The sequence below is a fragment of the Pipra filicauda genome, unplaced genomic scaffold (assembly GCF_003945595.2).
Source record: "Pipra filicauda isolate LSUMZ 115617 unplaced genomic scaffold, ASM394559v2 scaffold69_size3009148_pilon, whole genome shotgun sequence".
NCBI lineage: Eukaryota > Metazoa > Chordata > Aves > Passeriformes > Pipridae > Pipra > Pipra filicauda.
The window spans coordinates 1,739,988-1,884,166 of record NW_024104864.1 but is presented as its reverse complement, the minus strand read 5'-3'; the positions used below and the strand labels follow the sequence as shown (position 1 = coordinate 1,884,166).

At 38.9% G+C, this 144,179-nt stretch overlaps 1 protein-coding gene across 5 annotated transcripts; it reads left to right on the top strand.

Moving 5' to 3' along the window:
• The first annotated feature begins 44,913 nt into the window (after positions 1-44,913).
• SPAG17 (sperm associated antigen 17) lies at positions 44,914-142,127 on the top strand. Of its 5 annotated transcripts, XM_039388932.1 has the most exons (49): positions 44,914-45,015; positions 53,427-53,567; positions 54,378-54,437; positions 67,029-67,160; positions 70,133-70,292; positions 72,478-72,672; positions 78,638-78,813; positions 81,097-81,252; positions 81,880-81,961; positions 83,219-83,337; positions 84,233-84,370; positions 84,454-84,567; positions 85,979-86,129; positions 87,780-88,010; positions 89,970-90,058; positions 90,726-90,827; positions 92,331-92,485; positions 97,028-97,107; positions 98,767-98,849; positions 100,153-100,356; positions 101,480-101,591; positions 102,125-102,253; positions 104,213-104,326; positions 106,789-107,009; positions 110,908-111,028; positions 112,809-113,224; positions 116,913-117,042; positions 118,680-118,888; positions 119,177-119,321; positions 120,483-120,637; positions 121,049-121,225; positions 122,784-122,911; positions 123,069-123,199; positions 124,795-124,917; positions 124,954-125,138; positions 125,524-125,706; positions 127,429-127,542; positions 128,922-128,967; positions 130,617-130,704; positions 131,170-131,223; positions 132,857-132,959; positions 133,579-133,675; positions 134,548-134,646; positions 134,784-134,935; positions 135,349-135,518; positions 136,395-136,455; positions 137,781-137,925; positions 139,131-139,268; positions 141,961-142,127. In XM_039388932.1, exons 1-48 carry the CDS (start codon positions 44,914-44,916, stop codon positions 139,265-139,267), a joined length of 6,615 nt encoding a protein of 2,204 aa, XP_039244866.1. In that variant the 3' UTR covers position 139,268; positions 141,961-142,127. The 5 variants fall into 5 exon arrangements, with proteins under 5 accessions (XP_039244866.1, XP_039244867.1, XP_039244865.1 ...); XM_039388933.1 differs by having other exon boundaries at positions 102,188-102,253; positions 124,795-125,138; XM_039388931.1 differs by having other exon boundaries at positions 124,795-125,138; positions 134,551-134,646.
• Positions 142,128-144,179: the final 2,052 nt, after the last annotated feature.

The following is a 144,179-nucleotide window of genomic DNA, read 5'->3' as shown; positions in this document are numbered from 1 at the left end:
CATGTTAGTCTACAAATGAACTTTTGGTGAATCATTAGATGGTACTAATTTGTTGAAGTCAGGAGTCAATGAAGAGGGTGAAGTCATGAGAGAATTGTGCTCCGGTGGTTACATCACTGATTATTTCATTTTGACGTCTGTGAGTCAAAGCTATCAGGTTGTCCCAGCATTCATGAAAGACTCTTTATGGAATATTCAATATTCCAGAGCCAAGGATGCCACTGGCTTTGAGATCTCTTCTTTGCTAACTTTTACCTGTCACTCATAATTTCCTACCTATTTTTTCCAACAGTGACAGGAACATAAGGATGAGAGGAATTTAAATCCCCTAAAAGTAGGGTGTTGAACAAGCCATGAAAAAAGGGATTCAGCTTCTAATAGATAACAGTTACCCTAGATACGCTTCCATCTCAAAATACCATTTGTACAGAAAAAAAAACGTGCTGATGATGTGGTAAGCCATTTGGCCCGAAAGAGGAAATTACATTCAAGTCCAAAATATTGAATCATTTGGATATGGTTTTCATACTGAAAAGAAAAAAAGTTATTTTTGCTGCAATTGGCACTAAAGAAAACAGTTTTTAAAAAGCCTATCCTTGCCAGTAAACAGCTGTGCCAGGTCACCCTCTGAGGGTCAGGAGGGCACTTTGGGGTGGGAAGGAGGAGAAGGCACACACCAGTATGAGGTTACCAATTGCAAAGATGGCCTTCATCCAACTTCATTATGTCAGCCCAAGAGTCCTGATGTTAAGGATTAGTTCTGCTTTGTAACCTCCTGAGTTTCTAATATCACATCTGACAAAAATCATAGGATGTTACTAGGTCTCTCAACTCTAACTGGTATTGATCTACATGAAAGTTTCTGATACATGTCAGTTAAGACAGTGTCCCACACAGAAAGCAGTTGTAAATGTGAGATGTTACCACTTACAGCGAAACACCTACACTTTTCAAGGGCTACATGGGTTGGGATTTCCTACAGTTGAGAGAAAAACAATTACTACAGTGTATTTCAACCTACAGCTATTCTATGGGAAGAGGTATTACAAGTCACCATTTATGACAATATGCTATCCATTGTAATACCTCTAAGGTGAGGGAGAGTGCAGGGGTTTTTTTCTTTTCTGTGACCCACTATATTGCCTTTAGCAAGTTCACTTCTCTCTCTTGAAACAGTATTGACAGATTTTGTGTGAACTATGCTGTATGAAGCATGATATTTTATTATGGGGAAAAATTCTTTCAACCTTGTCACATTGTCATATGATAGCACAGATGTCCTACAGCCGTTACTTCATGCAAACCATCAGGACAATGCTAAGCCCCTTTCTTTACAGAAGCTTTTCTGTATGTGCATCCTACCTATACGCAAAAAAATCCCACTAAGGCTTCGAGGGGCTGATAAGTCATTTGTTTGATTTATAGACTAAAAGAGGAATGTCCAGAATTGCATATCGGCCACTGTTATGTTATTAAATATTTTTTCTTGGTCATTCTGAGCTAATCTGCTGTCACACTGCCAGGAAAACAACATGCTATGCTGCCGGATTGCTCGGGGTTAGGATAACTGATGACATCAGATGGATTTGTAGCAGACTTGATTTTGAAACTTTGTGATGCATGATTGTGATTCTTAGAGAAATTTTCAGTTCTCTCAGATCAATGCAAAAGGGACAAACTAAATAAACCTTTAGGTCAGCAGGGTGACAAGAAGGTGGCCTAAAAAATGGCAGAGAGGGTTGACACAGTAGCAGGAGGATGTCCTGCTGGCACCCAGTGCTGCCACTCACATACTTGACTGCATGGTACTTCTTGTGTGGTGAATTCCAGTGGATGTGATTATCTTCACCACCACAGGAGAATGACATTGTTAACTGGCTGTTACCAAAGACTGTGTGTGTCCATGAACTCTTGCCTTCCCAAGAAGCCACTTTTTCCACAATGTGCCAGAACCGCCAGCAGTCAGTCTTCTGTCATGTAGAAAGTGTTGGCAGAGAGTGTTCTGATGAATTTTAAACTTTTAATTGCACATGATTTGAAACAGTTAATTACTTAAAATTGTGAGGGGTTGCTCAGATTTAGGGAGAATACTGGCTATTGATTGAAAGAATAACTTTTTGTGCTGGTTATGCTGCACAGAATAAATGAGATAGAAACTTCTATGAGCACAAGGGAGGAAGCAGAAACCACTTATCAGAAAGTCAGATAAAAAAGTTGTCAATCCTCGCCCAAACCTTGAGCTAATCTGGTTTTACTATTGCCATGCTTCACTGATCTCGCCCACCCACACCTGCTTTCTCCTTTTCAACAGCATTCAACTGCCTGACCTGAAGACAATGAAATCTCTTGTCTACCTTCAACCATCTACAAGAAATGAGGCCAAAGTTGCAATAACATAACTCTGATCCAGTCCCTAAGCACCCTTTATTTTGTACGCCAAATAAAGCAGGTAACCTACAAAAAAGCAGAGTGACAATTAAGTTAACAAAGTTAACATCATAACACACTTCTAAAAAGGTTAAGCTAAGCTTGGGAAGGCAACTTTAATCCCGTTATTTCTTAACTTTTAAACACATTACTTCTGAGACTTTTTTTTTCTTTTAATAGTTATACTCTTGGGCATACAGAGGCATATCAAGTATGAACTTCTGCAAAAGAAGTAGTCATATGGCCACTTCTGCCGGCATTAACTAACAGCAGAAGGGAAGAGATGTGCTCCCTGTCTGCTGCTCCAACCACGGCCAGTATACTCAGTGAATAATCCACTCAAGTGACACATTTCCTGAACCTTTGCCCTTCTCACCCTGAATGAAGTCTGCTGAATGAAGTCTGCATTTACCTGCATACTTGAAAACCCACTTGCTCTCCCAGTAATAGAATTGTGCATATTGCATCTCCTGCATACATTTGCAGGATTACTTTTCAGATTGTCCCATTCAGGTCTCAGTATTTCACTGTACTTATAAGAGAGGCAAACATAGACTCAGCCTGCCTACCATACGTGTGTAAATACTGGCTTGTGCTTGCACTTAGAGCATGAAGGTGCAGCCTCTGTGTATCCATCACATTCTGACTCACACACAGGGCTATAAAATCCTACTGGAAAAAGTGGTAGTTCTATGCTTTTTGAAGGACGGGCTTCAGTTTAGAGAGACAGACAGAGCCCTAGGGGTGCGTTCTGGGCATTTCCTGCTGGACTATGCGACTGCAAAGATCAGTCACATTGTAAGCCTAACCAGCTTGACAGAATCCCTTTAAATAAATCTGCAGCTGAAGGCAGCCCCTGGTGGGAAGGAAGGGTCATTCTGGCTTAATTAACTGTTAATGAAAAGCCTGGACCTTTCCAATATCAGCACAGAACAACTTAAAGTAACACAACCAATTGGGGATCACTCTTGAAAAAAAAGAAGGCTTGCTTCCCCCTTTGCAGAAATGAACTTCTCTGCCTTTCAGTGATTCTGGTGTGCCCAGCAAGCCTCCAAAATATGAGATGTAAGGTACAATTTTAGACAACCATTGCAAATTACCCTCTTATCTTACCCTGCTGTTCCATTATCTCCACATCAACGTACTACCCATGCTTATGGGTTTTCAGACCAAGAAACTAGAGTCTCCTGTAAAATACATTGTTAAGTGCAAAAGTCACTTAAAGTCTGTCATCTGAATCCCTTTTAATACTGCCTTGAGTGATGTCCTCAATCAATTCAGCCCGATAATTTCTAGATATGAAACAGTGGTTAGATGTTGTTCAGGTCCTCAGCTGCAAACTTTATTGCTACCAGTCTCGGGTACTGACCTACTGAGAGACTGAGTGATCAGTTTCTCTGTCTTTCCTCAATAGTTGATTAATTTGTGATCACCAGCATTCACTGATGTACTGTGGCAAATGAAACGAGGAAGGAAAATAAACCAGGGGTGATATTAACTTCCATGCTGTTGACAAATGTTCACTACAGGCATCTGAGAGATGAACATATCCATGGATGTTCAGTCACCAACAGTCATTTTCCCATGAACTAGCTCTTCATTATTATTCTCCAAATTTTACACACTGCCACAACAATCACGGGAGTGGAAGTGGAAAAGTCCATTGTTTTCATAGTCTGCCAAAGAAGGCATACTCCTTTTGCTATACTCAGGAATTCTGTACTACTTTTAAATGCATCACTGTTTCAAATGACTCAAGAACTGGCTTTCACTATGTCTTGTAGAAAGAGTTCCACAGCTAATAAATGTCACTGAAAAGATTTTTTTTTTCCCCTTAGTAGCCCACCTATGTTTAGGTTTCTTCATTTTTATCTCATTACTCAAACTGTAATACTTTACCCTCTTTGGTGTTTCATGCTGGAATTACATGTGGATGGCTCACAAAGATTTATAGAGTCTAGAAGAGAATTCTGTGATGATTTAGTTTGACTTCTATATAACATAGAAAAAAAATTGTCGAGCAATTTCTTCATCTCAGCCACTAATTTTTGGCAGAATCAAAGCATAACTTCTAAAAAGACAATGAGTCTCCATTAAGAGACTTGAACTGGCAAAGAATTTATGATGTCCCTGGGAAAAATGCTACAACAGATTATTATTCTTATGGTTACAATTTTAATTCTGAGTTTTAGTGACCTGGACTCTGAGTCATCAACACTTGTTAAAGCTTTTGCCATTAAAGAATTCTCTATTTTCAACTCTGTTTGACTAATACATTAGTTTTTATTTAGCTTATACAAGTTGTGAGTCTAATGCTGTCTGACTATGGTATTGCAGTCTTCAGAGGAACAGAAAGCTCAAGATTATTCAGAACTACCAAGAAAATGTCATTCATTATGATTGACAGAGATCCCCCTCTCCTCATATCTTAAGTGACCTCAGTTTTTGTGCCTCCTGTCTTTCCAGCCTCCTGTCTTTCCTGCAAAATGGCCAAAAGAAAGAAAATTAATTTTGAATGAGTAATTATTATCAATTTTTCTTCATACTATTTTCATGATACTTTTCATCCAGAAGATCCAAAGAAGAACAACTATATGCAGAGTTCATTTTCATGGAGAGAGGAAGCTGGACTGGAAGGCTCTAAGGAATACGTGCGCCAGTTCAGAAAGGAGGAGAGGGCAGCAGCTTTCTCCACAACACTATTGTGGAGAATAAACTTCTTTTTGTAGAAATTGACATCTGTCTTTTTCAGACTAATGCCAACTCTGAGTAAGTAGGATCTTGGCTCTCTAGGATTCCTCCCAAAAGCATTTTCACATGCAGAACAGAAGGGAATTTATCATAAGCACCTAAAAGATATTGACGATGATGATAATAATAATAATAATAATAATAATAATAATAATAATAATAATAATCTGTCACTGTGGTTTATACATTTGGCCTTGTTGGGCATACATTTCTATGCGAGCCTAAACTGATGTTTGACTTTATTTTTACCTTTGAATTATTTCCTCAGCTATAGATACAGTCACACCTTATGTTTATCTTGGTCTAGACTATCTTCCTTTAGTAAAGAACCAGTAGAAACAGATCTGGATTCACTCACCATAGGTGACTGTGTTGCTCCCAGAAGCATCACCTGCAGTCTGCACTGGCCTGGATCACACTGTGCTTTAACGGCCATGCAGCAGCACAGCTGCCTCCCCCAACCATTAGCACCCTATCTTGAGCACAATAGCATGGACACAAGTGAGGGACTGGCTAAAGCTTTTAACTAAAGCAACAGAACAATCATGTCTAAGTAAGGGGCTTTGCACAGTAAGTCCACTGTTCACAAAGGGAACTGGTCAAAGTATAGAGATTGCCTGTAGTTCCCTTCGTAGGCTGATTCAACCTCCATTTTAAGATAAAGTCATGAGAACATAAATGTCAAATCATTGAATTCAGATCAGAAAGCAATCAGGCCATTTTGATGTCCTCCATCTCCAATAGAGAACTTTGTTAGGTTTCACTGTATGACCTTGCTACATTTCCGCAGAGTCCAATGACTTTGGTTTGACTAAGGCATATCAGCCAGTAACATGACTAGTACAAAAGATTACTTGCAAAGGGAGCAAAAGGCATGGCAGTATGATATCTGAGTAAAACTGAGATGAAACAATGAGCACAAGCCACTTCTCCATTTGTAACAGAGTAAGAAAGGGAAAATGCTCCAGGATGGGTAAACAGGGCCATTTTCTGCAATGCAGCATTTTCAGCATCATGCAGTATTGGGAGCTGTGCACAGCCCACTACCAGCTACTGACTGCCACACCTACCATCTTTCTTGGACATGAGACAAAATCCAAACACAGAACCACTGCAGTTCTACAGAGATAAGAACTAATGAGTTAGGACTCCATGATGGCACACATCAGATAACAGAAATTACATATAAGACCTACAGAAAGTCTCATCTGGTAACTGGGCTGAATAAGACATAAAGCTCAGATTCTTTGCTGCAAGATGATCTCTACTCTGCGCTGTTTCAGGATTTCTGCAAGTCTTAAAGAGCTATTTAAGTGAAATAAAAATAACCTTTCATAAATAAATAGTTTATTGACTACACTTGCCAAGGCTGCATGTCCCCAAACCTCGGGGGAAGAATTGGCTGTACTGAATCAGCTACACTGAGAAAGGTCCCTCTCTTCATGCCTTCAACACCTACAAATATTCCAGGGCCTGCTGGGCTGCCCACAAACTGACAGTATTTTTGCAGTTAAAATATACTGACCTACAGCTGATTTTACAAAAGGAAAGTGGAGGATTTTTTTACAGCTTATAGGGAAGAAGACTGGCTGAGAGGTTTGGGGAAAGATAGAGTAGTAGGTACAGAGTAGAAGCAGTGTAGCAGAAGAGAGATTATGTGGAGTTGCAAAAAGGTCTTCTGTGTTGCACTCCATGCCTAGAATTAGCTGAGCTTTGGCCAAGTGAGAGAAATACAAGTCTTTCTACCTAACAAGAAAAAGATTTTTTTAACCTTTTTTTTTTTTGGTGTTAAACACCTTGCTAATTTTTCAGCGATTAACAGCTGTTTAGCACTTGGATAGTGTGGTGGACAACTTATGTAGATGAATGAATTAAGGCTAAGAATGCACTGCTAAGATGAAAATCAAAGCTGTCTGTTTTATTGGAAAGGCATCTGCAAATGAGAAGGGAGGAAATTGGTATCTCATTAAAAATGGGAAAGAGAGTGACAGCAAGAAAGAGAGAGAGAGGAAACTGAAATCTCGTTAAAATAACTGGAGAGTCTGTCCTAATTATGTTTCCAATTGCTAACAAGAGGATGTTTGTTAGAGGTTCACAGTGTTTTCCTCCAATCAAAACAAACAATATTAATGGCATTATTCTGTCTCCTTGGTGCAGTAGCAGTGTTATAATCTCTTGCAAAATAAACACTTAAGAGCTGAAGATCAGCAAAGTTAATGCAAGTAAAAAAGGTCAATTGCTTTTTCTCTTAATGACTGGCTGGAGTATTGTGGCCTGACCTCTACCCCACTGCACGTAAAGTGGCAGGTGGGACTTAAAAAGAGGCAGCTCAGCTTAGTAATGAACTAGTCCACAGGGCAGCAGAGGCACCCTTGCCCTGAACTACAAAGCTAACAGCTCCTTTCAGCCTCATCAAGTGCCTGTGTCCGTGCTGGAAAACAGGGAGACTCACCACTCACCTCTGAACTCAAAGATAAGCCATCATGTCTAGCAAACAGAGAAATGGACGGGCCAGAAACCTGTGACATTTACTCCCAGTTAGTTCTTCCACTGGCTGATTCAATGACTTTGCAAATGCAGCCTTGCCTCAACTTGCTTCTGTGTAGATTGAGGGTAAAAACACCCTATAGTTTCAAGAACACAGCAGAAACTAAATGGAAATACAGAGTTCTACTGCACTTCAGAAGGAAGCCTAGAGCCTACTGTGACTTCTGAACAAACTTCAACTGAGCTTGGCTACAATACTTGAGAATTTGTCCCTCAAATAGCCACAGTCTGGTTTGCCAAACCCGTTACGAATTGTAACAGGGCTGTGTTACAACACTATGTTCAGAGAAACTCTATGCATCTGTTGTGGAAACCACGAGGAGGTGAAGGAATGCACTGGTCAAAGTGGACAAGACTGCCCTTGCAAATGCAGTGTGGACCTGAATCAGACAACCTTCTTTCCAATTTCCTTTCTCCCCTTCACCACTTTTTTTCTTTTTCACAAGCGATTTCTCTGATAATCCTGCCTGCTGGTATTACCAGCAACACACAAGTGTGTCTAAAACCTTGACGACAGTAATTAATGTATTCCATCAGCACCCATGTCTCACAGCCAGCTGTTTTGTTGTGAAATCTGCCAAGCCCTAGAGGCTGAAAACTGTGCCCCCTACTTTCACTCCATACAAAATCTGGTGTAACTTTCACTTAACGATTAGTGGCTTTATTTAATCCATCAGCATAGGGCAAGGGTTACCCTACTCTCAGGGACATCCAGCAAAACCTGATCTGATGGAAAGCACTCTGTTGAAGGAGAAGTGCCTATCAGAAGAGTAGCTGCAGGTGGAGAAATGAAAGGAAAGAGGGGGGGCCTTTTAGGGAGAGAAATACTACTTCTGTTCTGCTTAGTTATCAGAGCATACAATAGGATGCCTGAGGAAGAAAGATCTTGGCTGTCAGAGTAGGCAGATGAGATAGGAGTTATGCTTGCAGGAGCCATCAGACTGTGCATCTGGGCTTTTTGTCTTATTCTGTTCCAAGCATTGTCTAAGAAACCTGTTTTGTACTTTCAAGCCCCTATAACTTCCCTGTATGGAAAGTTCCATTGTTAATGACATACAAAATACAAATTGAGTGTTTTTTATATACCATACATATTGCCAAACTGCAAGTAGAAAAGGAACTTCTGATCACCTATAAAGAAAGTCACTTGTTTATCCAAGACTTAGAGGAACAATAAATGGAGAACCACTTCAGGAAATCCTCCTTTCCACTGATTAATGAGTTTATGAATCATTAAGATTACTCCTGTCACAGAAAGAATGTGCATGCAAATGAATTTTCCATTACTAATGTCTCAGTAAAGGCAAAGGAAACTCAGGTAAAATGATGGGGCTTGAACCCTTAAAACACATAGATTTATCATCTTTCTCAAATCAGTAGTATTGAGACAGCAGTATCAAAGCATTCTCCACCAGGAACATTAAACTTCAAATGTGGCAGGCATGAACGTTTCATAAGATCCCTGTTCTCTTTGGACCTGTTACCCAGTAAAACCTCCCTGGAGGCTCTCAGTCTATGCTGGGTGCCTTAGAAGTCCTTCAAAGCCACCACTTGCTCCCTTTCTGAGCTGCACTGCAGGCTATAGTTGTCATTCCTGGTTCCTGCACTCCACATCCATTGTTTACAGTAGCCTTGTCTAGCTTAACTCTTGCACCTTTTATTTTCTCTTTGTACGGTAAATCCATGTGCTTTATTTCCACCTTCAAACTCTGCTCCAAATTCTCTCTCAGTCATGAAAAAGGAAGGCTTCTGTGTCACCAACCCTGACTTACTGGGTGGATGAAGAAGCTGTGCAACTTTCCACTAGAGTTACCTGTCACTGTACATAGACCTGCAACACCTGAAGTGGTTGTCACTACTCAGCCTCTACCCTCATGAGGCTACTTCTTTTCCTTTCCTGTTGCCTTCCCAGAAATATCCTGGACTGTCCAGATTTAGGAGCTTTGCTTCTTATCTCTCAGGTGGTTTTTTGGTGGGTTTCTTGTTCGGTTGGTTGGTTGGTTTTGGTTTTTTTTCATTTCCAGGACTTTTCTCTTTTAGCCACACCTTGGGTCTTTTTATTCTCTTTTACATAACACATAGCAAAGTTAAATTACTTTCATAAAGTCATGGGGGAAAAACAAGAAAGCAATAACTTTCTAATTTCTAGAAGAAAACTGAGCTTGGCACTTCACTGTAAAACAATCAGTGATGCTACAATGTGCATGTGAAATTGTTTTCAAGGACTTTCCAAAGTTTGCCAGACTCAGTCCCAAGACCTGAACCATGCTGACCCCATGCAACCCCATTTGATCCACCACTCTTTTGCAGAAAAAGCAGAAATCAGCCCTTGCCAATCATCACTGTAGGTGACAAATACCTTCAGTAACTAGGTGCAGTATTTAAATATAGGTAAAGACTCCCTCCTGTGGAGCTTATGAACTCTGCAAAACCCTACCAGATTTTGAGACTGCTCTGCACAGGAAGTGGAAAGAATTAAACAACATTAGGGACAGCCATTAGCTTTGGAGATAAATCCTTAAAAAGATGTGGGTAGGCAGTTTGCGTCAGTTGTGTCTAAGTCTAAATCTGTTAGCCTGAAAATCAGATTCAGCCCTGCCTATGTCATTGGGTAGGTAAAGCAAGGTGGCTGTGCATCACTAAACCATTTTCAGAGCAAATAATGACGACTGCGATGTTGTCTGTCACCACATGCCTGATCTCACACTCTTTGCACTTTTGATATCATGAGAGGTGTGGGCCTGGGGGCAGCTGGGGGCATTGGCGGTTTGTAGGGGAACTCCTGCCTCACATTCATGCTTATGACAGCTGCTTGGATATTCACAAAGACGTTCTTGCACTCAATGGGCATGAAGAGCAAAGAGGGCACCATAAAAGACTATGTGGATGAAAACTGGGGGTCTGGATGAAGTCTGAACTTCAGAGACAGCTCAGGTTTTAACACTTGGAGATTCTCAGATGCTGCTCCAGCACAGACAGTGCTGGAGCAGCTCACGGCCCACAGGCAGCTCCACAGATCAGTGCCCACCACACACCAAAGCCCTGCTTTGGCTCCAGAAACCAGGTGCTCCTTTACACCTTTCCTTGGCTCCAGAGTTGACAGGCATCCCCTCAGGTGGGCTCCACTCCAGCCCCATGGCAGAGCCACTGAGAGGAGACCAGCGTGTCCAGCCAGCATGTGAAGTCTGCTGTGTCTGCTCTCCCTTTGGCTCACCCCAGGATGCAGAGAAAGAGAACCCTGGGGCCAGGGAGCCACTCCCACCTGACCATCCCCACCCAGCAGGCCATGGCAGCCCATGATGTGGAAACTGTTGGTGTCCCCATGGTGTGAAGCCCTGAGGGCCTTGGACAATATTTGAGGAAAAACATGGCATGGCCACAAAGGACTGGATGGTGGCTGAAGCCTCGGAAATAATCATGGCTGGAAGCAAGGCAGTACATGATGGTGGGGAAGCTCCAAGTGGTGCTGGATTGAGGAGAGCTCAAGACTTGTAGCACATGCATTTCAGCAGCCCAGAGGAACCAGCTTCTTTGACTCCTTCTGATCCACACTGGCCACAGAGGCTTCACAGAGGCAAAGGAGCCTTTGTGCATTTCATTTCTCCCAGAAATCTTGAAGGCAGCTCTACCATACTCCTCCCACTATGCAAAAAATAATGTAAACAAGGTCCTTCTGTTTAGTCTGTAGCCAAAAAAATCTCTATTTTGAATAACTCTGGCCCTGGTGATAGCATTGTTTGAACACTTTTATTTTTCCTTTCACTTGTGTTGCACTTAATGGCTGGTAAATTTATGTTCTTCTGCATTTATGCATAGCCTCACTTCTACGGGTCAAACTCCAAAGAATGGCTCAAAGGACTGCAATACTACGTTTAGGGGTATCCAAGTTTGAAAGTAAAATATGTTGAATACATTAACAGCCCTGCAGCAGTGTTGGTGGCTCTTACAGAAGATCTGTGTAGTTCTGTTAAAAGAGAAAGATGCTTTCACTGCTGCCTTCAGCTACCTTCTTTATATAGACAATTATGAGCAGCTGAGGGAGAGCAGAGCACCCAGTCAGTAGAAAGCTGTTTTAAAACAGGATTTGCTTTTGCTGCAGAGAATTGTTTCAGTATGATTTAAAATTAACTTCATATTTCCAAATTCCTCCATTTTATTGTTGTTTTGTTCTTTTAGTATTCCTTGATTAAAAAGCATCTGAACACATCATACAACGGGAAACCTTTTTCGCTTGCATAACTAAGAAACATACAATGAAATTGTGGTCAAACTTTCAAAAAAATTTTACCTCCAGAGCTGAGACCATGCACTGAAATGGGAGATTATAATAAAAGTCCAAACATAACCTTGATGATAGCTTCTGCTGTTTTGAAAGCTATAATATAGGGTAAGTACTTGTACCAGCCCAGCAAACTGAGAACTTCTTTTGTCCCTGACATATACAAAAGCTTCCTTTGAGCTTTGAAAATGTGTTTGGGTTCCTTAACTGAATCACCAAAAGAAAAGAAAAATAAAAAAGGAATAAAATTACAAGAGAAAAAGACTTATCGACTCCATCTAGTTCAACAAGCTCTCAAAATAGCAAGAAAACTCTGCCAAACCTCTAATGCCACAAGATTCATTCATTCCCTGATCTCGTCTGGTGTTTTTCATTCCACACTGGGACAGAAAATTTCACTAGCCCTTCTGAAGCTGCATATATTGTCATGCATTGTCTGCTCTTTCTGTGCTGGTCATAGAAAAATAGGAGCAACAAAGAAGACCCAGAGAAGGGAAAGAAAGAGAAAAGAATGGTTAGGTGGGAAAGAGAGAAGATAGGAGAAACTGAAGGAATATACAAATTGAAAAGCAAAATACAGGGAAAGGAGAAGAGGGGAAGGTGATGAGAGGAATAGAGGTGGCCCTTACAATGAAAAGGAGATTATGGAGAGGTATTTTATTTTCCCATCCATCTGTCAGAAGCAGAGAAAGCCATACAATGGCACTCCTCATTTCATTGTGTATTCGGTGGAATTCTCCCATCTGGTTTAACACACCAGCTGAATCTACAATCCACCCTGAAGCCTCTACAAATATGTCAATCAAAATGACCTGCTGTGAAAGCTGTGAGAAGGCACTCTTTTGTGTTATCCTCACATGCATGTTAGACCTACATAGAAACCCTGCTGTATCTTAGTTTCAATCACAGGACTCTGGAAAGCTCCTGCAGATGTTATTTTTGCCATGCAAGTAAAGGAATATTGTGATGTGACTAAACCATGAAAGATGAGGAAAAGCCATGAAATGGAGTCTGGTGTGTGAGCTAGCAGAAGGGGATCAGTCACACATGGGAGGCTCTGACACAGGACAAGCTCAGCACCCTTTTACATGACTCATCCTGGAAGCATGGAGACAACCAGCTTTGCAAATATTGCTAGAGAGACGGTGATGAAATTGCTACAGTCAACCCAGATGTTCCTATAAAGAAGCCCTTCAAGAAACTCCTGAAGCATCAGTGATGGCCAAAGAAAACTTCCGCATAATACCACAGAGCAATTTAAACAAGTTCCACCATCCAGCTGCAGGAACTATCTCAGGGTTCTGGTCTTTCTTTTCAGATGGTCTTGTACCCACAAAGTCAGTTCGGTGATTCAATAACAGGTCTAAATACCTCACCTCATAGAAAGTTTGAGGAATGGCTTCACTGTATTGCAATGTTAAGTTTAGATTTAGTCAAATTCTGATGAAACTGCCAGACATATGCAGCCTCCTTGGTCTGTCATTGTCAAGTTGGGCTTTATTCAATTGCTCACAGTTATATATATGTGTCCTAGGGCTGTCTCTTACCAGGGTACGCAGTATGTGCAATACGTAAATGGTAATTGTTTGGGGTTTTACATCATTATTCAAATGACATACACCTAGTCTTCCTGTTGGTACTGCAGATACTGTGAAACTTTAAGCTATACTAAAGTAATTTGAGGAATTTGCCCAGTAAAATGTCATTTTTTTTCTCCAAACTTTCGAAGGATAGACAGAGCCTGAATAAAAGTATTATGTTTTCTTATTTCATGCTGCTACCTTTTCATCTTCTATCATATGCTTCCTTCATATTTCTATTCCCATCAGACATAGTGGGAGAGAGTACTACCTTTTTTTATTTTATTTTATTTTATTTTATTTAAGCAAATAATGTGATTAATTCTAACCCCATTATGTAAATTGACCTCAAGTGAGAAATTCTGACATTTCTGTGAAAAGGACGGATTCAGTATTTCTACATTTTTGGTACATAGTTGCACAAGTGAAATCAGAATTATTTTGTGAGCATGCTGAGAGGGAGGGCTGCAGTGGGACACCCATCATCTTGTGGAGCAGTGGCGTTTGGTAAATAGGGTGGCAGTGTGGAGGCTAACAAATACATAACAAATACATAATAAAGACACATTGTTTGTTCCTTTCATTTGTACCTTTCAGGTAAAGTCAGGAGCATAGTTTTCTTTAAGTCCTTCATTTGGTCTTAGAGAAAAGCATAAATGTCCAGTGGTCTTGCTCCCACCTCCTAATTCTGAACATCAGATGTTGCTGCCTTTTCATTGGTATCGTACTTCCAGTACACGCCTTCTGCAAAAACAAACTGGCATATAGTTCCATTTAGGGCTCTTCTGTGGAGAAAGGCACATTATTTCAGAATAACCAAAACCTTAGCAGAGTATGCCTTAGAAAACATTGCTACCATTTCCTTCTGACAAGTAGTCACAACTGAAATAAATGTGTCTGAGTGGAAAACTGATACAGCAGTGATCACTTGTGTATGACCCCTGATAAAGTCCTTGGATGCTTCACTGATTAATTCATTTCAGCTTTAACTGAGTTGCTTTGCTGGCACTGCTTAAGTTAGTTAAGTTTTCAATTGGCCTGCAATTGGATCTTAATCATCCATCTCAAAGGTATGGGGAGACAATTTGAGCCAATCTGATGACTCACTGTCATGCTAAGCAGGTCACACTTGTCCAAAAGGGTTGTGTAAGGTTGTGGGAAGGGGAAGGAGTTCACCAGAATGATGCTAAACTGATCCGTGCTGCTCTCAATCAAGCCTCTGTCCAGCAGTAAATCAGATCCTGTGACACAAGAAATCAAAATAGAAATCTGATGTGCAAGTGTCTTTGTGAGCTGAAGACAGTTCCTTTCTTTAGATGGCAGACTGGTAAAATGATGCCTCACATAAACTGAGGTGAAAATATTCTCAGTAAGGCTTGCTGTATCAAGCAGACTTTCTGTTCATAGTGCGAACATTGAAAGTACCGGTGGAGTTGGTTTTGTTGTCGAGGTCTGATAAAAGGAATGCCATCTCTCTCATGTATGTTCTAAGAAAACTAGGAGCATTTGTTTTAAAAGAAATAAAGAAGAAATGAAAAAAAGTTCACTGGGGTTCAGTTTGCGCTTTCTGCATTTATATTGGGGGTTTAATAGGTTTTTAAAACCTGAATAAATTAACAGCCTCTTGACTTCTCCTCCTAGGGGATGTTTCCCCACGGTATCTTCTTCAGGAGCCTTCCTCGCAGCCCTGCTTCACAAAATTCCGCTCTCTATTCCCTATCAGATAACCAAGGTGAAGCTTTAAACAGGGGAAGCGTGGGGCCGGATACATAGCCTTATATGGGAGAAGTGCTCTCCCTTTTCTCCTTTCCTGTCATATGATCAGATGCACAGACACCCCAAGCAAAAATGCCAGCATCCTACATCATGTGAGGGGCACACATGTGGTCACATAGTGGGGAATAACATTCAGTCAAGTGATCATCTCCCTCCTTGTCACTTGATGGAAGGAAGGGCTGTGGGGACTTCAGAAAAGAGGATAGCAAAGAAAAAACTAACAGAAAAATTAATTCAGCTTGCAACACACTCCCTCTCCAGCCATCTACTAACACAGTTTCAAGTGACACTTCTTCCCACTGATGGGCAGCTGAAAGGCTGTCCTAGCAGAGGACAGATACCTTGGCCATGTCTTTGTCACCATATGGCTGAACTATACCAATGTCATGGACTTCATGAAGAAGCCTTTAGCCCATAAGAAATTCCAGTTACGTACAGAGGGGAATAGGCTACCATTTCATCCATACAGGTTAGTGAGCCATCCCCTTATGTTCTGCATATGTACTCCAAAGATGTGCAAAATCCGAATCAGGATATAGTAAATTAGGATAAATATCTTCTTTGCATTCTGCTGCTCCACATACTCACCATGCTTTTTGATATAGTCTTCTCTAATATAAACATGTAGCAGAATTCTTCTTACATTTTGAAATAATAAAAAAATTATAATAGACATGTTTCTCCCCTTGAAGTAACCTTCTGCCTTCCAGCAGCTGCTTCTTCAACTCTCCACTGTTCTGGATCACTTCCTTCACCCATGCATCCTCTGAGCCATCTCTGGTTCTGTCTATGGCATGTCTCCTTGGATTCCCATCCCTTCTGTGTGAGAAAAGACAGTATCTTCATTTACTTTTTTTTGGGGTAGTTACAGGCCCTATGCAAACAAGGAGCAAAGAGTTGCATAAGCAGTAAGTAGTATGGCTGACGCTAATAAAGAGTGCACGTGAGGAAATACGCTCCTGCAATGCCTCATTCAGGATCAGATCATGTGATGGTCTCAAGCTTAACATAACTAGAGTATAGATAGGAAAGTTTATGTATTTGAGAATTTATTCAGAATTAGTCTTACATAGCGGAGTATGAGGACAAAGAGAAAAGGCTAAGCACATACAACTTGCATCAGTTAAGACCCTTCTTTTCTCTCCAGCCTTTGTCTCCATCATAATTTTATTTGGAAGGGTACTATTTCATGTTCTTTGTACAACACTTTGCATAGAGAGATCTTCATCCCATCACAGAGGCCCCTGAGCTTATAAGCTCAATGATGACAGTGATATATATTGAATGAAATCTACGGTGCTGGTCCCATTACTTCACATGTTCCTAGACAAGCAATGGGAGATGTTTGGGAGCTGCTGTTTTAGTAAAAGATGATGCAAGGATGGTTGTTCCTTCAAGCCTTGTTATCTGCATGTGCTATGTCAGTTCAGTACATTTTTGAATTGCATCTCCCTGTCAGACCATTGCCTCTTTGAACTCACAAATACCTGTTCTGTTAGCCAAGTTCCCTGTGAGTTACCTTCCTCTTCATGTCACAGTGCCTCCCTTCTAACCAAAAACTGATCATAGGTGCAGGCTAACAGCTGCAATCCAGCCACCAAGCTACACTCAGAGCTGTGACAGAAGGGCATCAGCCAAGTAACTCCTCAGACAGCATTTCCTTTAGTGGGGAGAATTCAGTGAAACACGGGTTGATGTTTCACAGAACAAACCATGTCAGTTCAACAAAACAACTTTATCAATCTTGAGGCATGCATCAAAGTTTTAACTTGGGCGAAACATTAAATTAATTAATTAATTAATTAATTAATACTCAATATTTCTGAATCACTTTTTTTTTTAGGAGAAATTTTGGTTGTTAATTTTTTATAAGAGAGCATCCAAAGCAGTATCACTAAGATGGTGAAGGGCCTTGAGGGAAAGCTGTATTAGGAGTGGCTGAGGTCACTTGGTCTGTTCAGCCTGGAGGAGACTCACCGTGGTCTACAACTTCCACATGATGTGAAGCAGAGGGGCAGGTACTCTTCTCTGTGGTGACCAGTAGTAGGACACAATGGCATGAAGCTGTGTCAGGGGAAGTTTAGCCTGGATATTGGGAAAGGGTTCTTCACCCAGAGAGTGGTTGGGCACTGGAACAGGCTCCTCAGGGAAGTGGTTACAGCACCATGCCTGCTGGAGTTCAAGAGGCATTTGGACAACACTCTCAGGCACATGGTGTAATTCTTGGGGCTGGCCTGTGCAGAGTCAGGAGCTGGACTTGAATGGTCCTTGTGCATCCCTTCTATCATCCTATGATTTGTATTTTGATTTGGAAACAAAAATTAATATTGAAATACTAGAATCTCTCAGAACATCGTGCAATGTAGATAAACAGTGTCCAATTACAGTTCCTTCTGATGGGAACTGGTTCCTAGTATCCAGTTGAGGAGCTCTGCTGAACTTTTCTGAAGTGGAAGAACTTGATGTCTTTTACTACTACCTGTCACAAAGTGGCTTTGAATCTTTTGGGGGAACCTGATATGCCAGTAAAGGAACTGCAGCATCTGGGCACAGAGGTACTTCCTATCCTTGCATTTCTGCTAAAACATGTGATGTCTCCAGAAAAGGACTGAGGCAGAAATGCCAGAAAAAAAGCAGTATCTTTGGCAATCTCAGCAGACATTCATTGTACTCCATCACATGAAACCCTTGTGCATGCTCTACTGCATTTCAGGAGAGACATATGATCCCCTCATGTGAAGGCTATTGCCAAAATATTTCTGTGGTTGGCCTTTGGTTTTGCAACACAGGTTTCTTAGCCCTCTCCTCACCTGGCAGTTTGTGCCTTTTTGTTCCCTGACATCTGGCAGAACTCTATGATAGGACTTTGTGTAATATAACTGTGATCGAACACTAATAAAAGAGGAATTTAGGTTTTTGTGGGCATTCCAGTACTTAGCTTTTAATTTCTGCAGACATGTTTCAGGTGAGCTGAAGTAGGGTGCTTCCAACATAAAAATAAAATATAGCTGAAAAATTCTAATTAATTCAGTGACAGTAAGAATGTCCTCTTTATATTTATAAGCTATCATAACATGCTGAAGTGTTACTGTTAATGACAATGATAATTCTCTGCATATAAAATTAACTGAATAGTCAGAGTTTATATCAATGCTGAATTGCTTTTTTATGTGCCACCTCGTGAACCACATTTCCTTAGCTGATCATTCTTCTCAAAAAATGTTACTGTGATTTTTTACAAAGAAAGTAGGAAAACCTTGATTTGAAAAATACTGATGTATCAGCTGATCAATCAAAACTACCAAAACCAAAAATAAGAGTATATGTTCCAAAAATCTGTATATTTTATCATTTGATTGCATTATATTTTTAAAGATTTGCATTTTTTAAAAGTATTCACAAAAATAACTTTTGGGGAAAAAAAATAAAATGGGCTACTTCAGACTCATATGCCATTTGTTATTAGTATTTACAAACTTCAGATCAGACTTATGAGAGCTAATACAGAGTGTATTGAGAGATCTTAAAGGACAGTATGAAAAAACGGCAAAGTAATGTTTCTTTCATACTGAGATCTTTAACCATAAGCTGGTTGAGTCCAAAGTAGACTCCATGAACAGATCTTAGAGCCAGGATTGAAACTTCAGGTTTCTGGCTTTAAATCCACCATTTGATAATTATTGCAATAACAAATACATATAATGAAACAAAAATTAGTGCTGCTACTGTGCCAGGCATCCCAGATGATACTCGCACTTAGCGAAAAAAGGAGAATTTTAATTATGTGAAGATTTTCTGCATTATGAATTTCAGCCCCTGATAGCATCAGTGTTTGAAGAGAGCACCAGAAAAATTCACTTTCTATCTCAATGTCTGACCTGACTGAGTTCTTGAAACACTGTCTTTTATGAATTGCATGAGAGGCTGAGATTCCCGAAGAAACAGTTATGTGTCCAGTATTCAACGGCCTGTGTTCCAGAGAACGTGTCTTTGAACAAAGCAAGGTACATGCAGGTACTGAGATATGGAGATCTCTCTTGTGAGTGCTGCCCACCACAATGGGAAGATAACTGGCACAGGCCAGGTGATGCTGTTTCACCTGGAAATGTCACCAGCACTTAAACAATGCAAGTTCCTGAAAAAGGGGCATCAATATTCTGAAGAACCCCAGGAATGAAAGAGAGCAGCATGTGACTATAAACTTTACTTAATAGCATGAGTATTTAAACCTCTGTTTTTTCTGCAGTAAAACTGTTGTTATCTGAACTCTCCATCTTGGTTCCAAATATCTGGACTTTATCAAACTCACTTATTTTTGAGAAATTACAAAATAACAAATTCCATTTAGAAGGAGACAAGAAATAAAATCCTTCAGGAAAGTAACAGTTCCCTTTAAAAACCTGGAATGAGGCACCGATATGCAGTGCCAGATTGCAACAATGGCAAAGGAGAAAGTAATCAAGGAAAATACTGACTTCATATCACACCTGATGGTAACAAACCCAGCTGCAATTTCAAGCAGGGGAACAGTACTTCTCCCTCATCACTTTCAAGTCTGCTCTGTTTTAAAGTTCCTGCTAAATTTGACAGTTTAAAGGGACATTTAATGGAACTGCTCCTTGTACCTTGTGTTATGCTTTAGCTTTAGAAGGAAAACTTGCCAGTTTTGCTGAAGTCATGCCAGGAGTGCGGCAATGTGTGCTATGTGTGATCATCCATTTGGGACAGAAGCGAGATAGTCACTTGCACAGACCTTTTATAGCCATCTGAAGATCGAATGACCTGCTGTGGTTCTAATCAGGGCTCAGCTCTGCATGAACTGCCAAAAGGAAAAGGCCAAAGGAGAGAGAGAATTCAAAGCTCACATCATAACAGCAATCAAGCGGGGCCATAGTTACAGGCAAACCACAGAAATGAGCAGGGTAAAAGAATTATCCAACTATCACAGGCACATTAACGCTGGTCACATTCCAAAGCACTCATTATAGCACTCCAGTGTGGCTCTCTGTACAGCTGGTCAAATAATGCTCATCAAATAAACGATTTGACAAATTTTGCAGAGTTTAAAAAATAAATTATCCAAAAAAGTGTGCTTTTTAAATTATTCCCACAGCTGTAGTCATGCGAGTTTAGAAATATGTTCAAACTCGCCTCTTTCCCTCAGCTTGCTCACTCTCTACATTTTCTTAATTCATGCTCCCCAGTTGCACTTTCTGAGCAACCCTGTTAAAGTAAAGTAAATCTCTGGGTGCACATTGCAGGCTTCCTAAGCAAGTCAAAAGAGCTACACAGCAAACTCGGTCCAGTTCTCCTGTGCACCCCTAAGTTTTAACAATAAATCAGCATGTCAGTAAACATGACAAAGCCCAGAACCTTGCCGGTTTCTCCCAGACACCTTAGGCATCCAGTTGTACTTCATCAATGCTCCACTGAGGTTAATGGCACCATGTTGATTTACACCGTGTGAGGATCTGCTCCATCATCACAATGACTCAGGTCCATGCACATTTGAGAAAGGATTCTGCTTAGCTGCCTGCCTGAGTATGGTTCCCTATTGTCTAGTACACTGAGATTTGTAAATAAGTATAATTCTGCAAATTTATATTTTCCCATGATAAACTTATTTGGAAAAAAAAAATACGGAGCATATATTTATTCACTGTAATGGATTTTTTTTTTCTTTTCATTACTGGAGGCACAAAAATGGCTATTTATACATAATGATGCATACTGAGTGCTTATTCCAAATAATTATAAAAGAACAGGTCAGCAAATTTCTCCTAGTTCTTCAGAGTGACTTTAAATGACAACGATGTTCATACAGCCAAGATGGGGTGGTCACCCTTGAATGCTAGACCCGATTGGTTCAGTTCTCCTCAGCTCTTTTTTGAAGGCCCTTCAGATAAGAAACATGTAGGTCAAAGTCATTCCTTTTTTCACTACCGTTGGAAACAGAGACACAAGAGCAAAAAGATAGCTTATTCTGTATAAATAAAAAGAATTTAATTTCCTAGCCCCGCTGGACCAACACTTTCAATATTATAAGCACACATTTATTAATAAAAAGAAATCAATGTAGAAACGCTACAAAACCATGCAGATAGAATTGTTGTTTTTTTTTTTTTCATTTTGATGGCAGATTCAAAGACAATTTGCAAGAAGTCCCAGATATCTGGCAGATCAGGTCCTGCTCTTGCTTCTAACCAAAGTTCCCTCCTCCTGAACAGTGAGATAGTTGGTCGATAGAGGGAGGCTTCTGACCACGGGAAGCAGGAACCTGGCCAGGACCAGGGCCAGGCTGCAGAAATTTGCTGTCTGGTGAAAGAAAAGTGAATGATCAGTCTCACTACTTTAAGAATCAAATGCAAACCCCACCTGCTTGGAAAGGGTTGTTCTTTGATGGTTTTTTTTTGTGTTTGACTCTCAGGAGTCTTGTTGGGGTTTTGGGAGGGAGGGGTGTTGGGGTTTTTTTTAAAGTAATAATACTTTCAATGACACATTCATTTAGAAAATCAAGCCAAGCTTAGCATTTCCTCATATGAATGCTTTTATTATAATTATTATTATATTAATTTTTATATTATTATAATACAAAAATTTTATTATTATAATTTTTTAATTACTTACTCACTACAGTCATGATAACGAGGGCAAGCATCAGGGTTCTCAGCATTTAGATTCAGAAAGAAGTTACCACTTCACTGCTGTCCACTAAAAAATGTGTACCCTATATATGCAAAACACATGAATACAAGCCTTTCAAAATTTCTCATTTCTTTTTGCCTGCTTTTTTAAAACTTGACAAAATGACTGTGGCTAAGACATGACAATGGAGAGACGTGGACTATTTCCTTAAATCCAGAGCAGGGGAAGGTCATATGCAACAGTAAGCCTCCAGAGTAACTTTGGAGACAGATTGATTTTTCTTAATCTAATAAAGTTGAGGGGCAGCAGGAGGGTGCTTGAACTGATCCATATCATTCTTGTAGTGCAAACCCTTCACAAATACTCTATCAGAATGGGTGCTAAGCAATGTTGCAGTCTCATTGGGAAATTAAGTTGAGGATTGTTCTTTCGATTAGGCCAGGAAGAGTAGTGTGTGCTAAAGGAGGCTGTGTTGGTGATTTTAGGCACTTGATCATTGTATATTTCTTAGGATCCGGACAAAGATGTGACAGTTTGCTCCATAAAAACTCCCACGCAGTCAAAGTAGTTCAGTAAAGTCAATGGAAAATTAAGCAGAAAGAAAAAAATTTGCAGAAACAGAAATAAGTAAAAATGAAAATGTGTATCTAAAATGGTACCAAAATGTTAAAAGAAAATAAAAAAGAGCCTTTTGACCTGTCTGATTCTGTATGTATTGCAAGAGTGCTTAAAAATCTTACACATTTTACCTTCCTTTCTCTTTCCTCGGTTGTGTATATCTTCACCTTTTTATATCATGCTACACAGGAGTGGATTCCAAAAGCACTTTTATTATCCAAGAAGGAGCTTTCAATTGTGTCAGTATATTCAGCCTTTAAAATATAGGAGAGGGAGGGGAAGGGAAAAAGGTCTAGGGCTGAGACATGCCAGAAGAAAACAGACTATTGTTTTCCAGATGCAGAATTATTTTGATTTTTATAGGCTAGTCCTAAAACACAAAGGACATGTTTGCATTCTACAGGATTGCAGATTGGAACTGTTAGACTTTCAGATCCAAAGGGCTGCAGCTCTTTGCTCAGCTCTCTCATCTTGCTGTTCATGAATCAGTTGTGTGTGGGGTAGTCAAGAGTAGCTGTCATGCAGTCTCAGGAGTCTGAGGGATGAGGAAGCTGATCCTGATCTTTGGCCTCAATGCAGCATGTTGCAATGTTTCTGGTCATTCTCAGCTAAGTGGTAAGTCACTGCAGGTACAACAGCTGCTGCTACAGCTGCAGCATCATGGGTGAGAAGAGATGTGGAAAGTTTTCCTTTCCTAAATCACCTACACAAGTCCTAAGGGAAACTCAGAGAACAGGGCTGCAGAGACACTTATTTGGGGCAACGAAAGAGTCAATTCAACAGGAAAAGAAGGCAATAAAACATGTCAAAAATAAATGAAGCAGAGTAGGTGTGAGCACAGATGCTAGAGAGGCTGTCAGGGAAGAAGACCCCATCAAGATCCTAAAAGGGCTAAGAGAGAAGTGAGGAAGAAATGAAGTAAAGAAAAAGAAACTTAGAACTATAAGAAGGCAGTGTCACAGAAAATGTGCCGTAAGAGCATCTGAGTGGGTGATTAGTGGTCCAGCATTGAAGAAGATGAAAGCAAAAAGAAATTTACAGTCAGTTCAAAACATCAGTGATGAAAGCAGTGATGTCATTCAACATAAGGACTGGGAGAAACATAATGAGGGAGAAAAAGGTGGACAGATAAAAAGTTGACAGAAAGAAATTAGAGAGTCTGGAGAAGGAGCAAGGACTAGACTAATCAACAACAACCACCCAGGATCCTCAGTGCAGCAGTTGAGTCAGTCTTGTCATCAGGAGAGTACTTTGATGTCAGTGGCAGAGAGCAGGACCAAAGAAAGATCGCAAGGTCTAAACGGGCATTTTAACAATCAAGCAGGGATTTTAGAGGAATCAAGCAGAGAGAAGAGGGAAGAGGCATAAAGCTGGACAGACTAAGTCAAGAAGAAGGAGAGGCTGTAGGGAGAGCTTGGTATTTAGAATCTGCATATTTCTTCCTTGAAGTGATGAGGTAATTTATTTTGGAGAGGTTTATACTTCGTGGAGGGCAAAGGGGCTGTAGATGATCCGTCTCATGCAAGTTACAATTGAGCCATTGGTGTCAGGTGGCAGAGGAAGAGTTAACTTCAAGTCCCACCAAGTGGCTGTACAGCTGCTGAAATGCATCTGTCAACAGAACTATTACTGTCATCCCCAGATCAGCATATTGTCCTTGACCCTGGAGGTCAACTGCGAGGCATTAGCTGTTACACAGACAGAGCTGTCATGCTCCTGTGGGAACCAGAAGGTTGCAAGACCAATTGGATCAGCCTCAGAAGCAAAACCATCCCTCCTTATCCAATAGTGACTTAGAGGCGCAGGTGGAGCACAGTGTGACAGAGTTCCTCCAATGACTCTTCCCTTTGGAAACCTAGATTTAAACACTCCCTTTCGAACAGGCAAGGAGTGGGACTCTGGTTATTGTCATTCATAGTTGCCATATATGCACATCACTAAACCACTGTGTAGTTTGCTGAACTCAAAGCCTGCACTAGATATTGAACAGTGGCAAGTAGACGTGGAGGGGGGAACTGCAGAGGTGGCACAGCTGGGAGGAAATAAGTAGCATGAGACAGAAGTTGAAAGACAGCAAGAGTGAAGAGATGCAGGGAAGTACTAAGATGTCTGTGCTTTCAACCATAAGAATATTAACACAGGGATTAAAATCTCCTTTCTAGAGTAACTTGTGTCATTCACGTTGATTTCAGCAATGTTTTTTTACCACTTTGTTTACAGCACAATCTCAGTAAAAGTTCTCGGCCATAATATTGGCAGAAGCCTCTTAATGCCACATTTCTCTGAAGGGATGCGAAGTCTTAAAGCTAAGATTTCATTAGCAAACAATTTCATTAAATCTCCTCTGATGATATATATAGACATATAATCCAGTGCTGTTCAGTTTTCAAGCCTGGCAATTACAACCCAGCTTAACTGAAATATTATCTAAATTGCATTTTTAAACAGGTGATTGACAGTGAAATGGGAGCATTTCCCTCAGTACCAGAATATGGCAGTGTGGAAGGGAGATAAGAGAGCAATGGGAAGACAGAGGAAGCAGAGAACAAAGGCAGAAAAGGTCAAAGGAAAGGGGAAAATAATCAGTTTGTCATTTTAATTTTTTATATACTGATTGTAAACTGTCTCTCACTGATTGTAAATTCACAGCACATTTTTCAGCTTGTGGAGGTGCCTCCTCTTTTTCTCCTCTAGCTTACCTCCTCTCAAGTATTTTTTTTTTTTTGAGGCAACCCATGTTAGCAAGGCATGTTTGCATTACTTAAACTGGGGACAATCTCCCACTGTGTGCTGAGCAAGGAGAGGACTCTACCCATTTGTTCGTCTCCGCGTTCTGCAAATCCGGCAGCATTCATGAAGTTAGCTCAGTACTCGCAGCAGGTGGAAGGTCCCAGCCCTGCAGCAGCTGTGCACAGACTTGATCTTCAGGTTTTCACACACAGTCCTCAATCTCCCCTGCCCAAGCCTCCTTTCCCTGTTTTGTTTTGTTTTTTTTTTAATGGGGAAAGCAGTAACTCTCTGGCCCAGCTAGGCCCCTGCTATCAGATTCCACCAGAGGAATTCTGGGCACGAAGCTTCACAGAGCAAACAGGTCTCCCGCCTTCTCTAAATGTCTCCCCCTCCCTCCCTCCTTTCCTCCCTTCCTCTCTGTTGCTGGGAATCCACCCTTATCCAGTGCAGAGGGGATGATATTTTTGAATTGTGTTTATTTGTTGGCACCCTGGTGTGAAAGCGCTTCCCATCAACTGCATATTAATCTTGTCAGCAGTTTGTGAACATTTTCCTCTCTGCCCTAAGTAGTCCATGATTTTTGGGTCTCTTGCTCTCTTCCATCCCCACTTCTCATTGTAATTAAAGAGAAATTAATCTCCCTGGTTTTTTGTGAAAATGACTTCAACTACGTCAAAATGGTAAGACAGGGATTGCTTTAGCCCAATGAAGAAGAAAGTTTGGAAAGTTGTAAACTGACTTTTAGAAAATATAGGTGGAGAAACAGGTATTTAGCCATTACATGTTCAGATGACCTTTAAAAGTCCTCAGACAGTACATGTCCCTGTACTCATTGGAACCTCTGCTAGGTTTTCCTTATCATGAAAAGCCCAGGGACACTACAAAGACCCAAAACTGTATCACCTGAAATTTTTGAGACCATTATCTATATTCATTAATATAGCCTTTTATTCACTATATCCATCAATACATTAATACTTCTGTTACTTGATTATCCAAACATGCCTAGGCATTTTTTGCAATCCCACGCTCATGATCCCTATTTCTTGGGTACATAGCCCCCGATGATTTTTATTTAAGAGTGTTTTTGGAGACCCGAATTGAATTTAGTTGCACCGAACAATATTCCTCAGGAAAAGGCACTATTAAAATTTCTCTGGGTGATGGTGTGATGCTGAGAATGCATGGGGACATTAACTAGCTGGAATTATAAAGGAGGTAACTGAGAGTGCCTATCACACAATGACTGCACACATCCACCCCCCAACTCCAGCAGAAAGGAAGGAGGCCTTCCCACCCCATTGGAAGGGTGGAATTAGCAGAAACCCTGTTCCTATTTTACTAGTGATATTCAGATGTCCACATCAGTGTGGACCCAGATAGGTTCTGGATGCCCTACCAGAACACTCAGCTATATCTAGAATGGATACTGCCAGCTTGAAATAAGCTCTAGCTGATTGAAAGTGGAGCTGCTTGCTTACATAGCATCCCAGGCTATATTTGTCATCTTATTTTCCCAGGAACCTGGCTAAATAGCCCAACCAAATGCAGAGCTTCGGGCAATGTCTCCTAGTTCCTCTATGGTAAGAGACCCAGGTATCTGGAAAACTCAGCACATGCAGTCTCATCCTTCCAGATCTAAAACATAGACGGGCATAATTCAGAGAAGCCTCTGAACTACACCCATCTGTGAGGTAACTAAATGTCTTCTGTAGCTGTTTGGCATTCGTATGATGGTAGTAACTTACATTAGGGTTTGACTTTTGCAGGGGCCTAGTCACTGTACCATTACAATTCATACTTTACTTCGCAGGCAGATTGCTGTTAGGTACTAGGGATGGGGCTATACTTGAAGAAAATTCTGCAAAGATGGGAGTGCAAAGTGACTGTTTGCCTTCTAAAGGAGCATCTTCCTGAGACCACATGTCCCCAGGGCCCTGGGATTTGTACCTGAAGCCTATTAGACTTCAACTTGTTCCTTTTGACCCAAAATAGCCAGAACCAATATGCATAAAACGTCCCCTTGTCCCTGTATCCTGAACACACTGAAGCTATAGAAGGCTGAGAAATCCAGACCCAGAATCTCTAATCTTATCTTTCCTCCATTGTGGTGTCCAAAATTCCTTCAATCTGTCAGCCTGTTTGGTACACCATATAGATTGTTTATATGATTAGTGTTTCAGGAAAATGATCAGATATAGAATAAAGAGAAAGAAGGAACTTTTATCTCTGTGAAGGAAAGTGGACAATGGCTTGGATTTATAGTGTTCGGCTACCCGAGTAAGAATACTTTGCGATGCTGGCTGACAAATGTTTTCTAAGAATTTGACATTGCTAAGTATTTTATCACTGCTCTATTGGCATTATTTCTACAATGCATTTCATGGCAGAGAAATAGACATCATCTCCAACAGAGAAGCTAATGATTTGGTTGAAAACTTAGCAACTTGCTTCTTGTGGACTGAAAGTAAATTCTGATTTTTCTCTTTGTCAGACAGGTTTTTCTACCACACCGATGAGCTCTCTGCTTCAAGGCAAATTCTGCCTCCTTTAGAATATCAAGAGAAAGATCATGCTAAGCACTGAAAAGTGCAGCAAGGTGAGTAATCTTGTACTGGTTGAAGACTAGGAATGCAACAGGCAGAGGGCATGTGACCCTCTAGATGCTTTAAATTCAACTAATTCCATAACTCAGCCTCTTCCTGCACAGATTTCATTTGCTTCCTGTCTGCATACTCATCTCCTTGCTCCAGTAACAGAGCTACATCTTTCTATTCTGAGCTCTGATAGTGCTTCTGCTACCAAATTTACATCAACTGCAAGTGTGCCACTTTATTATTTACGTCGGTATCACCCTGGCTGGGACTAATAAGGCCTTCTGTACTCCAGGGCTCCAGCTTTTTCTTTTATTTATGTTAATGAGTCTTGCATAAAAGGTTTTGCCAAAATCTAAAAAAAAGTGTAAAATTGATGACATAATCATGGGATAGTCTACAGGAATATGAAGCAGGATTAGTATACTATCAACAAATCAGGTTTTAAGTATTGTTCCGCTGGGCAAGGAGTGTTTTCAATTAATTTGTAATTAAATAAGGGAAGCAATTCAGTGAACTCAGAGAGATATTCCAGCAAGCGGTTTATCTCATCAGTCTGAACCACACATTCCTCCAGAACAGGATCATTGTTTAGATCTTGGGCATGTTATATGATCTGACCTATAGGAGTAATTCAATAAAACATCAATATTTTCCTTCTATTAACCCTCAGTGTCATGCTGAATGGAGAGAGCTGCCTCTGCCTCCCTTCACAGTCCCAATTAGATCTGTACCCTCTCTAACTAGCTGGACAGGTGTTATCACTAAGCAGCCTGGGGCTTTCAAACGCAGACAAACCAGACATATTCTCCAGCCAATTTGCAGCACAGCACTGATGTATGGACAAATGGAGATGAAACAACAAAGGGACACATAGAGAGGACAGAGAACAATGAAGGGGAAACACAGTCTGCTTTCACAGTGGAAAACATAGTGTCAGTTGAAGAGATTTCCAACTGACAGGATTTGCTAATTTTTTTTATTTCAAAATATTCTTTATAAAATCCTTTACTTAATCAGACCTAGAAGTATAAGGTAGTTCAAGAGCACCAGAGAAAAGATGAGCAGTTCCAGATGGAGTTCTATGCATGAATACATTCAGGGCAGGCAGAGCAGGGATTTGTTGATTGCTTAAAGGGCTTAGTGCAACAGCTGGGCACATTTTGCATATGACCAAAAATAAGAGCACAAATGAATGCTGATGTCCAGACATCTGGCCTTATAGCTATTGTTCTTGGCTTCTTCTTTTTTTTCGTCATCAGAATTATTCCATGAAGCAGACTGAGGGGAGAAGAAAATTATTACATGAGAGAAAAGGAGCCAAGAGAAGAGATTTAGGAGATAATTAAGAGACAGAGTAAGAAAGAAAACCAAAATCAAGTGCAAAGTGAATATAAGGAGATAGAGCAGGAGATGAAACGGGTACAGAACTGAAGAATAAAAATGTTGAGGACAGGTAATTAGAGAATGGATTGAATGAAGTAGGAGGAGACAAGACAAGCAGAGGGGTAGAGTACCATAATATAACAACCATATGCTGTTGAAGACTTGCTGCAGCTAAAGAAAGGAAGACATAGACACCTTTGGCATAGATATCTTCCTTTTCAAGTCCACTCACTTTCACCTCATTTTATTTCTCTTTCACTCTCTTTTACTCCTGTCCCTCTCTGTCTATAGCCTTCCTCAGTCATGATCATATTCATGATAAGACACTTTTTGAAAAAATCAACTTAAAAACCTGAAATATTAATTTATTGATCATATTCTAAGACATTTTTTTTTTATTTTAGAAACTGTAGTAGTACCAATGTTCAAAAGGAAAATATGGGCCTGTCAGAAAGAATGGCTTTTGAGTCAGGAGTGTTCCTCATTTTCTCCTTGTGAAAACTATCAAAGCTTGGCCAAGTTTGAAAGGTCACATTTTGATATGCACAGGTCCGAGCTGTGCATGTGAAGTTCACTGAGGACTTTGTGCATGCTCTGCATGCATAAGAAGTCGAGTAGGTTGCCTCTTATAGATACTGCTCCTATAGCTAACATTGGTAGGGCAGATTCTCTTCAGGATTGTGATGATCTGCAACTGGCAATCAGAGAACATGGTGTAGAAGACCTACTGAATGGAACTGGATGTGGATGGGAGAGATAAGGAATAAAATCCAATTGATACAGAGCAGAAAATTGGCTGGAATATAGAAATGTTCAGGACACAGATCTGAGTAAAAGGGAAGGCTACATTCAGAAGCAAAGAGGAGGAAGCATATGAAAAGGACTCAGCTTGAGGAGGATGGAGTCACAAGCTCTATTGGAAACCTGTCAGATGAAGCAGTGTGGCAGGAGAGAGATGAGTTCTAGTAAGACTTGTGTGCAAGGTAAAGGAGTTGGTCAAGATAAATCCAGAGGCTGGAGAGGGAGTAGAGTGTACGGAAGGCAGAAAAGAGGGTGAACACCAAGGGCGATTGAAAAGTCTGAGAAGCTGGAGTAGTACAGAGTAACAGAGATTGTGAGAAACACAGGTAGGGAGAAATTATTTTAAATTCAGAGTAGCAGAGAAACACTGATCAGGGAATTAGTCAGTTCTAGTGACACAAATCAGAGAAGGGGGTCAGGGAAAAGTTGAGCCAAGAAACCAGGGCAGGGATGGGGAGAAGGGATTGAACTACACCATGTATCTAAGGATGGGGAAAAGGCAGAATTGCAGTAAGTACCAGGGAACAGACATGAGACACAAGGATCACAGCTTGTTTGGAGCTGGCAGAGGGGATCCACCATGACCATAGTCCCCACCGGAACAGAGTCCACATCTCACCACTCCTCCCCTGCCACCCAGTCTCTCTATGTGGTAGTATGAATTGCATGACCTCATCTCTTTTTCGTGCTCCTTCACCTACCAAATAACAAACCTCTGCTGTTACCAGTTATTCCAGTTAGTTCAAGTGATAGGGGCTGCTGAAAGTGACCTTAAGTTATCAGTTGTTGAGTTAAGGATGTCAGTGTGATCACCTACAGAACTGGTTTATTTTTCCTCAATCTCACCTTTCCTCTTTGAGGCCTAGGAACATAAAATCAGAAAAACATTTTAAGAGAACACTGTTGAGCTGTTAAGGTCAAAGACTTTTAAGTTTTTTAAAATAAAGACAGCATTGTGAGGTATGCACTAGGTTAAAATTACAAGGTTATGCTACTGTAAGAATTTAACACTGGTTCTCATATAATTTCTCCTGTGATGCTGTATTAATTTCTATTTTTTATCTAACAGTGAAGTCAATGTCCAGCTTGATTTTTAGTACCTTGAGACACAGTGTTCAACATATCTGGAAATGGTTCCAACAAAAAAATAATTGTCTGCGTCCTTCTTCAGTTACACACCCTGCAAAGAAAATTACTATGACAAGAAACATCTCATATATCTTCTAGAGGTTCTCTTCTTCTCTAGAAAGTCCTCCTTTCCCACTCCAACAGCTGTGGTTCATCCTGTCCCTCTCAAGCTCCCATATATAGTAGCCTGAATAATTTAAAGTTAAATACTGCTTGAAAAATCAGATCATATTTTCCAGTTTCCATTTAGCAATGGGTTCTTGTCTGAGTGTGGCTCAAGCAGGCGCAGTTTCTCTTCCCAGACCTGAAACAACCATGTGCTGCTATGTCACATTCACCTCAGAAACCTGGAAAGAGATTGTTCTCCTTCTGGAGAGACCAGGCAGGACTGGCTTACAGAGCAACACAAAACTTTGGGCACATAAGAATTGCCTTGGTTGTGGCGCTGTGGTTTTGTATTTATAGTCTGTCCAACTCCAGGCATGAAATGCAGCCACAGACTTGGCTCATTCTTCTTTGTTTTGGTTGCACCAACACCTATAAATGAAACAAACAAAAGAGAAGAGGGTTTCTGATCTTAACCACTGCTGAGCTTTTGCCTCTGGCTTTCCCTCACATAGTTATGGAAGGACCAGAAGCTTGATCCTCAGTCATATATGATTTTTCTCCTTTGCAGAAGGGGAAAAAGTAGTTCTTATGAAGAGCCAAACAATACAGATGATAAAGCCAGCAGAAGCCATTGTGGTCATCTGCTCCAACCTCCTCCATAACGCAAGGCATAGGACTTTCCTAAATTATCTTATCTTTGAGTTAAAGTGTCTATCACAGGAGAAAAAAACATCCAATCTTGTCTGTTTCACATTAAATACATGCTGCCTTGTTTCCAGTCTGAACCAGTCTGTCTTCAGCTTCCCCCACTGCATAGTATCATCAGGAGTTTGTTAGCTGCAGTGAAGAGGTCTGGTCCTCAGCCTGCCTTACCTACCATGCTTGAATGATGGGATAACTCCACTGAATGGTGTCATATCAGCAGTGCAGCTCCATGAACACCACAGACTTGAATACGAGTCATGAATGACCCCCCCGTTTCCTTACCGAGTGTTACAGAGCTCTGCTGAGAGAGACCATTTCTTTTAAAGCCCATGGGGATTCCTAGCAGGAAAGACACGATGATTTTCAAAACACTGAAATTTTTTTATAATCAAAGTGGTCACTTATAAATAGCTCTCACTCAACATCATGTGGCCACCTTAATTAAGTAGTGTGGAGCGTGTGCGGTCATTCACCTCAGATAGAAAAATCTGTATTGGGCCTTCGCCCTAATGTGAATTTCCTGACCTGACAGATGGGGATTGAGTGTCTGTTTATGTCAAGAGGAGTTTGCTAACATTTTTCCTCTAATTAATAATTATACCAGCGAAAGAGGCTTTACAGCCAGAGTCCTGGAAATGTGAAACTCGATCATCAGAGATTTGCAGGAAAGATGGAAGATTGATGGGTGACATCAAACAGCTGACAAGGAGGCCAAGGCAGCCAGACGGACAGCAGCTGCTCCAAAGGGCTTCAGGGGTGGGGGTGGGGGGCAGCTGCTCAGGGGGGACAGGGGTCCACTAGGGAGCAGCACTAAGGGGGCTGAGCCATTTTAAAATTTCACACCCCCCTGTCATTTCAGATATGAATGGGTCTAATCTCCCTGGGTTTGAGGCTGCCTGTGAGAGCCCATCTACCAACAGGTGGTAAGGCAAAGCAACAGGGCTGAAGGCAGTGTTGCCACAGAGGGGCACCAGCTACAGCTGGAGCAGAGGGCTCCACAAGACACTGTGAATGCTGGACCAAGGATGAGGAGGTGAAGGATGTAAACCAGCTCCTCTGGGCCTCAAGTTTTCCACATCCAAGCCTAAACATCAGTGTGTCTGTTCCCCAAGGCCCCAGGAAACCTATCAACCTAGTCAGCTACAGAGTGAGGCCCAGGTCACTGCAAAGAGATCCCTGCAGGGCACTTTCTTTCTCTGAAAGAGAAATAATCTTATCAGGCTGCACAGATTCCTGTTTAGGGGATCAGACCTAAATCATCCCAGTGGTGGTCTCTGACTCGATGATGGGATCAGCATGTTGTCTGATTCTACAGAAGATATTTGGCCCAGGATGGTCTGTGTTACCCCTGCAGCCTCCAGTGGGCTGGTGACTGGTACTGCACTGCAGGGCTCGTACAAGTTCAGTGTCCCATGGTCCTGTCACGGTGTACTTCATATGGTCTCCAAATCACTGGTTTCCTTGGCATTCTTGGGAATCACAGAGATCAGCAGCCAGAGCTTCCCCTACACACTCCCTTGCCTAAACTTCAGATCTCCTCACAATTACAGCCATTCTGCCAGTGTGACTGTCCACATGGAGATTCCTATGCCAACAGGAGGTCTTCTTCTGCTGGAGAAGTTAAACAACCACCTTGAATGACATTCCCTGAGTGAACACAAAAGTCCCAGTGCTGGCACAGCTGCTCTTGTCCCCACCATTATTGCCTGCTCACTGGTGCCACTCTGAAGAGGACTGATTATCATCCCATGAGCCCACATCACTACACTAGTAAACTGAAGCCCATATCCTGGCCAGACACTTAATTGTACAAAGCAAGCAGAGTGATCACTGGAAATATATAAACTGGGACTCTGCCGGGGAGTTGAGAGAGAACAGACTTTCACTGCCCTGGAGCAGTAGGTATCTGTTTGATTTGTATAATGTTAATTAGAAGTTTACTCTTGAAAAGGGACAAATAAAGGGTGTTTGGTTTTGTATTCCATGAATATGAAAGAAGCCTGTAGATGAATAGTGAGCTATCCTTATGAAAACTACTTTTTTGCTGGATGTAACAGAGCACAGAGCAGCAGTAGCATGGGGATAAGCAGAAACTTTTTCATCAGTAGAGTGAGTTGAATTTCAAAGCGGTATAATACTTAATGCACATGTGCTTCAATACATAAATGACTTCTACTGCCATCTAGCCAGTAACTGAGGTCCCTACCACAAGTTCCATCTTGGATAACAAGTCTGCTTTTCACCAGATTAGGCAGAATATTATCATAATTTGGAGTGTTGTCCAGAGCTCTAGGTCATGAGTGTAAGTTTGAAACAACCAAATTATAACTAACTATAGTTTCATGTTTCAGCATGTAAACTCAACCCACTGTTTGTGGTCCAGGTGAAGTACAGCTGGAGAGATTACACAGGGGTTAACTGTAACACATACATCTCTTTCTGAAGGATAGAATCCCACACTGATGTTTGCTTTCCTTTTCTTGTACTTTTCTTCTCATAGACACAAAGTTACTGAGCATTTGTCAGCTGAGAGGAAAATAGTTTTGCACTTTCACTGCTATCAAGAATCTAGCCTGACTTTTGCAGCTCCAGCTTTAAAAATGCATACCAAACCACACTGAAAATATGGATATTCAACATTACAATTAGTTTTGCATTGTCTTGTTCTTTCTTTCTTAAAATTATGTTTTAGACCTACTACTGTACAGATGTGTCTTACACACTTTGAAAAAAATACTCAAGAAACACCACATCAAATCCTCATACATATCCTAGAAAGCAGCTTGGTAAAACACCCCCAGCTTGATCTTTATCAGACTGATAAGCTATTCTTTTAAAAAGTCTAATTCAAATGAGTTCCAGGGCTTCCCGTCTAGGTCAGGAGCCTTCCAAAACTCGATTAAAACATTCTATTTCCCCACTGACCTGAGGAAAACAAATGGATGAAAGTTTCCTCCCTTCAACCATTTTTTAAATTCCAAATATATAAGTGGAGGTCTAGATCCCAGCATGGGCAAACAAACGGGTTAAGGCAGGTCAAGGTATCTAGTTTAAAAAGACATTGAACACATAATGTAGATCCAAATGGTAATATTGCCATGCCCCACTAGTAGTGTGTTTGTAAAAAAAGAACTGGAATTATTTTCTTCCAGATTAAAATATCTGTATTTAGTGCATTCTCACCCTTCATCACACTGTGAGCTCCAGAGACTATTTGTTTGTGTGTTGGAGCAGTGATGCAGTGTGTCTCAGAGTTCTGAGCTCTGTCATTCCTTTGTTTTCTCCATGCCTTCACATTCCCTCCATAGATGAAATCAGAATCAGGAATGTACTATTTCTTTCGGATGATTGCTTTGTTCCTGATTAACTGATGAAATATCAATGATGGAATAAATGCAGCCTTGACTAATTCCCCCCAAAGGCCAAGTTGCATCCTCAATAGTCCTTTATCAGGAACACTTGGGCAAAAACACTGTTTTATGGCACTGCAAAGCTTTCCATCGTTTTTTCATGTTCTGAAAAGAAAAAAGGATAGCATTTTCTACAGAGAACTCTATTGTGCTTGGCAGAAAAGATTTCCAAGTCTCCGATTTGAACAGAATCCTAGTACATGGAGCGAATCAACTGACTGATGTTTCCTTAAAATCTATTAGAACCACTGGATTATAAATGCTGCCAATCATATCTACTACATGTTGCTAATTCTGGGCAGAAAAGGATAATCCAGCTCAGTCTGCCCTGTTTTGTCCTATTAGACAGCCCTCTGATCAGACATGAGTATACTTCCAGTGATCCAGAGTGTGGTTGAAGGTGTGCAAGCCAGCGACATAAGCTCAGATCATTCAAGGTATCTGGGGAGCTAAGTGCCTACAGATCAGAGCCTCGGCCTCTTATTCAAAGCATCTAGAATTACTTCAATTCTGATGGTGAGGTCCGAATGAGGTAAGTGTTGAGCTTTAGTAATCAGTAACTTCCTTGGTTCAGAACTGATCAGCTTTTCCCACAGCGAGCTTACTGCCCCAAAACAGCAGAGATGTATTTGCTCCAGCTTGGAATCCCAAGTAGTAAGCTCTAAAAAGGAACATAAAGCGCTGATTGAACCTTTTGTGCAAAATCTATGTTACCTCTGAAATAGAATTCCATTGCCTCTGAAATGAAAACTACTCTAGGAGTGATTCATTTTCAGAGTAGTCTTTTATTCCATCCAAACTCTGACACTTCTTGGTGGCATAACTCTGCATTTCCAGTGTTGTCTAAACATCATTAGAACAAAAGACAGCCTTTCAACTTCAGTTCATTCATTTTCTGTTCTGGAAAGCAATATTTGGTGTTGCGAAATCAAAAAAAAAGTTCAATTAAATCTTGGAAATGTCAGGGTTTTGTATAAGTGGAAGCCAGACAAGTTGTACTTCATTGATCCACACCGGTAGTAATGGTACTCAAGGTTTACTGACAGGGATTTGCAGTAAAAATTACTAATTCATCAATGTTTTCTTTATATAATTATTATTTAGTCATCAGAGGATTTTGTGGGATGATCAAGAAAAGCAAAGCAAGTGAAAGAAGCTGTTTTCCACGAAAAAAAGCTTTCTGTTGGCATTTAACATATATTTTAAGGAAAACTAAGACATTCTGCTTTGTTTCATTTTAGTCACAGTCCTACTGTGACATACCTGATGACAGACAGTCACAATGACTTTACAATGTTTGGATACTCCATATATATCTGTGTGTTTGAGAATTAGGGTTTAGACACCATAGCCTGTACATTGGGCCAAACTGCCGAGCTCAGTTGTTTATCTCAAATCTCTCCAAGTTGTTTCTAAATGCTGACTAGTACTTCTCTTAGAAATCATGGGATACAAAATAAGCATTAAGTACGGCATGACCTGAAAGCACTGGTGCAGGTAAGTCAATACATTGGGAGCATGGCCAGATTTTAGCTAACTAGTGTACCTTTCTCATTAACGGCCCTCCACATTTTGCAGCTCTGCCACAGAAAATGTTTTGTTTTGTCTGAAGTAATGAGATGAAGAGAGATGGCAAAAGGCCCGCTTTTTCATTTTGACTGCTCTTACTGTGAACTAAGGAATGTGACTGATGGGAATTAGTGCTAACACAGTTTGTTAACTAAGAAAAGTGCTAATTAGAAACCCTTTTCAACTCGATCTCTGTAATGACATAATGTAAACACTTGCTGCATTTTATTTACTTAAAACTTACTGAATTCATATGAATGGCTGGCTCTGGCAGAAGCTGTACAATGTCAATGATAAAGTGTTAGAAAATTTTCTTTGCAACTTTTATTTATTATACAACATCTGTCAGTAATAATACGTGGAGTTTTTACATTAAAGCAGATGTTAGCATCTGATAGGAATTAAAATACTGTTTACCTTTTCTAAAATTATTTAATTTGATCTATAAATAATTACTTTTCTGAGAATTTGAAATTAAACCTGCTCTCCCTCAGACAGGTAATTTAAGAAATGCAGACAATCTGACAGAGCCGTGGTTTTGCCATCATTTGCAAAAACAAAGACAGCGTAAATTCTTTCAACTTCCCATATTGTTAAGACTCACTAAAATCTTGCACAAATGATACATATGTGGATTTGGGGGGGGGGGGGGCAGGAAACTGTCTTATCTTGTGGTTACTTCACATAACTGCACAGCGTCTATCCAAAGAAGCTGAAGAATAATGCTATAGTACAGAAGTTTCCACAAAGGTAAGCCACATTTCATAATACTTTCCATCTCTCACTATCTTGGTATGAGGGTGCAAGATGAGGCCCTGGCAGGCAGAGACTGCTAATTACCTGCTCATCCCCATCACCTGGTTCTAAACTTGCTTTTCCTAGTAACAGCTGGGGCTACAAGAGTTGCAGGGGGTGCTGTATAGGTTCAGGGCTAGATCCTGATGCTTTCAGGAATAAGTAAATTCTGAAATTATTTATAGGAGTTTCTATAGGATGACTCACCAAATTTTAGATTGTGAACTCATCTAATTAACTATTGCAGTACCTAGCCTTCCCATATTCTTTTACTTGGGAAATGGTGGTAGTGGCGTGCTCAGTGAAGTGCAAGAGAGGAGTCACTCCAGCACAGCTGATGAGGGAGAGGACTACACCTCCATAAATACTTTCACTGGAGCACTGTGCTAGGATTTCACAGGATGGGGCGCTTGGCAGGTGTATCTCAGCTGCATTTAAAAGCAAGGACCTGCAGGAGAGAGATGCTAATGGAAGATATGTTCCTGCTGGGTAATGCTGGTTTTGACTCTTTATGGTGCCACAGTCTGCTGACACAGGTATGGGACCGGAGTCCAGTTTGAATTTTAGAGATGCAGAATGAGAAAAGCTTGTGAAGTAGGAATGATGCAGGTAGGAAAGAGAGAAGCACAGGATGCTTTTCTAGTCTGAGGTAAGGAGATAGTAGTTACACTTCAGGCTTATGGAAAAGTAAAGGACTGATGTGAGGGAACACGATTCAGGATGGGAACAGTTCTGGGTGTGGAGAGAAGCATACAGCAATTGGCGGGACTTTGTCATGTGGACTTTGCTGTTATTATGTGGTTTTATTGTATTCACACTACACAGCCTGGACAAACCCAGGCTTGCCATAAGTCTGCCCCCACTCCTCCCCCTTTTGCTGGTGTCCCTATCCTGGTTTGCCCCTCTGCTTGTCTGTCTCATGCTCCGCCCTATGTTCTGGGCCGTTCCGCGCCCGGGCAGACAAAAAGAGTGTGTGCACACCTGAATAAAAGATTCTGCTTGCACCCTTCCTTGTGTCCCGTCCCCCCTTCGGACCGCGGCAGATTAATAGCTGACATAGAAAGGCATGATGGTCTTTTAGGATATAATCCTAGCTGGACAGTTTAACGATGACTCTGCAATAAGGCACAAGTACGACTGAGAGAGACGTGTGAAAATAGAATGGGAAATAGACATTACTCCATGTACTTTTTTCCAAAACCTGCTTACTCAACCAGGTCTACTGGGGAGTATATGTTCTCAGGAAAATAGTTTAGAATTAAAGGAGGGGTAATTAAAATTGTATAAACAGTTTCAGAATAATACATAATGTGGCAATTTAGTTATTCTGCAATTAGACATTACCATTAGAAAATTCAGTTAACAACTATCCAACTATGAGTTCACAGAACTAGGCTAGCAAGGTCAAGAATTATGGCCCTAGCCATTTAGTTATTTCAATTCCAGTACAGCTTGCATGTATTTTTATAAATAATCTCTTGGGTTTTAAAAAATAAACAAATGCACCATGCCTTTTCACCTCTTATCATCAATATTTTCATTACAAACTATGGTATACAGCTCAAGTTTGTTTACCCTCCATGGTGTTAATGTTTGTTTTTAATAGATGAGAAGCACTTTTATTTTTGCCCCAATAATGGCATAATGTTTCACATCCCACTTATTTAGAATTTGCTTTGTTTGGCTGTTGAGAAAAGTTAGCGGTTAGTGCTCAGCACTACTGTGTAACTCTCCCTTTCTTGATGGTGGTAGGTGTGAGAGTGCTCCAGAAGAAGATCTCCATGTAGGACCTTATAACCTTAGGGAAACTACTCCTTTTGTGCCAGAAGAAAGCACGCAATGATACAGGACTTGAAAGTGCAAGAGAACGGAGCGGAGGTGAGAAGCTTGGCTTTCTGTAAGGGTGCGAGAATGTTTTCTTTGGATTTAGTACTTTGGGGAGAAGAATAAAAACTTGCGATCTGTTTTGGAAAGGGGCAGAATAAAGCCTGAGATATCTGAATTTGGAATTTTTTGTTGACTGGCAGCACCGAACTGCTTCCAAAATTCAGTTACCTAGAGACAGTAGAACTACAACAGCAAATGCAAAGGGAGTCTTTCTTTAAAGAGACTATTGCACAGCATCCAGCTGGAATTTGGAAGTCATTTTACTGACAGATGATAATGGATTTCATTTTGAACTTTGCCAGGAATCTTTATGCCATTGGTTATAGAGAGGAAAAAGCATTCTTCTTGCACATGTATGCGTGTGGGAGAGCAGACTATGAAAGCATCTTTTCTGCAATTAAATACTGGGCCTTGTAAGTTTTGTTGTTGTTGTTTTTTTTTCCAGTAAAACAAAGTTGGTGGAGACTTTTAAATGTAAACTGATCTGTGTATATAAAGAAAGTTTGATCTGTTCTGTATATTATGCTTGTGATAAACAACAGAGACTACATACATTTATAATGCAGCTTGACTGGAAATATCTGAGTGAAGAAAAAAACAATGACTGGCCAGGTACTTACTAAATGCTGGAGAAAGAAGGGAATATCTATCATTTGCTTTGATTTTTGGCCATGTTATTAGACAGACATGTTTAAATAGGTTAGGTCTATTGATTTGTGCATAGAGTGGCCCAGCACTGGAGGGCAAGCCTTGCCATGTGGTGGATGGACTTGTCTGAATTGCACTGTCTTTATTATTTAGCTGTTCCCTTTCTCTCTAAACATCCCCACATGTTCTCACAATTCAGCAACCCTCTAGCAACCCTTATCTTATTAGGAAGGCCCATTACAGTCTGAGAAGAAGGGTTAATTTTATTGTTTCATTATGATTAGAATTCAGTCTAATTAAGAAATTATTGATCTTTGGCACTAGAAAAATTATAAGTGCACCACGCCATATTCAGAAGGGGAGTGTATTAATGTATTTACACTCGCTGTAACCTTTGTCCCTTTCACGGTACATGCACTTATAATTTACTGATGTAGAAATAAGCTTTCTAGATTGTAAAGCCAAAACAGATATTTGGTCCGCATCCACAAGGCCAATGCAGTCCATGTGGGAAGCTTTATGCAAATTGTTATATAAATGAATCTAGAGACTGAGAAATAAATTATAAATAATCATTTGGTGGCCAGAGTAGCAACAGTAGGCAAAGAGCTCCTACATCCAACTTAGTATGTGAGAGTTCAGGCAGGCTGTGGAAACACATGCTGTAGTTGTCAAATCTGTGTAACTTGTGAGATGGTTGTGTCCTGGGGGGTTGCAAACTTCAAGCAAAAGCTGTTCCCAGTCCAGATGCTGCAGTGTTATGAAACTGGAAAAGAAAGCAAAATGAGTTTTATGTTCTTCCTCTTCATACTTTCTGACGGGAAAAAGGACTGAGCAATGTTCTCTAGTGCAGGGTGGGGAGGAGGGGAGAGTGGGAGAAGTGTACCTTTTTTTTTTTTTCTTTAATACCTCTCATCTTCTTTTAGGAATATAACAAAAATGAAGGGCTTTTTCCATATATGCTGAAGGCTATGTTAGCTGTTCTAGACAACCTTTCTTGAAAGTTTGTAAAACAGAAACTACTTTCTGAAGCCATAATTCAGGAAGCCTCCCCATTTCAGAAACATTTAGATCTTATGAAAGCAACATAAAGCAATTAAGTGTGTTCTTAAGAACTCAAGCAAAGAGGACTCTTTCTGCTCACTTCTCAACTGAGGGTGAAAATTTGATGGTTCTTACTGAAAAGATCATTTTTTTTTCCAAATATTTCTTAAGCATTTAAAATAAGCACTTAATTTTAATCATGCTTGCTTTTTTTTTTTTTAATTCCTTTCTCACTCTATCAGGCCTTAATTATTAAGATCCAAAACCTTTACTAGTTCCTTAGTCAACTGTAGTCTTTCAGGAAATATCATGTAGAGAAGAAATGACATGTACAATTAGTAATGCCTTTCCACTCCCCACACTTTACTGAATAACAAGTAAGTGCAAATGTTCTTTAAGTCACTCTAAAATAAAAGGCAACTAATGTTCCTTCTTCCTGGTAGAGGTAAAAAAGTATACCTTATTTTTAAACATTCCTTCTATATTATTACTAAAAATGTGGGCACAGGAGCATGTTATTGTGTCTAGCTACTCCACAGTATGAATCATGTATGCATGTATGCTTTCTTACTCTGCTGTACAAATTCAGAATACACAGGCTTGTTAACCCCTCTCCAAGGAAAAGGTAAGCTATGTTTTATTTACGCCGAGTATTATTCAGAATTTCATTTTATTGTAAATTCATGCCTTAGGATACTCCACATGTGTATTTTACAAATGGTGTTTTTTAATAAGCCAGATAATAAAAGGCTGATCATGATTTTTAGGTTGCCACTCTCCCTGAAAATCTCGCCATAAATATTCTTGTCATGCACCAAGTCATCAAGCTTTAATAGTAGACCTAATTTCATTACTTGGAAATATTGAGCTTATATCTGCGCATTCCTTTTTTTTTTTTTTTTTTTTTTTTTTGCAGAAGGTACCTCAAATTGTGTGTTGTCTCTCTGGATCCTTAATTTGCCTATTCTTCTCATCAGTGGCTTACCAGCATAGTTGAATTACATTCAGTTTTGCTAATACAAGTTTTAAGAATACAGCAACTTCATCTTTTAGTTACCAGAAGGAAGTTGAAGATTTTCAAATGGCTCAGCTGCAAAACACGCAGCTGGGTGTTTTGCAGTCCAGACCATTTGGAGGAAACAAAGGCTGTAGTTTCCCAGTATTCTTGGTTTGTCTGTCTGTTGTAGGATGTAATCAAGGGGGTTTCAGTGATCTGGTTTACAGCCTGGCCTACAAGCATCTTTGGCAGCACAATGGAATGGACAGGGACAAGCAGCCAAACAGACATCTTCAGCTGGCTTCACTGCTGGATAACCCATTTTAGGTTATATATATTTAGCCCTTCTATGCTAGGCCCCTTTGTAATAGTTAATAATTTCTTCCTCTCCTTTGTTTGCGAGAGTGGTGGAAGTAATTTTAAATGAACTGGTATCAGCTGTTCTACTAGAGCTTGACTTGCTATCTGCTACAGTAACCAACAATAAACAAGTTATCTAGATGCATTTACTACAGCAGTACACAGCAGAACAAAACAATTTCCTTCACATAATCTTTACGTATCAAGCAAACACACGTTAGACATAAACAGGTCAGTTCATGGTTCTCACTGCAGTTGTTTCTGTTCTCAGAGCTATTTGTAGGCTGACATCAGTCTTGTTGGTTTTTAACTTTCCTAACAATCCTGAGCATACACATCCAGGTATGGGTATAATTAAGCATTTGTCCTCTCCCACTGACATCACGTTAGTGTGTATTTCTTGCCATACCATCCAGATCTGTGTGCATAGCCTCCTCCTGTCAATCCTCCTGAAGCTTATATTCAGTCCTGAAAACTTAGTGACGAAAAATCTGAAGTGTGATTCATAATTAGGATATTTGGCACCATTATCTGTGCATTCTGCCCCAAACCTCTGTACTGTTCTGCTACATCAGCTGGTGATCCTGCCCTGTTCCTCCTTTCCATACTCTTTCAGTGCACCTCAGCAGGCACAGGTTGTGTATCCAAGATTTTAGTGAAGAATAAGGATATGGAGGGAATGTCACACTGCCTTTTTCTGTGAACAATTGAAGTCTGATTTTTTTTATTTTTTTTCTGGGCAAAAAAAGAAAAACTCAGGGAAAAAAAATGGATGTTAGCCAAGAAGTGGGGTGGGGGAAAATGTTTATGGATGTTAGCAAATCTACTGTGATGCTTTTCCATGTTATCAACTGCATCACTATCTGCAAACCTGGGGAAGATACCCTTCTGCAAACGAAGATGATGACTTGCCTGTTACATCCCCTATGAAATTGAATTCCTATTTCTTCACTAAACCCAGGTAATAAAAGGTGTTTTATACAGCACACACACTAGGTCAGTATCATCCCAGAACGAAATCCTGACTAAAGTAGTAATGTGCTGCACAGCAGGGTTTTAAGCTCTGACGAAAATAAAATAAAGATTTGGAGGCTCTGAGCAACCCTGGTCGGTATAAGGGGGTGGGGGAAGGGCAGCATGTGGTTTGGGGTATTTTCACCAAATGTTAAATCACACAGAATATTTCACTCGTCTCCAGTGTGAGATCACGACATGACTCCTCTGTAATGAATTCTTTATCTTGGCAGCTCTCCTGCTTTCTCCCAACTGTGCCTCCCTCTCCCCTTCTGGTCCCAGTGCTGTAACATATGGTAGTATTTGGAGAGCCACTTGGGTCTGGGAGCAGGCCTGGCTGCCCACACCTGGCTGACCCCCCGCCTCACTGCTCAGGTCACGCTCCAGCGCCATGGCTGGAGATCACTCCTTTGCCCTCCTCCCCAGGCACACGGAGAGCTGCAGTGGGTGCTGCTGTGGGGCCCTGGGGATGTGACATGTCACTTGGTGGCTGTGTGAATATATGCAGGCCCAACACTTCCCACACAGCCTCAGTAATGCCTCTCCTCCAGGCAGCCCATCTCAAAAATGATGAGGGAAAGCACCTGAAAACCCTGCAAAAATCCCACAGAATCAGTCACGTTGGAAGGGACCACTGTGGGTCATCTGGGCCAACCTCCCTGCGTAATCGAGGTTGTCTTAGAGCACATGGCACAGGGTTGCGTGCAGACGGTTCTGGAATATCTCCAGCGAGGGAGATTCCACAACCCCTCTGGGCAATCTGTTCCAGCACACCCATCCAGTAAAAAAGTTCTTATGCCCACGTGGAACTTCCTGTGGATCAGTTTCTGTTCATTGCCTGTTTTCTTATTACCTGGCACCACCGAGAAGAGCCTGGCTCCATTCTGCCGACACCCCCACCCCTTTACATATTTATATACATTGATGAGGTCCGCTCTCAGCCCGCTCTTCTCGAGGCTGGACAGGCCCAGCTCTCTCAGCCTTTCCTCGCAGGAGCGCTGCCCCCGCCGCGCACCGGAGCTCTCCCGCCCGGCAGGCGCCGCCCCGCGGGACCGGTCGCCAGGGCGACGCGTGGGGCCAGCGGGGCCTCCTCCTGCCGCCCGCCCGCACCGCCATGGGCCCCAAGCGGCCCAAGTCCGCCCGCGACTCTCCGGGGCGCCGACCCTCCGCACTCCCGAGCTGGGAGGCCGAGCTGGTGTCCGCCCCCTTCGAGGAGGTGAAGGCAGCGGAGGGGCAGAGCCGGCGGCGCGGTGGGAAGGAGGGGGGATCAGGCTGGAGGCGGCCCTTCGCCGCTGCCCTGCCCTGGTGGTCGCAGCGCGGCTGGCGGGGGCTGCCAGCGGGACCTGGGGTCGCCCCGTGGAGGGCCATGAGTGGCCCCGATGTGCGGCCGAGCTGCGCCCCTGCCCCTTTGCCCCCCGCCACCGAGCGGCGGCACGGCGGGTTTATTTGCTTCTCCTCGGCACTTTCCTTTCTGGGCCGTGGGTGCCAAGTTTCGGCTCGGAGTGAACTTTTTATAAACTGCTGAACAACGAGGTTTGATGGAGGTGCTGACACAGCATTAACTGTAGCGTTGAAAATGTGAGGCTGTAATTTTCCTGCCTGACTGTGTGCAGCTAAAAGGCACTTTTTTTTTCTTTCTATTTTTCTTTCTTTTACAGAGTGTGAGGATCTAAAGGCATATTTAGGTTTCCAGGTTCTGTGTAAGCAATGTAATTCTCATAAATCTTGACTTGCAAGAGAGAATTTGGTTTCAAAATAGGGCGGTAGTTTAGCAAACAATAATATTTATCTCGCATGTGTTTATCTAGCACTGCTTCTACAAGTGAGACAAATTGCTTCCGTGGCTTTCTTGTTTTGTGGATTCCTGTTGTGCCCTATTAAAAACGTGAAGCAGTTTTTTGTTTCAGTTGCTGTGGGTTTGTGTTTTCGGGTTTTTTTTTCTTTTATTATGCTAGCAGCTCCGGTTAAATATGAGGAACTCTGAACTCAGAAGGAGGCTTTTAAACAGGCTGATTGGTTTCCCAAAAATGCTACAGATGTCCAAAAATCTCTTCAGTATTTACTTGCTTTTGCTTTTACTTGGTAGTAACCATACTACCAAGTACGAGTTTAGCTAAACAAGATCACTTTTTGAAGTAAGCTACTCAGCTTAGATTCTTGTTTCCCATTTTTCCTTAGAACATAGATTTTTCAGTAAAGTTCAAAGGCGCTTGAGCCCTTTCTTGCTTGTGAATCTTGTCCCAACCCTAGGAGAACCTCCCTGAAGCATAATGGGTTGGAGGTTCAATCTCCATCAGCTACTCAGTTCCTGACCTTCCTCCCAGGCTTAATAGCAAGGTGCCAATTAGTGATTTTTTTTTTTATGGTGGTGTTTATTGTGGTTGTGGATATTGTGCAGTGAATTCAGTGAACAAAGTGCTTTGTATACTATGCTGCCTCTACATGTAATTTACTGCATTTCTTGAATGCAAACCATTATATTGAAGTATTTTTAAAGGTAGGAAATAAAATGCTCGAAATTTAGGAAATGTCAAAATTGTTATTATTCAGGACCACACACTGAGGCAGATGCAAAAAAAATGTTAAACGTTCACTGAGTGGGGCAAGAATTTTGTAGGAAAAAGTATGTGATCACCTAATTAAAGATTATCGTAATGCCTATACCCATGGGGGCTGAATAAAGATTCCTTTTTTCCGTAGTTCTGGTATTGCCCAACTACTTTCTGTTCCAGTTCAGGTAATTTCACTTTCTCTGTGTTGCTTTTCACAGGCAAAGCCTTGGGAACATGGGAAAAACTGTCTCTTTTCTGCAGCCAGCTTAAACACAGGCTTCTGAGGTGCTGGGCAGCCACTGAAATTTTCTTACTGCAGGAATAATCTTGCTCAGCTCTTATAGTCACAGGCAAGGCCATATTTGATGCAAAAGTGTCAAATGCCAGTGAATCTCTTCTGGGCATGTGTGAATCAAGATTCATCAAGCATGGCAGAATGTGGGTGTACTTAATGTAAATAAATATGCTCTGTGAAAGCACATCTTTGACACAAGTACGGCTCTGCTGCCAAATTTAATTTCTTCCTCTTGAACACGGGGCCATTGAATGTCTTAACTACTTAATCACATAGGTTTTTTTTATTAGAGGATAAACATGATTTTTAAAAGTCCAATCTCATTCTGCAAATAGTCTAAGCACACTATCCCTCCCTCTGCCCACCCTACCCCACTAATCGTATAGCATACAAGGTTTAAACATACAAGGTTTAAACTTGAATATATAAAAGCATCCTGTAAAAGAGTGCTGAGCAACTTGAATTGTAGATTTCACCAGACAAAGTGCACAAAACTTATTTCTTACTCATCCTCAATGTTGTATGTGATATACAATATGAATCTGAAACTATCTGGGAGATGACAGGAACTCCTAGCAAGTAAACAAATATCTCTCCTCATAGTTCATATGTAAAAAATTTTTAAATCTTTTACTCGTATCACTTTAGAAAATATTCTTTCCCTTTAGTGGAGTCAAAGGGAATTTACTAGAACTGGTTTTAAATTGTACCAGATAGACTGAGTGATGAAATTTCACATTTTAATGTGTGTTTATGACTTACACTATTTTATTAGTTCCATCTATGAAAAAGAGTCATTTTACCAGTGCTATTAAGACTTTTATGGACGGTTATGCTAAGTAAAAATATGATTTAAATGGTATTTACTAACCAAATAATTACTTCTACTAAATGCGCTGTGAAAACTGGCAAACACACAACATAAAAACATGTACAGAGGAAATATGGATTTTCCAGAGCCTCACACTATAGTTTATATACATCTTTCTTGTTTCTAATGTGCTATGCAGAAGAACATGGAGCTGCAAATTTTATTTGCCTTGAGATATTTATCATCTGTTTTAATTGGGTTCACTACAGAATTAAATTACAAAATATAAATTAAGATTCTTGGATAGTTTTAAACTTTACATGTGTTAAGTAGCTGAAGAACAATATTTGCTAAGTGAAAAGTGAATTCTGGGCAAATAAGCCCCTAATTGAAATAACTGTCATCTATTATTTGTTCTTATTAATAATATAGCAACTGGAAACCATATTCTATGCTAACTTTCCACCTATGTGATTTCTCTCTTTTTATTGGCATTCCAGGGCCTGAAAATTGAACTGAACTTAAATCTTGTAAAACCATTTAAAATGTTCTGAATAGGATGGCACCACTTTTAATTGCTATTCATACTGCTTCCTCTTCAGACAAAAATTAACATTCCGTTGAGCTTTGATATTCTCTAACCTGCCCAGGTTATACAGCAAAAGCTCAGGCCCTTAAAAACAGAAGCCATTAGTAAAATGGATGTGTAACTTAGCAGACAATGAAAGTGGACTTGCAGATTTCTTAGCAGTGATGTCCTACACAGTCACTATGTTAGGACTACAAAACTGCCAATAAGCAACCTTTGCCAGAAATGCCAGCAGTATTTACTGATTTACAAGCTCCCTCATTGTTGAAAGTAAAGAATGCTAGAGTTGTTATTGCTCTAATTGTTCATAAATCACTAATAAATCTCTTTGTTTCTGAAGTATTATATTAAATTCAGGAGCTTAAAGAACTTGCTCTTTGGTTCTCAGATGTTTGGAGTTTGAGTTTTCAGATGTTTCTTTTCAGCCATTACAGGCAAATTTGAAATTCTGCTGTAGTGAGATGAACCTATAGTTGTTGGTCTAAGGAAAAAAACAAACAACTAAACAAAACCAACACTCCTCCTCCTCCCCCTAAAAAAAACAAAACAAAAAAACCAGCAAACCCCACAGCATTAGGTACCACAAGAATAAGTGGCAATGCAAAATGACAGATACTCAGATTGCCTGGAAATGGGGGAGGTGGGTGCTTGATGCTTTTCCTGGCCAAAGAGCTCTAGAAACTGGTACTGCAAAAATAAATAGTATGCCTGACTTGTTCAGATGTCTTCACTAGAACAGCTGCCCTTTTGTGTCTAGGCAATGAAGCAGAAAAAACAAGATATGTTTAAAAAGAAAGAAAAAAAAAGGTGTGCTACATCTGCTTTTTTCTTCAGTATGAATTGAAGTTAGAGATTTTTGTAACATACCTATGCTATTCAAATACTGCTGTGATGAATAAGATATGTAGGCTATGTGTACTTTTAAGAGTTCAAAAAAATCACATTACAGAGGAACACATTAGAGGCTTGAGAACAAAATCAGGAGAAGATAAGACACCTTCTGTGTTTTGTGAAAACAAGGATTTTGCAAAACTGCTAGATACTTACATGGAGCTTTCAGAGGTAGGTGGATCTTGCTAGGCTTGGAGCCTCTTTGACTGAGGGACATAGAAGTTTTCCACATAGATGGTTATTTCTAACACCGAGAGAGACATTGATGCATTTCAAGAGTTTTAAAACCAGGAGGACAATGTCATTTGTGACAATGATTGTCACTGGATGTTTTCCATTGAAAGCCTCCCCTTAATTGGAGCTTGTTTCAGATTGTTTAAGGAGTATTCAGTTACCAATGCCACATTTCCAGCTTCAATTTTTTTTTATTCAAATTTGAATCAATGTTGTTGATTCTGTGGAATCCCTGCATTTTGGTCTTCTTTGTTCACACTTTGTAGTGCTTGTTATATTCTCAATGGCAGCCTCTCTAGACTGTTTCCATGCTTTTCCAGTAATTATTTTTTATGGTTTTCTCTATCCAGTTCTTTAGGCTAGGAACCTCATTTGAGGTAGCCTTAGGGTCACTAATCTATCCTCTTTCAGATCCTTTCTCATGTCTCGCTTCTACAATAACATTTGAAAGAATTAAACTAAGTAGAGGAGGAGTTGTATATTGAGGGAGAAAATATTTTTAAAGTAACCATATACATTTTACTACTTTTCCTTCCCATTTTTATGTTGTGATTTTAGGTGGTGAGCTGTAGAAGCAGGGTCTGTTTCTTCTCTATCCTTTCAATGCCTTGAACATTATGGGTACTGTTACAGGATTGATCATATAAAGGCAGTATTGCAAAAATATTAATTTTTCAGGTCAGAAAAGAGTATAATCAGTTAAACACCTTAAACTATATACTAACACTGCACATTCACTATTCTTACTGACTTCAGTTGCTGTTCTCAGTGTGCAGCTTTTCTAAAAAATGACCTTTAAGGGCTTCAGTATTGGTCAGTCTAGAAATAGATGGCATGCTAATAATGACTCTGGGAAGTCTGGATCATTATTCCCTGTTAAGTGTGTGTAGCTATTTCTGATATTTATCTAACTCCAATTCCCAGGTGTTGCACTTTTTTTAGAAGAGCAATTTTTTTTCTTCATTTTACACTAGGGAGGTATAGGCTGTCTCTAATAATGTTTAAATTTTTGTGCAAAAGACCTTGTATCCAGCTGCATATACTTCTGTAGAATTAAGTAAATTGGGGGTTATAATTTTCACTACCAGATCAGATATCTTGTAGAGGCTCATTCCATGTATTTTATTTTTAATCTATTAGCCAGTGTTTTGCATATGCTATAAATATTCTCATAGCTCTTCTGTGAAGAAGCTTTATCAGCTTGTTTCTTTGAAGCAGAGGGTTTCCGGGGGGGATGGGGGAAATGAGGCATAGTGAAGGATTATTTCTGTTTGGTTGAAAAAAATTTTGGATTGGATAATTTTGTTTAGGTAATTCCTATTTTTTTTCTAGAAAATTTATTTTGAACAAACAGGACTTACCCTTATGTTTTGCTTTGGTGCTTTGTCACAGGTTGCTGTGAAGGTGGGCACCACAGTGGAAATCAGGAAAATTTTCTTTCCTCTTGCTTTATAGTGCCTTTGTGAAGAAGAGTCTCATCGCTCAACCATAATTATGAGAGTGCCTGGGAATTACTATAGGGGCTAGAGAATAAGGGTTTGGGAGGAGGATCTGAGGATGAAAAAAGCTGGAAGTGGTATCAGATAATGAAGCTGGAGACGAGCTGGACAAGAAGACACAGGGCGAGAGCTAGGGGAGTAGCTTCTTCACTTGATCCTTTTCTTAGCTGAAAAAAAACCTACCTAAATATTTGCAATCTGAGTAACTGATGGCTTGGGATGGAAGCAAGCCACAGCTGACAAGTTTCAAACTAGTATATACTTGGGAAACAGTTTGTCAAACTCTTACGGTAGCAAAGAAACATCACATGAGTATGGTACAATGTGATTATATGTACATCTCGGTTTTTTAACCACAGAATATTCAGAAAAACAAAAAAAGATGGAAAGATCGCCTGGTCACCACGTGAAACTGCAAGTCGCTACAATCAGTTAACTCATCTAAAAGGGCCCCTACAGCTCCAAACATCGTGAACTTCTTGACGTTTTATTGTAGCACAAAATGAACCTCAAGTTTTTAGAATTACAAAGTGCTGGAGAGTGCAAGAACATCACTGATGCTCTAGGAGCATGCAAACACCATGGAATTTATGAGAGGAGAGTGCCCAGCTGACCTGGGGCAGCAGGCACTGCTCAGTGGAGAAGTGGAAGCAGCAATGGCCCATGAGGGGACTGTAACTCCTCCTGCCTAAAGTTGAAAGAGAGCTACCAGTGCACAGCTCTACAAAAGAGCTCTGGATAGTCCAATAGTATCATCAAAGTTATCACTGTATAGTTGCCAAGAGTTGGACAGAAAAACTTTACCTTTCTTTGAACAGAGAGGATTTAGGTGCTCATGTTTGTGTGCAAATGTATAATTTAGAAAATTATACATTATACATTTCAATCTCTCAGAACTGAGATTGAAATGTCCTCATGTGGCAGTATCCTGGTGCTCCCAGGGCTCACCAGCAGAGAAGGAGTCTCTAGAACAACCACTCACCTGTGACATGAGCTAATGGAGGAACTAATATCACTACACTGTCCACTTCACTAAGGATCGCTAAGAGAGGGGAACAAAGTCTAGTCAGTCTCACAGACAGATGGTGACAGCACAAGAGCAGCAGGAGTCAGGAATGTCAGGTTCTACTTAGGATGCTAGGGTGAGCATGGTCCAGCAGGAATACAGAGTTCACTCCCACAACTTCCTGCCGTTCTTCAGATATGCAAAGAAATTTCTATCAGAAAGTCCTTAAACCTCTGTCTTAGGCCTTCTTCAGTTCCCCCTTAAAATGTGCTGGTATCTTGGTGCCTACAATTTAAACCTGCTTAGCACTGATTAATATTACGCTGCAACAAAGTCTCTGAAACCTGTCTTCCCTGTAGTCCTGTCTCTTGATTTTTCCACCCCTTGGCCACAGTTTTCCCTAATTTCTCCTTCCATTTCCACTCTCTTGCTCCTTGTCTGAGTTCCACCACTTCTCTTAAAGCTTACCACACTTGTGACTGGAAACTGGAAAAAGAAATTTCTTTTACCATTTATACCTTTTTTTCTTAGAACGATTCTTTTCCTCGCTTCACTATAAACTCAGGTTTTGTTCCTCTTCTCCACAACTTCATACATAATATAAACATACAAAAATATTTTCATCAATATCCTAAAGTTACCACCCTCTCTTAAATTTGTCCTTAAAATCTTTCTTTGCTATGATGCACAGTGGACTGGTATGTGACTCTGCTTAACCTGGTCCTGGGGGCTTCCTTGCTCTGACTGAAGCCCTCTCCATGTTTATACCTTTATGCAGCTGTATTGATAACCTTGCAGTTTAGATATGCAGATGTGCATTGAAAAAAAATAAATTTCATTATTCATGAAGAGTGTACAGCACAACCATTAGAAGTGCTTATGGTTCAGCCACCACTGATGTCAATAAAGAATACTCTGGAGCAAGATGTGTTACTCACTTTGTGAAAGGGATTCCAGTAGGTTAGAGCAGAAATGTGAAAGAAGATTAACCAGTAAAAGTTGCTTAAATGACATGATTTTTAAGCTTTTGTGTATATATATCGCTAAATAACATGTTCCAATCTTCTCTTGTTCCACATTTCTTTAACGCTGAAAACATATTTCTTTCCATTAAAATATGTGTATGTTACTGCAAATATTTGGAAACTGCTAGTGTTTTTCATTTGTCAGTATTGTAGTGAAATACAGCTTGCCATTGAGAAGTAATTTTTCTTGGTTCAGTATGCTTAGTGGAACCAAGTTCTATGCATAAATATACCCTCATAAAATATCATACAAATAATGCTGTGATTTTCAGAAAGTGGTAACTGGGCATTATCTAATTCCCAGGGTGAAGGAGCTGAAATTTTTTTATTTTTGTCTACAGCAAATAATCACAATACTACATATATTCAAAATTCACTTCTTGTTTGCTAAGCTGTCAAATCTGCAAATGCCATTTAAAAGCTAGTGCATCTTTGTGTGATGCTAAAGCAGCTTTCTCCTGGGGGGAGGTTTGTAGAGGCTGTTTGTAGGCATTTGTGTTTTCCATAGCATAATGCTGCCACCTGATGGCAGAAAGCATTGGGACAAAGTAGTATGTGCTTTTTCAGGTTGTATACAATTTATTTCAGTGTGATTAATACAGTGATGTTTAGTATGTCTTCAAGGGACATAAAGCCATCTCTACAGAATTACTCTTTGAAACTGCAGAGAAGTACTTTTGTTTGCTTGAATTTTAATACCTTAACATTTTTATTTTGGAACGTAGGATGACTGGAAGCCTAGCATCGCTTTCGTTGTTGGGACCAAGATGGAGGATGAAATCCACATTCAGGCCCTGTCTATGGCTGTGCGGGTGCCACAGCGAAAACTCTTCAGCATAATAACCCATGAAGACATTTTCAGACAGGTACACCAAGAAAGTAACTTTTAATAACAAACCAAACTGTAGATCTCACTTCTAGGTAGTGCCTTCTTTGGCCTGTGGTAACGATAAATTACTCTGTGGAAGTTTCAAAAATTACACTAATTCACAGAATCACTAGGGTTGTAAAAGACCTCCAAGGTTATTGAGTCCAGCCTTTGACCAAACACCACCTCGCCAGCTAGGCAATGGCACTGAGTGCCACGTCCAGTCGTTTCTTGAACGCTTCCAGGGATGGTGACCCCACTATCTCCCTGGGCAGCCCATTCCGATGCTTGACACCCCTTTCAGTGAAGAAATTCTTCCTGATGTCCAACCCAAACCTCCCCTAGCACAACTTGAGGCCATTTCCTCTTGTTCTGTCGCTGGTTACCTGGGAGAAGAGTCAAACCTCCACCTTGCTAAAACCTCCTTTCAGATAGTTACAGAGAGCAATAAGGTCTCCACTGAGAAAAGGATTTCTCCAGCTCCCTCAACTGCTCCTCATATGATTTACTCTCTACACCTTTCGCCGGCTTCATTGCCCTAATTCACAGGAGTAAAAAATGGAAAAAGGAAAGCTTACTGTATAAGCTGTTCTGCTCCCTGTAATGAAGGGATGCGATGAAGTTTTGTTACAGACTTTTCTTCAAGGTGCCGATCACAAAAACTCCCTCCCTAAGGTGCAGGGGTACCATAAGATGATTCCTCACTGTTTTGGAGTTTAAATGTAGTGTTTGCAAAAGGGAACAATGAGCAAAATAAACTATGTATACATAAAATCTTCTCACAGTAGAATGCTTTATTTACTTGCAGATCACAGAATGTGGGAGTCAAAAGGGAAAAAAGGTTAAGGATGGGCCCATGTACTATGAGGTAGGTTAAAACATGTATTGCAGAGTCAGTGCTCTTTTACACTGAAGTAAATACAGCTGTGTGGTTGTGTTATGCATTCCTGAGTAAATGCAAAGCTATTGCATTCGGTTGGTAAAAATATTCAGCCATCTACATACTTTAACTGGGTTTTTTTGTGATACCAACAGTGTTCTTTTCAGGGATAAGAGTTTTATGTTTAAGGATATATTACATGGTCATATTTTGATGGTGATGTCTCAAATTACAGAAAACCAGTCAGACTCTGGTCTCTCAGAGACTCCCAGTAGTTTAGAGACTTTTACCTTCATTTATGGGAATGCAGTCCTCTCAATGAAACACAATTCTGTGTGCTATTATCCGTTATTATCTGTTTGATGTTACATTCTAATCTGGCCTGTCTAATGGAATATGTCAGTGGGCTTTGGAATCATGCCTAGTACAAAGAGGACTTCCTCCTACCTTGTTAATGTTTTACTTACAGCTTGTGAGAGGCTATAAAATCCTATGATTAATTAGAAGATTATTTAAAATTTTCTCAGGTAGAGTTTTATGGTCCTGCAGACCTGGAGCATAAAGAATTTTGGATCCCTCTAAAAAGATCTTGTTTGCATTTTATTTCTGCAATGACCAATAAACTTTTTATGTGTCTCAGGTTTTGGTGGACTTTATAACAGGTCTTTTTAGTTGAGGTCTGTTTTTCAGTAATACCAGGCTACTGTCTGAACAAGTCCCTTTGGAATTATTTACCACTGACATGACTGTGAATTTTATGCAATTAACCCTCTTCATTTAGGACTAGCCTCCCAGGCAAACTCACCCTTATATTACCTGGTATGTAAAACCTCTTCAGTCCTACTGACAGAAGGATTTTGAAGTCTAGCTCTAAGCAGAAGCTTTGTATGATACCTGTATTTAATTACTAAGAGCAATTTTCCTTGTGAAGTGGATACTTATTAAATTCCAGCTGTCGGTGCTGTGTCTCATTAGCTACTTACTTTACTCCTCAAAGACATTTTTTCCCTCCCCTCCTTTAACAGAGAATATAAAATGCCTGTTCTGACCTTTTGCTTGGACTCAGTTTCCGTTCAGGCTGTAGCGAATTAAAAGATTGATCATGTTGCCACACCATTAAGATCCTGCCCCACTGGGCAGAATTTGCTCCTGAACATTCATGTAGATTCTATATGCAGTTTGTGCATTCAAAGCTTTCACTGCAGCAAAGATAAAAAAATACCAGAACACAGGGTTGTGAAATGTTCTGAGAGGAGCGTTTCTATCATCACCACTTGCAGTTCTCTCTGTGGCAGGATTCAACAAACTGTCATTACCACAAGCACACGTTCCTTTCTTAGAGAGCCTGTAAATGAGATTCCTGACGTTCAGTGGTCTTTGAACATATGACATGTACATGTGTGTGAATTTGGAACTAATAATGTGCATAGTAATGTGGTTATTAAAGGTTTTAATAGTGACATTGTTACACGTGTAACAATGCACTTTGCATCTACTGAAATGCAGGGGTTTTTAATAAATCTCAGTGCAGCAGTCTGCAGTGCCTACAAGTCAGGAAACTTTAACAAACTGCTCATGATATATTGCAAGCTAATTATATATCATATTAAAATAATTCCTATTGTTTGTTCTAAGTTATTTCCCTTCAGGGTTTCTATCATCTTACTGTATTGTATTTCATATCACTCTTAATGTACAAAATGAAGAGGATCATAGCAGGCTTTATGAATATGTAGATAAAAAATTTCCAAATCCAGGAGAATTAAGTGTCTAACACCTTTTCTGACCATTACATGACTTGCTGGGGGTAGGAGTCCTGATTGGTAATTTCAGCATTTAATTGAATGATGATGGGCTGATTCTGTCTTAAAGATGCTGTGGAAATAATTTTTTTCCTTACACATGGGAGGGAGACTGTTATGCTTTCTGTAAAATATCAACAGATTTCATAATTTGTCATGTACAGTTTTTCCAACAGACAAGACCTGAAACTAAAAATATATGCATTTTATAAGCAAGGTATGTATCTTTTATTGTTATTTACCTGTTTGTTTTGTCAGTTTTCTATTAAGGTTAATAATATCATGTTTTGTCAGTTTTCTGCTAATGTCACGTATCATGAAGGTACTTTACCACTACTAAATAAGATAGTGTTTTAGTTTCCAAAGTTTGAATTTTGAAAGTCTATTCAAGGCTTAATTTTCCACACTAGATTGTTCATGACGCTGATTTTTTTTATTTTTTTTTTCCCCCCTTAAAAATTCTGGTGAGATTGAGTTTGGGGGCTGTGTGGATTGGAAGGATTTTTTTTTTTCTTTTTCTTGTAAGAGTTATTTCCCAGTTTGGTTGGATTCACTGTGACGAGGTCAAGAAAGTTACCTTTATGTTACCCAGGAAATTCTGAGAAGGAATCGTGTCCCATACTAGTAAGGGAACAAGCTGAAGCTGGGAAGTAGTACCAAGGTGATTATGAAAGAAGATGGATCCTCATGTAGCCCCTTCATTTGAGAAGACTGGAAGTAGATGGTGTTGCTGGAAGTGGACAGTGGAGTAAGGATCATGGCCGTGAGAGAGAGAGGGATGGAAGGGAAAGAGATGTAGAAGAGTTTTGTGGTTCTGTCATATAAGCCAAGATGCTTCGGATAAAGGGTCATGGAAAGATGAAAAAGGAATAAGTGCCAGAGACAAGAGCACTTTTTATTTGGCTGTGGATCCCAGAGTGTTGCTTTCAAAACATGTCCTTGAAGCCAGGAAAACTAAAATCTTATAACCATCAGCATCCTTCCATGCTGTTCTGACTCATCTCTGGGACAAGTCATCCCGTGTACCCAAAAAGGCTTAATTGGAATTAAAAATATTAATCTCTATTCCCCTCCCTCTCAAGAATTGATATATTGTCTGGTTTCTCACAAGAAGGCTCCTACCTATAGTTGTCAAACTGAAAAATATAATCAGGTCAGGTGCCAAATCCAAATCATATCCCATTCCCATCCTAGAATTTTGTGAGACTGAAGCAGAATAAATCAGTTGTAAATAAGTATTTTCCAGCTCTTAATCTATGGCATCTCCTGCATTTTGAGGATAGGAGGCAGCATGAGGAGTGTGTGCCACACTCCAGTAATCCTTGCTAGGCTTATGATTCCATGAGGACAAGTGTAGGTGAATACATGTTAGAAAAACTCCTGGGCATAGCAAATTTGTGTGTGTGTGTGTGTGTGTGTGTGTGTGTGTGTGTGTATATGCATATACTATCTATTATTAATATATATAAATAAAAACAAGTCTAAGGAGTAAATTCACCTTGTCCTAGGCTCTGTATAGTATGCTGAGGGAGAGTGAAAGCATGCTTTAAATAGAAAAGATAGGTACAACCCAGGGGAAGAGGCCATTACGCAAGTGGAGTGAAGTCTGTGACAGCAGCAAATCCCCTAACTTGCAGGAGGTGGGAGGAGGAGGTGATTGAGAAAGCATTTGTATTAGAAAGGAAAAGGTAAATGGACTATCCAGGCTTTGGACCTCAAATGTAGTGGAAGTGTAGTTGAAAGTGTCCGGCAAATTATTTTGTTTTTCTTGTTTTTTAAGCCTACACCCTGTCTTTAGTGATGCCTTTTTTTCTCCTCTTTATCTTTCATTCCCCTGCAAGATCACAGAGCTGTGAAAAAGCTGACTCAATGCACTCTGTGTTTTTCTCAGTCTAGGCTAGGAAGGGTTTGATAAATGCCTGGTGTTGTAGGCTTACATTCTTACAGTTTACACTGTTCTGCCTTACAAGAATTATGTCATTTCTCTGAGAGGTAACTTTTATGGTTAGGTGTAAAACTTCAGACTTGTTTTTCAAGTATAAATCTAATCTGATTTTTCAAGAGACCATAGTGAATACTACAAAATTAAATATATGTATGTATGTATATATATATATATGCACAAAATAAGATCACTAAACTGTTTTGATTTTTCTTTTTGAGTGAGAAAGGCTACTGACAAAATTTCTAAACACTGTAACCCAAGAGTTGGATTTCTTACCAGCGTTACTGTCACCAATTTCTTTTATGTTCTGTGAAATTAGTAGATAGATAGATTTGATTGGCAGAAGAGACTACCTTGACCCATAGCACGGGTCACAGTATTTTTTGTCAAAAATTATCTGTGTATTGAAATTTTTTAAATCAAGATTGGATGTTTTTTTCTAAATGGTTGAAAACAGCTGAGAATATGGTATGATTTAATTTGTTTATCAGGAAGATCTTTCTTGATAAAATATACTTTTAATATCACTGAAAATTTATTTTTTAATGGATGACTTCTAGCCATGTTTTCTAAATTAAATAAAATCTTGCAATTAATCTTCCATTCTCTGTGTTGAAGCTTTGAGATTGTGTTCAAATTTTCCCTTAACTTTTTCTCCTTATTTAACAATGTGTAATAAATTTCTTTGGTTTTTTTTTTTCAATTCTTAAATATGTGAATCTTCTCTAACAGACATTTACAAGTCACTATTTTTATTTAATTGTGGACACCCAATGGACTTCATGTTTTTGTTGAATACATGTCAAATACAATCAAATACAAGCATAACATAATGGATTGCTTCCTGTTTAATATATCACTGTATACAAATCTGAAGATTGCATAAGTTATCTTGGCTGCTGCCTTGCAGAGCTAGTTTTGGATCAATAGGCTCATCCTTGACCAATGAGTCCTTCACAAAGTTACTGGTTTACAGGTGCTCCAACCTGCAAATTTAGCCTGTTTTCTTTCTTCTGAGATTCAAGCCTTGTAATTTAACAAAACCTAATCATACTACGTTTTGCACTATACTAACTACACTAACCAGATTTCTTTGTATGAATGAGTTTTCTGCTACATTCTGTATATCTCCCATGGTTATTATATCTTTTGGAGATTTTATACTTGAAGAGGTTATAACATTTCCCAGATCACTGACAAACTTTTAAATATTCTCAGTATGTTGTATGCTTCTAACCCCGCAAGAAGCTCACCTGCCGGATGATGACTCTTTGTAATTGCATTTTTAGATCTGTCAGTTAATAAGTTTTAATCTTTGTCACCATTTTCTACATCAATATTCAAAGAATATTTAGGAAGTTCTGCTTTATCATATTTCCTGTTTAAAATAGAATTGCAGTCTTGCCATGGAAAGCTATTCTCTTTGTGAAAAGGCCACCTTATTTTTTTCCCCAAAAGAAAATAATTGAATTGATAATTATTTTACTCTCCTTTTATTTATTGTTTATTGAATCGTCCATTAGGACATTAAGGAAACATCTCCTCTGTTGTTCTGCAATGGTCAGCATTACGTTGCCAGTACATATGTTATTCTAACTTCCCTTTTTTAAGTGTCGGTGTGATGTTTGCTTTTACTTACTTTAAAACTGCCCTTGTTCTCCAGGATTTGGTTAAAGTCAGTATTCAAAATCCAAAGAGCTCCCCAGCTACCTGTTTTAATACTTTGATTATGTTGTCCAGGTCTACTAGTCCAGCCAGGGTCAACCCACTGCATGTGGCAAGGAATGTTTTCACCCAAGTACAAGCTCTTGTGAGTTGTTTGGCATCTGAAGAAGAGCAAACTCAGTAGTAACCAGGATATGTGTCACTGAAGAAAAAGGTTTGAAAAATAATGCTAGACAGGAGTGTTTCTAAGGAAGCCTTTTGGTTTCTTGTGGAAACATATAATTAAAAATGGCTTATATTTGTGGAAGTGTATAGGTTTTGACACACCACCATCAGAAAGATTAGGCTTTCTCAAAAGTACAGATAGTAATTTTAAAACCAAACCTTGTCAGTTCGTGTGTCAATAGAATTCTATTTTGTAATACAAGTTAGAAAGATTTTGCTTTCATTCCATTAGAATGAAATTAATTTTAAAAGCTATAAAATGGAAAAACTCGGGAGCCAAAACTTATCTGGTGCCGTTGTTTTCATGAAAGGGTTTGACAGTAAAAACAGCTTGGACAGCCATGCTGAATGGTCAGAAGGATAGAAAGATTTATTTTTCTTTCCCATACAAAGCAAAATAAATACTGCACTCTTAAATGCCATAATAAAATGGAGCAGTTCTCCAGTCAGCCTTTGTCAAGTGACATTGTGTGGATGCAAGTTAAGAGAATTTTATTGCAGAAGGACTTGGCAGGATATGCAGAGGTTTAAAGCTCAAGAAACACTTGGGAATTGTTGTTAAATGAATATGCCTTTTAGGGAGGTACTGGCTTCAGGGAAGGGTAAGGGACTCTCAATCCTGCTGTGGGCATTATCTACTTATCTGTTTTCAGCTCTTTTCTATCTCTTACCAAGCTTCTGCCAGTTTGGAGTACAGAATATAGTACGATCCCGCTGCATGAGGTGGTACATTTACCTGAGATACTCAGTGTCTTGTCTCCTGAGGAGGGTTTAGTACTCTGCCTCCTGGGTCCAAGTATTACTTAAAAGGATGTTAAGGAAAAAATTTGTTAGCTTAGGTTTAGCATGTCTTTACATCAGCCTTTGCCATTGTCAGAGCATCTGATGCCTCTGCGTGATCAAGAGACCTGTGTAGTCCTTTGAGTTATCAAATTATATGCCTTCCATTTGGATTTATTTGTTCCGTGAGACTGAGCTGTTGTTGCTCGAACCAGTCAGTCCTATAGACTGTAGTTGTTTGGAATCATTTTCTAACGTATCTCCAGTTCAGTATTCCTTTCCGGGATCAATGTGCCATGTTAAGAAGTACAGGATTTCTAAATGCTAAAACTGGGGGAGGGAAAGGCTTGAGCTCTGGCAGGAAAACAGTCTGTGTCTTCTAATTTTCCATTTCCTAAAATCTGAGAGGTCAGGTTCTATTATTTACATGAGACAACTGACATGTTAATAATTTCATTTCAAAATAGTGACTCTTAATTCTAGGATTCTAGAAACATACATTATTATTTTACTACTGTTAGATGTAATTATTTGGCTTGAGGACATTCATAAAGCTCAAATTGTTGGTGATTTATTTTCTAGGAGAGAAAATTGATACCTTTTGCAATTCATCTACCTATTTAAAACTTACTTTAGAATATTGGTGAGATCTTGGTTTTGCTTCCTAGTTTGCAAGATTTCCTGCATACATGCAACTTGGTATAAGATTTTCTGCTTTTTCTATGCAGGTTTTTTTGAAATGTCTCTGTAACTAGAGCAAACAGCATTTATGTCTGTAAGAATGTCGTCCTTGAAGTGGTAGAGGAATCCTCTGAAGGAGCCAAAGGAAATGCTGTCCGCTGTTTTGTTGCCTTCAGAGTTTTCAGATGACTGTAATTGGTTCATTAAGGACAATAGAGAGTATGAAATATTTTTCAAGAATCCTTTGTCACCAAATAAAAAACAAGCAAACAAACAAACAAAAAAGAAATAAAAAAAAAGCCCAAAGCCCTCTTGCAAAGCTAAACCAAGGTGTAAAGATCCTGCCTAGTTTGTGGTGCCAAGCCCACAAGGCCATTGGGTCTTGCTGACCCGAGAATTCTGAGGTTCCAAGGGGCTTAGAAAGCTCTGGCAAGATGTAGCTGGATGAGTCCTGCCAGCACAAGGGTTAATGAGGTAACTTTGCTTCCTAAATCTTTTTGTTCCGCCTCTGATTGGGTTCTCTTCCTAGCCAGATGCAATGTTAGAGAAGCATGACTAAATCCTTTAGCTTTGTAGTGTTCATTGTGTGGATTCAGTTGGCTGAAATTACTGGAGACAATTTACTTCCCAGAAGCATAAAATATTCTACTCCATAATGGAAAGATTTGCTGGGCAGATTCATACCACTGAAATGTAAACATTTCAGTATTTGATCATAGCAATGTATCTTTCCATCTGAGCAGATCACATCTGTCTGATCACAGCAGACAGGCCTGTTTTCTCTTTTTAAAAATGTCTAGGTTCTGTAGGAGTTCTTCAGAAATCACTTAAATGCCATTTCAACTATTGCCACCCAATCAGAGTGTTAAAAGAACCGAGATATCTGAAGGTTGCATGAGAAAACCTTCCCTATGCATAAAACTCCTCCTTCCTGAAATAGCAATGCTAATGCCTGATCTTTCAAATCACTGGATATTTGTATTGTATCTTTACTTCCCTTAAAGTAGTTTGGTTTTTTGGTAGCAGTTAGTGGTCAGGAAGGCGACACCATGGTAGGTAGGTGTCATATCATAGATGATGAAAGCTCCTGTAATAAAGACAAGGTGAAAAGTCATCTGAATTTTTATGTAATGTATTTTCTCATTTTTACTTAAATTAGGTTATTTCACCATTTATATCTCCCTTAAAACATTGTTTAGGTACTAACACAGAAACATAAGCAGCACTGAGTAACACTAAGAAACAGAACACTGTACACATATGAGAAGTTCTCATTCTGCACTGCTGAGCTTAAAACAGTTAAGATACCCCCTCAGGTTGCACATTTTCTGTAGAGAGAGGTTTAAAGAACAGACCTTCTTACAAGGGATATTTCTAATAGGTTTCTGCTAACCAGATCAAGCTGTGTTGTGTTTTGGCAAAAAACAGACTCACTCATACGAATCACAAGTTATTTTTCGAGAGTACAAGCAGCCATTGCTGCTGCTCTGAGAATTATTCTCACAATAGAAAGGCAGATATTTAGTACATGAACAGCATTCATATTTGCTCAGTATTGCTTAATTTTAGTGGGTTTATTGGAAAAGGACTCTGAGGGGTAGAAGGAGTCATCAAATCCACTTTAATTTTTTTCATTCTCTAGAGTACATATTGATATAATCTGCATTGAGTAACAAAGATTATTCAACTGGCTTAGCTAAAGTTTTACAGTCTGTTCAGATATGCAATTGATTTACTGATTTATGTGAGTCCTTAAGCTCTGTGTGAATTGAGAGTCATTAATTCACCAGTGAAGGATGACGACTAAGCAAGTGACCTTTTGACATCATAGGTGGGAAGAGCTTCTGAGGGATAAAATGAAATTAGGTGAGTGGTTTGATAGTAGAAACTGATTTGGCTTTCAACACGGTGTAGGTGTGATCTGAAAAAAAGTTGTTTCAGTTAGCTCAGATCCTTCCTTGTATTCTTTCAGAATGATTGATTGTAGTATGCTGTAGTCAATGAAACGACATCGGCAGATTCAGAAATATTTAGTAGTATGTGTAAAGAAATCTTCTTTGGACAAAAAAAATTATTGTTTTTTTTTTTCCCTAGTTCATCTTGAAAGTTGCTTATGAAGGATTCATGTTACTTATGGCAGATTGTAATAAGTGAAGATAGCTTTTTTCCCCCCGTTTTTATTACTTTGTTCAGGAAAGTACATCTGAACAGTAACTAACAACTTGGTTGTGTAATCCATATAGCCTCTTGACAGATGACGATCTTGCTTCAAATTTACTTAAACTGTGTCAGCTGCTAAGGATTTTACCTACTGAGGAGTTCTTCTAGGAACTATTATATTTCTTTGGGAATAGATATATGTGATAGTCTGAATATCACACAGATTCGAGAACCAGAGGGAAGACAGGGCTTTAGAAAACTCACCCTGGGTGTGAGTAAGCTACACTATGAAGTTGGCTGACCACTGTCCATAGCAAGCAGTGCTACTGCTTCCAGGTAGTAGTAAAGCTGTGAAAGTTAATAATGTAATTTATCCTTTTGAAAGATTTTCCGATTATGATTTAGCAGCCACAATGGTTCTGTATATTGAAAAAGAGGTATTTCAAAGAAAGATAACATAAGGACTCTGGCTTTAAATGTTTCCCTAACTTGTAAGACCTATCTCCTCTCTCAATGGCGCTGACATCTGCCAGTAGTATAGTGTTACTTACAAGCACTCATGTGGTGTTTGAGTGGCTTGAAATACATGCCCTTTGCACCAGGCAGCTAAATCTCTGCGTGGTTCATTCTGCCACCATACGAGATCAAATACTGCATCACTGAAGCCTTTCTGCACTTCACCAATGTGACCCCTGCTGTGTGAGGAATGCTAAGTTTCCTCTTCCTTTAAAGGAAAAGAGGCCCTACCTAACTAAGTTTGTCCATCCAAGTTTCCATGGTTAATCACGTAAGAAAAACGTCATCACTGGTGGGATGAAGTATAGCCAATCTGTAATGAATCCACTTCATAGTATCCAAAAAACTTCTTTCTGTATTCCTACCAAATCCTTGTCCTCAGCTTTTTTTTTTTTTTTAATTAAGGCTCTATAGATTCTTAACGTTTATGCCAGGTGCCTGCATAACTCAGAGGACCATAGATGAAGTAAATATGGATGTGTAATAAATTTAATTTCTTTTATCTGCCATGCATGGATTGATCTATGTTCTGTCTTTTGCAGTAATGAAGGACTGTTTTTAATTTCCATATCTAAAAGCAGATTTTACATTTCTGTATGAAAAACTATTTGCTTTCTTTGTATTGCCAAATGTATTGTGCTGATTTTTTCTTTGTCTTCTTTGTCTGACCTCTGTCCACAATCGTGGGATGTACTTCTGTTAAATAGTTTGGTTTATACTTCTCTACCAGCTCACATAAGAAAATTCGTCCTTCTTACCCCCTCAGGAGTTGTCCAGCTCACTGCAGGGCTTGGTCAAGTCTCTTCTGCATTCTCTAACTACAAAATAGGAATAATCATGATGCATTGCTTTTGACTGGTAAAATGCTTTGAGCTTCTCATGAAGAATGTATTTTAAGAATCTAAGCGCTTTTTTCTTCCATGAACAATAAATCAGCAACTGCCATCGAGATGGGTTACTATATATACACTTTCAAGAATCCTTCCAGAATCCCTCCATTTCCCCTCTATTGTGTTTCAAGAAATGTGCAACTCAACTACATTAGCCATTGAGAAGCATCACTTTCCATAGGCTGTTAACATCAATTCTGCAGAAAAAAACCCCTATATGAGAATTTTTCTCTCTGAAGGAAATTGCTATGATATTTCCTCAAAGTGTCTTTCTTTCAGAGCACAGATTTGTGTGGCTAGCTCTGAGTGACTATTTTTTTGTTGGAATGACTAGTAGTTTCTAGTGTGCCTACAGTCTGTGAGATTTTTAAAGTCTTGTTCTTAAGAAATCCTTGATTTTCTGCTGTGACTCTGAAGTCGGTGGGTATCTTTTCAGAAGCCTTCTATGGTTGACTTGTTGAGATAGTAGCCAGTAAGTAGTCTTACTTTGAATATGAAACAGTAGAGCAAAACTGATCTTAATCATGACGTATCTTCTTTTGTGTATGTTAAGGAGATAATCAGGTTTATTTGTGGTGGAGGGAAAGGATTGTTTTGGAAGGATTTTTAAATGCATATGATTTGGTTTGTCTCCCTGTTACACGATTCAGGAAAAAAATCAGAATTTTAAGATATTTCTTTTTCTGTACTTTCATTTGTATAAAACAATAATTCAGTGTATAATAATCTGGATTCCATTTTGGCTTTGTTTTATTCAGAGAAGCATTTTTAGTGGCTATGTTTGCTTACCTAGGTTTTACTTGAGAAGTGAGAATTTCTAAACTAGGCAAGGAGCTATGAAAGCTCAAAGCTAATGGTGGTGTTTGCATTAGACAAGACACAGTTCAGTGACATGCAGTGTGCACCTTCATTGTCTGAATATTAGCAAGCAAAATTGACACCATATGTGCCCAACTGTAATTGCTCCAAGAGGGGAAAAGAGAAACATGTCAGAACATTTGAGTAACACCTAATTCAGCCCATGGTTATAAATAAAGCTGATGGTTGCTTAAAAACAAAAGTAGGAAAATATTATGGTTATATTATTCCTCAACAGCGCTTCCTACATAGGTGAACTTTATTACAGGGACAACACAAGTGAAAAGAAACATATAACAACTTTTTATGGTATTTTTATGTTATTTTATTTTTTTCGCAGTAAATAAAGTGGTTATGAGGCTCCAAGGAAAACGGCCCAGATGTTAGTGAGTTGTATGAAATTTAGTGGAAACAAGCTGTAAAAAACATAGTCATAAAACAGCCTGTCAATGCCACACATCTGGACAATGCAGCTGTATGTTCCCGCTGCTGTCATCGCCCTAAGAAAATTCAATAGCCTTATTTCACCCCAATTAGGCTGCATACCAACAGAATCAGAATTACACAGGGAGGGGGTGTGTTTTTACCAAGACAGACCCTCTCAAATTCCCTTCAAGAAGTTTTTATCTTTCATTCAGAGCTAGTGCCTCAGACACTAGTCACTTTGTAAACAGTACTCCAAACTATTCCCCTTGATCTGCTGTTACGTGATTTTTAATTTATTACTTTATAATAAGTAGTTGCTCAATGTTGCTTCTTTGTTTAAAATCTAAAAAAATGTACATTTTCCTGTGAGAATTCTGTGTCTATTGATTTTTGCATAAATTACGGAAGTATTTTCTATTCTAGTTTTATCTCACACTATAGCTGATAGGACTTCATTTGAGGTCTTCAGAACCAAAGAATAGCTGTGCATCTTACTGATACATTGTTTTCCTGGAAGTGTGGCTGTTTTGACCCACAGGTTGTACAATGTGTGTATTTCATTTCATCATTCAAAGTGTGTGTCAAATGGAGCAATAGTTTTGTTGTGTTTGTTTGTTTTTTCCCTCTGCAGGTAATAGAATTAGCCAAAGCCATTCTGGATGGGGGTGCAGAAATTCCTGTTACACTAACTGGAAAGCTGTTGAAATTTCAACTGCTTTGTCTCAAACAGAAGGACCTTCAGAGAAGAGAAGCTGAAAAGAAGGTACATCAGAATGCCTTAGGGGAGGATGCTTAATTAAGTTTTTGAAGACACTTCTAGTGTTGCTTCCATAAATTCAGCTTTCTTCTCATGTTTGACTTCATAGAACTGTAATTGAAGAGAAATGTGACTAGAAATATCTTTTTAAGTTAGTTAGATTTTGTGGATGAAGCTGTCAATTACTCAAATGCTAGTGAGAAAGTGCAAAAAAAAGAGAAAGTAAAAATACTATGCAAGAACTCTTTGCTAGAATGAGAGCTAGTAATGGCTTAGCTGAGTCTTAGGTCCAATAGAAAATATAGCTACAAACTGGCTTCACTTGAATATATCTCTCCTGAAGTAAAGGTAGGAGAGGTTGTTACTTGAGAAGTATCTAGGATAGAAGCACTATGAAGAAGTTATTGTTAAGAATCTCCTCTCTGAAGGGAATTTGGAGAAGTTATCTCTTCCCTCCTCTGGCACTAAGGCAGAATAATATTTTCATAAACTATTCCTGGCATATATTTGTGAACCTTTTCTTAAAACTTTCCACTGCTGTGCTTTGCTTTTCAGTAATTACTGCTGAACTATGTCTGCAAGGGACTTGTTTGGAAAAGGTTTCTGGTCTTATCAACCATAGTCTTGTTTAAACCTTTTACTGCTTCACTGCTCGCTGGATATGGGGGCAACAGTTCTTACCCTGCCTTCCATGGAAATCTATTACGTATTTAACTGAACAAACTCAAATATATGTCGTGGTTTCTAGTTTTTGATTATGCATGTTCCTCTCCTTTGAACTCTCTCATAATACTACATATTTTGAAATCTGCTTCTCAGAACTGAGTACCACATTTTCCAGTGTTCCCAAAACTTGCTTCCATATGTCCTCCAAGATCATCACTAGCTCCAAGATTGCCTCAGTCAAATTGCTTATGTGTTCTAGGAGGAATTTCACCAAGCTTGCACAGAATCACAGATCAGACCTCTAATTGCCTTTTAATATCTTTTAAAGTTGTCAGTGGTACCTTTCAACAACTTACTGAACAGTTGGTTTCAATACAGTCCTTTTCGAGCAAACATTCATGCAACTGAACACCATTATCAGAGAGCTGTATAATTGCTGCAGTAAGTTTACCCTGTTAATTATCAAGAACTATAGTGTAAAGTGAGATGACATGGAGACCTGAACAGTCTGTGCATGTAAAAGACACAAGAAGAAAGCAGTTTAATGGATTTTGTATACTTGAAAAGTCTGTAAATTTTTTTATCAACAATTCTGTTTGTGGGAATAGTTGGTGGATGAAGTATAGCACACAACCACAAGAACATTAAATGCTAGATGATTAAATGAGAATTGTGTCCTGTTCCCGCAGAAGACTATGGATTAGGAAATGGTAACATAAGACACATAAATATATGAATAGTATGAGAAGATAGTGTCTTTTCAATCTGAAGAGAAATTGAGAGGCTGAAGCTATAGAGCAGATTATTTATAGTGAATCAAGAAAAAATGGCTTTTCTCTTCGATACTAGTCAATTCTGATAAGTAAACTTTAAAACAAAAATTTTAAGTTTAAAGATTGGGCACTTCAATATTAAAATGGAGTCTTTAGCTTTGATTTGGCAAGATTAGTCTTGTAACTCTAATTTTATTTCCCTGGTCAAGTGATATTCTTGGTTAGAATCTTGGCAAGTCCAGAAATGTCTCTGCTTATTTGAGGATGATTTAAAATTATGCAGATGCAATAGATGAAGTTGATTATGGCCTGATGATCATATCTTCTGTTTGGTGTGTTCATCAGCTTAGAGTTCAAAGAAGTACTATCAAAATTTTTTTGTTTGAAATGTCCGAAGTGGAACAAATTTGAAGGAAAATAATGAAAGCCTCCAAATCCTTCATTTCACAGTGCAAATAGTTTCAAGAATCTGTCGAAGGCATTTGTAAATTTTACAGAAGGGGAATGCATGAAGGAAGGGAAAAGCAGGAAAATATTTTCTACTTTGATTTTGAATTTGAAGTAAATACAAAATCCACAGCTTGAAAGTCTGCTTTTCATCTGGATCTAGGGAAAACAACTGTGTAAACTGCCCTTTCTCATTTGCATGAAAGGCTTTTCTCATTGCTTTAGTAGCCACTAAAGTGACACCAGCAGGATTGTAACTGTAAGTTAAGTTAATACATTTTTATTTTATTTAATTTAGCTTTATAATTCTGAAATGTCATTTTTGCATAGCTGGACGTAGTACTTCTGCTGGGTAAAAATAAAGTGGAGGCTTTCTTGCTCTATAACATCTCACTTTACCTTAATATGTTTTGGATTAATTTAATTTTAGACTGACTCTGGACTTTATGGATTTATAGTGTGAGGCTCAGGGATACTTACAAAATCTTTTATTTCATCCTCTACTCTTAAATTACCAAGCAGAGCTTAATGTAGATGTTTTTGTTTGAAAATAATGAGAATGGCTGAATAATATCCTGTGTGAAATGAGCACAAGACTCTTGGTTCTAGTTCATAGTAGACAGATATTTACATCAAATAAAAATAGTGCTGGTACCATACTCAAGAGTGGTAACAGATATGTTAAAGACTTAACAGATACTGAATTTTTGCCTTATTTCCCTTAAGTCCAAGGAAAGGTTCTGGCTGGTGCAAGTGCTGTATTGGCAGTAACTAAAGCACAGTGATTCTTTACTCGTCTTTTTACCCGTATGCATTTTGTTAGTTTGGCAGGTATAATGTCTGACTAGCTCTTGCAGTTCCTTTTTAATGTGAAGTCTTAGTACTATGATTGAGTAAGAATATAATAAACTAAATGTTGTGTTTGAGCAGCATAAAGCAGGATGTTCAAGACGGCTTCACCACGTCAATGTTATAGTGGCTAAGGGGGAAAAGTATTACAATAAAAAAATTGAATCACTGAAGTTTTACAACAGTCTGACCTTTGTTCTGCGCAAAGGCTACAATGACAACTTTGTTTATTCATCTTGTCAGGCAGAACAGCAACAAAAAGAAAAAGAAAAAGCTAAACCTCCTGACAAAGCAGCTGAAAAAGAAAGTAAAGGAAAAAAGTCAGCAGCCCCAGCCCCTGCTAAAAAGGACACCAAATTGAAACAACGACATGGAGAAGTGGAAGAGAAAGACCAATACATTGGTATGTAAAAAATGTAGGTGAACTTACTAGAAGTCTTGCAACCTAGCTTTGGAGTACTTCGTTTTGTCCACGTTTAAAACTCAAGATCTATTTGCCAATATCAAAACATTGCTGCTTCATATTTGAAGAGGGCACTGTGTTTTGCTCAGTGTTAGGATAGATTGTGCAATCCAAGAAATAAAACTTAGATAAGATACATGTAACATGTCAATATCAAAGTGTTTTAGCATATATAACACCCAAAGAAAGTAGCTAAACAAGTCCTACAGAAAACCTTTCTTGGAGAAAGATTTCAGAATAAGTAGATGTAGCAGTATCCAGAGGTGGCTTTCTCCTTGTATTATAAAATATAACAGACCGACAGAGTTGAAAACCCTGTCAATGAAGAAATTTTTTGTAATATCCAGTCTAAATCTCCCCTCTTTATATTTGTTTTAATATAGCTGTATCAAGAAAAAGAAAAAAAAACAACCATGCCTTGAACTCAAAGACAGTCTGTATCTGGTAGTTTTGGTAGCTAACAGTCATTTTATCATTCATTCCTAATACATTATCACCTTTTTGAAATTAAATATTTCTGCTTTTGAGTAGTCTAGAGATTACTTGCATTGATGTCTTTCCTCTTTTAAGTATGGACTAGTCAGTGACAATAAGAACTGACTGATTATTATCCGCTTGTCATGATTATTAGCTTAATCATAATTATAATTTTTGAATGGCATGCGGTCTTCAGCATGTATGCATTGGAATTTTTGTATCTATGTAAGTGACTGGGCAGACGTCTGGGTTTTTTGTTAGAAATTATTAATATTCAGTAATTGTATGTGCTCATGCCTTTTCTTCCTGCAGTAACTGAGACATCAAATTACATACTTCAGTTTCAGTGCTAGCAGGTATATAATGGGCTAGTTTTCTTCTGGGTTTGAGTTTTGCTTTGCCATATGTGCTGGACTGTGGTGGCTGCTTCCTCAGTCAGTCTTTCTCCAAATTTGTGTGTTCTTTTATATTTATCTAATGTTGCAACCAACAGAGAGTCTGCTGCTCCATGTGGTAGCGGCATTTGCACAGTCCTGGCTATAAACCTGAGTACAGGCAGATGTTAGTGCTAGGCTACCCTTTTTTCTCCCTTGGATGCATGAGTCCCATGAGCTGAGGAGTGGCTAAAGGACTTAAATGTGTGATGTATTAGTAGGCATAAGAAAGAATCTTAATGCTAAAGAGAATATAAAACTGCATTTGGTTTCTAGTGCAGGATAGCCTGCACTAACTGTACGTGTTTCAGAATCAATGAAGAGATACAGGACCTTCAGCAGGCATTTTCTAATGACTTAAAATAAATAACCATACTGGATGAATGAAATCTTCTGGTACTTATCTTAATACCTATATTTCTCCATAGACCACAAAGGGAAACTATACAATAAACTTAGACTAGAGTCAAGCTTCTAGAGGGCTCATTTTTACTTATGTAATGCTTAACCTTTTGCTTTGGTAGTGAAATGTTGCTGTGCATATTTCTACATAACTAATAAGCCCAAACAGAGCAGGCACTCAATGAAACTTCTCATCTGCACTCTAAGATGAATTTAGATATGCCCCTCGACAGCTAAAAGGACTATTGTGAGCTAGTATTACCAGCTGATGAGGATTTTGACAGGAAGCACACCTAGTAAACATGAACCTGTTGAGCAGGGAACAGTCAGCAGTGAGTCAGCTCATACCTGCGGCTAATCCTTTGAAATTATTTTGACTCATGTAATTGCTCATTTAAGACACAGTAACTTAGTCTGTGTGTGCCAGTTTTATACAGGATGAAATAGGATAGCTTAAACTACCATTAGAGCATGTGAGTATGTCCTGACACTAAACTCCTTAGAGAGAAGCGATTACAGAAATGCTGCTACGACATTCTGATTATAATCAGCTTCTCCAGTTTTTCTCCTGGTGCTTCTCCAAACAATTATTATTTCTGACTTGTATTCTTCCTGCTGTGTTCTAGATGGTTTGGTGCAGAAGACTTCAGTCTAATGCACATAATGTTTTTGAACTTATATGTAATTTTCCCAATGAAGTTATAAAAGAACTGATCTTCATTTGCATTACTCTGTATAGTCAAGAAAAAAATTAATTTTGTTTAGCTGTTGAATGGCCTTGCTCTAATCTGGTTTTTTTGTATTTTGAACAGATGATGAACCAGATGATGGTGCCCATCATTACTTTATAATTTTGGATTTCCACAACCTTCAGCTGTTACCTGTAATGGCTGAGCTTGGAATTAACATTTCAAGTGTAATTCAAATTTCTTCTGAGAATTACAAGCCATTGCAGATACACTTGGAAGAAACTACACTTCAAAGAGAGCCTTTAATTTCATCTGAAGGTAATCTGGTCATAAAAAAAAATTGTATAGAAAGGAGATAGTTTTATATCCAAGGAAAGACTGTTCGAGCTGTGTTTTTCTCCCTCTCTGTGCCTTGTGTTTGTGCTTGCTAATGGTGAGCAGCTGTGTTTACAAGTGCCAAAATGGTATTGCCTTTGATTGGTCACCAAACCAAATGGTTTACCAGTGCAAAAACTGGACAGCAGAAAGAGGGACTGGCTAAGTAGGCAGTGTTTGCAGCCATAGTTTTCTCCAGCAGCCACCAAAGAACATTTTATCAAATGTGTACTTCTCTGAATCATTAGGAAGGTGCATTGCTAAGAAATCTTGGCTCATTTGGTAATTTCAAGGAAAGTACACAACTGGCTACTTTGGAACTGTGTTCCCAGCCACAGAAGAATATGCCACAGAATAACGCTCTGTAATTTTCCTCAGCTGTCCCCAGGCTGTAACACCTCTCTTGAGCTGGAATCCTGGTAAACAGCCAGCCAAATATGTGTCACCAGTGATGTCCAACCATACTGAGCTGCAGTAACATAGCCTGTAGGTTAAGGGAAGTGCTTATTCCCTGTTACTCGGCTCTCGTGAGAACAGAGTTTTGGGCTCTGCAGTACAAGAAAGATACTAGTAAACTCTACTGAGTCCAGAAAACAGCCACCCTATGAGGAGTGGCTAAAGGACTTTGGAAGAAAAAAAAGTGGTTGTGATCATGAATGGCCTTTTAAAATTCCAGGCTCCAAAAACAGGGGAAAATCTGGAACAAGATTTTCCACCACAAGATGGTGGAAGGCGATCAGGTCAGGGATTATTTAAGCAAACTGGACATATGTAAGTCCATGGGACCTGATGGGATGCACTCAGGCTTACTGAGGAGCTGGCTGTGATGTCACTGCAAGGCCACTGTCAATTACTTTTGAACAAACATGGCAGTTGGAAAAGGTGCCTGAGGACTGAAGGAAAGCAAGTGTCACTCCCATCTTCAAAAATGGTAGGAAGGAGGACTCAGGAATCTAAAGGCCACTCAGACTCTTCTCAGTATCTGGGAAGATGATGGAACAGCTAAGCCTGGAAACAATTTCCAGGCACTTGAAGGACAAGAAGTTGGTCAGTTGGCATGGATTTACTAATGGAAATCATTCTTAACCAACCTGATAACCTTCTATGGCAATATGACTGTCTCGATAGATGAGGAGAGAGCAGTGAATATTGTCTGTCCTGACTTCAGTAAGACCTTTGGCACTGTCTCCTTAGAAAGAAGCTGGATAAGCAAACACTGAATTGGACTGAAAACTGGCTGAATGTCCTGGCCCAGAGGGCATCAGAGGGGATCGGTGGTATGAGTCCTGCTCAACATCTTCATTAATGATCAGAAAAATTCCCTCAGCAAGTATTCTCATGATACAAAACTGGGAGGAGTGGCTGAAACAGCATGGGGATGTACTGTTGTTCAGAGGGACCGTGACAGGATGAAAAAATGGGCTGGCATAAAATTCAACAAGGGCAAAGTCCTGCACCTGGGAAGGAATAACTGCCTGCACCAGTTTGTGGTGGGGGCTGACTGGCTGGAAAGCAACTCTGCAGAGATGGTGGCACTAAGCTGAATGTGAGCCAGAACTGTGCCTTTCTAGCAAACAAGGAGAATGGTATCAGAGCTGCATCAGGTGAAGGGATTTGAACCTTCTTTTATACTCAGCACTGGTGAGTATAAAACCTGGAGTTCTGTGTCCAGTTCTGGGTTCCTCAGTACAGGAGAGGTATGGAGCTACTGGAGAGAGTGCATCAAACAACCACAAATATGTTCAAGGGACTGGAGCCTGGGAATGTTTACTCTGGAGAAGATGCCTGAAGGAAGTGTGCAAAGATAAGGAAGCCAGGCTCTTTTCCATGGTGGTCAGTGACAAGACAAGAGGCAATGGCAAAAACTAAAACACAGGAAATTTTACCTGAGGATGAGGAAACACTTGTTTACTGTGAAGGTGACTGAATGCTGTCACAGATTGCCCAGAGAAGTTGTGGAGTTTTCATTCTTGGAAGTACTCAATAGCCATCTGGACATGGCCTGGAGAGTCTGCTCTAGTTGAACCTATTTGAGCAGAGACATTGTACCAGATGACCCCCACAGGTTCCTTTCAGTATAAATAATTCTGTAATTGGAATGGAAGGCTCTGGCAAGATATAAGTGGGGGTGTGGAAGCTCAGGAGTTTACCCCAGAGGTAGTCAAGCATTGCAATGGGTTGCCTGTAGAGGTTGTGGGATCTCTAGAGGTTTTCAAGACTGAGCCTGTTGTCTGGGTTTCCTGTTGACCGTGTTTTGAGCAGGAGATTGAGGTCCCTCTGACCTGAATTATTTTAAATCCAAGTCTGAGTCTTGTGATAAGCAAGTGAAAAAACTGAGTTGGTAGCTCTAATTGTTCATACATGTGTTTTTCGACTAATGTTTTCCAGTTATAACTGTGCATATTGACGTCCTCTGTGGTGCTGAAAAATTCTTTGTGATGGATTCTGACACTGTTGAGATGGCATAAACAGCCCAGTAAATAAGAGGAACTGCATCCTGCAAAGTGTATTGGCCAGGAGAGGGGGTTATGAAGGTTGATTATGTTGGAAGGCTGAAGACTGGGATGGTGTGACTCACTGCCATTCTGACCACTGATGAATACAAACCATTTACTTATGAGTGTTGTGAAGGGTGAAGTTGTCTGAGCATGCTGTTCTTTCTATCCCTTTTGTGTTAACTAACTGACATATTCATACTGCCCCATGGCAAATGCTGCATGTTAGATTGCGTGGGCAGTAAGGAATCTGTCCCCAAAGGTGCCAAGGTGAGCTAACACAAGTTGTGTAGATATAGCCTTTGAGACTTGGGTAATCACAGACCAATGGATGGACTCAGAAGTAATGCCATGTTTGACCTTGTTCTTTGAGTAATCTTATCTCTGGGAAGAGAATGAGAGGAAAATATAATTTGTAGCTTCTTACAGTTTTGTTAGAATTCGTAAAATGTAAGGGTAATGTCTTACTGGGTCTTGAAAGTGCAAAGGGCAAAAAGCATGGTTGCTTTATTTTCATTTGATTTACAACACCTGCGGGGAGTGAGAGGGCAGGGGCAGGTTTCCCCAAATATTTCCAAAGTTATTCTTTATCTTTAGAAAACATAGATAACTTGTAAATAAAATATTTTGAAGGGGGAAAATTGTGAATATAGATGACAGCATCTTGTGTAAGTAGTGTTACAGGTAGTAGTGCAAGTTTTTCTCATTACTAAGAAAAGATAGGGTGCATAGTAAGAAAACAGCTTGGCTAAACCATGAATTCTTTGTGGACCTCAGGCATAAGGAAGCATTTAAGAATTAGAAATAGTTCAGGTCAATAGGAATGAGAATATATGTTTATTATGAACCGATTGGCACAGAACTGGAAATGTTGAGACACAAAATGGAATGCAGGAGGTGTACCAAGGAAAATATCTGTCTGCTGCTCAACACAGAGAAAGAACTGTAAGGAGGTGGTCCTGAGAAGGCTGACAGTGGTTAATGTTTTGGGAGGGCTTTTTGTACCTCTTTCTGTCATGTGCGTTGTGGGAGGGCTAATCTGTTGTCACTGCAAATACCATTGCAAACAGGTGATGATTACAACTAACCACAATTAATGCTGATAGCAGAAAGATTCAACTTTAAATTGTGGAGTAATAGTTAAAATAACTGAGTGTAAGATCAGCTGATTCAGATTAACTCAAATTGTATTCTACTTAAAGAACTGCCTGCCACTCTCATTTACAATTGAGAACTCATAAAGACCAAGTGAGAGTGGAAAAAGAGCTGTGAGGAAGAAAGGAAAGGAACACAGCCAAGGCACTGTAATCTGCTTAATTTCTGTTTCTGGAAAAATACTGGAAGAAATAATTTTTAACCACTTAAAAAAATGAGACGAGTAACAGCTAGTGTATGCTGTTCAAGAACAAATCATGTCAGACAAGTTTAATTTCCTTATAAAATGAAGTGCTGACCTTCTGACACAGTAGTTGTGTGTATTGTATATTTGGATTTAAATAAGGATCACATGGCCCACAGTGAGCAAGGTAGGTCTAGATGAAAGTAAATGTATAGTAGGTGCAGCATTATTCGAAATTCTTGGCCTTTGTAGAGTAACTGTTAAAAGTTTACTATCAAATAGTGGGATGCATGGAGTGGACTTAAGGGACTTGGTGCTGAGTCTGGGACCATTCCATATTGCCATGGGTATTGGAATAATGGGGTGTGATTCAAATGCAAAATATTCTTGACAGTATAGAAAATAATAATCTGGAAAAAACTGACTGTTCTGTTTAATATGGACAATATAGTATGCTTATACATCAATAATTAATTTACAAAGAAAGGCAAAGGAGCACATGGCTGGATTTGGAAGATAAACTGTCATGCTAATGACACAAATGAACGTAAGTCATCAATATCACTATGCCCCTAAAAACTGGATACCATCTCCAGGTTAAAAAGGAGAGTATGTTCTAAAAAATACCTGAAAAAATCCTACCACAGAAATCAATGATGAGGTAAGACTTTGTAAAAAATATGTGCTAATCAGAAAAATTCCAAACAATGGTAAACAAAAATTTTAAGGATCTGTAAAATTTTTCCTATTGAGTTAAAAAATAAAATTGTTATCCTTAAGTTTGAGAAGGCTGAATGATATAGTGCAGGAATGATAAAAGTCTTCAAACTAGTAAAAGTCTAGGATAGAAAATTAAGAGTTTAAATTGCAATGGGGAAAATGCAGTGTAGGAGGAAGGAACTGTCCACAGGTGAGGTTAGTGAATTCCTGGAGAAGGCTGAGTAGAAATATATTGAGTCTTTGAGGCTTTTAAGATTATATTAAGACAAACATAAGATTATATTAAGACATATAATTGTCTTATATTAAGACAAACATCTGTCAGCAGTGATACAGGTATAGTTAATCATGCCTTGGAGAAGACATTAGTTCAAGTATTTCATAGTTAAATGGTTTCCAAAACAGATAGTGGTTCATAATTTCAATAATATATGAAGAAACTTTTAGAAGGAAAGCCATTAAGCTGTAAATGCAGTTATGTTACAGTTTCTATTATCCTTAGCATGAATACATGAGAATCGTGGATTAGGGACCACAGCTTTCATATTCGTTTCCTTCCCAGGTATTTTCATCCCCTAATGGCTTTCATTTTGTGAAGTTACCAAGGCAAGTACTGTTAGTACCCTTTCATATGCACAGGGCCACTGGAATTATACAAGTGAAGTATTTAGCCTTCATACTGAGGCTTTAGAAGGGCTAAAGTCCAAATGAAAGCAAGTCATTGCAGGTTTATTGTCCGTATTAAATTACACTATCAAAGTATGGTTGATCTTAGATTCCAGAATGTGATTGTAAGGTTGGCATTAACAGAGAACTTTTTTTTTCACTGTAGATAGTGCATCGTCAAAAATTGATCATTACCATGGAGCAAAAATGGAAACCACACAACTTCTAGACTTGCTTCATAGTCATACTGTGACTAATCTTCTTTTGCCCCAATTTCCAAACCAATAAAATTGTGATTATAAGGCTTGCTTACCCTGTACTTAAGATCAGGTTCACCAAGATATGTGCTGGCAGCTTTGTAAAAGTGCAACCTGGGAGTTTTACATTTCCTAGGTTTTAAACATTCACTGCTGCTGTTTACTTTGAGGGGAGAGATGTAGGGGTGTAATTGGGGGGGCGGAGTTCCTTTTTTTTTTCTTTCTTCTTTTTTCTGAAAGAACTACCATATTTTACTGATATTTTATTGTCCTGGAATTTTTTAATCCCAAAGTTGTGTGTCAGAGTTTTGCTGAGACTCTGAGGATGGGAGTATTTCAGCAGTACAGAAGACTAATATATGATTTGTGCTTTATGTAAAAGGGAGATGTACCATGATGATTTGTCTAATACTTATAAATTTTGGTTGTAGAAACAGAGAAAATAAAGGAAGATGAAGCTAACAAAGACCTGGAAACATTTTGGAAATACCTGGAGCCAGTTCTGAACAGTGGAAAGCATGGATCAAGTCTCTATGATGTTGCCAGGCTCCATCACCTAGTTAAGGAAAGTGACTTTCCCACTGATTGGTCTGACAAGGAAATGCTGGTCAGTACATTCTCTTTTCACAATGCATGGCATACTTTGGGTTTTGTAACATTTAAGAACAATTTGGAAATGCCAGGAGTTTTATCTCAGTGTTCTCTGAAACATAACCACCGTAGTTAGTATATTTGTAATCTTGAACAGAAATTATTTCCTATATATCCAACAAGATTATTCAGCATTTATTCACAAGGAGTCCTTTGAATAAAAGTACCTGATTTGGAATTTCTTGATATTGTAGGCCACAGCAGAACAGTTTTAAAACAGTTTCCAAGGCATTCACTAAACATACTTTAATTGTGGAAACATATAGGCTTGCTACTTATAATATTGCTTATCATTATACTCTTTGTATAATTTTAAAAGTGCAAAGGCTCCTTTGGGAAAGAAGTTTTTTATCTTCCCCATAATCACATGTTACAGCCTACTCATGAATATCCTGGAAGCACCTATATTCTAGCTGAATTAAAGGAAAAATGATCTGTCACTCAAAGTGTTTCAACAGATTGTGGTTATAATTTCATGAGCTCTGAAGAAGTAGAAAAATGTGTAACTTTAAAAAAAATGGGTGGGGAGTATATAAGTTCTGAAATCATAGGTGAATGGAATAAGTCTGCTCTTGTGGACTTGCTGGAGAGTCTCCGAGTCTAAGCTTGCTGTGTCTCTGAAATCCAAGATCTACAGAAGGAAAACTCAAGTTGTTAGACATTAATATAAAAATGATAGAGTATTGCATACAGCAAGTGGTCTACTCTCAGATTTGAGATCTTTAGAAAGGAAAATACTTTCAAAAATATTTTCTTTGTTCAAGAGCCACTAATGGTTAGACCTGGAAAACTTTGGACAAGCGTCTGAGTCTGTCCTGAGAAGAGGAGGGACCAAACAAATTGAATCACAGGACTGAAATTGCACTAAACCTTGCTTGTCTCCCATTGAGTAGCATCAGCTTTTGTTACTTGTGACTTTGAAAAAAATCTTGTTTTGTTTAAAAGATTGCAGATTCAAAACACTCAAATATTTTAATGAATTTTTTTATGTTCTCTAGTGATATCTTTTAAGTAATATATAAATGGAAAGATTTTATACTAACCCCTTCTTCAGAAGAGTGTTTAATTGGGAAAACAAAGGTGCAAGAATATTAATGAAAATTCTGCTTTTAGAAATAGAATTTCTTTCCCAAGTATCTCCTCCGGTCTTTAAATGTTATGAAAACTGAGACAAGTATTTCATAACTGATCAGTGATTTGAGCTGCTTGTTTTCAAGTGCCATAAAGAGGCACGGAGTTGAAGAAAGCAGATGCTTAGTACTTTTTAAAGATCCATTATTGTACTTAGTGCCTTATGTAAGCTGTGCTTCTTTACTATGTTTTATTTTAGGAAACTAAAATCGAGAGATCCAATGTTGTTAACCACCTCTTAGAAACAGAAAAGGACTGTTGACAGAAATTGTCTAAAAATTGTAATAATTTTATCCTTTCCATAATGTCTAGGATGTACAGGGGAAGAATACATCTATTAAACCTGCTGAAACTTGAGTGTTTCATGTGGTCTTCAATAAGGTTTTGGTATTTGTACAAAAACATTTCACATTTAAAATAGCAGTTGCTATTATTCTTTTTATTCCTTCCAAGGTTTGGTGAAAACCACAGTACATGACCTCAAGAACCATGATTCTTTCCTTGTCAGACTTTTGCATATACAGTGCTCTCCCTTTGGACATTTGGGCAGTATGCTGACATTGCTTCACTCACAAGTATGGATTCCAGAGTGCATTTCTTGAGGCTTTCTTTGTTTTCAAAGAGCAACAGAAAGATAAAAAATATTACGAAATGACATTGATTACCTGTTTGGGTTTTTTTTTTTTTGTCCTTCTAGGGCAGGGTTGCCTTGCAAATATGCTGCAGCTTGATCACTAGTAAAAACAGACACATATTGTGTAAACCAAATACTTTAATTTTCCTCTCGTCTGCCTTCCCATGTGAAAAAGATGGCAGATGCAAGATGGCAGACCATGAACAGTTACTGTTAAGACAAGTTAGACTTTATAAAAACTAAAACAGTTAGGCAATATACAGTCCATACTGTAGTTTGGCAGTGTTAAGGCAAATAAAAATGGGGAGGCTTTAGAATAACTTTACAAAGCATTCTGAGTTAGTGGAAGAAAAAAATCCTTTGAAAAATGTATAAACAGATGTAGAGCTGCTGGTTAAAGAGCTAATGACTCATGTCACTAAATTACATGACACTTTTATATGCAAACTTCATCCGTTGTATTTTCTCTCGTAGCTTGCATTTGGTACTGTGCTGTTTGAACACATTGCTCGTTTGATGTATGATTGCCTGGACTGGAAAAGGCAGCATTGCAACTACTTGGAAAACACCAACTTTATTAATGTGCCTACGTTATCAGAGAGCAAATCACCACAACAATCTGTAACTGAGGCAAGGATCCTTCTCTTCTTGTAAAGAATAACTGCTTATAGACAAGAATTGCCTGTTTTTAATTTTAAATCAAAAATTCAGCTTGGACCATTGCTCTGAGTAATTTTCTGTGAATAAAATTTCGATTTTTGTCTTCAGCATTTAAAACCTAAAAAAAAGGAGAAAAAATAGTTGAGATTGGGGAAATAGAAAAAGGAAAATTGGAAGGATCATACCAGTATAGTGTAAAAATTCCTTAAATAGCTCTGATCGATATGCCTGCACAGAGCTACTATGTCTTGTTGCACATCTGTGAACTGTCAAAAAAACCCAGATTATTAGTTCTATGCAAGATCAGTTTCCTTATTTTGTTCATGGTAGGAAAAACTTAAGTGGGCAGAAGTGGCTTATATAGGGCATGTACTAGTAGCAGAGATGAAATGGATTTACTCTATCTGTAGCAGTACTACTGATTTAAAACATTCATAAAACTACATTCTTACTGTCTTGTTCCATTTAAAAGTTTAGCATCTAGTCGAGCATGAGTAACCAAATCTGAATGAAATTAATTTTCCCACCTATTTGTGCAATCCTTACTTGTTGTATTGTTTCTGATTTTTTTTTGTGTCTATATTTTTGTTTATTTAGGTTGAACCAGCATCACACATGACCCCTCCAAAGAAAAAAGGGAAAGCAGAAGAAGTTCTGCCAACAGAAATTTTGTCACAGGGTATGTTTAAAGGATTAAAGCACTCGTGTAGTTGTTCACTTTGTTGAACCATTCATTCAGCTGACAACACAAATCCTTGAAATTATTTGTGCAGTAAGCTGAAGATGTTGTGAGAATCGGTTCTTAGTGAATACATTGTGTAAGTCTGAAAACTGCAGTGATGGTAACCAAGTTTTTTAGAAAATCCCATTTTCTGTGTTTCTGATCACAGTCAAATTTAAATTATCGACATTAATGAACATTGTTAGTCTCTTTTTAATAAAAATTGTCTGAAGTTTCATAGAATCACGGAATATTCTGAGTTGGAAGGGACCCAAAAGGATCTTCGAGTCAAACCCCTGGCCCTGCACAGGACAGCCCCAAGAGTCACACCATGTGCCTGAAAGCACTGTCGAAACACTTCCTGAACTCTTGTCAGGCTTGGTGCTGTGACCATTTCCTGTGGGAGCCTGTTCCCGTGCCCAACCACCCTCTGGGTGAAGAACATTTTCCTAATATCCAACCTAAACCTCCCCTGACACAACTTCAGGCCATTCACTCAGGTCCTGTCACTGGTCACCACAGAGCAGAGATCAGTGCCTGCTCCTCCTCTTCCCCTCATGAGGAAGTTGTAACTGCAATGAGGTCTCCCCTCAGTCGCCTTTTCTCCAGGCTGAACAGACCAAGTGCCCTCAGCCGTTCCTCATACGGCTTCCCCTCAAGGCCCTTCATCACCTTCATTGCCCTCCTTTGGATGCTCTCTAAAAGCTTAATGTCTTTTTTGTATTGTGGTGCCCAAAACTGCACACAGGACTCGAGGTGAGGCCGCACCAGTGCAGAGGAGAGTGGGACAATCCCCTCCCTTGACCAGCTGATGCTTTGCCTCATGCCCCCCAGGACACGGTTGGCCCTCCTGGCTGCCAGGGCACTGCTGACTCATCTTCAACTTGCCATCGACCAGGACCCCCAGGTCCCTTTCTGCAATGCTGCTTTTTTGGCATCTTGTTCCCCAGTTTGGATGTACGTGCAGGGTTACCCCATCCCAGGTGCAGAATCTGGCACTTTCCCTTGTTAAACCTTTTAAACTTGTTAAATAGTGTTCGCGATTGCCCAGCCCTGTAGTTTTATCAAGGTCTCTCTGCAGGGCCTCCCTGCCTTTGAGGGAGTTAACAGCTCCTCCCAATTTTGTGTCATCTGCAAACTTGCAGAACTAACTTGGAATATAAGTTGACATTTCTGAATAAATAGATCTTAATGTTTTATCTCTTATTGCAACAGCTGAAGAAACTTCTTTTTTGTCTCCTTCCGTGGACATGAGGTTTTACAATGACTTGCTGAGTCAGATTCCCGAGGAATACTTTTCTGTACCTTTAATGCTGAGCTGCATGTTGGAACAGGTGGGAATGTTCTCTGTTTAATTTCTGTGGCCTAGACCTCATCTAATGAATTGGTCAAAGATCAATAAATCCCTCTGTTTCAACCTGAAATATGACACTGTGCGTGGAAGCACTGAGCAAGGAGGTTCAATATGAAGCAATCAAAACTCCAATGTGCCGTCTGATTTTCTTTCATGTTGTGCACTTACCCTGCATATACAGTGTTAGTCCATAATTAATTTTTGAAGACTATAAATACAATTAAATAAGGTAAAAGGTGTAATTTCTTATCTAGATCAATAACAAGTTTTCATGTCCTGCGACAATGTTATCGATATTGAACTTCTGCTGTTTTACTTGATTCAAATGTCTTAGGGCAAGCCTAACATAGAAGTGACATATGTCAATTTTAGTGCTAGACAGATCTGACTTCTGTTAAGTTCAAGCACAGTCTATAATTTAGAAGAGACCCACAATATGATTTGGAAATTCTCCTTCTTTTAGGAGTAAAATTTCTGAACAATTTTGGAGTTTTTTAGTATTTGTAACTTAGTCTGTAAATAGACTCAGGCAAGAATACTCTAAGTCAAGTCCAACCTAATAGACAATCAATTTTTAATTACCTGTGTTAATTCAGAATTCTTAACATTTCAAGTTGGAATATTTTTCTTCTCATCCTTCCAAAAATTAATAATAAGAGAAAACACTTAATTCTGTTTTCCATAATCTTTGTTTTGGGCAAGAACTAACTTAGGAAATTGTATTTTTGCTACTTGTAGAAAAAAATTTTGGTTTTCTTTCTTGACAAAATTTAGGGTCCTGTGCTTAGCTTATAGCAGGATCTGCTTGCTAGTTCTAATAAAGGTAAGCAGCAGTCAATACTGTAATGAAAGTTAACATATATTATGTTTGCCAGGTTATTGCGAGTGAAGAAGACCTTACACCACCTAGTCTGGTGGTACAAGAGCCTCAGGCAGATGGGTTTCGTCGTGCCATTGCAGATCATATAGTCTCTGTTCTTCCTTCTCTTTCGCTTTCTTTGAGTGAAAAGAAGGTTTGTATTGTCTTTTGTTTATCTCCTAAAATGACAAATAATCTCATTATTGGGATGTAATAATTCTTTCTTTTTTCTAACAGAATCTATATGACTACTTTTCTTCTAAGTGCAGTGAAGAAAAGACTGTCACCCCCCAGTACCCTCTCTTATTTAACTACCATGATACCCTGGCTCAGCGGTTGCACCTGCTGAAGGTATCGTTCTACCTATCATATAGAAACATTTCCCAGGTCCACAGGCAATGAATGCTCAATGCACTAGAAGGGATGGAACATTTTACAAAACAGAACAGCATAGCCTAGATTTTTTTCTACTGAGATGGACACACCAACATGTTTAGTTCACTTAAGAAGCAATGAGGACACCTTACAAATGTAGAGAACAAACATATTGATTTCAGTGATCTATTTGCATTATTAATAAGAATGTTTAGCCTTTGGCAAAGATCGGAGATATTATAGAACTCTGTTGATTTACTGTAGTCAAATACCGATGAAACTATGGAAAATTAGTTTCTAACTTGATCATGATGATTTAGCAGTTAGACTAGATTGAATAATAAAATGTAGAGAAGCATAAGAAAATGTATGGAGTCAATGAACACAAGAAGTATATTCAGGGTGGCTGAATAGTTGGAGCATAGTGTATAACCAAGATATTGCCAAATTTTAACAAAGGCAGAAAGGTTCAGAGACTGCAAGGTTTGGGATTATTGCAAAGTAACAGTTCCCAGACTTTCTGAACCAAAAATACAGTGAATTTATCAATTTTTTCCAAAGCCAAGGTGTAGTTGTACCATTAAACTTTGAAAATTCTCTGAAGGTAATACAAGTGATAGTACAGTTCTAGATTTCACAGCTAAGATGTGTCTGCCTGGCTTCATGAACTTCAAATTGTCTATGGAATGTTTAACAACAATTGATTAGACAATATTCAGAAACAAGTCAAGTTTGACGCAGTGGATGCATTCAAGCAGAAGGGAGGACTGAGTAATCTCTGAGAGAGATGCTCTTAGCAGGCATATGCTTGATGCATTTCATGTACTTGCTGAAGAAGAAATTCAGGATATAGCACATTGTTTGAGGAATAGATAGAGGAAAAGGATTTGGAATATGCAGTCTAAGAAAAAGTACTATAAGTGTGTAATACTAAAAATGGTGAAACTGAAAGATACCAGAAAGTCTGAAAAGATAAATGCCCCCCATCACAGACTGATCAATGAGTTTACAGATTGTATTACTATGAAAAGTAGCACAGACCACCTGAAAGGTACATGGAAGGAACCCGCTACCACTCTGAATAGACCAGTACATATTTCTGTATTTTTGAGTCTAGCTAGCACAGGCAAATAACTTCTAACAAATGTCTGTTATTATCCTGTCAGTCATTCTCTTATGTGATAATTTTTTTTTCTGCCTAAATATCTGACACCATGATTCAAAACCACACTATGAGCACATGCTCAAATTTAATTTTACATCCAACTGAGTTAAGCACATGCTAGTATCTTCTGCTATAAGAAGACTTCTTTATTCAAATGTAATTTTTAGAAATCCACTAGTGAGAACGTTTACTTTAACTCTGGTACTTTCATTTTTGTTCCAGGCCCAGGAGAACTTAAATCCGGAAAATATTGAGCGTGAAATGATGAATAAACTGCCTCTTACAGAACTTACCCATTTCACCCTTCCTTCAACTAAAAATAACCCTAAACACTTGGCCAGAGTTCATGAGCTCATGCATTATTGTACCAGTGGTAAAATTATTTTCATTGATATAACTGCCATTTTTCTTTCTTCTGGTTGATGATCCATTAAATAGCAAGAATTTTGAGACAAGTTTTTTCAGCTGCCAAAAAACCTTTGCAGAATTTCCCATTTTCACATTCTTGCTTATAAATACTTATAGCCTACTATACACAAGTTAACCCTCATTTCAGACCTCAATTTCATGGTTAATGGGAAAGACTATATGAGTATTAAATACTGCATGAGTAAGAGCTAGAAGTATGTTAGAACTCCTTTATTTATTTGTATTCACAAACATACAAACAATTACTAATTCTAAGGAAGAAAAAACTGTAAAAATCACAAATTTGATCCTAGGATATGTAATGCATTTTGAGAGACGCTGATGTAAATTGTATATTTATTTACCCACACCCTTTTGGAGGAGGAGCACATATATCTTAGGGAGGCAATTTTTATTGAACAATAAATGGCTTTCAGAATGTATTCTGTGTAAGTATTGGTATTAATAATAAAACTACTTTATAACAGTACCTGTATCAAACCAAGAATACATGCACTTCTTCAACCATAATCACTTCTGCAGTTACCTTTTCTTGGAGTGCTTTCTGCCATAAAGTACACTGGGAAACAATCCCAAAGCCTACATAAATACCCTTAGGTAGTATCAAAAGTCCTCTCTAGGCTACTAAGAAGTATAAACATTCAAATCCCTGTGGTTATATTTATATCATCATGTAAGGCACAGGATTTGAAGGTACTTTCCCAGCTATTTCATCCTGAGGTCCCGTGTGTTGGATTAATTTACACTCGCTATGTTGTTTCTAGTTGTTGGTATGTTCATTTTGGACAGTAAGGTGTATAAGGTATTCAGTATTGCTGTAGCATTCCAGCTGAGTTTTAAATTTGATGGTCTTTACTGGACTATACTGTGGTGCCATACTCTCCCAACTGGTAACTTAGCTAGCAATGCCTTTGCTTGTGTCAAGAAGGTGATTGATTGATTTGAAGGGATGATGCGATATCCAACATTTTCGAGATGTATGACATGCTTGGGTGCTTAACTACCCTGAAGTGAAAACATTTCAAACTGAAGACACTCTATATTTGATTTGGGTATTGTACTACCTGTCTTAAAAATCAGTCCTTTGCTTGATTATCACTGTTATATAGACACTGATGCATACAACCATACATAGGCTTTATTATTGCCTTTGCACCTGGCATACTTCTGTGTAAATTATGTGTAAAATTTTGTCTGAAGAGAAAAAAACGTTTGATACTTGTCTGAGAAGCTACAGAAAATAAAAAAGTTTCATGAACTGAAAATAACTAGCTGTTAACTGGTTTGATAATGTCTACTCAGTGTTTTAAAATCAACATCATTTATATAAACTTAATGAGCCAGAAGGTATTCAAATGTAGGAACCACTTCATTTAAGATGGATTAATATTTAGGCATATCATTTTGCAATTTGGAAGCATTCAACTTTGAATGCAGTGTAAAATGTAGCCCACATAAGTTGATCCAATACCATTAAGGAAATTGGTGTTGTCTTTTGCAAAGTTGCCAAGAACAATACACTTAAATAGTCTTCTATTTATCTTCTGCTGAGCTGTAAGGATGTTTTCAGTTAATGATTGTAATTCTTTTTCAGAACTTCTGAGTTGGGCTGAAGTAGAAAGAGCCTTTAGAGTATTTACTTTTGAAAGCCTGAAGCTGACCTGGCTGAGTGACTCTGGTTTCCTGGAGAGCTCTGGATCTATGGTTGGAGGGAATTCTGAAGTGTCTTGTATCCCTTGGGATAATCCAGACATGTTTGCAAGACAGCTGAGGCAACTCTTCCTTATGGAAAAGAAGCTTAATGGAAAATCTCCAAGAGGCTCCGGTAAAAAGCTCTCTGTTTACATTACTTCTGAAGATTTGAATCCACTATTTGTTTTACCATATCATTTGCTATTGCAGGGATGTGATTTTTTCTTCCTCGTACAAATCACAAAATTTTCAAGTATTGTATGGTCTTTACATTGAGTAACTCTGTAGGAATACTAGAATAAGGACAAAAGCTATTTTGTACTACAACATTAACAATTGTAGACAATACAGGGTGAATTTTCTGAAGTTCTACATTTTCTCCTTCAGTTTCTAACATAATGAAAAGTTGTTGGCCTGGTTAAAGGAGAAGTGTTGACCAAGAAGCAACATTAAAAACAAGTGATTATTTTTGGGGTGATGCAAGAAAAGTAGAAATTTAAGCAACTATACCTTTAGGTACATGATTATAAAATCATAGATTGTAGAATAATCATTTAGGTTGGAAGGGACCTCTAAAGGTTATCTATTCCAACCCCCGTGCAATGAGCAGGGACATTTTCTACTAGATCAGGTTGCTCAGAGTCCAATCTGACCTTCAGTGTTTCCAGGGGTGGAGCATCTACCACCTTTCTGGGTAACCTTTCCCAGTGTTTCACCATCCTCATTGTAAAAAAATTCTTCCTTATGAATCTATCCTTCCTTAAAACCATTACTCCTTATCCCATTACTACAGGCCCTACCAGAAAGTCTCTCAAGGCCACGATAAGGTCTCCCCGGAGCCTTCTCTTCTCCAGGCTGAACTTTCTAAGCCTGCCTTCACAGGAGAGGTTCTCCATCCCTCTAATCACCTTCATTGGTCCACCTCTGGACCAGTTTCAACAGATCCCTGTGCTTAGAACCCTAGAGCCGGATGCAGCACTTTGTGATGTTGTCCATCCTTTCCTAATAGAGATGTCTAAACAACCAGCTTAGATGGGATCTTTTCCCTAGAAGGTTGGAGCAGACAAAAATGAATCCAGCGTATCTGCCTCTCTTTTAAATTTTGGGAACATTTTGGGGTGTTGGTTTATTTTACTTTTATAGTAGTCACAATAGTAAATATAGCAGTTACAAGCATAACAACATTTCAGCACTTCTGCAGCACAAAAGCAAATACCAGGAAGATAAAACATTTACTTTCAGGTCTCTTCCATCTTCTAAAGGCAGTCAGTACAGAGATGTATTTTCCAAGAGAAGCAGAGCCTAAAGATATACGTCTGGAAGCTGAGCTGGTTATAAGGCACTTACGAACAAGTGCTTCATGGTGTATTTTCTCCCAGAAAGAGTAATTTTCTTGTACATGTGAATTTTCTCTTCCCTAACTCAGGACATAAAGAATTCTGTTAAAAGGAAATTATTTTTAAAAAATTAAGAGAATATAGAAGTTAAAGTCCCCATGTGATCCTGTTCATATCAGATGCTCATTGTAACAATGGAATGACTGGTCAGATCATCAGGAGAACTAATATTCAGTCAGTAGCTTATGAAACTCTACACACCAAATTAATTTAAAATTTATATTTTTCAAAAATGTGTGAACATATCAAAACAATTGATTTTACCTTCTATTTCAATGTCATCTGTGCAAAGGACTGCTTCTTAAAGTACTCAGAAAAATAGTTTATTGTGTATGAATCAGAAGGATACTTCTGAGAATGTTTTTAATGGTTTTGACTATGCAAGGCCAGCATAGGTTAGATAAAGAGGATTATTCGAGTGGGTTTTATAAAGTGTTCTTTTTCTTTTTACTTTTCTTTTTTTTTTAAATTTTATTTAACTATCTGGCACTCCTTGTCCCTGGATTTTAACATGCTTTTTTAGGAAAGAAGGGTAGCAGAGCTGATCATGTATTTATAGGACTAGTGTCATAAAAGGAAGTTTCAACTTTATGTTAATTTCATCAGGAAGGCTAAAGGAATTGCATTAATCTGACCTTAGTGTTTAGGGCTGAAATTTCTCAAACAATTCTTAAAATTCTGTTTTCAATTTCCAGGGCATACAGAAATAAATGGCAAAGATGGAAGAGATGGTCTGGCTGATCCTCTTTTGAACAAAGAATTAGATCTTCCTGTTTCTGATATGGCAAGTGTGGGGAATAGAGTCAACTAGGCTTTACATGAGGCAACAGAACATACTGTTCAATGCCAGGACATGTTACTAGGGATTTCTTTGCAATGCTGAATGCAAATGTTAATGTTCTGATGTCTGGGAAATAGTGCCATAACTTTTAAGCACTGTGAAAGCACTTTCTTTGAATTCCAAGGTGATGGGTATCAGTGAAGCTGCTAATAATAATTCTGTGCTGGTCTCACTGAATACCAGGGGTCAAATACAAACATGAAAATTTAAAAGAAAATGTCAAACTGTGTCAGACTAGTAAACTGTGTAGTTTGGCGTCTTCAGAATCACCTGTCTGCCATATATCCCTGCATAAACATAGCAATTTTAAAATGACATCACAGGACATGTTTAAATACTTATAATTGCTTACAGAACTCAGAAACATATAAGCTAATAATAAAAGTATTTGGATTATGTTTGCCATAAAAAAATCCAAGACTAAAAACCCTTGGGAGTAATTGTATTTTTTATTAAATAGTGCCATACTGGTCTGCACATAAGCAGCATTATGCAATTAACTGTGATGCAACATGTGATACTGTCTATTAAGCCAACAAGATTAGAGTTAATTTAATACAACTGACACTGAAATGTTGATATACATTAATTTGGTTTGGTGTATTTTGAGGTGAGTCTGGAAAATTACTTAGAAGAAATAAAAAAGATACAGCAGCGTTGCTTGACAGACTGGAATTTTGAGGAGCATTTTCAACCACATGTTCTTCTTCAGGTATCTGTGAACTGACAATCTTATACATACAGTCACCTATACAAAGAAGTAGTGGCAGAGTTCAGGGTATTTTCTTGCTTGATAATTGATTTAGTTCTATCTCTTTTTCATTTTTACCAAAACCCATTGTTCTTTAGCTGCTTTTAACTCTTTATGTGGAATTTAGTCTGTAATGGGTTTTTATTTCCTGGTTTGGCTGAACTAGAGCTGTCCTGTTTCATTGCAAGTCTCTTAGCTAAACATGATGGAGATAATGATGGAGACAAATGATGGAGATAAAATGACCTTGCCCTTAGGGGTGATCCTCTCTGGCAGTTATGGGGCTCATTAGTGTATGTGAAAGCATACTGTGCAAATACCTCTGCAGTATATGTTTTCTAGGCAAATAGAAAATTTTGTTGTTACGTTACTTCACCCTTTCAGGGCTAAAAGCGTCATTTATAGAAGTCCTGCTAGCTAAAAACTAAAACTTACCTTGCAGAAATGCAGAATGACAAATGTGAAAGATGAGTTCAAGTGTAGTTGGCTTAAGTTGGTAGGCATCCTCTTGGGAAGAGTGGATTATTAGTTCCTTGTAATGCCTTGAGCTTCCTATACTGCAATTCTATTTTGACCCTGACACATGCTGTACGTGGGTGAAGGAAATTCTGCTTGGACTTTTGAGCACCACTTTAGTGTCACAATTGCAAATACTGGTCATACATTTCAGTGCCAAAGAAATTATGCAATGTAAATAGCTAATGCTACCTGAACTGTCAGAAAGTCTCAGGTGACTGGAAAAAGGTTTAACATTGTACCCATCTTTAAAAAGGGTAGAAAGGAGGACCCTGGGAACTACTGACTTGTCAGCCTCCCTTCTGTACCTGGAAAGATCATGGAACAGATCCTTTTAGAATCTTCAGCTGCATAGTTTTGAAAAATAATAGTTTACTTAAAAGAAGGCTTTCTTCTAGCTATGACTAAAAAGTCACAGTTTCAGCCTGCAGACAATGTAGATATTGAAAATGATGGGCCCACTACAGAACACAGTGGAATAATGTAGAAGACAGTAAATCTCAGAGATGTGTGGGTCATAGTTATAGCAAATTGAATACCAAGTAGACTCAACTGAGATAATAAAAAAAGTAAACTTGTTTTCTTTTTACCTGGTATATGATAGTTCTGCTTTTATTTACTATTTATTTAAATATTTTATTATTTAAACTTGCTTAAGTATTTATTCAATATTTTAATTTATTTGTTTTTTATGTAGCTGAACTTTTTTATTCATGGTCAGTCTCAGAAGGTGGAGCATAGAGACTGTCTCATCTCAACATAAATAGGAATGGAGTTTCAATTTCCACCTGCCTGAACAATTCAGGTTGCTGGAATCCAAATGCTTTGAGTACACCTTGTAGGAGAGTTAAGTTCTATAGCACCTTTTATTAAAAGCTGTGTTGTGTAGCCTTTGTACATATACTGCTGTCTGCAGGGAGGGTATACCTTTATTTCTTTCCTTTTCAGGTTCTTCATACAGCATCTCAAGAATATAGATGTATTGATACCTTTTATCATAACCAAGATAACTCTTTGTTAATGGTTTTTCACAATCCTATGAATCAATATCGTCTGTGCCAAGAGACTTGGGATATTGCATTGCACTCTAATGTTGGATTCAGGTAATTGATTTTATATTTCATGTCTCATTCACAGTCGTTTTCAATAAAAGCCTTCATGGATATGCTTGGGGCAAAGCTTTGAAATTAAAAGACATTGCTATGTAACACATTTATGAAAAGCAAGTCATGCAGCTTGAAAACAGTACTGTGTTAAAAGAATTCTCTTGAGCTTTTTTGAGTAAGAACAATGCAGTAGGTTGCTCCTTATCACATACTACAAAAATATAAATAATGCACACATACACACAAAGTCATGTTTGGGATACCACATCAAGAAAATTATACTTCAGGTAAGGGATGTTAAAAAGAAAATTCTAGGTATACACTTACTAGGTTTTTCAACTATGTATGCATAAACTCAGTGATTGTAAGTGGGAAAATTTTGGGGGAAAACTAGAAGTCCTTTATTGATATTAGAACTTTTTTTTTCACAGAATACCACATTCTTCTTAATTCCTTGTCACTGTCTGCGCACCAGTTATAGGCGTGCAAATGGTTAGTGTGTCCACTATTAGAGCTTTTGTCAGTGGACCTATTTGTTTTGGAATACATTTTTGCATTGAAGAAGTGGTATAAATGATGGTGTAGATCCAACTGCTATTCGAAATAATTGACTGAAAATAGAAAAAGTGTCCATGTACTGATATGTAAAGACGTTAAATGCCATAGAGAGACAGCTGAGCTGTCTTTAATTATGTCACTCTGGTGCTCTATGGATTAATTAGATTTATCAAATAGAATTTCAAGCAAATTATCCAGTAGAAAACACCTACCCCCTATTTGTTTGCAGGCATCCCTTTCTAAGTGCAGTGCCTAATTTATCAGAATGTGGGATTTTTTTAATGGAAACTTTTGTTGGGACCTATGTATTTGAACAGGATTGAATGCTAAATAGGCAAAATGTGCCTTCCTGAAGACATATTTTGTATTGTATTTTGTATCTTTGCTCTCAGTCAAGGAGCTCTATGTGAGTCCATCTCAGCTTTCCTAGCTTAAATTATTTGCCATGAAAAGGGGCTGTTGTGATTAGCAGTGATTGCGACCAGAGCCAAAAGAGATTTACCAGCAGAAATCAAAGTTCCTTGGAGAAAATGCTGGCTGTTTTGTGTTTGTTGGGCAGATCCACTAAATGTCTGGTCAGTTTTTTTGCATTTAAGTAACACTATACCCAAAAGATAAGTGAAAGATGGTGTGTTCAAGTGAAGCTGGGTATTGCATTCAGATAGACCCAAGCAGAGAGTCAAGTTGTCTTAAAGTCTGTTTCACAGAAATCTGTTGAAGCCCAGAGCTTTTTATTCTGGCAGCTATTCTTACTCTTATTTGTGTGGCACTGGACTTTAAAATGCCTAATTCAAGTTTCTTAAATATAAACAGCTGGTGCCAGTTTAGCTGCCTGGTATATTTGAGTTGTCTGGACAGGGCTGACACATATGACATGAGACCCATAGGAGACCCATAGACTTTTGGAACAAACACCAGAGACCAGGTCACATACCCTAGTACATCGAACATGTCACTTGGTGTTTGCATACACTGAATAATTCCTCATCCCAACAGCATATTGTTGTTGTGTTGTCTGTAGAAGCAGGTAGGGATGTACCAGACCTCCTCTGGAAGCATTTCTCCCTGAAACAAAAACTGTTCATTTGTAGGGTTGTAGAGCAGATTGGCTGGTCCCCTTTGACAGGACGTTGAAATAGTTCAAGGCCAACTAAGAAATGCAAGGAGCTCTTGATACATGCAAAAAAAAAGTTGCTAATTTTGCACCCAAAGAAGGAATGAAGCATGTTCTCTGGTAGATACATTATAATACAGTAGCTGTATGTTTCCTTCTTCTTACTCTTCCACATCCACTGGAAACACGGCTTAGACATTAAAGATTGTTTCTACTTAGGGCAGAAACATCTTTGTCCAGTGACAATTCATCAGGTTCTGTTTCAAAGCAGCAAGGAGTTCCTAAAGAAACTGATATGAAAGCTGCAAGAAGGTTTGGCTTTGCTTTTGTTTCATAGAAGTATTCAACACCACTGCTGTGTAAGCTACTTAGAATCTTTGAGGAGCTGTAGGCCCTCTTTCAGTTCTGTTATGTGGCATCAATACCTACCAATTCTCTGCAAAATAACCGGCACATTTTCAGGACTTATTCAGCCTTTTTGCTAAAGGTAATTTTAGATTTCCAGACAAAGTATCATAAATAATTGCTAGTGTATGTTTCCAGGCAACATAACACTTCTGTGGAAGACAGTCTTTAAATACCTGGAGTGCTTCAAGCTGTTGCCTGCAATTAGCTTCCAGATCCTGCTGAGTTGCCAGAAACTGGCACAAATCCCACTCATTAATTAAGTGGTTACTGGCTTTTACCTTTGTATGAAATAACTGACTCCTGGTGAGTTTACTATCAATTTATTGGGTTTTAATTTATTAAAATTACTATCATTCTAATTTATTTAAGAGTCACAATGTTACCACAGGAGAGTTACAAATGCATAACAGATGCTGTGCTTGACAATCTCTCTGATAGGAGTTCTCTATCTGTTTACTTGTTGCTTCTTTATTGTGACATCTTATAGACCACAGACCAACTTTGTAGGGTCATTTCATAGTTGCTATCTGGAATATACTTCTGTTACCTGCTAATCAGTTGGTTACAGAATCACAGAATAATTTCATTTTGATTACAGTGAGTTCTGTTACAGGAAATTCTCATACAAGGGGGAAATTAAATTTCTCACGTTGCAGCAGCTTTTGCTCCTGGAGACCCCAGTTACCTTCCTTCTCTATGGATATCAGGTCCTGTGGTTCATGTAGAACATCCAAAAATTCAGAAATTATACCTTTTAAAGGGTAGGCAGCAGGAGGCTGCATATGAAATTCAATGGATGCTACTGACTAAGGGAATGCAAAGGCGTGGATACGTGCATCTGCAGTGATGTGTGTATATAAAACATTTTAACTCTGGTTAGGATAAGTGGCCACTTTGTCAGGAAGCCAAGTGAATTCAGACATTATCAAAACTAATTTTTGCACAGAGTTAATGGCATTTATTTACTCTTTCATAGTAAACACATTATGCAAGTTACTGGAAAAGAATAATCCTTTCTGAGAAATGGTTCTGAGTCAGACATTGGCAGTAGGGGCATCAGAATACATATTAATAGAATGTGTATTTTAGACTTTGAATGACTGTTTCATTGCCCTAAAATATTTTCCACGCGAATAATCTCTTTTTATTTATAACATATATTCATCTTCCAGTTATTCCAGTACTGGCAACACTATGTTCCAGACTAGTTTTGCCTTTTGTTTTCAACACTATGGGTTTTTATGGCTTGTACATTTTTCTTCAGATACAAGCAGAGTAACCTTGTCCCAACTGAGTATGATATATATGATCAACAGTTTCTCCATGCAAGTTTCCCAAAGCAGTCTCCACCTACACTGCAGAAGCTGGGAGAGACTTGTGTATCTTGAAGCTGTACATGAACTGTATACATCTCCAGTCTGTGTACATGACCTACATATTAATTCTCTTGTACATACAATGTAATGATGTAACAAGAACTTTGAAATGGTCACGAGGTCACAGATTGATTGTGTTGCCTGCATATTCATAACCAAAACCTGTACTCCATATAGACCTTTTGAATACAATTGAATAATCTCAGACTTATAAATGCAAAGTATCACGAAGACACAACAACTGAATGGGATACATTCTTCAAAATCCCCATTTTAATTTTGCACATATGAAGAATTTTACTTTAAAGAATTATGGTAACCCTCCAAATGAGGGGTTGAGTGGCAACTGCATATAAGACTTCCAGGCTTCCTCCTGCCTTGAAAGCAGTTTTTCACAATGAACTAATTTAGCAGTCATTTCAGACACCTTTGGAAAATGAGACAATGTAACTGCAGATACCAACTGCAAACTCTGGATCATTCAGTTCTCACTTCAACTTAATTGTTAATTGTGAATATTCTTCATTTATGCCAGGTCATGGTGCACCGATTCTCTAATCTGGATTTGGATGACAATTTCCAAACACCCGTCTTGTCACACCATAAAGAAGAGCTAGGAATTAAGTACAATAACACCTCAATTTCTGAACAAACAAATGAAGTGTATTCTAAAAGATAATATTAATCAAGAGCAACTAAGAAAATAAATTATTCTGGTGGCAAAACAGTGAGGAGAATGAGTCTGATCCTTTCTGAAACTGACTGTCTTTATGTTTTGTGATTTCCTGGATTTTTCTTTAGGAGCAGGTATTCTTTGGAAGACAAGTTTCTAATATCTCTTTGCAGAAAGGATAACCAAAATTCCAAATATAACAGATATTAAGCAAATACCGACCAGGCGCAAAAGTACCAGTTCCTGTAAAAACAGAGAGAAACCCTGTCAAACACCAGCCTTCTCTCAAAGAGAGAGAGCCTTCTCTCTTACTTGTATAAGAAACTGAGAAGCCAAGTGGTCTTGTTTGACCTGAAATCATATTAGCAAAAGCTGTATTATGTTAAATAGAGGGATATTCTGCTTTTCAGGAATTATCTCGAGCTGGTGGCTAACTCAATTGAGGACTGGGTGAGAGAGGAAGAAGCTAAATACCAAGAAGAGAAGATGGGTAAGGAAACAGAGTCTTTTAATTTGGAAAAAGCCATGGTAGAAGGCCCTTTTGAACTGTCTGCGTGTGCTGTCAAAAAAAACTGGCTTTACTAAGAAAGCCAAAAGTGGGTATCTTTTTATTCTAGAAAATTAATTTTTCACTTTAAGTGCTGAGGCCCAAATCTATTCAGAGCAGAACTGCGTATATTTTTTCCTAGGATGACCTTGTTTTGACATCTATAAAGGCATAAATATGTTTTGGAATTAATTAAATGCATGTATTTGTATGGTCTGCATCATTCTCTGTTCTGAAAACTGACACCTCTGGTATCAATTTACATTTACAATAGTTGTGCTTATCTAATGAAATTACTTTAAAGATTACATACAAATATGAATCTTTGTTGAGATCACTGAACACATGAAGAGATGAGCAGTAGTTAAAGCTGGCAACATGGTTCAGGAAAATTCTTTTTTAAAGGGCAGGATAAAAGCTGGAAGTCAGAAGCTGTGGGCTAAGAGCTAAAACTGGAATTGCCTAGACCTGCAGAGCAAACTTGAATTACAGGCAACATTTTGGGTAGTGAGAATTGTAAGCAGTTCATACAGTAACTGTTCAGCAGACAGCAAAATCTGAAAACCCCTATTAAGAAAAAAGAACTTTTGTCAAATTTGTTCATTTGTGTATCTAAATTATATTAACAGTTATTTATTGATGTTTCACCTTTGCTTTGTTTACCTTTTTTGAGAGTGCACTTTGAAGCCTTCCAGTACTAGCAGTTAGCATTTACAAAAATAGAAACGTTACTCCTCAACCCAATTAACACCTCTGATTATAGTTTGGAAACTAAAAGGACAGTTATGACTTCTATATCATAATTTGTAGGTATCTAGCTGTCACAGGACCTAGATTGAATCTTGCCCATATGGTGCCTCATGACAGATATAATTCATAGGGTAGCTCACTTGCTGAAAGAAAATAATCACCTCTAGCTGGAACATGCGATGGGCAACAGTGTCTTTGGGTGTTTTCAGTTTCACTGACGCTGCTGTAACCCACACTGCAATTTCTACTTTATAATACAAAGTAAGTTTCTGATAGGGGACTTTATCTTTTCTAAAAGGTAAATATTGGGTATCCAAGCATACTATAAAACTACACTCGTAGAAGATACCCTTTTCATAAGTAATAGATGCTATAAAGCCATAATAGTAAACAAGGGATATGTTTTTTTCTTTAGTGAAAGTTTGAAGGTTCAGACAGCATTTATTCACTTTTTTGTCTTAAAAGGTCATAATATCTATGACTCTGGTATTGAACTTGTTCTGGCTCAGTTAAAAAATAAACATGCAAACTTGTTACGAGAGCAAAGCCTTCAACAGCAAGAAGCAGAGAGTCAGTCTTTAAATATGTTAATATACTGTTTAGCATATTTGGTCCTCAATTGTGACAATCAAGTAATATTAGTTGTCAGGTAAGTTTCTTCTTACCTAAACAGACTTTCTGTTTTACTTCTAAAAATATTTAACATTTTCTTTAACTTGTATACTTTTAGTATTTCAAAATCTGCATTTTTTATTTACTTGCACATCTTTTATTTTTATTTTCCCATTTTTAAAAATTATTGCATTTTCATATATTTATAACCTCACTTATTTTCCCTTTCATTTCTCAAAGGCAAAACATCAGGACCTGAGAGCATAAGAGAATCTCAATCCAACAATGGAGAAAGTCCCATTATCAGAGAAGATTCTTTAAAGGTGAGGCAAAAATATATATGTTTCCGAAATGGACTAAAAAGCACTGCTTTCTTATGAAGGTAAGCCTTTGTTCTTACAAAGGTTTCAGGGTTGACTGAGTTCTCTTAGTTTTTCTGCTCTTGGCTATTTTTTGTATATGTTATTTTCTTTAATTTATTCCTTATTCATTGTGAGTTATGTTATTTTCTTAAGGGAAGACTGCTTGGAGTTAGACTAGACATTCCAAAAGCAATTCATAATTGCAATACTGGAAATAAGAGTTATTAATAATATCCTACTATTCTTTAAGTTTTCAGATTGGAAAGATATGAAAAGATAAATCCAGATTCATGAAAGTATGTGTGTGCCCCACTCCATCTTTCACTGTCTACAGCTCTTTGAAATTAGGGAATGTAAATACAGTACCTCAGAATTCCCTTATGACAGAGAATCCCATGTTATGGATGTAGTTCATGACCATGCACTACAGATTAATTGACTTGCCCAGGTTTACACAGTAAGTTTCTGGTTGGTGTAGGAGTTAAGCACACATTTTTTTTAAGGCTTAGCACTGGCATTATCCATTAATCTGCACAAATCTAGATTTATTGATGTTGTAGTCCCTCTTTTTTTTGACTCCTCATAGCTATAGCATGTCATGTCTCATCTTTTTTACAGTGTATAATGTTGTCCACTTAAAGTACTGGAATGTAGATATGAAATGGCATTAACCAATTCCTGGCTACTCAACTTGAACTGGCATCGCTCAAATTAGGCTAATCCCTAACTTGTAACTCTGAATGCTTGCCATTTCTTCCACAGAAATGCTTGTGCTTTGGTATGCTTAGACTATAAAGTGCTACAAAGCCCAAAATAGTCCAGAAAATCTCAGATGTCTTCCTAATACAAGTTGATAATTTTGGCATGCATACCTCATTCTTCTTTCTGTAAAAGAATAAAATCATTTTATCTCACAGTTGCATTTTGGGAATAAACTAATACCAGTGATGCATTGTGATTTGGTGATAAACATTGTGGACAAGTGTACAACAAAGTCATCCTTTTATGGCTAATTGTGTAAGATACAAATAATCATGTGATTCATCTCCTGTAGTCAACAATGACTGCTCTTGTCAGTTGAATGAGTCAGTGATTTTGTGCAAAATATAGTGCATAATGTTGTAAAACTTTAGACACGTTTGGAAAACATGTCTTAGAGTGACTTAGAACATTGTTTCCTTTGAGGTTGTTTGCTTGTACTCTTTCCAGCATGCACATATCAGAGAGAACCACAGTTCTTCTTAATTGCTAACATTGAATGTAGGCTTGGAAGAAGGAGCAGGACCGCTTACGAGAGGAAGAAACAAAAGGAAAGACAGAAAATTTGGGAAGTAAAAAGAAAGGACAGGAGATAATAGATGGAGAGTGTAAAGATTCCAAAGAGAAGTCTGAAAATGAGCCAACAAAAGCCTCTGAACTTCAGGAGGATCACAGCATTCCAGAACCATGTTCTGAGAAAGTTTATAAGGTAAGGACTTGTATTATTGCACCACATTAGAAAAGTGCTAACTATTTGTATAGACAGTCAATATTACAGCAAAGCTATTATCTATTGTGAAATTCAAGTTCAGGGCAAATTAAGCCTATCTGTGTTTTGTTTCACTTCATTGTTTTTGATATTTAAGATTATTTACCCTTTTTTTTATGTATATGACATGAATACAAACATAAGTTGATTGTGTTTTTGTGCCCATGGAAAATATGTTTATAGGATCAGTCTTGCCTACAAATGAGGGGTTTGTGGGAACAGAGAAGGGGAGCATAAGGACTTGTCCTATCTCCTATATTAGGGGACTGCTAGACCTACTTGAAATTTTGACTGTCCACATTGGAGATTAAGTAAAAGGAGTTCACTGTTTCTTCTATTTCATCTTTCAAAATTCATATTCTTAAAGTGCCATAATACAAGCTAATCTATCTGTTACACTAACAGAGGGAACTCATAAGTAGTTTTGTCCAAACAGTTTTAAGGCAGTTTACACCACCTCATATTTGCATAGTCTAAGTCTTGCATCCAAAACTTGCATAGATTGATATATTTTAGTCTTAAATTTGCTTAAGCACAGACTTTGAACTCAGATGACATTGCTATCTGAACTTATTTGAGTACACTCACATAATTTTTGCTGACTTGTGGCACTTTGGAAGGCATAGTAATCTAATTAGGTTTACAGTGTCTGAATTTCAAAATCTAGAGGGTAGAAAGCTGAATCATTACCTGCCCTTCATGTGATCCCATGCCACTGTACTTTATCTCTTTGTGCTTGATTGGAATTATTCTTTCTCTCACACTATGTTAATCCACCAGTCTACTTGCTACTCTTCAGTTTTCGTGATGGCTCCATGATACTGAAGGATCAGATTCTGCTCTCACGTGTAACAAGTTACTTCCATTAATAACTGAGAAATTTTTGGGATATGAGAATAGCATGCTAGGTATTTGCTAAAGTTGATATTACATTAGTTAAACATCTAAGCAAAAAATGTTGAGCAGAAAAGTGTGATCCTGATGATCTGTCCTGCATTTACCTCTTTCATGGGTTCTGCCTTTCTTTTCTCATTTATAGATAATCTAAAACTTGTTTTTCCAGTTTCATGGCTACAATACAGGGGAGGATGTAATTCAGATATCAGGAACCAATCAATATCTCTTCCCATCCGACGGAGGACAGATTCAAGTAGAGAAGATAGAGTTTGTAAAAGGTGATTCTTTAATTCTTCATGCTTTGCTTTGACTCAGTGCTAACTGATGGCATAGTTTCTTAATCCATAAATGCTTTTTCATGTCTCAGTAGTAGAAATTCAGTTAAAGAAATTCCATATTAACGTCTATCACTATTAATCTTTATATTTTCCTGTAGTAGGTTAGCAGTTGATAGATAAAATTCCAGAAGAGTAGAAATGGAGAAAAATCAGTTCATATTTATCTGTTCAATGGCAACCAAGGCATGATAATTCAGGAATGTTCCAATTATTTTTCTAGTCAAATGCAATAAATCTAAAAAACAGATTCTTCTGAAGCCTCTAAGATCTAATTGTCAGGATTTTTGTAATATTTAGTCTAAACTGAGAAAACCTTAATTTTTGTCATCTTGGTCTTCTACTAAGTGATTTGGTCCAGTTCTGAGCAATTTTCTTTTTTGGTGTTCTTTAAAGTTGCAGCTAGAGGGTTTATTTGGGTGCAGGTAAGTTCTGAGGCCTGATGGGACCAATAATAGTATTCCATTGCTTTACAGGTCTAACTTTGGTAAAGGTGAAAGTGATAAAAGACAACCACAATTTCTTCATTCATATCACAGATCCTAAGAAAAACTTGGAAGAAGCTGAAGTGCAAGAAATTAATGAAGAAGAGAAAATTAGATCAGGTCAGTGAATTGACATCACCGATATAAAAAATTACTAGTTTGACATATTTAGTAATTTGATACAAAAATTATCAACTAACAGAAAATGGCAGAAAGTAAGAAAAATCAGCGTTCCATAAAAATCCAGTTGACTGACTTAAGTACTGTATAGAGAGACTTTAGCAAGATGTAGAAGCACAGTGAAGGTCAAGCAAGTGTGCAAACTAGTTTCTTCTCCAAAGCAAGGAAATCAATGAAGAGTCACCATTCTTTAAGAAAATAATTTTCTTCTTTAGTGGAGGACTCATTCAGATCTTAGGCCTGGGAAGGCAAACTGAATCCTGTTCATTGTGACCAAAGTAAATGTCTGCCCTAAAAAGGTCCCCTTTTGAACAGGACTTCCTTTTGTGGGTCAGATGACCATGACATTAGGGCCTCCTCAAGACCTTGCTGTGAAAACAGATCTTTCTGCAGTCCAGTAGCTTCCGCTATTGGTTGACATATTGCTAACACTCAGAAAGCATTGAATCCAAATCCTTTCTGAACCCAGGTGAGAGCTCCAAGAAGGAAGCCAGTCTGTAACAATTTGTGTGTATGTTTGCCAAAAGCATTATGGAATTGCTGTCACCCAACTGAAGAGTAGTAGAAAAATATAACTTTTCGTAGGCATATTACCTCTTCTAATCTTCATCAGTGTCAGAAAGCATCCTGCTCTTGCTCCTCCCCTTGGCTTCAGCTGCCACCAGCAATGTAGCAGTAGGTTGTCCGAATAGAAAATTTGCATCCGTTCCACAGATGAGGTGCTTTTTGCCTGCCCTTCTGAAAGTTGACCTGTATCATTCTGGGGTCTGACAAAGGGTATCGGTGATCACCACTCTGCAAGTAACTGAGGCAAGCTGTATTCACTTGTCATGAGTGAGAGAGGCTTTCCTCGTGTAAACAGGAGCACCTTATAGGAAGGCAGTGAGGAAGAGAAGAATCAGTGCAGTCTGATACTTGGCAGTGTCTGGATAGTACAACGTAAGCTTTCAAAACAGTCAAAATGCCAAAACTGCATCTGCAGGCGGTGTTCACCAATGAGCATTGCAATGACAGACAACAAATAGGAGCAGACAAGGTCTCAGGATGTTTGCCATGTTGATGGGATTGGGAGATGGCTAGGTGTTAGGTGCCTACCCTAACCTTCTTTTGTAGTATTCTCTGCTGCTCCTCACAGTTTTAAGAAGCTGTTCCCCATATGGGAAATCCCAAGGTTTTCTTCTTACCAACAGAACATTTCTTTAAGGCAGTAGGAGTTGAACTAGAGCAAGGTAGGGTCCAGTGTCTGGGAGATGTTCTTGCATAGTTTATGTGATTTTCATGAATAACATACTCATCGCATGACATCGTGGTCTGCACCTCTAAGTGAGCTTGTCTCCTGATCCACTTTTACAAATGCCAGATACATCTTTGGATCTAATTTCTCAACTCTTGTCCTTTCTTTTGCTTTATCCTCAAAGTACAGTCATAGAATCAGAATATCCTGAGTTTGAAGGGATCCACGTGGATCACTGAAGTCCAGGTCCTGTTCCTGTGACAATATGTGAGAGACAGTCACTTTTATTAGTTCATAGGTCACATGTGATAGAAATTAACAGTTTAGCATTCTTGTCAGTCAAGAAACAAGGATCCATAATTTTAAGTTCTTTCACTGCTTAAGTTCAGTATGACTTTTCACTGGTTGTTGCTTTTAAACTGTTTTCGTGCACCTAGCTAATTAGAATGCTATTCCTAGATTAAAAAACCCACAGATGTGTTGTACAAAAATTGCTATTATATACTACCCTATGAATGGAATGATAGTTTTCCCCGTCCTAATTAGTCTGTTTTACAGGTTAGTCATCCACATTAAGGTTTCACTGTTCACATCAGCCATTGGTTTGCAGGTCAGGTGGTTCTGGTGTGCATTACTATCTTTAATATTATTTTTTTTTATTAAAGGAAAAATAAAAAATCAAAAGAAAGCTGTGAGCAAGTTTGGATCTTTTTCAGCCACCTTGGAAAATGGAATCCAGCTGTCCCTAAGCTATTATGGACCTACAGGGAAGACAGCAGGTAAAGTAAGCAAATAGAAGACGATATTTGAGAACCATAGCGGGATTTTTTTTTCTTTTTTTTCCTCATGCACTCCTTAACGAAATAATTTGTTGTATGCAGTTCTGCCTTTCTGAGCGGCTGTTACTACGTGGTAGGGAATTTTCAGCAAGGCTCAAGATTACATTGTCAAGAATATTCTGTGATTCAATTTTCAAAATGGAAGGAGTTTTCCATGCATTTTTGCTTGCTGTGAAAACAGAGCAGTGCAGGGAGAAACTTGCAAGTATTGTTATTAAGTAGCCCAGCAAAATCAGCCAATTAATTTGAGCCAAAGAAAATGTGATTTGCTGAGGAGTCTTCTTGGTTTTCCAAGAAATAATATTTTTGTAAACTTATATAGGTGATTATGGAACTTTCATTTTACTTTAGGAGTTGGACTTTAAGTTACAGTTGTGCAACCATAATGAGGGATTTCTCTCAGCCTTTCAATAAACACATTCAGCAACTGGAAGCAATTGCTTCAGAAAACCGCAGTGAAAATAGCGTCTGCTTTTACCAAGAGCTTTTTGTTTCCATTGCATTTGAAAGGCCACTGAAACCATTATATGGGTAAAAGTGAAACCCTTCTCTGATCAGAAAAGAATCCCAGAAGTTTTCAGCTCTTAAAATATGAAAACATTTAATTGAATGCATCTTTGTGTGAACTGTGGCAAACCATTCAACTGTACACTCAGTTTTAATTATTTAAATATATTTTACAAATTAATTACTAAAAAAAGACATTTTAAACTTGGGCCAAGAGAACATTCACAATGTAGTGGACCGCAAAACTTGGATTTTGACATAAAAGAGAGACATGTCTAATTAAACACCTACATGTCAGGTGTGATGTTTAGGCTTTTTCGTATCTGCCATAATCATCCTATTCTACATTAGAATAATCCTTGCCATGTTGAGCTTTAGAGCACTGATAACTGACATTCTTTGATTGTTTGGAGTTTTTCTATGATCACTTGCTTATGCCAAATTCCCCTGGGTCTTTGTATCGTAAGTGCTGAGAATAATACTGACCAGAAATGTTCTGTCTTAGATAATTCTCACGTGCCATCCGTCACTAATGCCGAATGGTATACCATGAATTCTGTAGTTTCTCTCCACTGGTTGGTTGAATTGGGTGGAAACTACTCTTTTTCCCTGCAGTACTGAAATAGTTTTCTGGAACCTCTTTAACTCTCACTTTTCTTACTTTTTTTTACTTTTTATGTGTTTTATCTTCCTCTTAGGGAACCTAAGGTGACAAAAGGCCTCAAGCTGTTTTACCAACTTTTTGCATCTTTTTTATTTCTTAGTTAAATTCATTTCTTTAAGTTCTGAATTATTCTTTGTTTTCTCCAGCATTACGAAAATTTAGCTTCAGACCACCTTACATTTCAGTTAGAAATAAGGCCCTCATCTCTTTGACAATCTGGTGCCACTTGAGCACTTGCAGGGCTTTCAATTCGGGGTACTGTAGAACCTCTGCACTTGTTCTTTGTGCCTCGACAAAATTAAAAGAGCACTATTCCAAGTGCTAGAAATCTGAATGTGCGTGCAAAAGGAAGGAAACCTTCCTTAGTCAGACAGGCCTCTGGAATTTACCATCTCTCTCAAGTTTTCTAAAGACACTTTCAGTCTTGATAATCCACTTTTTTTCACTGTTACCCTCAGATACCATGTTCTCATTTTTCAGGGCAACCAGAGTAAAGAAGTAGGTGAAATTTCTTAAGAGATCAAGAGCCTGTAACAGCCTCTGTTCCTAAATTTAACACTCTGGGAAGTAGTGTTATCTGAAAGCGAACATGAAGGCTGGTTAAAGAAAAGTGTCAGTTAGTTGAAACAAAAATGTTTTACTGAAAATCTAACTTTATATTAATTTTATTTTCAAGAAACTATTTTGAAAGGCAACGTGATTACTTCTTGTTAATGTGGTTAGCAGGCTGTTCTAATGCTTGGCCTTTAAGAATTGCAAGAGTCTTACTAAGTCTAGATCATCAGAATCTTTCTGAATAATTATAGCAAAATCGATGTATGTAGTGCAAGGTTGCTGGAGTCGGTCAGTGCTGGATCAGCCCATGATAAAGCATAACAACAACCATCAGTTACTAGATACTAGACTCAGAATGTTTCCATCTAAGTATTCTGGATGTAAAAGGGTATTTTTAAACTTGTATTTTTTTATTTTTGAGGTGATGACCAAGTGACAACTTGTGAGAAACAATAGTTTCAAGATGTCTTTTAGGCTAATAAATTGTCAGTCAGTGGAAAGATTTTCTAAACAGTTTTATATATTCAGTCTCTCTATCTGAAATAATAAACTCCCCCACTGAGGTTATTATTTCTAAGGTAAAATTTAGTGTACAAAATCTTTTTAAAAATAAAATGTGGCCATCTACATTTATGAAACTTAATTGCATTAAAAAAATTGCTTTTCCCTTCCTTAGATGATGAAAACGGTGATATCTTAGCAAGAATTCTGGACATCCCTTCTGTTCATATTCCGACCATAATTCCGACAGAAGTGGCTCCCATTACACCAGCTTTGGGAAAAAAAGATAAGTCCGACAAACAAAAGTCAGGAAAATCTCAGCCTTCTACAAAAGCAAACCGTAGCAAAATAGACCCTTCATCGTCTGATGACCTGGTACAGCAAGAAGAAGTAAAGGTGAGAGAATTATCCAATGAAAAGAAACAAACAAAAATTCAAATACATGACCTTATGTAAAAGAAGCATATATTCTTCTCAGAGGGCTTTGAGCCTGTGCCGTTACAAATTCCTAACAGTTTGTGGTGCTTCTAAGGATATCTTTTACTCTTTCAATTGTTCTCAGATGGTACATATTGGCAGCTGTTAATGAAGCTAGCCTCTATGACTGCATGGTGTGAAGCAGTCTGTCTTCCATGGTCCACGTACTTTTGTCAATTTTGGCTTTACAGTTACAGCTCTTACACTGCAGATGATCAGAAGACCTCTCCTGCAAAGACAGATTGAGAGAGCTGGTGAGGCACTGGAACAGGTTGCCTAGAGAAGTTGTTGATGCCCCATCCCTGGAAATGTTCAAGGCGAGGTCGGATGGGGCTTTGAGCAACCTGGTCTAGTGAAAGGTGTCCCTGTCCATGGCAGGGAGGTTGGAATGTGATGGTCTTTAAGGTCCTTTCCACCCAAACCATTCAATGGTTATTAATATCTCACTCACAAGAACTGCTGAATTTTTAGTTTAAACAAGCAGAATTTTTCTGTGCTTTCCAAAACCTGTGTTGGAAAGTCTAACCAAACGGTAAATTAGTGGAGACAGTTTTTCAAAACCTTGCTCTGTAATTTGGTCTTAGCAGCCAATAACAAGCCAGGGACCAGCAATTTGAGGAAGTTACTTTTACCTGTAAGTGAAGTACTTCTGTCACAGTGCAGGTTTTGGAAAGGATGAATGACATTTTAAAAGCAGATTCTGAATTTCTGTTGTGAAATAGTATCTAATATCTAGTGGATGAAGTAATGCTGTGCCTCTTGTTTCAACATGGATTCTGTGCATATCCACAAAAAGTGCTTCTTACCTAATTTCAAAAGTCTAGCTAGTTATTTAAAGAGCATGAGCATGGGAAGTGATATAAGGAGTTGCCAGCACTCAGTATAACATACAGTAATTGTGTGGCAGAAATGAAACCTATAGAAACAAATAGTCCTATCGTTAAAAATCGGTCAGGAAGACTTCTAAGCCAAAAGGCTTTTACCGGTTTGGTTTAGAATTACTTTGGATAAAGAGTTCCCATATTAGTGCGTACAGCACCTGTCTGTGAGTCTGCAAGTATTTTGGAGAACAGGATTAGAATCCAAAACGGACTTGATAAATTCACATGGACACAGTCTGTAAAATGGAATGCAATTCAATAAGAATCAAAGTGGTAGGTTCTACAATTACATATAAATAATGAACATGTATCTACAGAATGGATAACAGTTCTGTCAGTTTGTAGTGGGTTAACCCTGGCCAGATACCAGGTACCCACTAAAGCCACTCTCTCACTCTCCCTCTGCAACTGAACAGAGGACAGAAAAAAAAAGAAAAACCAGCTAAGGATTCATGAGTTGAGATTACAGCTGGGAGAGGTCAGTTACTGATTACCTTCATGGGCAAAACAGACTCAAAGTGGGGATATTATTTAAATTTGTTACTAACAAGATAAGAGCCAAAGAGTGAAAAATAAAACAATCTTAAAAACACCTTCCCTCCACCCCTCCTTCCTTCCATGTTCTCCCTCCTCTCCCCCAGCAGTGCAGGTGGACGGGAAATGGGGGTTACAGTCAGCTGTTGTTTCTGCCACTGCTCAAAGAGAGGAGTCCTTCCCGTGCTCCTGTGGGGTCCCTCCCATGGGAGACAGTCCTTGATGCACCTCTCCGGTGAGTCCATCCCATGGGCAATAGTTCTTCCCAAACTGCTGTCCCGTGGGTCACTTCTCCATGGGTGCAGTCCTTCACAGATGAGCTGTACCAGTGTGGGTCCCCCACAGGGCCACAAGTCCTACCCAGGAAAAACCTGCTCCAGCGTGGGCTTCCCTCTCCATGGGCTGCAGGTCTCCAGCAGGACCCTGCTCCATCTTGGGCCTCCCATGGGGTCACAGCCTCCTTCATGCATCCACCTGCTCCAGCATGGGCTCCTCCAGGGGCTGCAGGTGGGTCTCTGCACCCCGATGGTCCTCCATGGGCTGCACAGCTGCCCCACCATGGTCTGCACCACGGGCTGCAGGGGCCTCAGCTCCCGTGCCTGGAGCACCTCCTCCCCCTCCTTCTGCACTGACCTTGGTGTCTACATTGTTGTTACCATGTTCTCACTCCGCTCTTCCCTGGCTGGAATTCTTTCTGCGCCACAACCTTCTGTTCTTAAATATGTTATCACGGAGGCATTAGTATCACTCCTGATTGGCTTGGCCTTGGCCAGCAGCAGGAATTCCATCCTGGAGCTAGCTGGCATTGGCTCCACTGGACAGGGAAGCTTCTAGCAGCTTCTGACAGAAGCCTCCCCTGTACCCCCCGCCCCCGCTACTAAAACCCAGTCACAGAAACCCACTGCACAGTTCTATAGCGAAAGGTCTGAGAGTTGCCATGGATCACAGGCTATGCATAAGTCAACAATGCCATCTTCCTGTGAGAAAGGCAAAGACCACATTGAGGTGAATAAAGGGGAGTATAGCCTGCTAAATATATGAAGTTATTTTCCACTCAGGTGTGGTAGGGTCTCAGTTGACATATTGCAGTTACGGATACTACACTGCAAGAAAAATATGGGCCACACTGAGAGTTTTAAGGAAAGCATGAGGATTAGAGGTCTAGAAAACTTGACTGGTGGGAAAAGTTTAAAAGACTTGGTTTGGGTTTGTTTGTTCTAGAGTTGAGAGACAGAATAGCCTTCTTCTGTAAAGAGCTAAAAGGACACCATCATCTCTTATAAGCTAGCCCATATAATCAGCAGAAATAATCAGAAGTAAACTAGTTTTCTCTAATATTTATTCAAGTTAACCAGGACAAAAATGTCAGTAAGGTTAATCAAGGTAAAGTACTGGAACAGTTTACCAGGAAACCTCCAACCCTGGAAATTTTTTAAATAGGTTACATTAGAAGTTCTCTGGGTTTTTTACCATTAAAACAAGGAGAAGTAGATGACAACTGACTGTTACTTGTGTCCTGTTCTGTGACTTCTACCTCATGATCCTGTGACTACAATCTTAGGGTATCGAGAGTAGGCTTTATTACCCAGTAATATTATGTAAAGTAATCACAAATGTATGGCATTCTTTATGCTGAAAAACACGTGGAAAAATATCTGCCTTTTCCCCCCTATAGTTATATTCCTAAAAAGCAAGTATATGGGGTAATACCAGGACAAATTCTCTCTGTTACCTCTGTCTACAATCCAAAACTGTTTTCATCTTATGACTGCTGGCATAGTGTAGTCCATTGTCACATAGGTTTTTGAGGGGATGACATTTAAGAATCTGTTGTTGTATTTTTTCACAAATGTTCCAGGGCCTTCAGACATTCCTTAGGTCAACCTCATCTTTTCTAGTCATCAGAAGAGTTTCCACTGCAGAGCAGTGCAAAGAGAATTACACATTTTGACTGTCAAACCTTCCTTCCTGTCCCCTTCTTGAGTCAGTGCTGTATTTGCAGCAGATTGGAAATACAGCTCTGCTAACCTTTTGTGCCCTTTTAATGATTATGGGTAAAATAGGTGATATGCAACTTCAGTAATTATTTCACACTCTTCTGCTTCACATTATCTGTTTATTGTCATCCCATCTTGATGCTATGCATAAGATAGCAAAATGACTCAGTAAAATGAATAAACTTAGGAAGAGTTGTTCTTCAAGGTGAATGAAAGAAGAGAGCATAATCAAATACAATAACCTAATGTTTCCACTTCAGAGTCTAAAACCACTCAAAATGTTAAATAAGTGGTAGACAGCACATTTTTTAAACAATATATTGTTACAACTGAAATCTGTGGTCTAATTTTTTTCTTTACTCTTTTAAAATGTGGAATAAAACTAATTCATGTTTCATTCTGTAGATGGAAATGGAAGAACCAGCTCCCCAAATACAAGAGATATCAGATGTTCTTGCTTTTCCGAGTTTGAATGTCTCCTGTCCCAATGGACTTGTATTAAGTTTCCTTGGTGAAAGCTTTGAAGGTTAGTTTCTGAGCCACTGCAAAGTAAGGAATTTAAAAGAAGTTAAAACTATTTATTTCTTCATTAGCGGATTTAGATGTAACTGTGATTTTTTTAACATGCTAGGTCTGTCATAATGTCTGTTTTAATAGTATTTGCAACATAAATAGTGTGAGGTTTTTTCAAACAAATATAAAATCTAGCATCACAAGTTGTTGGACATAAAAGATTAAGGGCAGGGAAGCAGTAACCCTAAAATGCCCTTGCGAGTCATGTTGGATAATCAGTTGAATATGCATGTAGAATAGAATACTAAAGAAAAATTATCTAATGCAGTTAATAAATGCATATATATTGAGGAATCTTGAGTAATAACAGGAAGATAGTTGCATTATCTGTATCTGCACCTCCTTTGGAAGTGTATGTACTTAAGTTCAGAAGACAAAATTTTAATATTTTGGGGAAGAGTGACAAGAATGATTAAAGCATCAGAAGATGTATCTTATAGTGAGCTCATTTCACCAGAGAACTCAATTTAGTGACCAAAGAAAAGGTCAAAGGGGTAACTGGTGCCAGCCTGGAAGTACAAGGAAAGAGAATTTTGGTGATAGCTTGTAAACACAGCATATAAAAGTATTACAGTTTTCAGGGGCTTGAAACTGAAAAGTAGTACTTTATACTAGATTTAAGATATACTCATTTATTAATGGTAAGAATGATTAACAAAACTAACCCAGGGTATGATTGACTCTCTGCTACTGGATATTTTACAATCAGGTTTTTTGTTGCCTTTCTAAAAGATACAATCAGTTTCAAACAGGAATTATTTCACAGAAGTCCTTTGATTTAGGCCATCCAGCACATAGACAGGAGACACTCATAATAAGTCTTTCTGCCCTTACTGAATTTCCTTTAGCAGACTGATGTGGTATATAAATACTTAGAGGTTTCTGTGCCTAACATGTCCTTCTGCAATACTTCTGTTTTCTACCGTTTTTGAAAATCAGCATGAGGTTAATTTTTGCATGCTGTAAACTCTAGTAAATCTTGGGGGGTTTCAGTCATGCCATTAGGTTTTGAAGCAGATAAATGTGATTTTTTTTTGTCATCTAGTCAGTTTTAAATACAGCCACATACAGATGTGATTTAATACCTCTGTACAAAAAAATTGTACAATCCAGAAAATGTGCTCTGACTAATCTGGTATGAAGTAAAGAACATATAGAGCGTTTTCAAATATACATAGTTTGGCAAGGAGCATAAGATGAAATGCTGAATAATTGAGGTGAACAGAGGAATTACAAACACATACATGTAGTCTCTTGACACAATTACCATAATTATACCTATTGGTATATTCAACACTGCCACAATTTAAGCTAAAAAACTAACTTGTTCAAGTAGACAAAATATATAACTTAGGTTTCTATACAAATTCAAACTTGGTGAAACTCAGTAACTTTTTTTCACCTTTATGGCAGTTAGGAAATTCCTCTCACCTAATGTGAGTCTTCCAAAAGTTCAGCACCCATAATAAATCCATCTTCATATTTCCCTTGTTTTCATTTGGAAAGACAGCCACCTTCACAGGAGGATGCAGAATTTCTGAGTAGGTGACTGTTTTGAATTTTTCTCTGAATTTGGAGTCTGTCTCTTACTCTGTGGATGACCAAGTAAGCCAAGGAGGGTTAGTCTTACTCGCCTGGAATTGCATACCTTCTGTAGACACCATGATGCTGGCTGTTTAGCCCTGTTTGAATGTGTGCTATGCAGTATTAAGTAATGCAAAGTTTGTTTTCAGATTTGAAAGATGAAGCCACTACCACTGAAGAGAAAGAGGTGGTAAAGGAAAGTGAGGCCAAAGCAGATGAAGCAAAGGAGGAAGAGGTTGAGGAAAATGAGGCCAAAGCAGATGAAGCAAAGGAGGAAGAGGTTAAGGAAAGTGAGGCCAAAGCAGATGAAGCAAAGGAGGAAGAGGTTATGGAAAGTGGAGAGAAGGAGCATGAGGTTTCAGAAGGTGAAATAGAGCACAAAGACACTGAAAGAAAAAAGGCCAAGCAGCCTACTCTGGAAATTCTGGTTAGACAGAGTTATCCCCAAAAGGTAAAGAACTCCCAGCTTTATACACCTGTGGCAAGGCAAACAGAACAAGAGGTGTCAAGAGTCATCACTAGGCAAGGAACTGTCATGAAGTACCTGATGGATGGATCTACCCAGGTATATTTAGTAGAATTCATTGTAAGCAGCTTGTGTGTGTGATTACTCTTAAATGTGTGCTCATCTACTGAAATAGAGAAGTGTCCAGTTTTTAGATGAAGGAATGAAGTAACTACTGAGTTATGCAGCCACATCAAGACTAAAATGCTCTTTGCTTTGGTCAGTATCAGAACTTAAGGCACATAGGGAGGTTTAAATATGAAAATTTTAGGCATATGAAGATTTTAGGCAACTTTGGAATTAGGAAATTGCTGAATAGGGTTTTGAGAACTATATTCCTGGACTTAAGCATCCAAAGTGTGGATTAGTTTGGGGTTTTTGGCAATATGAAAATATCCATGTAGTTTTTCAGTTTAAACAGTCATGTGGGATCCAGAAAAGACCTGAACTGTTCTTCAGTCCTGCAGACACCTTTAGGTATCCTAAATTTTCAGGAAAAAAAGACTTTATGTTTCTATATATCGAAGTACCTGCTTTGTTTACATATATTTAGGTTGCCTAGAATTCTGGTACATTTTAGGTGTTATAGGCTAGATACCATCTTTGCAAATACTGTAATTAATCTACAAGCCACTTTTTTTTCAAAGTCTAAGACACTACACGTAGTTAGCAAACAGATGAAAAGAAGAGTCATCTATTTTGATTCAGAAAGTATCAAAATAATTCCTGATTTCTTGGATTTTTTTTCTGTCTAAGTAGACCTGTGGTGGTTTGAGACCCCGAAATCCAATTCCCGAGTCCAAACCCCCCTCCCACATCTCACCCCAGTGTGAAATGGGTTTTCCAGACACAACACAAGACTCAATATGGGGGGAAGGAAATTATATTACAATCACAAATATTATAATACATCATATACATAATCTTAACTATCTCTCCTATGATAAATCAGTATTTACATTGGATCAAATCTCTTCTCCCTCCAATAAAAGTCCAGGAGGGAAGAAGGAAAGATCCTTTCCACCTTCAGGGCAGCAGTCTCTCCTCCTCAATGCAGCAGTTGTAGTTGGATCTCTTTCCAATACACACAAGGGGGTCTCCTCTCACCCCTCTCAGCCCTTCGACTCCAAGTGAAGGTTTCTCTTCCATGGACCGCGGTTGCAGGGACAGGCTCGCTTCACCACGTCATATCGCGAAGTACAGGGGTCTTCGTGGCGGTCCCTTTCCTCAGGGGGTTTACCTCTGAGTCTGAACGTCTCAGGCAGCTTTCAGTTGAAAGCCTTTGCCTCAAGAGTTCTACCAGAGCTCCTGTACTCTGTCTCAGGCTGCCAGCTTGGCAGCAGCAGCGGGGGGGGGCAGGCTACTTCCCCCACATTCCATCTGGCTGTCCCGGTCCAGCTTCCAGGACGTCTTGAGCTTCTCAGCTCCTCTCTCCGGTACTGCTGCATTCCAAGTCTCCCCTCAAGTGGGAGTCCACCACCCCTCCTCTCTAGGAGGTGTCTCAAAAGGGGTTTTGGGGGTTTTTGGTTCAGTTCTTACCCCAAAACTCTGTCTGTAGAGCTTAGTTCTCTCTCTCTCCATTAGACATCTCTGTGTCTTCTTGCTCGGCTGCATGCTGGCTTTGCTGCTTATTCTTATCTCTTGGCTTTCTACCACAGCCTCTGTTCACTGCTGTCTCTGCTGCCGTTCCTGCTGCCCACTCGCAGTGGAGAAAGACTCCCAGCTTCTCAGTTACAGACCTCGGTCCAGTTTAACACTGTTTCTGAGTTTCTATGAGCCCAGCCGGGGGCTGGGGGGCCGTGGCCCCCCAACGGGACTCCTGCCCCTTCTCCTCGTGGCTTCAGAACATGGCCACTCTCCTCTTCAACTACCTCATCATCCTTCTTTTCCAGTTTGGTGTGATATGTTTTAATTTTGCAGGAGCGCTGATTGGGTCAACACCAAGAGAGACACCACCCCCTCAGGGGTTACCATTTTTTTTTAACTCCAGGGGGAAAAGACACTTTTTTTTCTCCCCACCACAAGACCACAACTCCCAAGTATAAGTTATTTACCATTTGTTCCATTTGTTACCATTTGTTGCCATTACATTATATGCTAAATCATTCAGCCAGGATTTCTGAGAAACATAACCATTTCAGAAGTATGCAAAGAAGCTAGCTCCTGTATGTCTATATATTCTCAACATACTGTCTCCTGATAGAAAAATGTAGATCTTATGTGCCTAGCATGATTTTAGAGTAGTCTCTGTATAAACAGATTATGAGTACTTCCTTCTTAATATTAACTTAATGTCTGTGAGTCATCAAGAATATATTATTTATAATAAGCATTGAAAAAAGGAGTGGTTAATTCCTTCCAGTAATAATCTCAAGAGTTGTTTCTATATGTTGTCCATTTATTTTCTACATTGTACTATATTTATAAATTAATTCAGGGATGGTTAGGGTGGCTTTATCTGACACACAGAGAACATGCATGTCAAGGGTTGAGTGTAACGGACAGTATGTCTCAGAAAACAGCTATAAGTAGATAAATAACCAAGACTTCCTTTTGTTAGCTATCTTGATGGCTAAAAAATTAACATTAGTCCTAGGCATGTGGAATACCTTAGTGCAGATCAGTATGTCAATACAGATGCATTATCACTGCTACCAAAAAAAAAGTCATTAACCTTTGACTATTTAGTCAAAGAATAATCTTTACTGTTTATTTTTACACCTGTTTGTTGCTAAATAGAGTCTAAATTAATTGCATATGTGAACTGCAGCAATTAGCACTCCTTTGGGCAATGACTAATGTGATGGAATTTAACAAGTCCAAATTTTGGACCCTACAAGTGGGACAAGTAACACCAGGCACAGGTATAAATGAGGAGAGGAGTGGCTGGAGAGTGCCCCGCAGAGCAGGCCCTGGGGATGTTGGTGGGCAGCAGCTCAGTGTGAGTCAGCAGTGTGTGCCCAGGCAGCCCAGAGGGCAAACCACGTCCTGGGGAGCATCAAACACGGCATCATGAGCCAGTGAGAGGGAGAGGAACATCCCATTGTGCTCAGCATTGGTGTGGCCTCACATGGAGTGCTGGGTGCAGTTCTGAGACCCAGAGGGGTGTGAAGGTCCTTGAATGCTCCCAGAGGAGCGCAACAAAGCTGGTGGAAGGGCTGGCAGGTGTGTCCTGTGAGGAGCAGCTGATGGCTCTGGGCTTGTCTGCTTTGGAGAGACCAAAGCTGAGGATCAACCTTGTCGCTCTCTGCAGCTCCCTGACAGGGTAAGTGGAGAGGGAGGTGATGATCCTTTCTCCCTGGGATCTGTTGATAGGACATATGGCAATGGCTCAAAGCTGCTCCAGGGAAGGTTTGAACTGGGCATTAGGAAGCATTTCTTTACCCAAGAGGGGGTCAGACAGTGGAACAGGCTTCCTAGAGGGGAGGTGAATGTCACAAGCCTGTCAGTGTTTAAGAGGCATTTGGTCAGTGCCCTTAACAACATGCTTTAACTTGGTCAACCCTGAAGGGGTCAGGCAGCTGGACTGGATGATCATTTAAGGTCCCTTCCAACTGAAAAAGTCTATTTTATTCATGCTTTTTAAGATAGCTGCTTTATTTCTTGTATTCATTCTGAGAGCTTTCACTTTTTTGCCCTCCATCACCCACAGCATTCTAGTGATTATTGCATTTGTGACACATTCTTTAAGATTTTCTAGCGATGTTTGAATTGATTTTAACCTTTAGTATGTCCTTGATTTCTGTAGATTCTGTTTGCTGATGGCACAGTGAGTAGGAGCCCCGACTCTGGTCCTGTCCTACCACCATCTACAATTCCAGATAACATACAACCATTACCAGAATCAGAGCTTTTACATGAGACCAGGATTAAGAAAGGTAATATTTTTTGGGTTTTGGATAGATGTAAGTTAGCAGGGCTGATGATAGTTAAAGGGCATATTTCTTTAGTCTGAAAATTCTGCCAGTATGAAAATGCAATTTTATCTGTACTCAGCTTCTGCACACTGTTATGTTACCTTCATAGCAAATCATTTCTATCTAATTCCAGATTTCTTTTTCTTCCATCGTGCTAGGACTCTAATAAGTAAATACACTCTGATACATTGGTATCAGTGATTGAACACGAAATCTTTTAAGAGAAATCCTTGTAACTACAATAGTGTTAAAACCTTACTTTTGTCTTACACAATTTTTAGTCTTTATATTAAGTAATGCTTCACTCACAGAGGATACTGTATTTTTCCTGTGCAGGGCTGAGTTGGACTCGATGATCCTTGTGGGTGCCTTTCAACTTGGCATATTCTGTGATTCTGTGTATTCCAAGGCACCTACGATTGGTCATTATCAACTGGTTGTATGGACTTGTGGTTGGTGGCAATATAGCCACTCTTACCTTATTTTCTTTGACTGAGAAAGAGCCAAATAAATGTTTACTTCGTACCTCAGAGTGTAGTTTGAGATATCCGTCAGTGCTGCTTAGTACACAGAACAATTATGACCTGTCATATTAACTTGTAATTTATTGAAAGTTTCTGAATAAAAATTGCTGCCAAAAAGAAAAGGGTCTCAAAAAGAGACTTTTTGAGTCAAGTCCAGTCCTTGTTCTTAGGATATTCCTTAGGGTAACTGCAAAGATGTTTGAGAACAACTCTGACAAACCATCTTCTAATATGCATTCTCAGTATGTGGAATGAGTGTATATCCTTTCTTCCTTATCCTTTATTTATCACTTTTCCACCTTCCCCACCTTTCCTCTCCACTTCTTATTCACTACAAATTTGTAGTGAATAGTTTAATGTCTTTTTGTATTTTGGGTGGGTTTTTTGCTAGATATATACTGTAAATCTTCTAGACTGCTCTCTGAACTATGCTGTTGTCTTTTACCTACACTTAGTTTAAACTTCTTTTCCTGCATATGAGAGACCTGAATTCTCTATAACATTCTTAATAAGATCTCTCCAATTCCCTTTCATAATGGAATTTCCATCCCTTTTCTTCTGATGCACCATAGAATTGTGTTGGCCTTTTTGGTCACTATATTTTCACGCTGATAACTTGTAATCATTCTGCATGGATGATGCCTCCAGGTCTTTCTTTTCTTCTACTGTTACAAGCTTAGCTGAAACAGAAATAATTTTTATTATTCTTCACATTAGATTTCATTCTAATAAGCTATATCAAATTCCTATCACTTTAATCTTCAAGCTCATGGGACAATTTTGGCTCCCTTTTTTTTCTGTAATTCATACAGATTTTCTTTTGCATTGATAGTGCCTTCCAAAGTCTTGTCATAATCAGATTTCATTGGCATGCTTTTTACTTTTTCTATGTTCTTAAGGAAACATTAAATAAGGTTAGTTCAGGAGCGTGCCTCTAAGTAACAGGAGTTGTAATTTTTTTCTAGCCTGTTAAATAGTTCTTCTTTCAATTCTGTCAAAACCAGTCCTCACAATGATTTTATCTTTTGCCTTAGAGAATACCAAGTCTGATACAAAAATTTTTTATTTCTGCAGGAAAACACAGTGGCAAAAACATGTCACACCCAACCAAGGATGAGTTGTTTGAAAATACTGTTCAGGATCTGGTTAATTCTGAGGAACCTAAGGCAGGAACCTGGATAACAACAACTCCATTAGGCATTCAAGTGGGCACTGAGGGTGGAAAGAGAATGGATCTGAAGCCACTCTTCATGTATCAGGCAACAGACCCAGCTGATGAGACGGTATAACTGCTTTTGTGTTATTATAGCACTGTCTACTAAGCCAAGACACAGGGCTGCCATCATATAAGTTGTACGATTTGAAAACAAATTATTATTTGTTATATTTATTACTCTGTTACAAAGGCAAAGTTATAGATTTTGAAGAAAATGTGATTCCTCAGTCTCTGAAACAGATGAAGTTGCAGTAGTCTAGCTTCTTCAGAGTTTCAGTGCCTGATGCTTTTTATTGTTGTTGCTGTTACAAGTATCACAGTGCTAATATAAATGAATGTTTCTTCATTCTTTCAGGTTATGACTGTACGAGATGATGAAGTGATAATTGTTGAGAAGCTGGATGGTAGCAAAGTAGTAGATCATGCTGATGGTACCAGGATCACAACTTTTTATAAAAAATGTGAATGCCGTTTTGTACCAGATGGTGGTGAGGAAACAGGTAAAATCAAATGGGGAGCACTTACCTCTGCTGTATCTTGTGAAGCAGAAAATTGTCAAAATACATACTAAAGGCAGCTTATACCTTATACCTATAGCCTAGATAACACGCCCACTAGTACAGTCCAGGCTTAGTTTGTCTCCTATTCAGTGCAAAAATTGTACTGTTGCAAGCAAGCAAATCTTCTTTTCATATATATAATTACATGGTCCTCCTTTATCATGAGACCACAGTTCTAGTTGTCCATTGCCCTCTCTCCATCTGCCCTAATATTAGCAAGCAAGATGATTTGAGTCTTAACTGAAGAAGTATATATAACGACCAGGGCATCCTTATATTTTCCATGGAAGCCATGGACTCACCAGCCTTGGAGATACTGAATATCTGAATATGGCTGTGGAAAATGCCATGCCTAGAAAAGTAAAACTTATATTTCCTTGAAATAAGTGGGACTAATGGTCATCTGTGTTTATTCTGGCTGGTGTTGTATTCCATATGCTTTGTTCACTTGCTAGACAAGTCCTGTCCTCCTTAATTAACATGAAGTGTACTTTTACTGTGTAGGCGTCTGCACTGTTCAAACACAGTGGGAAGTTCTGGTTCTGTGGGAAAAGAGTGTTATTGAGTTAACAGATAATGTTCAGGAACATTGTCTCCCTGTGGGATTTTAAAAATCAAAACAACTTTGAACTGATCTGTCTCTTCAATGGGAAGGCAATGACCAGATTAACATACCTGTTTGATTTGTTTTCCAAGATTTAATAGGAATTTCTTCACGTCTTTGAGCTTGCATTACAGGCACAAAGAATTTCAGTGATCCAACTTTTATGTTACAAATGTCCAGATCATTATGATTAGTAGCATACTTGATACTTTAGAGTGTACTTTTCTGGCCAGTCACAGATGGCTACAAAAATTTTTTGCTGTTGAATTTTCCTGTATTGAGTGCACTGTCCAGAATTGTGTTGCGTGTTGTTTGCATAAATTATGTAAAATTTATAAAATCACATAAAATTATGTGATAAAGGATGCCATGAAGTTTATGAGAGTCTTGTACTGAGGAGATAAGGATCTAGCACTATGAGAGAAAAAGCAAATTGAATCTTAAGACATTTCCGTGATTCATGTGCTCCTGTATCATTGTTCTGTATTAATTCTTAGATGAACCCTCAAAAACCACCCCAAAGAAGGTGAAGTGTGTGCGAGTAGAGAATCCTGAGTTTGCTACTGTTATAACAAATTGTGAGGATGGTACCTGTTGTACCATCTTTGGAGATGGGACATCTATTCTAGCAAAGCCACGGGGAACATATCAGGTGGGAATTATTTTTAGTTTGTGACAGTGAAATTTTAGTTTTGTGTTCCAAGTTCTCTGCCATTAGCAGCTCTCACCTTGACTATTTTAACTCCCTTCTTTATAGACTTCACAAATCCTATGACTCTATCCCCTTCATCCTCTGCCAATATTTAAATATTTACTCACAACTGTGTAGTATATTTAAATCACAGTCTTAAATTTCCTGAAGTTAAATATTACAGAGACTAAGGTCAGTCTACCTCCCAGACCTCATCTTTCTTTCTGTCCCTTTAGTTCCTCTCAATTGGATGATTCAGTATTAAAGGTCTGAAAGCTCTCCTCTTGATTTGTGTCTATTATTCATTTTCATGGTACCTCTAAACTAAAGTTTTCATCTTTCAGCTGAACCTCTTCCTTTTTGCTGTCATAGGTTTTACCCATCAAGACAGGCTCTCTTTTCATTGATGAAGATTGCTCAGCAATTTATACCCATGAAGTTTATGATTTCGTCAGCAAGAACGAGGAGAAACAAGCAGGGAGATACATTATGAAACACACTTCTAGTACTATTTGTGAGATGGTGGATCCTGAAGGAAATACTTTCAAGGTAAAATACATGGAAAAAAACAAATTTCTGCATTTTAACTAATTTTGTCTTATAAACTTCTCTCAAAATCAGATTGTATCTTTGTAATATTTAAAGTAGCCTAGCTAGCAAGAAGGGAAAACCTCTTGAATCAGGTCTCTGATATGTTCTCGACTAAATGATGGATTTGCTTTATTTGATATTTCCCCCTTTTTGGAGAGACTGAAATAAAACGTGTGGTCTACAGTTTACCTCACTTGTAGTTACCTTAATTAGCGTGACTTGTATTATATCAAAAAATCAGCTCTGCAAGTGAGGATTAAAAATGAGAGAGGATATTTGCTCTTCAGAAGGTCTATAGAAACACTCTAACCAGCCTTGGTAAAGCAACTGTAGTTAAAAGGAATGATCCAGTCTTTAAAGTCATGCTATTTTGCTGTGATCCTTTCACACTAAAGGCATATTTTTGCACTACGTTAGTACTTAGTTGTGAGTTCTGGAAACATCATGTGTCTGTGAGCTGCATACTGTTTTCTAATTAAGATTCTAATGAAATATTCTAAATGTGACATCCTTATAGTATCTTTTCTGTGTTGTAACTGTAATCATTACCATTTTCCCAGATTCCTGTGAAACAACACTAAGGTTCCTCTGGACATGTGCATTAGAATAGGTTTTAACTTGGCTGAAGAAACACTGCTTATAGAAATCTATGTCATGTGTCAATCTCTCCCTTACAAATTTTTAACTAATAAACTAGAAGGATAGAAATTTCAAAGATACCAATTCCTAGAAAATCATTACAGTTCAAAGAAATTGCTTGGCATTGGCATCAGCACATCCTGCTTTTTCTCAACTGATACTTAGAGAACAAAAGAGGGAGGCTGAGGAGGCTGTGGGACAGCTGAAGGTATTTTAGGAGCAGTGATCTCAGAGGATATGGGTTCTAGTAAGAAAGATGAGATTAATTCAATATGAGAAGATGCATACATGAAGAACAACTGTAGCAAAAACAGTTTGCATTGGTTTTCCATTAGTAGAATGTCTTATTTACTTCGTCCCACTGTTTTAATTTCAAGACCTCATTTGCACTGGATAAGTTTTTATGTGATGTTGTAACAACTCACAAATCTAAGCTTCTCATTGTGTACATATATAATAGGACGTCCTGCCTGCTTTTATGTATTTGCATCTCTGTGTGTGTGTTGGTGTATATGCATAGATACACGTATACCTCACAGGGAGGGGTACATCAGTGGCTGTCTTGACTATACAGTTACTTGGCTTGACCAGTGTCTTGAGTGACTATTTTTGTGTAACAGTCCTTGGGCATTTATTAATTATCAGCATGTGGTATTAGTATTTATGATACAGCATGTCTTTCTAGAAATGTTTTGCTTTTTTCACTGTCTTTTCAGTTTTCCTCTTCATTTCTTCTTCCTATGTGTTTCAGGTTGCTCAACATGAAATAAGTTTTTTCCGTCCCTTTCACTGGCTAGATCATATTAAAGTTCAGCAGCCAGTTACTGTTTTAAAAGTATCTTGTAACTCAAGTAATTTTATATCATTTCTACTACAGGTCATGGCTGATGGCAGCACAAATGTGTGTGTTCCCAGCACTTGCTCTAATGACAAGGAGGACAGAAGTTCAGCAGCAGTATTCCAAGAAGTTGACAAACCCATCACTTATGATGAGCATGCCCCCAGGTATGCTCATCATCTTTTTTCTTTACTACACAGTATTTGTGCAGGGTTTATAGATTTGTTCCTCCTTTGTTCAGTGCTCTGTTCTTGCACATTTGATGTCATCATGTTGGAGCTCCATTTTCTTGATACAGTTCCATGTATGTGTCTGGCTGTACAGGTTTTTCACTGTCTATGAGGATGGTTCTGGAACTGAGCTCCTGCGGAGCCGGGATGTACACACATATCTGGTTGAGGCCTGTAGTGATCCTGCCACTGCAATCTTGCAGGATCCTGTACAAGAACATCCAGGTAGAAAACTTTTCATTTCTGACAGACTACTAATAGAAAGAATTGCAAAGGTGGAGTCCAAAGTTTCAAAACACTTTATTTGGACAGAAAATGTTTTTACCCATGCAGAAAAGCATCTGGCAGCAAAGCATGGGAAAGGAGGAGTTTGTGGGAGAACTCTGGGAAGCAGAGAATTGAACTGAAGGACACTTAAGAGAAAAGTGAAAAAACAAATGGCATATCTCTATCCACTCTCAGTCACACAAACAAAATTACCAAAATGGATATTTCCTGTACTTACCATAAAAAAAAAAAATGAATGTATCACGGTCTTCATTAATGATATTGCAGTGAAGACAATGATACCCTGATGTTGACCCTTAGCCTGTCTGTTGAAAAGGATACATGTTAAGAAGCTGAAAAAACATGACTGAAATAGAAGATGCCAGTAGTATGTGGTCCCAACCACCTTGTAGTAGCAGTGAAAGAAGTTACATCCTGAAATGGTTGGTTATCATTGTAAAGTTAGTTGGAGATACTGTGTTTCTATAAAATACACTGTGGCAGAACAGGTAGATGCTAACAAAAAAATGTAATCTTTAAAAGACAGGCATGTATGGTTGCCCTGGATATGGAGGGGATGATAAGGGTAATTTGCCTCAAGCTGTAAAATACTAAGACATTTTGACAAAGATTTATGTTATAAGCATAAGAAACAGTTTTCCCACTTACTACTCTTATCAGGTGTTGCACATTTTTAAATCTACTTGTATTCACAATAATGACCGGTTCCCCACTGTAGAAACTGAATGAAATAATTTTGCTATGGGAAAAGGGAAAAAGAAGGGGCACTGGGGGAGCCAGGAAGACAAAGCAGGTAAAAAGATCAGAAAGATGGAGAACATACATACCCAGTGAAAATCCCAATCAAGAAAACTTGCTTACCACCAGCAGTCATTTGTAATAATAGCACATCTGATTTTCCAGACTTCATACTTCACTTTTCACTGGCTCTATTTGCCTTGACAACAAGGCTTCAGAATTTTCTGTCATTGTGACAAAGTACCTCAGTGGTGATATCTATTTTGATGGCCACCTATGGGGTAGATAATAGTAAGTTAATTAGTTTTTCAGTTGGGCTGGAAAAAATATTTTGACAAACATTAAAATTTATCCAAACAGTAGAAATAGATCATCTCTAATGGAATGCTTCCAGTGATCAGATTATGAAGTATAAAATACAGTGAAGAATTTTTCATGTTCTAAATATGTTGTACAGCTTCTGAGATTAATATTCAGTAAACACGGGTCAGTGGTCTGCTCTTCCTTGTTTGGGATACTCCACACAGTATACAACTGAGCTGTTACCCAAGAATCAAAGCAAGTAGCATAGACAGTTTATTGTTAAGCATGGTCTGAGTAATCTGAACTTGTCCAACTATTCTATAATCAACTCAGTGATCTGTATTATCTGTTGCCATGGATACATGAAGTTTTATCGATTGATAGTAAGATTTTTTTAAACTTAGGTAAGTGGTTTTTTCTGTAGGTCGGAGACACTTGTCCATAATTTTTTAATTTGAACTGATTCTTAGTAAAATATGTCTTTGAACCAGGTGTTTTAAGTATTACTATCCTCCACCCTATGACTGACGCCTCCCCCTGGGTAATGAAGAAAGAACCAGAGAGTATTGTTCCTCCAAATCTTCGGTCAGAACCAGAGAGTATTGTTCCTCCAAATCTTCAGTCAGAACCAGAGAATATTGTTCCTCCAAATCTTCAGTCAGAACCAGAGAATATTGTTCCTCCAAATCTTCAGTCAGAACCAGAGAATATTGTTCCACCAAATCTTCAGTCAGAACCAGAGAATATTGTTCCACCAAATCTTCAGTCAGAACCAGAGAATATTGTTCCACCAAAACTTCAGTCAGGGACTGAGGAAGCATCTTCTCCTCTTGAGGTATGATTGTTTCAAAACTGCCTTTTCCTGTTAAAGCAATAGATGATTGTCTCTGTGGGGAGAAGGAACTCTAAACAATGGGAATGTTAAGTTCAGTTTATTAAGCAGACAAAGCAAGGGGTAGACTGTGTCAGGGAATGTGTAGTCCCCTTGGGCTTCTTTTACACTCAGTGAGGGGATATAGCAATTATAAGGGGAGTTTATCTTGCCAGACGAAGAGGTTAGATAAATTGTTCCCAGGAATCTACCAGCTTAATTATCTAGATTCTTAATTATGTAAGGAGAACATATGCTTTTCAGCTGAGACACACATTGCTGATGTCTGCATTTAGTCGGTAATATTAGTAACTTCTTGCTCTTTTTGCTTGTTCTTCTCTATGTTCAGAGGAAGATCACAGATCCCTCAGTCAGAACGTGTATTTGGAAGGGTCTCTGCATTGGATCTGCAGAGCAGTCATCCTTACCAGTACCTGTGCGTAAATGTCCTAATAACCTGGTAATCCGTCAGCTATTCCAGTATAAGCCACTCAGTGATGAACTAAGAGAAAAGCTGCATCTTTCCCTCAAGGTACTACAATCACATTTATTCATTCTTCCATTAAGTAATTCATGGCTGGGCTTCGCGAACAAAGATTTGAGGAGGGCTCTACCCACGTTTGTTACAAGTGCGCTGGTGGTTAAAAAGGCCAATACGAGACAGGCATGTCCAGTTGCAAAATACACAGCAGAAAGACTCCTTAGGTGGTATATTCTACAAGACACGATTCTTTCTGCATTGTCTTTTCTCCTTGAGAGTGATTCTGCGTGCGTTCTCAAAAGCATCAGCAGCGTTATAGATGGTGCGTCTCCAGGTGTCCCAATTGGAGGCCAGAGTAGACCAGTCATGTTGATCAATATGGCCAAGGCTGAGATGTTGTTTCAGGGAGTCCTTGTATCTCCTCTTTGGGGCTCCTCTCATGCGGCAGCCAGTGGCAAGTTCACCATAAAGCAAGATCTTAGGGAGGCGGTGGTCCTTCATCCTTGAGACGTGCCCTGCCCAGCGCAGCTGCGTTCTCAGCAACATGGCCTCAATACTTGTGATAGCTGCTTGTTCTAGAACAGATGTATTAGTCACATAATCACATAATCCAGTAAGTAATAGAGAACAGATAAATAGACAAATGGGGTATCAATGGCGGGGGAGGGGGCGAATGGAGATGGGCCAAGGGGCTCGGAGGTGCCCTGCGTAGGTTTGGACGAGGGCAGCCGAAAACCGAAGGACGAGGAATGCGGGGGAATGCCCCTCTTGCTACGTGGCAAGTCAAGCTGATGCTTCAGCTGAGATAGAGAGAAGCCAAACCAAGCAGGCTTTTTCTGGGTAAGGACTTTGGTGAAAACTATTTGGGGTATAAGACTGAGCCAAAAACCCGGAAAATCCTGCAACCTGGGGAGGAAGAGTGGACCCCAAGTGAAGAAGTCCCTGAAATCTTACTCCCTGGGAGGAACCTTCACAAAACAGGGAGAAAGGACTCAAAAGCTGACTTTTGAGTGATGCAGACCTGATGAAACAAGTGTTCCCTTGCAGCTCAGGAGGAGACCTCAGCAGAGTCCGAGCAGCTGGTGGGGGTGAAAAAGCCCCCTTCCCTGGTACCCCAATGAGAGAGAGACTTTAGATATCGCCCTGAAGGTTTTTCTTCTGAACTGATGTGGGAGGGCCCCAGGGGTGGTAGAAATTTTATTAATACTGTGTGTTTATTTGCTTTTTAGTTTCTATAGTTTTTATTCTGTTAGTAATAAACTTTGATATAATTCCCCCATGCTGAGTTGTGCCTGTCTGAAACCTTCTCTCTCACATTTGAGGCAAATTGTGGAGGGACTTGGAAATTGGAATTTTTGGGAGCTTTCAAAGCGCTACAGACATCAAAGAGTAGGGAGATACGGATCACAAACAATATTTGTTAGAACACCTTTTATTCATTAAGCTTATCTTAATAATATAGATAATATAGATTTAGATTGGATATTAGGAAGAAATTCTTTACTGTGAAGGTGGTGAGACACTGGCACAGGTTTCCCAGATAAGTTGTTGATGCCCCATTCCTGGAAGTGTTCAAGGCCAGGCTGGATGGGGCCCTGAGCAACCTGCTATAGTGGAAGGAGTTAGATGATCTTCAAGGTCCCTTCCAGTCCAAGCCATCTGATGGTTCTCTAATTACTTCCACAAATTCTTTTCTCTGTCATGGGTCCCTTAAGTCTACCTCTGCAAAGAAAACATCTGCCTCTTTCTTGCTCTTTTTCATTGTTCCACCAGGAATATATGGACAACATTTTAAAGCATGAAAATGAGCTGGAAGAGATGAATGTGAAAGAACCAAGAACAGAAGAGGAAAAGGAGAATGCTGAAAGTCTCCTTGAACTGGTTACAGTGAGAAAAATACAATTTTTAACTACTTTTTCCAACAAAAACATTGTACTGCACTGGAAGTGTGACCCTTGAAACACATCATTGTCCGTTAATAAAACAGTAAATGTCAGGATAGAACAGTGCCAGCTATGCTGTAGTTTAATGTTAAAGCAAAGCCACACAGTATTAAGGTGGGCTACTGAATGGCACTACTGCCATTTGGGGAAGCATTGCTCAAAACACTTCAGGAGTTTGACTCTACTGAATGATACATTTCCAAACACACAGACCAAAATTACCGAAATGTGTATGTCCCCCAGCCTTGGGATTTCCAGTCTGTTGTTATTGCACTGAGAGACTTTTATTTCAATCACAGCCACCTCCATAGTAAGAATTTAAACCCTGCTTTTGGGATAATACAAAAACAATCTGGAGGAATATTGTTATTACTGCTGAGCAGAATTTATATATTTTTTGGGAACTGTAATCTGCTAATTTGCATGGATATTTAGAGCATGGAAAGAAAAAGGAGAGGAATAGGTAATGGGAAAGGTGGGTATATGGGAGAAGAGGGTCACAGCTTCTCTGAAAACAGGAACAGAGAAATGTTCTGCCAGTAACTCCACCTGCCTCTGTCCTCTAGGCAGACATTGCTTTGCTTTGATGAGATCCAGGTGCTGAATCTCACATGCTGCTCAGTTCCAGTGAACTTGTCTAGTGACTAATTATTGTTGATTGTCTTGGCTACCATGAGCACATTTCCAGGTACAGATTTCACATTGGGCAACTCTTTTCTGAGCAGTAGTCTCACTATGCTCCTGCTGTGACCCAGGAATCAGTGTCACTTCTTCCAGGTCTCCAGTGTTCCCTACCTCTGTTACAACCTAGACTGTCTGGTCGCAAGAACTCTGCTTCAGAGACAGCATGAGAATAAAGGAAACACTCTAGTTTAGAGTCTCTTACTCCTCGTTCACTTTACTGTAAACCAGCCACATGAGAGTTCTGAGTAACAAAGCCTACAAATTCCTGAACACATTTCCCGTTTGACTTGTTGTTGTGACCATGAGTTTTAAATCTGGTTCAAAGCCTTTGCAAAAGGATTTGAGTTTGATTATGAATTAGTTTAGTTGAGATCATAAACAGCAACCATATAAAATACAAAGTCATCTGTGAAGTAGGTCATCAAAAAGGAAACAAACACGTTTGGACCAGGGGAATTGTACTTCATTTCCTTTTTTCCCAGCTCATGTTTTCTAACATCCTGAAATACCTCCATTCTTGTAGTCACATTGTCAGGTAACAAGATAACACTTGTTTGGGATAGAAATCCTTTGAACAAGATGCTGCTGTTGTGATTTTTTTTTTCTCACATGATCACAGCTATTCCTTCTTCATTGCAGTCCTTCCCTAACTGGGAGAAGTCAATTGAAAATCTCAGTGATAGAGGTAATAAAAATTGAATAGCTGTATTTTTTAATTGTAAAATATCATAGTAAGTTTTAAAATACTGTAATATTATTTTTAAAGAAGGAATATAAAAGTGAATTCATCTCTGTGCTATGTACATGCTTCTGTGTAAATTTCACAGGTGATTAGAACTCGTTAGCATCAAAGATTCAGTACCTCTAAAAATAATTCCTGTGTTTAGGCATGTGTATTTGATATTGTGACTCACATTTCCACATGTAGTAAGTTTTCTTAGGTATAAGAACTATGACAGTAAGTGCTTTTATACAAGTATCAATTTTTCAGACAAGTTTTTCAAAGCAACTAGATGAATCCTGATAATTTACGAGACTTGAAAATCTGATCTCAAATGATCATGTGTTTTGGTTACATTAACCTTGTATAAGGAAAAAGATGGAGCAACGTATTAGCTTTCCCTCATGAATTTCTGTTAAAATTTTCATAAGATACTTTTTAACATTAATTAATGTTTTCTATATGTACAAATAAAAATTAAGAGGACTGTTTCTTTTAAAAATCCATAAGCCTTTTCCATAGAAAAATCCATAACATTCTATCCCCTAGTGATGATAGTTTTTAAAGTGTTATTTTTCTGCCCTTCCTACCTTGTCAAGAGTATTTCTGCTTGTTATAAAATAGCATGCTATGCAAAGTAAATGGAAACTGCTGCAACAAATGCTTGCTACAGTTTCTTGATTTAAATGGAGGTGCAATTTTAATGTAACATTATTAATGAAGAAGATAGTGGGAAAGAAAAGCTGTTTAAAATAGGTAAAAATAGAAAAAGATAAAAATATATTTTATGGTGAAAAAGCTGAACAAAAACCCATACACACGTTTTGAAGTTTGAACTTATGTAATTCCTAAAAAACTAAGAGATATTGTTATAGTCTAATAAGATCACATCTGTCAAATACTCAGATTTCCTAAGTTTTGTCACAGAAATTTGTTTTCAACCAAGGAAACTTCTTTGGACTCACAATTTAGGTTCAAGGCATAAAATAAGCAACATATTTTATAAAATATGTCAGCAGACAGGGCAACTCTTTATTACCGCTGGTCACTATCTTAAACACGGAAAGACTGGCACTTCTCCATTATACATATTGAACTAGTAGTTCCTTCCATGAGAATGTTGATTATGGCTGCTTCACAGCTACAATTAAGCACAAGTTAAGAAAGCTGAATGTAATACAGGTCCCTGAAAGCCCACATTATTTTCTTCAGCTGAAAATAGAGACCTGGAATGTTGCTCCCCAGTCAGAAAGTGACTGAATGTCAGCAACTTTTCCTCTTCACAGGTATTTGATTTGTATCTTTTCAAGGTTCAAGATATTCAAGAACATAAAGATATTTCAGGAAATACAGGGTTGGAGTGTGAACTTAATCGTCCTTTGCTTCTCATCCTTTCTATACTGCAGTCAATTAATTTCTTACCTGTTAAAGTTCTGAACTTGATTTTGGAATGGAGATTTCTGCCTTTTCTCTCACAGTAACAAAGTCTGTGTTAGGTTTTCATAAAGTGATGGAAAGATGCATTAAAAATATATCCTTCAATGTTTTTTATTCCTAACACTTAGCACTGTTTAGCAGAGCGTGCACATTCATTAATACTCTTTACCTTGCAGCTCATGTGAGTGAGCTGTATGAACAGGCTTCTCATCACACAAAGAAGATAATCACTACACAAAGAGAGGACCAACAGCAGCAGTTAAGGTAGGACAGAACAGACAGAACTGATGCAAGTGTAAATAACACACAGGATGGAACCAAGCACACAGGCAAGGCAATGTACTTTACTGACTCTCATTAAGGACTGGGACCTGGATCTCTAGATATATATCACAGTGTTTTAATAGCTTGTCCTATGATTATTTTGTACCTCTGTGCCTCTCTTTCCTTATCTGAAACATACTTAAAAGTTTTCTGGGAAAGGCTTTTGAATGTTTGTTTGATTGAATAATCTAATAAAAATGCAGATATGACCAAACTATTTTGTGTAAACCATACAAGTCCAAGCCAGGAGTCACCTGAGGTGTTAACATAACATATTCTCATAAAGAGCATTTTCTTTCCAGGTATCTTGTAAATATTTTTTTTTTTTTTGCTTATAGAACACAATGCTAGTTTTCTCATTTCCACTACTCTTTCTGTTTTGGGGTTTTTTTTCTGATCATTCAGCCCAGAAGGAGTAACACCAATGTCCAAGTGGCCAAGCAGATTGGAACAGCACAGGTAATAGCATTAGTAGGTTGAACTTATTTTATGAGCCAGCTTAATCTGCATTTGTAAAGAATGTTATTGATTTCACCAGGTCTTGGGTAATAGTCCAGGGACTTGCTAGCAAATAATGGGGTATTTTCTGCAGCAGAAACACTGAATAAATGGTTTGAGCCTCTCTCTTTTACTTTTTTTTTCCCCCAAACCCAACAGTATTACTGCTAACTTACACTGTTCAAAACAAGACTGAAGTCAGAAGCCCTGTGTTTTGTTTACTGGTTCTGCCACTAGTGTGGAATATACTGTATACTTCTCATTTATATTGATAGCTATTTAGGAAATTCAGTATTTCTTAGACGAACCAGAATAATGTAAAAAAGTCCCATGAGGAGGGGCTGAGGGAACTGGGATTGTTTAACCTGGAAAAGAGGAGGCTCAGGGGAGACCTCATCACTCTCTACAACTCCCTGAAAGGAGGTTGTAGCAAGGTGGAGGTTGGTCTCTTCTCCCAGGCAACTATCAGTAAGACAAGAGGGCATGGTCTTAAGCTGTGCCAGGGGAGGTTTAGGTTAGATATTAGGAAGAAATTCTTTACAGAGAGGGTAATTAGGCATTGGAATGAGCTGCCCAGGGAAGTGGTGGATTCTCCATCCCTGGAGGTTTTTAAGATGAGACTGGATGTGGCACTTAGTGCCATGGTCTAGTAATTGCAGCAGTAGTGGATCAGGGGTTGGACTTGATGACCTCAGAGGTCCCTTCCAACCCAGCTGATTCTATGATTCTATGAATTAATATTATAATCAGAAACTTGCTTTTTCTTTCTTGTTTTTGTAAAAGGTTAAATAGCAATTGAAAACTAAGTTATCTTCCATATTTCTTCTTAATTACTTTCTGATTTGCATGAAATAAAAAAACCTTTTAGAGTTTCAGAGTTATATTTTAATATAGCATTCCACACTATTTTGCATACCCTTAAAAAAATTACTTTAAATACATATGTCTGAGTAGCCAGCACGCAAGAACATCATGTGCAATTATGGCTTTAAAACCAGATTAAGTATGATTAAGAGTGATAATTTCATGGCTGATATTAGACCCTGCAAGTCAGTGAAACTTTAGTAGTGTAAAACTGGGCTAAATGGAGCAGAACATAACTGGTCTTTACTCTGGTGAATCTTACCTTCAGAAAATTGAACAGAATTTTCTGTATCCACAGAGCCATCAAGTTTTCCTGTTATAAAATAAGGAAATTAGATTAATTTTGCGTTCAAAATTTCAGCAATGGATCTGAAATACCAATTCTTTGATTTAAATGTTTGTTGGAAGTTTGAAAAGACACTACTGGCAGTCCCAGACATGTTCCACAAGATTCAGAGCAATGGAGCATGTTCTGAAAAGGAGCTCTTCATAGCAGCCAATCCACTATCCATATGCATTTTGATCAGACCAGTCCATTCTTGATCCATCATTGAGAAAATTGCCAGTAACAAGAATATCAATCCATGTATGATTAACCGGGGGAAAAAAAATGCCATTTGCCTTTACCAATTCCATTTCTCAATGTGTAATACTGATAAACAGGGTGAACTCAGTTATAATGGTTTTTTTTCTTTTTTTCCCTTACCAACAATGTAAAAATCATACATAGGAAAGAACTTGATGAAGAAAAGGAGACCTTAATGGCAATAAGAAACAAAAGATTTCTTCCATATTTTGAGTCAGAATTCAGCAAAGAATTTTTCGAAAAAAAGGTAATGCAGCTGAAAATGGGAAGAGTTTGTGTTAGGCCAGGTAGTATCTGCCATACTCCCACAGATGGATGTGGGTTTGTTATATCTCAGCCTCAGTTTATCTCAAGAAACCATTACAAAGGACAGTTGTGGCAGAATTAATACTGGGAATTATATGCCCTTGTCAAAAAGAAACATATCTTGAAGATGGTATATGTTTACTGAGTAAAAACTCTGTAAAATTCTTTCTATAAACTCTGGAGAGAGTCTGATTCAGAGCAAAGCTAAACCTCAGGTCTTTTGACTTATCCCTCAAAACCTCTCCCTGTTAATTAGATTATTAGGTAATTAGTAAAACTAACATTCCTAAGTTAGATGTGACCTTGGGAGCTTTCCTGTCGTAATTTCGTCTGATAAATGCTGTAAGTACATAAAACATACACAAAAATGTACGTTGGAAACTGAGGTAACTGTGTATCATTTTTATAGTTACCACTTTGGTTCTACTTATTTGTTTCTTTTATACTCTTTATTTTTATTTTTTCCTTTCTTTTTTTGCAGGGGGAGGAGGGTGTCTGCTATTTGCTTTTTGTAAATGTTTATTTGAAAAACATAAGCCCTCTTTCTTACTTTTCTCTAGTTTCCTGATGTGGAAGCACTGTGCATGGAACTTCCTCCAGTTCAAAAAAAAGAAAGTGTGACTTTCCCTCCAGACACAATTAAAAAACCCAGTAGAGGTAATCTATGGTCTGGCAACATTTTAGTATCTTCTTCAGGAGGAAGAAGCCTTTGCAGACATCATTGAATGTGGAAGCACTATCAGCTTTGGATGCAAAGCTGAAGAATTGTGCTATAAATGAGGGGTGGATGGATGCAAAATGCTCAAGAAAAACATAAATGGAATAAACAGTAGTTAGGGGTAGATAGGCAAGAACCAAGGAGGCCAAGTTCAGAAAAAGACTAGTATGGCTGTAGGAAAAAAATGGGAGATGGAATTCTGAAACTCAGTGGTAAGAGGGAACTGGTGCAAAAGCAATATGGAATAGGAAACATGCAGGCTAAGGATAGTTTGGAGGATATAGGAGGAAAGCAGTGACTAGATGACAGGAAGCAGTGAAAGAGTGAATCATCGTCTAATGTTTGAGCTTGACAGAATTGAGAGGAATACTTTGGTTCTGCATGAAAAGCAGCCCTGACAAGTTACTGAAATCATGTACTGAGATTAAAAGTCATACACAGCAAAGATTCATGTCAGGAAAACAGTCATCCATTGGGCTTTATCAGACTGCCACTAATTCCCATATTTCCTCATTTTGCAGTCATTATAAGACCTGTGTTAGCTTATCCTTTAGCCCTTTATGGCTTGTTGCTCAGTTAGCCAGAGAACACGAAATGACTAATCACACAATAGGCATTTTTGATCCCTGTGGCCCAGTGGAGCAAAATGACACATGCAGAATTTTCCCAGCACCTCATGGTTATGTAGACAGCCTTCCAAGGTTGTCTAAATTAAAGTGGCAAAGACATTATGATTTTTTTTCACATGTTTATTAAACTGATGGTGATCATGAAAAACACTTGTCTCAATATTCTGTTATTTTCCCTTTAGCAGCTGAACTTCTTGATACTATAAGTGATTCATCACTTTTGCCTGGCCTTCTGCTGCAAGCTCCTTCCAAACAAAATGAAAGTTCCAGCATCACAACAGGTAAACCTGCCTTCCAGAATGTAATTTGGAGCAGGTTACTATCATTTTATAACAACTTTTGACAAAATATTTGCAGTACAAATTTAATCCACCTATTATGCTTAGTTTTTTGTGCTTTTGACATCTTTTATTTCCAGACCTAAACAAGGCTGCAAGAACAGAAGAGGCACCCTTTCAACATAAAGTTCAAAGTCTGACAGTGAATGCTGCAGGACAGACAAGAAAAGAGAAAGTAATATTACCGTCATCCCTTCAGGGGACAAAACCAAACTCCATACCAAATAAAAAGGTAAAATAACATCTTTCTTGTCCATATTAATATCCTCTCAGTCATCTCTTTTGCATAAAATCTTCACTCTGGAGTGAATACTGGAAGGTACTTTGTTTATTGAAATGTGGCAGTTGCAATTCATGTATGTTTACTGGCAATTCTAAAAGTACCTTTCTTCTTAACTGCTGGGACAAACTTGTTCTGCACCAGGCACCCACATGAAAGGTCAATGGCTTAATATGTCTGAAAACTCAAAATCAGTATAAATTTGCAGACAATATTCAAAGTGCCTCGTCAGTTTTTACTCAAATTAGGATGTCTTTTTGTAATTCTTGAGGATGAGTGGACAGAAGTCAAACATAGGTTAAGCCACTCTAAACTTCACTTGACAGCCACCAACTTTCTCTTTGTCTAATATTTTGTTTGCAAAGATAGAAGATCCTGTGGCAGGAAAGATCAAAACATCTTCTCTTGCAACAACAAGACAGGATCTTAACGGCTTCCATCTCATCCCACCCAGAGTGACATTCGGAGTGTTAAAGGAAGGCTGCACCTATGCAACCACTGTAATCATGAAGAACGTCGGTGTGAACTTCTCAAGGTTAGTTTGAATTTTTAGTACCCTGGTTTTTATCTGTCCAAACAGATCCTGACAAAAATCAAGTACAGTTTCTCATAACAGCCACCACTCCAGAGAAAGAGCAGGAATTCTGCCAGCCAGTTTATACGTCTGCCAGAGCTTTCCATAAGATGGAGCCATATACTAGGAATGCCTCTCTACTGCCTTTCCTTTAATGGCTTCTGGTACAAGTGCATGCTGGTAACTGTTCTTCAAATGAAAATGAAATCCACGGGATAAATTCCAGAGTGATGCAAAAGTGAAGGTCATATCTGATCTAATGATCTTTAGCAATTTTAACAGTGGAAGTTGTATGCACAAAAGGACTGAATCTCAGATGTGTAACAATCAGTAAGAAATGAGGAAGTGAAACTTCTGTTTTAGTTGGTACTATTAAATTAAAGATTATTCCCACAAAATTCATACCAGTATCATGTCTTGTGCAATAGAATCATATCAAAGGACATTAAATAAAGATCATTAAGGACTCCTGGGTGTGCAATGCACAGGTGTCTGCCAAAATGTTTGTACTTCAGTTTCCTTTGCATGTGTAAGTTTAAAATGCTGATGTTTCACATTCTGTTGTAAGGACCAGGCAGTGTTAACAAGCTTTTTGAAGGCTTATTTTAGCCCAATAATCTGCTCCTTTGGGGTTTTTTTGTTAGAAACCGGAGCCTTGGCGAGAAGCCCAGGAATACCACTGTAGTCCAAGTTGTACATTTTGATGGAAAGGATGAGCTAACAAATTCTGCTGTCGTTTACAAAAGCAGAGGAAGAGCAGACAGCATGCTTCCTAGATGTGACTTCTGCCTGTCTGAAACAGTTTCTGTCAAACTAATTCTCTTCTCTTTCTGACAGGTTTCGGGTGAAGCAGCCGCCTCCATGCACAGGACTGAGAGTGATGTACACACCAGCACCTGTAGGTTACACAAGAGATCTTTTGGGTTTTTTCTAGACTCAGCTGGCCCTCAGGCTATCTAGGGGTCGTGTCACACAAGCTGTCTGGGAAGAGAGCTGGCAGGGTACAGCATTTGTTTAAAGTTATTTGAAGTGATTCTGTCTTCCACTGTCCCTCTGCCACCTTCAACCAAGCACCCCTGCGCCACCCACCACAGTCTCAGAGCCTGTGCCAGAATGCAGAGGGATAAACATAAAGTTCAGTGTAAAGCAGCAGGTCAAGCAGCGAGGTTAAAGAGAGCTTTTTCAAAGCAAACTGTAACACTACCTCTGAGTTTTCCCCTCCATTTAGGGTATTATTTGTTATATCTGCTCTGTCTTATGCCTAGAGTTTATTTCCTGTCCTGATACCTTCAAGAGTTGAACCTAGTAAACTATTGCTTCAATCCTTTCTTCTCCTGCTTCCAACTATTCTCCGCCTTAAGGCTTTTATCTAGCAAAGCACCATAGCACATTGTTATCTCGGTAAGTAGGAAGCTTTCGTGCTTTCTGCTTTTGTTCAGTCTCTCTCTTCACCTGCACATTGTACCTGAATAAATAGTACTGGCCAGTATCCCCACGGCATCCAGGTAATACCAGGCAAAATCTTTGCTAGTGTGTGGAATCAAGAAGCAATGACTTGTGCAGGGAGGCAGTGCCAGAACGCAAGTCAAACCTCCTAGTCCAGAGCCCTAGCCACAACTCAGTACTTAGAATAATTTAGGGAGAAGGATGTTGTGGGGGACTGTGTCAAGAGCTTTACAGAAATCCAGCTAGATGGCTGGAATAATTCCCATTTTCTTCTTTTCTCCACACATCCATCCTTTTTGTATCTCCCTACCTCTATGTTCTTTTTAGAACAGATTACAGTATTTATTTCATTTGGAAGGGACCTGCAATGACCATCTAGTCCAATGGCCTGACCACTGCAGGGCTGACCAAAAGTTAAAGCATGGTATTAAGGACACTGTCCAAATGCCTCTTGAACACTGACAGGCTTGGGGCATCAACCACCTCTCTTTTTGATTCTCTCCCAGCTGGCCCAATTCCCCTTTTTTCCTCTGGAACCTAAAAGGAAATACAAGGGGGGGAAATGTGATCACCTGATAGTTTTCTTTCAAATGACAATGTTTTGTACAGACCTTTCTAGTGAAACAGATAGTGGGTAACTGGCAAGTGCAGTAATGTGCTGGGCAGTGCGTCTGATTTCATCAGACAACACTGAAGAACCACCAGCTCCAAGGACTGCTAGAGGGCGCATGTATGAAACTTGCACCTTACCTGTGAGTAATCCTCTGTCTCTCCCAGGTGGCGGCAGGCTTGGAGGTTGAACTGGAGATAGAGATTTTTGCCATGGTAATTGAAGGGAAAGATACTGGTGGCCTTGAAGAAGTTTCCCATGATATTGAAATATTAACAGAAACAGACACTCTTCTCCTGCCTGTGAAAGCAAATATCCTTTGTTGTCTTATTTCCCACACATATCTTGTAGCATCAACCCCAGAGACCATCTTCCTGTCAGGAGCCTCAAGCACTGTTTCCAGTGCAGGCTGCTGAGGTAGCAAGCTTTACTGTAGTTTTCAGAAACACACAAATGGATGTTTTCAAATGCACAACAAATGAACAGTTTAAGATCCTGATGCCAAAAGCAATTTACATTAGAATAACAAAGCTTTGAAAAGTGGGGAAAGAAAGAATGGCAACTCAGAAAGATGAGGCTTTTAAAAGAATAAATGAAAATAACAGGAACTCTTTCCAACCACTCCTCATGAAAATACTCTATTACATTTTTGAATCTATGGGAGCATCTGATGGTACAACCTCATGAGCAAGAAAATGATGTATCATCATAATACTAAACAGACAAATGAGACAATCCCTGTGGCAGCAAAGATGCAAGCACAGAAGTGCACGAATGCTGTCAGAAGTAAGCCCAGTGTGGGTTCAGTGGGCTTTTCAGTTCTTTAACTGAGGACAAGGGTACAGTAAAAGAAAATAGCAAAGTCAAGAACTGTTATTTCTTCTTCCCTTGTGCTCCAGAAGCTATAATTATTTTTTTAGATAAAATTATAGGCTCATTTTTAAGGGCAAGTTCAGAAGGGTGAAGTTCTGTTTGACTTTTAATCAAATATACACACAAAAGCCTGGGAGAAGAGTTCTGGAAACCTATAAAAGAAATAGCATGGCAAGCTACATCCAAACATGTCAGAACCTTCATTCAAAATAAGGGCCACCCTTATCAAAGAAAAGAGAACTTCAGGGTCTTCTGAGTCCGATCAGAGTACTAGCTAACAGCAACTCCATTAAGGCTTTATATGCTCGGAGGCAACATTGAAACTTCCCAAATTTACTTTGTAGTGGCCCAAAGAAACCTTTCATGCCTGTAATTGCAGAGCTGAGACAGGACTGGTGGCATTGCAGCAAAACCAGCTGCTGTTCTGTTCCCACTCACCCAGTCCTCAGACCCACAGTTGCAGACCAGCCCCCAAAACATATGCCCTTCCCCAGTATTTTACCTGGTCCTTTAATCTTTGAGCTGAGGAGAGTAGTCCACATTCAAGACATTTCACGATCTTATTTCCAGAATTCATTTCAACCCCCACACGTTATTTTAAATAAATGTACCAAAAGGGTTAGATCTTTAACATGACATTCCACCTGTGTTAACCAATGACATTTATGAGTGCCGCCCAGAAGGATACCCTCAAGGAGGGATGGCAGCAACAGTCCGGGCAGTTCCTACAAGCCCCAAGCCACGGCTACGGATTACACTACCCCGAAAGCCTTCTAGTTAATGTAAGTACTGGATGCACTGATACCAGCTGCAAATTAAAGTACAGTTGTTTACCTCCTCTTGGCTTCATCACCAGCATGAACAATCCTCATGGAACTCACAGCAAAGCTGTCATGCACCCATCACACTGACATGGTCACCTGAGACAAGAGAAAGGAGCCACTGTGATGATATTAACCAAAGGATTCATTACAAGAGATTTGCAAATTACTACAACTGCTCAGCTCCATGGAGGCATTCATAGCAGAGCCTCCTCAGTCCTCTCCCAAATCCTTCACTTACTGTCTCCACATTAAACAAGTCCTGGCAGCTGGATTTATTACAGTTAAGCCCTAATAAATCAGCCTCTCTTTAACACTTCACTTTCTAAAACCTAGTCGTACTGATGACCCTTTGACACTGACAGCAAGTCTCATAAGGGACAGGAGCCTTACAGATAGAGCAACCTTAATGTGACAAATTCAAATACACACAACCCTCTGCACACACTGTTTAATATACCACATTTCTGTAGCCTCAGACAGTCAATCTATACAGAGAATCACAGAATATTCTGAGTTGGAAGGGACCCACAAGGATCACTGAGTCCTGCTCGTGGCCCTGCACAGGACAGCCCCAAGAATCACACCATGTGCCTGAAAGCATTGTCCAAACCCTTCTTGATCTGTCAGGCTTGGTGCTGTGACCACTTTCTTGGGGAGCCTGTTCCAGTGCCTGACCACTCTCTGGGTGAAGAACCTTTTCCTGATATCCAACTTAAACCTCCCCTGACACAAGTTCAGGCCATTCCCTCAGGTCTTGTCACTGGTCACCGCAAAGAAGAGACCAGTACCTCCCCATTTTCTTCCCCTCACAAGGATGTTGAAGACGGCAATGAGGTCTCCCCTCAGTCTCCTCTTCTCCAGGGTGAACAAACCAAGTGTCCTCAGCCACTCTTCGTACAGCTCCTCCTCAAGGCCCTTCACCATCTTTGTAGTCCTCCTTTTGATGCTTTCTAATAGTGTCTTACAATGGGTAAGTCTTCCCTGACAACAAGAAAGCCTTACTGGGAATTTCTCATGAAACCACCAGTCAACATGTTTAACATTAGGCTGGTATTTCATCTCATCCATATGAACTCAGATGCTCTACAATACAATTGATGGTGACAGTTCATAAACAGGAACCCTATGGATGTTTCTTCTTAGCTCAACAGTCCCCATTTGCTTCATATGTGTAACATTGACATCATCTTTTTCTTTCAACTTTAACATCTGTAAGCCTGCCATGTTATCTAACAAGTCAGTAAAGAAATCCCAGCTGTATCTCATTTCCTCTCCTCTGGAGAAAAAGAAAAGCGGCCACATCAGTCAGCTCTGAAAAACTTCGCAGACATGTACCTCTGACTGCTGCATCTGCTCTAGGACTGCCCAGCATACATCAAATATAGCTTTTTTTCCTGTTTAAATATCTTCTTACCTTTTCCAGTGCAGAATTTTACCCCTGGAGTAATATGCAATTATAGTCTATAAAAACATCCAGTTTAATGCCTTCCACCTTAGGGATTTACAACCTGGAGCTCATCATGAAGGCAGTTTAGACAAACTTCTCTCACTTTGTGTTGAAATGGAAGAGAAATAGTCACCCAGTCAGTTCACATTTTAGTGAGACACACCCTGTCCCAAGAGAAATTGGGACAGTGTGATCAGTGTGATCTCCCATTAAAAGCACCAAGTGGAGAGGAATTAACTACATGGTATTCTCCTCCTGCATGGCTACTCTAGCTAATCACAGCTGCCATGGCCATAGCCAAATCTCCCTTCTGTTCTGACAGTGTCCTTTTGTGAATTGATTGATAATTGCTGCTGAAGCTAGCTACAGCTACCCCATACTACCAAAAAACTGTACCTAGTGCCTCTTTGAACATTACTCCCCCTGAAATCTCCTGGACTCAAAGCCATATCCATCTCAAATATGTCAAGGAACTCTGGACTGGTTGGTTTAGTCTCACCAAACCTGAAACGCTGACACTCCTAGGTAAAGTCCTGTAGTTGGTTAAATAGTCTTATTCAGCCATCCAGAATAGAAACAGTTAAGTCATTGCAGAGGCACTGTGATCACTGTAACCACCTTTCCAGGTGGTTATCACCAGTCAGTGATTCTCATTGAGACATGGAAACATCCCTGCAATACTAGACTTCACAATACTAGATCACAAATTTGCCACCTCTCCTAGTAGAGGCCAACAAGCAAAAATCGCTGATCAAGCATCACCTGACCGAACTTAGTTTTATCTCATTTATATTTTCTTAGTTATTTCACATTTGTATTTAAAGCATTTCACAAAGATTCTCTTAACATACTCAGAATTAAATACTGCACAGGGAGCTGCCCATGAAAATCTTTGCTATTCCTAAGTAGACCACCCATCCTGAATGTGTAGTTATTTTTGTGCCATTCAGTTTGTGCAATAAAAGCAAACTCTTGATCTAGTTGAAGCCCATGTAAGAACTCTTTCTCATGATATTCCCTTCCAACAGCAAGAGGACAAATATACTGAAGCCAGTGTGTAGCAATCACAGTGCTCCCAAAACACTTGCAAACAATCTGGACAGAATTATTGGGTTTGCTTCAACAACTGTACAGAGGTAGAGCTGGGGTTTACCGGTTTGGGTTTTTTCTTTTATGTTAATTTTCTCTCCTCTTTCACTACAGGTTAGAGCCCTAGAAGAATAACATGAGGATCAACAGCACTGAAATACCTGAATTTTAGTCCAACGGTAGAGAAACATCCCAGTGTAGGCTTTTTCATTTACTTAATCAGATTAAGTGTGAATAAATATTTTTCCTGTTCCCTATTAATGGGAAAAGTGGTCCCAAAATTGCCTTAACTTCTGACATGGGTGTCTGAAATGCAAACAGTGGAAAGATTACAGTATTTCAACCCTACTACAGTACTGAATGGTTCCCAACAGGTTTGTTTTTAAAAAGGGGTTAGGTTTCAGGTGCTGAGGCACCTGAAATTTTTTTCAAGTACTCAGCATGTAGCAGGTTTCACTGAAGTCAACTGTGAATTCTCTAAGAGAGTTGCTGACCGGCTCTGGTCTTCTAAGTCTCTGCTTTCACAATCATAAGCTTAACTTTCTGTGTGTTCACCTACCTTTAATTAGCTGCAGACACCAGATGAGGGTTATGAGTACACAAAGTTACACTTGACAGAGAGGGATTCTGCTTATATCCTCTTGTTCACTGTCAGACATGAGGACCTTCAAATGCTTGTCTCTCTTCAGAGTGGGAGACTGAGCCACTTAGAGATGGCCTTTTCCCCCTCCTTGTTCCTACTTACACAGCAGTGACTAAGAGAAACATCTCAGGCTTTTTGTGAGCCATCTTATCTGTGTATCTGAATGCAGTTCTGCTTCCTGTTTATGAATGAATTCATTTCCACCAGGTGATTTTCTGTGCTTCATCCTTTTTCCAACATTGACATCCTGAGAGAGATGGGGAATTTTCCTTGATATATGCACATGACTTGTTCTCTCAACACTTCAGAGTGACTGAGAATCCCATGACTGGGGATTAATAATAGCTTTCACCAGTGTGAAATGTGAATGCCAGTTTTGTATTCTCTCATTCACACTGTTGAGACACATATTCTGATACAGATTTAAGCTGGCCTTGTACTTGCAATTGCTTTCCTGCTCAGGTTTGTAAATCCAGGGAATTTCACCTAAGAAAGGGCAAGTTGATGCACCCAAGGATATCAGAATTCTAGTGTATCAGTGAATTGTTGGCACAGGATAGACCTCTTCCATTTAAAGCATATGCTGAGCTCTCAGTAGCCACCCCAGTACTGCATTAGTACAGGCCAGTCACAAGTGATACTAATCAGAGAACCAGAGGGCAAGTTCAGCAGGGGAGCCTGTGGCAGCAGCTATGAAAGGACAACTTTCCACCACCTAAAAGACCTTTTCTTCCAAGAATTCTTCCCTAATACCAGTGACAGCAAATGGAGACAAAGGTGAAGGAATTCCCCGTCTTCCAACTTAGAGCAGAGGAGACACCTGTCATCCTAATGATGACTCTGCATCCCAAGCCACTCTTTTATACCTTTACAACCTTCTCACCAGTCCCTGAGTTCATGTGCACCTGTGGCTGTGTTTTTTATCCCAGGCCTCCCAGAGGATCATCAAACAGCAGCTCATTACATAGGTTCCATAGCACCTATCTCCGTGTCACTAAGGTAAAGAGGGCACATCATATGGAGGCACAGTCAGCCGTCCCCTTTTGGTACCTGGTTTTGGGATCTCTCTCCTCACTCACCGTGGCTGAGGGTGCACTGTGGTGTCACAAGCCACCTCTCCATTTGTAACACTTTTCTTTGTTTTCCCAGTGAGCTTGCCCATTTCAGCAGCAGCTGACATGGAAACCAGATGTCAACTGAGTTTACCAACAAAATTTATCATCCTACAGTGCATCCTCTTCCTCCCACTGCAGTAATTCCTCTTATGAGACTCTCTTATGAGGGTCTTCTCTGGGAGGAGTAAAGAAAAAGAACAGAATACAATGAAAGAGAACAGAATAGGTCAGGATGGAGACATGTTTGAGTGGAGCTGTTTGATCACAAGTTTCACTCATATCTGGACAAATATAAAATTAGAGAGGCACCCAGAAGCATCTGGCAGAGCTGTATGAAGGTTGCTACTTCTGTAAAGAGTCTGAGACCCACCTGCTGGAATTGGAGTACAACATGCTCCTGTAAATTACCCAGACTCTGCAGAATCAAGTGAACAATCAGCCCCCCTGACAAAGTTATTTACTAACAACAGTTACTCTAAGAGGTGTGGTTATTACACCTGAGGTGCTGCCTAAAGACTGAGCAACTGAACTGTTTGCTTTTTGCATACTTGCTAGTAATAGAGAACCTAAGTCAA

Bases quoted from the DNA above. Each gene is read 5' to 3' on its own strand.
- SPAG17 (XM_039388930.1), top strand. From the start codon at position 44,914: ATGGGCCCCAAGCGGCCCAAGTCCGCCCGCGACTCTCCGGGGCGCCGA. The intron at 67,161-70,132 runs GTACATCAGAAT...TCATCTTGTCAG, and splicing joins GAAGAGAAGCTGAAAAGAAG to GCAGAACAGCAACAAAAAGA. The intron at 104,327-106,788 runs GTAAAGTAAGCA...TCCCTTCCTTAG, and splicing joins ACCTACAGGGAAGACAGCAG to ATGATGAAAACGGTGATATC.